The following is a 144,179-nucleotide window of genomic DNA, read 5'->3' as shown; positions in this document are numbered from 1 at the left end:
TTGCAATAAATCTTTGCTTAAATATTTTTGTGATTGCATTAGCAGTGCAGTAGCAGTAGTAAGCATATCACAGCCCTGCAGTATAATTGCATTACATACTTTTACTACTACGCAGTATACATGTGGTACAACTATTTCCTAAGGCGCGGTAAGCAGTATTGGTGTAATATGGGGGCTGCCTATTGCACATTGTGCCGCGCTGGATGCAGTGGAATTTTTGCTAATGCACAATTTGCCGTGCTAAATGCAGTAGAAACTTTTGCATTACACTGTACATACACGCCCAGCACATGTTTGTGAAAACTCATCACAGAATCTAGTATTGAGTTGACTTGGTTTCAACTATAACACAATTGTGAGATGTGAATGCTGCTTGAACTTGAGTGTGAGTGGGCAAACAAATTGATCACATGACCATGTTGTATATGATTAAGATGGCAACCTATTATAGTTTTAATATGTAATGTTAATGGAAATACAATACATATTAATACATTTATATGTATTGTATTGATTACAATTTTAGTTTTGCCATTGTACTTTCCATTGTGTTTTACATTGTGTTTTACTTAGAGCTTTTCTTTTTGTCTCACCAGTTCAAGTTAACTTGTGCAATACTGATTGCTATAAAAGTAGTGTCTCTAAAACAATATATTGAGCAATTAATAGTAGGAATAACACAACGCATACAAAGAACCCAGTTTCATTGACCAGAACGGTGATAATACCCGACTCCTTTTTTGAAATGATATAGGAGTTGGAGTGCAAGTTCATGAGTATGCTGAACATAGCGTCTGACAGTTCTGTACAATGCAGTACAAATACTTGAAAAGTACATGTACCGCAGTACATGCATCAAATTTTTACTAATGCGCAGTTGCAACACACATGTGGTTCCAAGTTTTGAAAAATGAGGATTCACATTATGCATGAAAGGCTGGGTTTTAGTGAGTCATAGAAGCAAAGACACAGTAGATTGCAGAGGGCAATTTGCAGTAAAAGGGCAGTTGCAGTAAATGTCTACTGCACATTAGAAGATTGTAATGCACTGCAAAACTACTGTGTACTGCAATGACGCAGTGGTGTTCTTTTGTATTACAACCCTGGAAAAAACCGGTAGATACGAAAAGCCGAACGCACTGAATGACCGAACAGACCGAATATTTTGGGAGTTGCCCTCTCGTGTGACTATTTAAGGATAAGGGTGCGTAACTCAAACTTCTATAAATAAAGAGCTCAATGAATTCCGTAGAAACATTTTTGAGGCTGTTGTTTATTTTCGCGCCAGTGAAGCACGCTGTGAATAAAAATATGACATATTCAGTTGAAGTATTTTTGCTGTCACTATTGTCCAATCAGTACTTGCCTTACCTTTGACAGATAAAAGGGAAATGCCTAGTAGAAGCAAAAGGTTTTATTTGTTCAGTAGTATCGTTAACCATTGGTGAACCAGTAGCTAAATAACTAGCCAAAATTGTTTCTTTATTCAATTGGAAATAAATATATTTTTTTCTATATATAGTAATATTTATTATAATTATATAAAACATGCAATCAATATTATTTATAATAGATAATAATTTATTTATAGATAATAGTTGAGGGAGGGCAACTCCCAAAAAGATGTTCGGTCTGTTCAGTCATTCAGCGCGTTCGGCTTTTCGTATCTACCGGGAAAAAACTTGTCAATTGTTTGAGCATTTTTATATTAGTTCTGATAATATGACATTATTGAGTCATAGGAAAGAGTATAGATTTGGATCAAGATATAATCCTTAAAAAGGATTTAGTTCTCTCCTGTTGAGTTCAGTAGGTTGTACAAGTATAACGAGTTGGTTTTAGCTCTTCTCCGGTGAGTCCAACAAGTTGTATTTTAAGTAGCGTTAAATTCAGCACACTCTGTCAGCTTCAACAGAGTATAACGCCTTGGTTTCAGCTCCTTCTTGTTGAGTCCTCCAGGTTGTATCGCAAGAAGCATAAAGTGTTTTGAGCACATTGGCCATTGTAGCCGATAAAGTGTGCTGAGCATACTTTATTGACTACAGCGAAGTATATACAGTGAATTAATAAACTAACAAACTTGTCAGTGAGGGTTGTTCCCTCTTTTTTCATTCATTTCTGATTTTACTTTACAATATATAGTTATTTTAGCAAAATACATTATTTTTCATTGTTTTAATTTTAATATTAATGCAACATTATCACAAACTTTATAAACGAACATTTCTACAAAGGGTAATAGTGCAGATAATTTTTTTCTATTTCGTGTTGCCTCCTCTTGTCATCGAACTTTCAAAAGTCTGAATCAAAGACCGGCCCTCGTAATAATGTTTCTGTTGTTTGCTTCTATGATCTAATCGGAATACAGTGTATATAGGTCTTCCGAATTTAGCAGCATTCCTATGACTATCATTTTACATGTACATTTATTCGACTTGTTCGACGATGATTGGAGTAATCTATGAGAATGATAATTTGAGTGGCTAAATAATTGTCGCGACGAACACAGTTTTTGCCTTTCGCGATTATCGCTCTGTAGCTGTTGCGTTGTCGGGTGTAGGCTTCCACTATTGAACTCGAGGAACGCTAGATACGTATATATATTCGTGTTCGGAGACAAAACATGTAAGTATTTATTAATAGTATTTGCTAATTGGCAGTATAATTACAACATATTTATATTTAGTAATTCTTCTCCACTTTACTGATCTAAAAGTTGTCTTATAACCACTTATCGGAAAGCTAGTGTCTAAAGATATGTCTTTAATGGCTTATCTTGATGCGCCGATATCGCCACCTTGGATACGTTTATGTACTTGCTTTTTATATCATCAGTTTGGTAACTCTTAAAATGTATATGTCAATCAATTTCATGTATCAACACGAACTTATTCATCATAGAGATACTGCAATACTATGATCAACCAGTTTTTTGTAATAGTTACAGGTTCTGACTAAATAGTGAAGTAATAATGAGATAACGATAGTGTGATACCTTTAGCATCTGATATCTAGTAATCTTATATGTTGGCAGCATAATGAGGGATTTACTTTAAGACTTATTTGTAATATCAATATGATTATGACGATTTGTAAAGCACATGTGTGGGATAGTTATGAAAAATATTTTATAACTGATGCGACCAACAAACGGCAACGACTACCTGTAGGTGATGTCGAGCGAAGAAACCTCTATAAACCTGAGTTGTTAAATCAACGTTGAGAAAGCCACATTAACTAGGCACTAAAACGATTAAAACTGTCACCATTGGAATAGATGTAAAAAAGTAAAAAATACAGTGCAGTGGTTTTTTATAACACTGCTGATCATCGCGAATAATAGACTGTATTATGCTTTTTAGCTTGATCTACTTGCCTTGGGAAGTTAAACAATTTTGTTAGGCTTGACCATCGATCACTAATGATGAAACTTTTAGCCACTCTGAGGATTGTGCGATAGGCCTAACATTGAAGTTTCTGCAACGACGATTGAAGCAGCAACGAACAACTTAGATAATGCACAGAGGGTTGTAATGAAAATCAAAAAAGCTTTGCGAATTTTTTAGAATAATAGAAAAAATATTAGATGTTTTTTGTATCTCTACCACATAATATGGCCAGCTATCATTCAGTGTGGTTGGTTGTCTACATAGTATGGGCAGCTCTCATGCAGTGTGGCTAATTGATCATATAATATGACCAGATTGCACACGGTGTGGTTGGTTGTTTGCATAATATGACCAGCTCTCACGCAGTGTAGTTGGTTGTTCACATGATATGATCAGCTTTCACGCAGTGTTTGTGGTTGTGCAGATAATATGACTAGCTTTCACATAGTGTAGTTGGTTGCCAACAAAGTATTGCCAGATTGCACGCAGTGTGGTTGGTTGTCCACATAATATGCCCAGCTCTCATGCAGTGTGTTCAGTTGTCTACATAATATGGCCAGCTTGAACGCAGTATGGTTGGTTGTTCATGTAATATGTAGTTCGGCCACCAACTGTGTATGTGTATATATACTTTTAGCACACAAGCATTTCTCGGTTTTACATATCAAACTTTTACTAAAAATAACTTATTAGCACAAGAGTCTGCGCTTATGTAGTCTGAACTAACATTGCACCATAGATGTTACATCTTTTACATTAAACTTGTAAATTTTCACACGAAAACATAAATGCAATATCATTGCATGTGCACCAGTTGCTAGCATCTCAAAGATTTCCTACCCGCTAACAATATTCTCTTGGTAGAAAATTGACCTCCAGTTGTTTACACGTGTTTCAACAACTTGTTTGTCATTTCATCTTTTGATCATGAACTCAATTACTGCATATAATTGAGATGATAAATGTACTTGAAGGTACCTAAACTCAAAAGTTATTGTCCTGCCAATGGTAAAATTGAAAAGCAAGTTCCAATTTGTAGCGCAAACGTATAATCATAGCTTTATCACATTTTAAATGCTCCATATTGCAGTCTATTGGTTTGGTTACAGCTTTGTTGGTTTTAAGTAAATCTGGGGCCCCCTCCTTGAGTGAGTTGACATTCAAATTATAGCTTTCATTGGTCATATTTTGTCTTCTAATTGTAGCCTATGTTGGACCTTCAGGTACAGGAAATGAAAGGTTATAAGACTTGGATTGAAAGCTCATGAATGGCGTATGTATATTTTGTTTCCATTTGTGAATATAACTCATTAGCAAAAGTGAATTCTATTTTCAATTAATTGTACTGATGTCCTAGTTACACCAACAGGGATTTTCCAAATCAGTTTGGTTTTTTATGAATTTTGTCATAGTTTGTATAAATCTTCTAAGAAATTGAAGTGAGGTTATTGTTGAATCCAAAATGAGGAAACGTCATCGGTTGCTGATGTTATTGCAAAATGAAGACTAGTGTGAAAGGACACATGTACTGGGAAATTTATTAACACAGCATTTCTTCAGTAAAAATATGAATTGAGTAAATTTTTTGACTAGCCGCAAGTTTGTACATTGTACTTGAATATGACAATTGGATAGTTAGGGTCTGTCAAAGCATTCAGAGACACTTCAACACAAGTGATGGTTTGAGGTTATTCGATTTTATTTTTTGTTTTAAAGTGGTGCTTAGTGGTTTGTGTGGTATCAATACGATTTTCATTATGATATCGTAGGTTTTGATGATAAATCAATTTTGTCTATGTTAAAATTGGAGTCTATTATTTATTACCAGGGAGCTGAGTATGGAGACTAGCGAACTAATCCTGTTTATTTAAACATCCTGGTTTAGTTGAAAATGTTTCTCCGTAGAAACTTTCATACAACGAACGTTCTGTTTCGACCTAAAAATTATCTTCTTTATTCTTTAGTTACAGTCTTGATGAAAGGAAGCATACTTAGGCCTACTTGGGTAAAACGTATTTTTCTTATCGTGTTTAGGTCAGCATGCTTACAGTTTGCCATTCTGATGCATGAGTTTACTGTTTAGAGTTAGCATTGTTTGCTAGTATACAAAGGTTTGAAGGAAGTCCAATGGATAGCAGTTCTGTCATTTGTAAAGTTGACCATATCATGGAATTATGGATTAGTTACCCATCACTAGGAAGTCTCAGGGGTTAATAATATACACCACTGCTGCCGTTTCTGTAATGATTGGTTTATTAGAAAGGAGTATTTCAAATTTTATGTTTTAAACTGTTTACAGTTCATCTCTCATCTGTTGCAACGGAGCGAGAATGAGATATGGCCAGAACCCAGGCAGATGTCTACTACTTTCAGTGTTATTCATAATCTGCCTTACTGGCTTGATGCTGCTCAATATACATCACACTGATCTCTCATCAGACACAGCTGAGCTAGGTAATGAGTCACTGTAGGCTCACCATATTGTGTTAGGTATTAGAGTACTGCCGACCCACTATATTCACTGATCTCTCACTATAGTCACTGATCTCTCACTATATTCACTGATCTCTCACTATAGTCACTGATCTCTCACTATAGTCACTGATCTCTCGCCAGACACAGCTGAGCTAGGTCACAAGTCACTGTAAACTCACCATGTTGTGTTAGGTATTAGTGTACTGCAGACCCGCTATATTCACTGATCTCTCACTATAGTCACTGATCTCTCGTCAGACACAGCTGAGCTAGGTAATGAGTCACTGTAAACTCACCATATTGTGTTAGGTATTAGAGTACTACAGACCCGCTATATTTTTGTCATATTGCATCCTTATACAAATTCTTGCTGAACTCACTAATTTTTTAGAAATGATTGTCACCTTTTAGTATATTACTAGTGCTCTGATGATAGCTGCATTTAGCATCAACAGTCTGGGTATAGATGTGTTAGTGTGTTGACCCCTTGTACTGGATACATAGCTGAACTACAGTGTGTTGAACCCTTGTACTGGATACATAGCTGAACTACAGTGTGTTGAACCCTTGTCCTGGGTACATAGCTGAACTACAGTGTGTTGAACCCTTGTCCTGGGTACATAGCTGAACTACAGTGTGTTGAACCCTTGTACTGGATACATAGCTGAACTACAGTGTGTTGAACCCTTGTACTGGATACATAGCTGAACTACAGTGTGTTGAACCCTTGTCCTGGGTACATGTACATGTATGTACTAGAACTACAATGAATGCGTTGAACTTTTGTACTGGTTAGGGCCTACATAGTTTAACTACAGTGAATGTGTTGAACCCTTGCACTGGGTACATGTATGTAGTCAAACTACAGTGAGTGTGTGTTGAACTGTCTTACAAACCCGAAAGCATTGCCACATCATAATTATTTAGTTTGAATCTATCAATATTAATTTTCATCATCTGTTCAGCCAGTAAATATATCATTTAGCACACATTTTGTATCCTAGCAATACAAAGGAGTTCCTCTATGACATTATAATGCATCATCCTTCTCAGTGTTGGCTGTTGGGTGGGTGTCATTGACTCATCTCGTCTCAACCGATATTTCTTTTTACTCATAACTTTTATGATTTTCGCACATGGCTGGGTTTGTGATTGACAAGCCAACTTTAGCATCCTTTCAGCTCGTTCACATCAAACCACGAATTTTTAATCATCAATATTGTGATGTCACGCAAGCTCGTGTATGTGCTCGTGTATGTGCTCGTGTATGTGCGGAGTCCTATAGGTCTGTCTCAACTCGGTTGTGGTGTGTCTGAGTTGATAGAAGAGACACTGCCAGCTAGTGCCACTGATTTTAATTAAATTCATGTATATTTTGAGTTTAATAAGAATATTGGTGTTGTCTCCAATTTTATGACCAATTTATGAATATGCAATGGGTTAGCATTGGAATTTTCTACCAATGACAATCATGCTGCGATGATAAGGCTGTATTTGTTTAGCACCTCCGTTGACTGAGGAATCATACAGCTATGGCATCGTCTTGGACTGTGGCAGCAGCGGCACAAGAGTGTACATTTACTTCTGGCCACCGCATTCAGGCGACAGTCATCAGCTGCTCGATATCGACCAGCTCAAGGACAAGGATGGCAAGCCTCTTTCTAAGAAGAAAACCCCAGGTCTGTCCATCGCATAACGTTTTTGTGAAGTGGTTAGCTCGGTCTAGTCTTTACCTGATCCATCACACGTTATAAAACTACTGTCCACTTTATTGACTATAGCCTTATATGAATTGAAATGCAGTTGAATTGACATAGATTATATGTTAAAAGCTATATATTTGTAATCATTATCACTTATAGATAGCTATTAACCATGGAAGTCATTGTTCACAACATTTAATTTCGCAGATTACTTTATTGTTCTCCGTGAGCATTTGCCACACAGCCTGAGGAGCGCAGTTACTTTATTTAGACCCGAGCCATACAATACTTACAACAAGTATATTCAACTTAGTATTGGTGGTCTTGCATCAAAACTTTCCCTCCTTTCCCACTATTATGAGCCTTTTAAGATATTCAAGCTTCTAAGCTATCAAAATTGTCTAATTAATTAATAAATAGCTAATTTTTTGAGTAAATATATTCAAAAATTACTTCTTTTGCAATAAGTTCTTAAACCATGACTTTATTGGAATTCCTATTAAGCTGTTGAAACGTTTATACTTGTATGACTTCATGAAAAATGGCCTAGTTTCACCTTCAGTTCTATCTCTATTATTTTGAATATTCACTCAAGTCTTAATGTAATTAAACTCATTCACCTTTAGAGCTCTATTGTATTCACTACTGTGTATGCATCATTTAATAGTCATTTATGACTACAATAAACAATGGCCGTATCTGCTAATATTAGCGAGTGCAAATTCATTAGTAAAGTCAGACAACTCCTCATATCAGGTTTTTTTAACTAGTTAATGGAAGACTATGAAAATGATCGGTCTTTTACAGTTGCTCGATTTTTGTGCAGAGGTTTTTCGCAGGTAACTTACTTAGCCTACATTGGGTTTGGCTATTTGGTTCTGGCATAGCTCACTACTAATATCTACCGTTTATATGTAAATGTTCCTTCTAGTATAAGGGAACCTTTGAATTGCAACTCCTTATTATATGTACTGATGTATGAGATTGGCTTTACCTTCTTTACACTTGTGCTTTCTACTAAGCACTGCGACTGCGTTTGCCATCACACCAAAGTCCCTAAACCCTTCATCTACCTGCCCTTACCTTCACATCAAAGTCCCTAAACCTTTTATATAAGTACCTGCCCTTGCCTTCATACCAAGATTCCTAAACCTTTTATATACCTGTCCTTGCCTTCATGCCAAGGTCTCTAAGCTTTTGATATACCTGTCATTGCCTTTATAACAAGGTCTCTAAGCTTTTCATATACTTGTCATTGCCTTTATAACAAGGTCTCTAAGCTTTTCATATACTTGTCATTGCCTTTATAACAAGGTTTCTAAGCTTTTCATATACCTATCATTGCCTTTATAACAAGGTTCTTAAGCCTTTTAAACACCTGACCTTGAGTTAGTGGTTTGTTCCAATAAACCAATATAAAGCTGTGAAATGTGGCTGGAAGAAGATGTTCAATCTCTGTCATTGCTTTTTACAGTTGTTCTCTTTTTCAATGAGAATGTCACAAAACTTCTGCTAGAATTAGAGAAATATTTTTATGATTGGCAAAATTTGTTTGCGAGAACCATTGTCTACAAATGGCTTGCATTTTATTGCTAAAACATTGTTTTAGGAAAATATCTTTGGTTAGTTTGTGTTAATTCGCTTTTCTTTCTCTTTGATTGCTATTAGCTACACTATGAACCTATTATATAATTTTCAGTGGTTTGTAGTAGTCAGCTCCTTTGTAGGTGAGATCAAAATGAAACAATTCATAACTTCTGAATGCTTATAAATTGATACTGATGTGAACATAGTTATACTTTTTATGAAAGTAGTCCGGTAAATGTTACCTCTATGAAATTAGAATTCTCCGCAATTATTAAGCAATTCCACTACATCTATTTACCTGGTTTTTGTGTAGTTGGTTTTATGAACATTCTACATGTCAATGCCTTCATCAATAATAAATGTTAAGAATTATTATTTTTTTCACCTGTATGAAGAAATAAAAAGGAAAAACATAAAATGCCACTTAATAGACTTTCCATACATGAGCAAAGCGGGGCATTGTAATATTTCTGTAAGGCAGTGTAATACTTCTGTAAGACAGTGTAATACTTCTGTAAGGCAGTGTAATATTTCTGTAGGGCGGCGTAATACTTTTGTAGGCAGCGTAATACTTCTGTAGGGCAGCTTGTAATACTTCTGTAGAGCAGTGTAATACTTCTGTAAGGCAGTGTAATACTTCTGTAGGGCAGTGTAAAAGGGTGGTCACACGAGAGCCGAAACGAACTAAACGACGCAAAACGACGTCGGTGTCAGTTAAAAAACTGTTCGGCCCAAGACATTTCTGGCCGAAACGAACCATTTCGGTCCTGCTCGAAATTTCGTGGCCGAACCTCAGCTCTTATTGGCTGGTTAAAATTCTAGCGAGCAGACGTCACATTTTTCCTTACGTGTGTGAGCAAAGTTAAAAAAGAAATGAGACCATCTTTTTATTTCGTTAATTAAACAACATGAAGCAACTTACGACAAGGCTCACCCAGACTTGTGATTGTGTTTCATAAACATAAGATGTTGCACTTATGTTTTGCATAAATGTAAGAGAATGGTTGTGGTTTTCCTTCGTGTAGAATAGAAGTAATGTGTCATACTCATCCTGATGAAGAATCGCTGACTGATTTATTTATGTAAAACCACAGTACTATGATAAAGACTGTTTTTGTTTGTTATGTACTCAGCATAGAAAAACATTCATACATGTATGTTAGCAAAAAATATAATTTTGTTGATGGGAAAGGTTGGCAAAATCTTTGTATCGAGTGATTTATTTTGAGCAACTGAACGATCTTCTGATAAATCTGCTGCGTAATTATAATTATTAATTGTTCCTCAAAGGTTTTTTGTTTACAATAGAAATATTTAGCTCAAATACATAAAAGCTACCAATGTAGCGTATCCTATCTCCATGCGTATGATATCTAGGAAGCAAAGTGACTTCGGATGCCGTGTGACATGTGGCTTAACCGAACCGAAGTAAAACCACCTCCGAACCAAACTTAAGTCGGTTCGGCCATCGCGTGACCACGGTTTAATACTTCTGCAGGGCAGTGTAATACTTGTGTAATTCAAATGAATGTTTCGGCGCGCGTGCCAACTTGCAAGTTTTCATGAGTGGAGATGTTTCATTTTTTCTTCTCAATGTAAGTCTAAACACTGAATCGCACTCACCTGTGATTAACTAAAGCGTAGAGACTTGTAAATCAAGTTTTATAAGAAACGTGTAGGTGCTTGTAATGCTAATAAGGTGAACTTTCCAAGTCAACAAACATGTTGTCAGTTAGAAAGCGAAACTCTGCGAGCTCATGAAGTCACATACGAAGTCACACACAATCTCATATCTAAAAATACATTTTAAGCCAAGCGATGCGAAAACGCACTTAAGATCATTAGATGGTGTTCTATGTATCCATCAGTTGGTACTGATAAGTTTTCATCATACTAGAGTTTAGGTGGTTTCAACTGTGATCCTGTCATCAGTTGAAAAAGAAGCAAATTATTCTGATCTATTTTTGGGGTGTAAGAAAGACCTAATCTATATCATCAACTCAACGTTAGAGCTGTGTGTTATGTAATTATGGAAATTCATAAACCTTGTTTTAACTCCCTTATTTATTTGCAGTTTTAATTGCAATTATCAAACTGAGCATGTTATAGAACATTCGACTGTAAATTTGTGTTACTATCCTGTGTACAGCAATCATTTGACTGTAAACTTGTGTTACTATCCTGTGTACAGCAATCATTTGACTGTAAACTTGTGTTACTATCCTATGTATAGCAACCATTTGACTGTAAACTTGTGTTACTACCCTGTGTACAGCAATCATTTGACTGTAAACTTGTGTTACTATCCTGTGTACAGCGATCATTTGACTGTAAACTTGTGTTACTATCCTGTGTACAGCAATCATTTGCATGCTTCTAATTGTTACTTTCTAGGTGATATACATGTAAAAATGGCTGCTTCTTCAAATTTACAATATTCCCCATAGTTTCTAGCCAAAAGAAAAAAAATTCTTGACCCTCAACAGCAGTTGTATATCTCTCCAGTCACCGTCATCATGCACAGATGTTGCTTGCAATAGCTTGTCCCACGACCAAACGAGCGGATGTGAAGTTTGGGAGTTTTTATGATAATTGCACGTGCACACAACTTACGAAAATTATTCATCAACAATGAGACGAACCCTTGTATCAAAATTTCATCAACAAATTTAACCATCGTTTTGTAGATTAGTTAAAGTATAATAACGATACAAAAAACATATAGGCCTACTTAAATATGTTACCAAGTCTTTGTAAATTATCGAAATTTTCTTAAAACTTACCCATCTGATCGGATTATACACAAATAGACAGATTTATTTGGACGAAAATCGTTATTAAAACTTGCTAAGCCTCACTTTTTTCAAAGTTAAGACCCGAAATTGAAACGCCGAGCGACAGGGAATAGAACAATTAAGTCGTGCGCATTTGACGAAAAAAACCGTGCACATTTCACCAGTCTATAGGATTGTCGAAGGTTTCTGTAATTACCGGAGGAGTACTGAAATCGTTTCATTTCAGTAAAGGAAATGACGATATTTTTTTCTAGCGATTCTTATGAGATTACGATATTTAATTATAAGTTTGGATATTCTTCTTGATATTGTTAGCTATGACGTTTTGAAATGTAAACAAAATTGTGCATTGGTTTTCTATTATTACTGTATTACTATTACTAAGTTTGTGATATTCTTTTTGATATTGTTAGCTATGACGTTTTTAAATGTAAACAAAATTGTTCATTGGTTTTCTATTATTACTGTATTACTATATTAATTATATTGGTTGATCTAATAATATCATTGCATTTTACTTCTAATACTAGCTGCATTACCCGTCTACAATAGCAGATTCACGGGCAGCATAAGGTTTATTGAGAGTTGTCTTTCATACGGTAAAACAACTCCAAATATGCAGTCACATCTCCCTCTTTCCCTTTCTCCCTCTCTCCGTCTCTCCCCTCTCTCTCCCTCCCTCTTTCTCTCCCTCTCTCTCCCCCTCTCGCTCTCCCTCTTTCCCCTCTCTCCGTCTCTCCCCTCTCTCTCTCCCTCCCTCTTTCTCTCCCTCTCTCTCTCCCCCCTCTCCCTCTCTCTCTCCTTCGCTCCCTCTCTCCCTCTTTCCCCTCTCTCCGTCTCTCTCTCTCCTTCTCTCCCCCTTTCCCCTCTCTCCCTCTTTCCCCTCTCTCCGTCTCTCCCCTCTCTCTTCCTCTCTCTCTCTCCCCCCCTCTCCTCCTCGCTCTCCCTCTCTCTCTCCTTCTCTCCCTCTTTCCCATCTCTCGGTCTCTCCCCTCTCTCCCTCTCTCTCCCCTTCTCTCCCTCTCTCTCTCCCTCTCTCTCTCCCCCCCTCTCCTCCTCGCTCTCCCTCTCTCTCCCCTTCTCTCTCTCTCTCTCTCCCTCTCTCCCCCCTCTCCTCCTCGCTCTCCCTCTCTCTTTCTTTCCCTCTCTCTCTCCCTCTCTCTCTCTCTCTCTCTCTCTTAGTTCAACGCAACACATGCGGATAGACAACATTTTTGGTTTTTCTGTCGGGCGTATGAAGAAACAGTTTCCGGCGTGTGCCTACTTTTGAGCAGGCGACGTATAGCTGGTCATGGCTGATGCAGGGTGACAGTAAGTCGATAGCAGCTGCTCTCTTTCTTTTCACAATAGCGTATCGCAACCCTCGGAGTACTCGTGAAAGTTCTGTAATAGTAAGTTACAGTAGGCCTACTCGTAGCTGGAAAAAAATTAGTAACTCGGCTGCTGAAGGAAATGAACATGACCCACTATCACGAACAGCGGCAAATCCAACGTTATTAAGTAGTGGAAATGTGGCAATTCATAGACAATACAACATCGTATAAGAAACACTCACCTTTTTGATGTGGAAATTTAGTAGGTGAGAAATGCGTTTTTCCATTGGCTCCAAGAAACAAACGTTTACGTGACCTTCTCGGTACACGTTGGCAGTAAATATTAATTGCATGTAAATAACTATTCGTTAATTTATTTTATTTAATGAATAGTACATTTGTATAGCTGTATAGACACCTTTGTATAGGCCGCAGAACTCAGGAAAGGTGCTTTTAATACGGCAGAAAATTTGCCATTTAAAAAGCGTGCTAACCGGGGATTTCGGTTAATGCGCTCGAGCGGTGAAAGAAAAACAACAGAATCGCCACACATTTATATAAGCCGCTTAGCTCAAATCGTCAGAGAAAAGTAGCGGCTAATAGTCCATATTACGAAATTACGATATTACGATAATTAGTACTCATATTAATTCGGTTGGCTTCGTTCGACCGAATGGAAAAAGAAAGACCGCTCTATAATTTATTTACCGTTACTACACATATTACCTAATTCAGTTTGCTTCGTACGACCGAAAATCGTACGACGATAAAAGGAAAGACCACTCTATAAGGCGGACAATCAATCAGATACACAGACAACGATTGCCGTTTATATAGTAGATAGAGAACAGCGTTTTTCTAGTGGTTGCAAGAAACAAATGTTCACATGACCTTCCCGGTACACGTTGGCAGTAAATATTAATTAGATGTAATTTACTACTCATTAATTTATTTATAGAGTAGTAAATTTTATTTAATTCACTACTAATATTTACTACTAATTTAATTTTACTACTTACTCATACCTATTAATTAAGTATGCTTCGTACAATCAAATCGAAAAAAAACACCGCCATATAAGTTATTTATACTGCTCATATTTGGGAGTTATCGGTGACTCAATATATCGAGAAGACAACTCATACTATTAGCTTATCAGTATTTATCGTCCATCCTACGATGAATAGCAGGTTACGTATTATAATAGAGGCGTGTACTAACCGGAGATTCCCGTTAATGCGCCCTAGCGGCGAAAAAAACCACAGAATAGACACGCCCTTATATAAAAGTAGCGGCTAATAGTCGAAAAAGTACGGTACTCTATAAAGCAGACAGATAGACAGACAGATAGACAACGATTGCCGTTTATATAGTAGATTGCATTTCTCCTATTGCAGGGGGAGAGATATAAACATATAATCTTTTCCTTTTATTATTGCTGTTTGTCATGACCAAACACTTTTTTAAATAGATTTTCTAAAAATCTATATAAATATCACTTCTTGATGTTGTTAGCTATGACGTTTTGAAATGTAAACAAAATTGTGCATTGGTTTTATATTATTACTATATTAATAATATTGGTTATTCTAATAATATCAGTGCATTTTACTTCTAATATTGGCCAATATTGCATTTCTCCTATTGCAGGGGGAGAGATATAAACATATAATCTTTTCCTTTCATTATTGCTGTTTGTTGTATATAATAACACCCACACCCAGTACATTACAGCTACCATTGCAGTTATCCTATTGCACAGCAGTGCCATTTGACTGCTAATATTGCATTTCTCAACCATCAGTACCCTTTCTTTTTTCCAATATCACTTTGGTCGTGGGCTGTATGACAGTGGAATTTCTAGTGTTACAAATGTCGATGAATCACGGACAGACACCAAATTGACCTTCATGTTCCATACATAGCATTTGACAAGTAGCGTACTCGTATAACAGATGCTGACCACATAATGTCTGTAGTTTGAATAATTCAAAGGTTATGTGACTCCTCACTAGTTGAACATATAAGTTGTTTCAGTTCAAACTCTGTGTGCAGGTCTTTCTACGTTTCACACGAATACTAGCAACGCTGCTGAGTATCTGATACCGCTGCTTAAGTTCGCTGCTGATGTTATCCCTAACAAGAAACACAGCAGCACTCCTCTATACATCCTAGCTACAGCTGGCATGAGACTTATTCCTAAACAGTGAGTATGAAGTATTGTCAGCCATTGCTAGAGTTGAACTGTTGTGTGTAATGGCCAATGAGACATGGGCCAATGAGACACGTTGTTTCACTAGACGCGCTATTTCATGGGCCAATGAGACGCGTTGTTTCACTAGACTGCTGTACGGTGTGAGTACGTTTTCTATAATCATCAATAATTATGATTAAGAATTATGGTTACAGCACATAAATTACATAATTTTTTTATTGTATATTTCAATACATCAGTCTTGGCTTTCGAATGAGCTATTGTTTGCCATGGTGAGACAGACATTGGTTGGTGTTTATAGGATTCCCCTAGAGCTCTACCGCGAAAAGGTTTACTGGCATAGTCTCGAAAATTGTGACGTCACAATTCTCATATTCGTTGTTGTGTGCTCTTACCGCTTATTTATCAACTACGAAAGTGACGATAATGACGCTAGTGGCAGGCGAAGGTAGGACAACTCCAGAGAACGAATGAATATGACAAAGGAATCAGTGGCATTAGTTCTCCATGTACATAATATTTCTATGATAAGTACCTCAGACTCCAAGAACCATACTATATTAATGGGATGTTAAGGGTGACGACTGAGACTAATTAATTTCAAGCATTGCGTGATCTCGCGAAAGTGCGATTGACATTTAGTCCTAGGGCCACGCAACCCAACCGCAGGTCATAATTTAATCGATGTTATTTCATTACCTTTATCAACGACAGTACATCTATTGAAGCATAATTAACCCAGAACATGTGTTTGTATTGGTCTGGCGTTAGCACGATCGCGGGCATTGTTGATTATCTAGAATCTTAGTTTATTATTAGTGCTCTTCGGGTTTAACAGCACCGATTGTCACAGAAAAACGCAGCCGCAATGGCAGCGAAAGGGATCGACGACATAAGGCTAAATGAGAATTATGACGCCACATTTTGAGTACCTGAACCAAGTGTTTTTTTTTGCAGGACGTACTTTTGACATCCCGTTTTTCATAGCTCTATTATTCTTTGTGTATTGAATATAGGCTCATTCGAAAGCCAAGACTCTGATGTATTGAAAGATATAATAAAAAAATTATGTAATTTATGTGCTTTAAGAATTGTTCCAATTGTTTGAGTTAGCTCTCAGCTTAACTTTATGGCTTTTTGCCACAGTTCTTCTATTGGGATTGAGCAGTGTAAAGGTAACCTTATTATCGCGAAACAGCTCTCAGCCTAAGAGCAGACGAATGCTCTAATTTCTTGGTTGCCTTTAACTATTGGTGGGAGGCTTTGTGGTAGGCTGGTTAATTTCATGATGAATTTTCAAGCATTCTCTAACGCATCAGTTATTTGCATGGTACTACAAGTAGAAATGTTATTCTGCATGTCTGTTTATTTTTGTCTGTTTCTGACGCAAACTTACCCAACAGGGATGCTTTTATGTTTACCAGTAAATTATTGTTCTTATGCTCAGGAGTCACATCTGTTTTCTCCCCATCAGCCTTCTGTTTGGCCAGCGTTGTCATACTATGACCCCTCTAGAGGACCTTTGTCTGTAGGTCTGCAGACGAGATCCTTGATGACATTACTAGGGATATTCCTAAGTGGTTCGAATTTCAGTTTGAGCGCAGTCATGCTGAGGTTATACCCGGTAAAACAGAAGGAATGTATGCATGGATCTCTCTCAACTATATGCTTGGCAGACTTCCTCACGGTAGGACTACATTTAAACACTGCTCACCCCTTGGTTATAGCACAGTCTTTACTCCATAAATGGTGTCCAGTGAGCCTTCTCTCGGGTTTCTCTACTATTATACCTTATTTTGGTTCAGGCTCTGAGCATTTATCGCTGCTAGACACTTGATTTGATGACAGCTTGTAATTCTCCATTCCTAAAAGGACAAAGCATCTATCATTGTATCCATTATATTCACTTTTGTCCACTCACCTTTCATGCTATGTTTGCCATGTTTACTGTTTTCTTAGCTACTCTAGTGCTTGTTATTGAGTGTTTCTTTGCTTATGACCGCTTTTGAACACCATTTTTTATGATTTAGGCAGCTAATTTAAACCAAATTGTCTGATCAGGCTTGGTCCAATGTGAGACTGTAATTTAGCCTTGAATTCATGCCTTTATGCTACATATAGCTGTAAGCATTAACTGTGTATGTATGTGTTTCCATGATCAGGTGGTCACGCTAGCACAGAAATATCGAGGCAATCTCGACAGCCCACTGTTGGAGTGATTGATATGGGGGGTGGATCTCTTCAGATTGCATTTGAGGTTGAAAAGGTAAAAATGTTATTTATCCCTTATTATCTGCATGCATGACATCATTCATTTTCATCATTTAACAGGCTTTGTCACCTGCCAACTCTTTCTAACAAGCTTCATGTCACCTGCCAACTCTTTCTAACAGGCTTTATATCACCTGCCAACTCTTTCTAACAGGCTTTATGTCACCTGCCAACTCTAACTAATAAGCTTCATGTCACCTGCCAACTCTTTCTAACAGGCTTTATGTCACCTGCCAACTATTTCTAACAGGCTTTATGTCACCTGCCAACTCTTTCTAACAGGCTTTATGTCACCTGCCAACTCTTTCTAACAAGCTTCATGTCACCTGCCAACTCTTTCTAACAGGCTTTATGTCACCTGCCAACTCTTTCTAACAGGCTTCATGTCACCCTACCAACTCTTTCTAACAAGCTTCATGTCACCTGCCAACTCTTTCTAACAGGCTTTATGTCATCTGCCAACTCTTTCTTACAGGCTTTATGTCACCTGCCAACCATTTCTAACAGGCTTTAGATCACCTACTAACTCTTTCTAACAGGCTTCATGTCACCTGCCAACTCTGGCAAAAACTGAGTCTGTTGTAGTTTACTATTTGCCTAGAAGGTACATCTGTAGCAATAATCTTTTTTGTTGTTGCTAGAATGGATGGTTTTTGGTTTATTTTTAAGCTGCTTGTTTATGTCAGGAAACATTATCTCTGACATTCTATTCAATTTTAGCTTTATTGGGAGCTAATGAGCAAATTTTGTTACCGTCGTCAAATAGTTTTGATTTGTCTAGTCCTTTCACTGATGTCGCTTATTCATTTTTCTATCTGTCTGTAGTCCAAGCTTAAGAACAAGGAAAAGCTGGTGACATTCAGTCTTGGTAGTGCAGACAATGACCCATTTCATACCTACAGCCTGTATGTCACAACATTCTTGGGCTTTGGAGCCAACTCCGCCATGGCTAGATACAGGCAGGGCATGGTCAGCAGGTATGACTATTAGCTTTGGTTGTATAATTGTTTCATTCTTAGTTCCTCTTCTTAATTATAGCATTATATTGCACATTGGTATAATGCGGTGGAACCCCCCCCCCCACTCGCCATATAACATTCATTTGTTCTGGTATTGGGATTGTAAGACGAAAATATCTTATAAAGGAGTATAGGAACTGATAGTAATTATCCAATGCAAACACAACTGGTAAAATAACATCAAAATTTTATATATATGTACTGTACATATTAAAAATTAGTAACAAAGTGGTATATTAACCTTAGTAACTCCTAGTTAGTGGTTACAATCTGCAATAAAATTTAATATTATTATGTACAGTGCACACTGTATGGAGTTCTGACCTTCAAGACAGACATTTAACATATACTTTGAAATTAACTTAAATAAATTTAGCATACTAAATATACACACTTGAAGCTATTGTTTCACTCGCACAAGATCAAGCCTTTACGAAACATGAAGAATGCTGAACTGCGAGAGAGCATCGTATCTCTTTCAGGCGTCGTGGAAGGGATTTCGGCAAGCAGCGTATCAGCATCTTCATGACTCCGATGTATGCAGCACACCGATTGCCAAATTTAAATTTCGAGAGACATTTTCACATTTTTGTTGTTGTCATATGGCGAGGAAAATTCCATAATGAGAGGCTGGAAAAACATTGTGTTCCACATTGTAAGGCACAACAGCTGTAAGATAGGAATGGCCATAACCCGGGGTCTACTATATGGACTGCAGCTTGCGTGTCCTTATAAATTCCATGCTTGATCATTTAAGTTCTTCCTTTGTTGTTTACTATTGCAGCTGTTTATAGTTGGTCATAGACTATACTGACTCGTTTTTCATTTTCACAAGTTTGTTTGACAACAAATAGCTCTACAATTTGTTTTTATCTTAAGACTAACCGAATTCTTGGCGTTGCATGTGTAATAAAATAATTACCCAATGAATTTGAGTAACATACCTGGTAAGCTAGTAACTTAAGCTAGTAACATAAGCTAGTAACTTAAGCTAGTAACATAAGCTAGTAACATAAGCTAGTAACTTAAGCTAGTAACTTAAGCTAGTCTAAATCTTTACCATAATAATAGTCATGATGCCAGCTTGATGTTACACGTAAGGACGTTACGCCTAAGGTCAAGCTGGCCAATAGTATTTCTGCAAGCGCTGCATAAGTATGTGCCCTATTATTTCATAGTATGGCAAGGACATCATAGTGTATTGGGTTAGCTCACCAGTTTGCATACTTGGAGGTTCTGAGTTCAAATCCAGTGCAAAGCGGATTGTTCATTCCTAAAACTTTATCGCTATAACCGGACAGACGAACGACAGACAAACGCAGAAGTTTGTATATATAAATTTTAAATCTAGCATATAGCCGATTTGTTAATGGCTTATCTCCACTTTAGTTTCCTTTGTTAGGGTGTTTTATGATTTTATTTGCATTTTTTGATCTAATTTTCCTTTTTGGGGCACAGGAGCAGTGTAACTCGTGTGAAGGACAACTGCCTGGCACTAGACTCGACTGAGCATGTTGAACACGAGGGAAAACAGTACACACTTGAAGGCACTGGCAATGTGACTGCGTGTATGCTTGATATCAGATATCTCCTCAACCAAACCGAGAAATGCAGCATCAAACCGTGCTCACTCAATGGCGTATACCAGCCCTCTATTTCATCAAGCGCTAACTTCTATGGTATATCTGAATACTGGTACTCGACTTATGATGTGCTCGGTCTCCAGGGACAGTATGAGTCACAGAAACTGCTCACAGAGGCACAGGTGAAACATCAACATTCTTGCCCTGACAATATTAACAATCGTTAAAAACAAAATCTTCATTAAACTGTACTAGGCATTTAAAAATTGGTAAGTTCTAGTGTTCATCGCTAGCATGACACTAGTGACATAATTTGTGGTAAAAATAGTGAAGAGGATCATCGCCAATATATGTTTCAGCAAGTCAATTTCTGTGCAATTTGTTTGTTGGATTGGTTTATACTCATCCTATCAGTTGTAGGAATGCCAACAGTATTTTTCTCGCATAGCTAACCACCGTAACACGCTACTTTTTCATTTTGTAAAAACGTAACGGACAATATAAATACATCTACCACCAGAGTTTTGGGTATACTATGAAATGCTTAATGGTTTTTGTAAGTTTGTAAACATGGACCAATTCCATGCAAATGTGATTTACAAGCTTTGATATTGTAAGACTACGGTTATAGATAGTTTTTGTAGGAAGTTATCTTTTCTTTCCATACTAATAGTATTGCTACTTTGTGTTACTGATTTTAGAACTATTGCGGAACTCATTGGGCAGAAAACATGAAAAAATATAAAGACAATCAGTACCCACATGCTGACATGGAGCGAATGAGGTATGCAACTTCCTAGCCTCACTGCCCTATCTAGCAATCATTCTATTTAGCAATGATTTGATAGAACGAAACTATCAATTTAGCATTCATTCTTTTAATTGCTAAGACATGCAGAATGAACATATAAGCAAGCTAGATTAGGTTTTATGTGTATGCTTTGGGGTAGGGTAATCCTTACCCTATTATCTCTGTTATGTTGTTGCAGGGTGGAGTGTTTCAAAGTATCATGGATAATGACTGTATTCCATGAAGGACTCCATTTTTCCAAAAGATTTGAAAATTTTTTGCCAGTAAATGAAATTGGAGGAGAGGAAGTGCAGTGGTCTCTAGGAGCGTTAATCCATAAGACGAGGCACCTCGCAGCTAAGTGAGTCATATTATATATTATGCTATACTTATATTACTGGTCTCAATACAGTAATACCTTGAGATGCATTCCGGGACCGAGCTTGTATGTCAAATCATTCGTATCTCACATCAGTTTTTTCTTTATAAAATAACTAAATATGAATTCATATGTTCCCACCCTCTGAAGAAAAACACACAAAAACACATATTACAATGGAAAACCATGTTTTTTAGTGTTATAATTAACTGCCTATGCTCACAAAATAATAAATGCCTATCTCTTGGTTATGATCTGCAATAAAATATAACATTACTGTATACAGTGCTGTATGGAGTGCTTACTTTAAGACAGACGGCAGCGTCTAACAGCGGTGTGAGAGAGACTTTACAGCAATATGTTTGGTATACTACACTTTTATGTTGCGTAACATAAGATAAACTTTAAGTTTAACTTAATGAACTTGGCTTACATGTACACACTTGAAAGTAAGTTTCAATCTTACTCTAAACTTAATACTAATTTCGTTTTTTTCAGCTTGACTTTTTTTGCCTTGCTTTTAGATTCGCTTTTACCTTCACTTTTAGCCGACCTTGTTAAATCCTTTTTGATCCGATGAGGAAGACCAAGCGACGCCGATCTCATAAGCCACCTCTCACATAATCGACCGCCTAGCGGCCGAATCAGGAACTGTCTCGTTTGCTCGAATCTCAAATTTGTCTCGTATCTCACCGCAAAAATTTGCTTGTATCTCAAATTTTTCGGATGTTGGAACACTCTTATCTCAAAGTATTACTGTATGCCCTTTACCTTACCCATATTACTGTGTATATTTTACGCTGGCAGCTATAAGCACAACTACCGCATTTAAACTCCTAGCGGTTGGTGTGCTCTTTTAATCAGCTGATTTATATTCATGGTTAAGAAGACTCTGACACACTACAGGGCTCTGACACACTACAGGGCTCGAATGTGACTAGTGGTTTCCCTGCTTCTACACCAGCTCTTCACTTTTGCTTCTATCTCATGCACAAATTATTTCCAGCTTCACCTAGCTTTATGGCTAGAAATTTACACGTAGAGACAACTATATTCCTTTTAAACTCTTCTTTGAGACTTTGAGGCAGTGATGAGCGATGTTAGTTAAAAAGGTCTACACTTACAATACACTTACAATGGTTTGAGTTGTCTGCTCTTGGATATGGCCGGCGATGTTTATAGCTTATCTAAATCAGACTAATCTTTGATTCCCAGTTAGGTGCTCATCGTCTGTCACCAATCAAATCTATTAACTGATGGCTTACATGTGGTGTCATTTGTAGACAAATACAGTGGAGTACTCATCACATCTCCAACAGATCGTCTTTCGACAGTGTCTCCCACATCATACGACCTTATGGTCTCGCTTTTTGTTTCTTCATTGTTATAGGGGCCATAATCATCTACCTTAAAAAAATGAATGTCGGTTCCAAGCTAAAGCCGGTGCCATCTATGAGTGACTTTATGACGAGTGCCGATCAAGTGGAGCAAGGGCTCATCGTGGAAAAACGCTATTACCCTTAAATATTAACTTCTGTTCCTCTCTCAACTCTAATTATCTCTCAAATGTAACAGTCTTATTTGTTGATGTCTCACTTTGGAAAAGATATAAGCTGTTTCAATGGTTTTTTACCTACAAGCATGCTTACTTGGCCTTCTTTAGCCATCTCCTATTTATCTTTAGCAATGATTAGCATTGATATTTGATATATGCAAGAATTTGGATTTTGTTAAGTTTTTGTTTGTCAGTTTTACCATTTAAACAGATAGAAGATGAGCTTGATTTTCCACTTTCAGTTTTCATTTTGTGTGCAGACAGAAAGTACTTTTATTCTCTCAAAATCTGTCTCTGATCTCAATGAACACCTGGCATTGCTGCTGCCAATTGGCCCAAAATCTGGTCTAATTTCTATCAAATCTTAAAGACGCAATACCTTTTTATGCCAGAAAAAATACTTTCTGTGATGCTATTTATCCTGTATTCTCAATTATCATTTGATGTTGTGTTTTTATCTGGTGACCAGTTATTTTCAAACAGTGATGCAGTTTATATTTTTTGTGCTACATCTATGGTATAACGCAAGATGATTGTCTATTGATGGTTTAAACTTGTGAGTCTATCAATCTTAGCATACCCATCATACCCACGATTCTTTTCTTTCTACTCAACCATTAACTAGTTTAGCTCGCTTACTAAAATTTATTTCTATATATAGATCATAGTCAAATGATTAACTCTTTTACAATCTTTGGATGGAGCTAATCGTGGTGCTGTCCATATGTTGGCAGCATTTATTTTGCTCCGTTTCTATATGATCACATGGCTATAGTGTACAGTTTAGAACTATCTTGTATCTTGTTCCACCTACTTCTGCTGGTGCACTTAATTACCACATTGATATTTTAACATTATCACGATTGCATCTGTCCCCATACTGTCCTGTACATCATTTGGCTAGACAGGTTTTTGATAATTAAAATTTAATTAATAATGTTGTAGAATGCATTTGTGTTTAATGGGCAGGAAATTTATTTGCTGATTATGCAGTTTTTGACATCTTTTTCAGCAGCTATATTCTAAGATTGTCGCTCATAATCTTTTGAACATTCATTGCAAATGAGTTATATTTTATCTGTTATTCTGTTCTGCATTTAATTGTGTGCTAATCAGTTGGCGTGTTATTGCGATTAGATTATCAATCAATCTACGTCAGCTAGCTTGAAAAAATATAGCTGCGTATAACAAACAATGTGTCTGACCCTTTGTTGCACATATTTGCAGAATCTGTATATGTAGTTTTGGTGTAACGATGCATGTAGCGAGCTTGGGCAAAACAGATAAGTGAGTTGCATTTTACTAAAACTATACATGTAAAATCTATCCGTTTAGTAATTTATGCTGAAGCTTTAACGGATGAAAAATACTATTGAATAACGCCCAATGACAGCTATGTGAATGATTATGGAGATAGATGATTATGATGAATGCCATCTGTGCAATTAAGAGAATAGCCTCATGGTTCTGTTCATTCTGGTTTAAGAGCAAAACTGAATAAGGATAGTTACTAGGTATATGCTATCATGAAAACATTGAAAGACCTTTAAGATTGAACATTTTTATGTTATAGGAAATCCAATGCACAAACCAATTCATTGAACAGAATCAACTTATCGAGTTGTCCTCTCTTTAAATAATTAAATTTTCAACTGCTATGCTAGCAGTAAAAAAATCTTTGTTTTGATCAACCCTTTGTGTTTAACTTATTTTTTTTAAATTAAAAAAATCACGAAAAGTAACAATTGTCTATTTGTAAAAAATAAACAATTGTCAATTCACGACTGTCTGGCCATTCAACTCTTGAATTTGGCAAACTTCCGTTTAATCGCTGCTGGGTGTTCAGGTTTTCCTGCTATTTTCGCTTACCTATTTCAGTGCTTCATATTCATTTTTCGTTTAAGCGTTTTGTATATTTTGTTCCAATTTCTGTATTTGTTTTGTTAGTTAGCTTTTTACTAACAAGTTAATATGTTTCATGCAGCCATATCACGCTTGTAAGATTTACAGCATTATATGCGCAAACAGCATGGCTAGACATACCAACTCTTTATTTTTCCATGTCGATTTCTTATAGTTCTCGCGGGGTCCTAGTAATAAAACATACCGTATAGTTTTTATATTAACCACATATTGCTGTTGTTACTAAAATTTTGTTTTGGCATGAGCAGAGGACAGTATACCCCAAAAAAAGTGAATATTTTTTGCTTTGTGTTAATCAGGCCATATTTAACAAAGATCCCGATGAAGTAGATGACATTTTTTGTTATGCAATTTTAGAGCTTTATCTTTTTTGTTGTAGTAAAATCTCAACCTGTAATAGAATTCCCATGTCAAGTACCTGACTCGTCTCTGTAAAGTAATAAAATGGACTAAGATAACTAGTTCAAGAAATTATTTTACAATCCTACGATCATTTATTTTATTTGACTATTTTGTTAACTACGAAATTTTATCAAAAACACATAAACAGCTAGCCAAATTTATGACAAACTACAACGTTTTTGCTTAGCATTAACGGGCAAATATTATTAAATGTTGATAGTGCTCTAAAACAGATATCCAAAGACAAGAATAAAAACAATACGTTTTGTAGTATGTCTCAACGGTTGAATCTATGTTTGACTTCATCAGAAAAAAGCAAATTACAACATAAGCTAGAGATACTTACGCTAAGTTGATGTTTGTTTAAAACTTCTGCTAATGCGACTCCTCTCCTCTGACCAGAATCACAACTCATTAATTACCACCTATGATGAATTAATGCAGGACCGAGTTAGAACGACTGTCACACGAGCTGCTGGAAGAGGCGATCCTCCTACTATATATGCAAGAACGTCTGTTTATCACAACAGCTTTTTACCAAAGACTTCGTGAATTTAAAAGCTGTGCATCACATCAACAATAAACAATTAATTGCTAATATGGCAATAAATTACAATATTATCTAGGGTTAACAACTGCTCAACATATGAGGCGTGCCGCTTGCCGCAACCAGCTCTAGTACGTTCTATGAAGAAGATGTAAGATGTACCAGTAAAGATTGCAACCGAAGTTGCATGTAATTGTATTTTCAGGATGTACTATCGGGATATTGTCGAAAACTAATGAAATTGTATTTGAAAAAGTGATATTTTTATTGCAACATTGACAAATGATCCATATCATGCAAGATTCCAATTTTTATCTTTATGAAAAAATCATTTTGTAGGCCTTGGGAGGTTAAGCTGTTGAGAAACCGAATCGAGGATTTTTAGCATTTTGTCATATTGTTAATAAATAAGTTATTGTTAGCTTTTGCAATGTGGTAATGGGATAAAATCTACATGCTTAGTGAACCTAATTCATCAATCTGGCAATAATTCAAAGTCATGCCACAATACCACCAGATATTATGGTTGAACAGATGTAATAGCAATAATTGGCCTTTGTGTTATGTAACAGGTTTCATATTGCTATTATCCTGTCAGTCTATTGATGTTATAGCTAATGGCAGTTAACTTCATCTATTTGACCTTTTCGTGATCAGCTGCAGATCAATATGTTACAAACTTTACTTTTTTCTACCCAAACATTTACTCTTGAGCTTCTTACACACACACACATACATGGTATAACTTGAGGGCCACAGCTCATATTGGAGTCTAATAAACTTTATATTGTACTGACAAAATTAATCTGCTCTGAGATTTTCTTCGTGTATCAAAACCCTTGCATGTTGAAGCAGATATCCATTACATTTTGTTCAATTCATTTCACAGCCTTTAAACCCTATGATATTTCTTTAAATACTTCTGTTAATCTTGCATGGCGTTATAACAAAATTGATAAGCTACTAATCAATCAAAAGAAGTTTTTATTGTCTTTGCTTTTGAGTTAGACAGGTGAATCTAGGTGTACAATTAGTGAGGCAGGAGATGGTCGGTGCTTAGGTAGAACTGGGGATATAGTGCTAGTTTTACATAGATTATGTCAACTTTAAATCTTTATGGTTTATTGACATTTTATACAGTTTTATATTTGATATTTTCTTTGGTTTTCACTTGAATTATTTACAGTCTCTCTACACTCACTCGGTTCAGCCTTTTGTTGTTGCATTAAATTCATTGTCGAGCGATAACTACTAGATTATTGAAGAACTAAATATTAAGACTTGAAGATTATTAAATGCTTTGCTATGTTTTTTACAGTTTCTATTTTTACTTCTAAAGGAACCTTCGCAATTATTACCACTCACCTGTCTCTTGGGACTCGGGGCTTTGAAACTAGAAGCAGTTTAATGTTATTCAAACATCATACTACCAAACTATGTGAAAGAAATCTGCATACCTGTACGGAATTACCAAACTATAATGTTTCGCGAAGCCTTTGTCATACATTGGAAACTACTTTTGCTGTTACTTTTGAAATTACTTCCAAATATTTGTGCAAAATCTTCTATTGTAATGCTGAAAAATTTAAATGTCAAGGTGATCATAAGTAGGTTTGACTGTACTCACATTGTTACATTTGATAGAAATAACTTATCTTGTTAAATAAACTACTTGTGACAACGTTGTTTTATTTGTGATTTTATTCGTAATTTTCATAGTCACTTATGCAGTAAATAGTATTAAACTTCCTACTTAATTAATTTTTTTCTCATGTAACATTGAGAGAAATTATCTATACTGATGTGGATCTGTGTTGTTGATTTTTCTATTTGAGGTGTTCCATTAGTCATTCAATTTTGTGCTCCTCTTTGTAGGTTCTGTGACATGACATTATTTGGGATGGTATCACTATTCTGAGCAATATTGACAGCGAAGATTTGACAGAATGGCTCTTGCCGACTTTGATCAAACCGACAGATCCCGGTAAGGTTTGCTCGCTGATTGTCACCCACTTGTAGGTCTAGCAAACAGTTGAAGGATTTTTCATCATTTTCCATTCTGTAATTAATTTGCCTGCAAGCTCTAAACTGTTGCCATCTATATATCGCAGGTGGTATTTTGGAGATCTGACCAGGGAACAGGCTAACCAATTGCTCAATGAGAAAGTGGACAGCGGTACATTTTTGGTCAGAGACAGTTCGACCATGCCTGGCGAATATGTACTTTGCGTCAGGTGTGATCCCAATATTTATCCGTATAGTTGTCACCATCGAGTCCTAGAGCGAGTCCATCGAGTTTTTCTAGCTTAGCAAATGTGATAAAATAAAGTTCTAATTGGCTGTTTGTGGAAATAGTCCAACGAGTGATAATAGTTTGCAATGATAATATTCCTTTCAGCATTAGCAACCTTGTAACTGATTGGATGCTACTATGTCAGTTGTGCAAGTAAAAAGTGTATGCCTTGAGGTAATTTAAATTCATTTTTGCTATTAGAAATTAATGATAACTGATAGTTGTATTGAATGGGTAATCAGAATGTCTTTCGCTTACATTTGTAGGGAAGACCAGAGAGTCTCACATTATATTATCAACAAAATGATCACAGATACTGGCTCGCGCTTTCGCATTGGTGACCAGGACTTCCCAGATATTCCTAGCCTACTCAACTTCTATAAGACACACTACCTGGACACAACGTCGCTAATACGTCCTGTAGAAAAGGAGGTGATACAAGTTATCGCTAGATTTGACTTTGCTGGAAGGGTGAGTCTCTAGATTGACCTTTGATTTCATGCCAGCAAGTATACTTGATGTGTAGGCATACTGTACAACCTCTATTTGAACGTCATGGTGCGTTATTTTTCAACCCTTACCCTATTACAGTAGCGGTTTATTAAAGGAGACATTCAATTAGAGGGTGGCGCTGTATTTTTCGACTAGCTCGTCAGAATTTTTGAAAGATAAATTTAATTCTTTTACGAGTGAAGCGATGCTAATGTCACCTATATTTTGCACTATCCTTCAATCGGAGTGATATTAATGTCATTGGCCTCAACATTTTTGCTAAATCATGTTTCATATACAGCGAAGTATCAGAGCGAGTTAAACAAGGAACTACTCTGAATACAATAATATTAGCCAGATACAGTTTTTAATTATTTTGATAGTGTCACTTTCAAAGTTTTAAAGAAAAAACCGTATAGCTTTGGAGGTAGAAAATGGATGTCGGTACACCATAACAAAGGCTGCTATTACATCATACGGTGTTTCTGAAGAGTATTCTCATAGTTCATCAAAACGCTTTCAAATGTTCAGGTTGGATTGTAAACAACATGGGTGAATCTAAAAACAATGGATCGGATTTAGACCATAGCGACTTCACCGTCACTACACTACCAGGTACACCGTCACTAAAACCATGGCAACCACTACAGCAACAACAAAAGAATTAATTGTAATTGATGTGACTGAGTCATTATTATTATCATTTTGTAGACACTTTTGTACTATTCACTTTCTGTTATGGGTTCCTTAAGATCAAAGAATGGCAAAGTGGCGGTTTAATAGAGGTGGTGTTCAATGAAAGGGTAGCATTGTATTCTTCAACCCTTTTCCTATAGCGGTGTTCTATTAGAGATGCCATTCAAATAGAGATTTTACGGTAATTAGCATAGGCAGGGCAGTATTGCCTTGAGCTGTCAATCAATGCTCGACTCTTGATCAACTATACACCAGCCATATTGACCAGGCTTTGTTGATTATAGCTATGCAGTCATCAGAGAGTCAATGAGGAAGTTGCCTTATGATGAATAGGCTGTAGGCTTTATCCATTCTTATCCAGGACCCAGACGACCTCCCGTTCAGGAAAGGGGAAATACTGACAGTGGTTAAAAAAGATGAGGAAGGTTGGTGGACTGCCAGAAACAATCGAGGGGAAGAAGGCTCTATTCCAGTACCATATATCGAAGTGGTGAGTCTGATTTTTTGTGTTGACTTGATAGACCTGGTACTTGCAACTCCAGGTGTAGCGGTGAATATTATTTTTATCTTTGACAGAAAGTATATTGAGATATAAAGGTTATTTTGGAGTTCATTCTGTATACAAGTTATCTATTTTGATAATAGTTGTTGCTTCACTGTAATTGCGTTATATCTGTGTACTGCTCAGCTGGGTAAGTTGTTCCTAGATACTCTGTATCCGTACAAGTAAGTTAGTAAAATAGATCTGTTGAGATTCTCCTACGAGGTTGTGCCGATGCAAATGTTTCTCATTTATGACGATACTTTCAAATCTTGACTAACAGTCAATTCGTTCTAATCTTTGCTTCATATTTTGAGACAGTCTTCTGTTGCATCAAAGGTTTTTTTAAGTAAACATTGTATTTTATAGTAGAAAAAAGTGCCAATAAATACTTCAAGTAAATACATTAAAGCATTAGAAGTAAGTAGTAATTAGCAAGTAGTAATATAAACAAGCATTCGTCGCATGCAGAATATACAACATTGTAGCAAACTATATTTAAATAACGAGCTTGAAAAACTAATGATAATTGGTGGTAATTGATGGTAATTGCATTTGTACCACTTTCAATCTCTGTCTCATTCCTTTCTGACTTTTTGTGTCACTTTCGCTTCTTTTCGATAATTACTGATTTAAGAATTGCTCAAAAACTGTGTTCTCATGTTTTTTTTATTGATTGTTTTTAATTCTATGAGTAAAATTGCCTTCAATTTTTTATGCTACTACCACTCCGATGTCTTCTTGAAGCCTATAAACTTAAAATTTAAAAATGAAACCATGAAGAACTGTGTAATATTATTTAAGCTATGGCAAACCAAACTATACGAAGGATGAGTGTGTACATATGTACTGATTTACTAAACTATACGAATGATGAGTGTGTACATATGTACTGATTTACTAAACTCCACTGATTATCTTTATACTTCTTCATGCCTTCTTCTCAATTGGTTCCACGATAATTGTAACATCAGTAACAGAAAGTAGCAATATTATTAGCATATAAAGAGAAGATAACTTTTTACCAACACCATGTATAACTATAGTCGTCTTACGATGCCAAAACTTTCGAGTTACAGCTGTATGAAATTTGAGATGAAGGAAAGTATTTTGTATTTTGTGACAAATATTTGCTCAAATTTTCCATCACATGTCAATAATTTATATATAGAAGTGACTGTAAGCTGAGGTTTGGCTATAGTTGGAATCAAATCGATGTGTCATTTTTTTGAAATCGTTGTGTATTATTGAACATTGAAGTATTTTCAAACTTGTCTTCCAGCATCTTTAAAGATAATGACATTAGTAAAATTCTAAGCCCCAAGTTATATGTGTTTTGTATCATACTAAAAGAATCAAATTTTTTTAGATTTGTGATGCACTGAGCTAATACAATTATAATAAATGGCAACGTGTTTTATTCCTAACAAAGTGCTTTTCTAATGGTTTTTCAAACTGTTTGGAACTGTAGTGAAATGTATTTAGTAAAGAATAATTTACAGAATTTCCTAATTTCAATCAATTATACGAAATATTATAATAATGCTTTTAATTTTTCATCGTTGAATTTGGTGTTACAGAGATAAACAAATTTAAAACATGCAAAAGTTTGTAAGATAACCTGTCATAACCTGACAGAATGCGAAGAGGCCATTGTTTAGCTAAAGACACATGTAGGTAGACTAGCCAATGCGTGGACATGATACAATGAACTTATGGGATCTTACGAACTTGTCAGCATATTACACCAACATCTCTCAAGTCTTGTCTAGCCAGTCCGTTCGCTCACTAATTCTCTCTCTACACAATTTAAAATTTTCATGCAAACAGTCATTTTTGAGGTTTATTAAACAGAACTATTAAAGCATTATTTGCATTCATCTGTGAGGGCTTTGATCAAACAGCCTCTAGTCTAGATGCTCAAGCTCAGAAGTGAAGGGTTTTAATATAATTATGTAGAGCTGTTTCTCATGGATATTTAACAATTTTTTCGATTCTTTCTGGCTACTTTTTGACATAATAATGTTGCTAAAACGTAAAATTTAGTCGAAATTGTACAGAATTTCTATTGAGAAGACCATTTTTAATGTTATCTGTTACTAATCTGCTATTGACATTTGCCCTTTAACTGTTTTTCTACAATTGTAACATGGATCATACACAATTTCTAACATGACCATAAGTGTAATGCAAGATAAGCATAGATGCTACAACAGTAACATAAGGTTGCTATATTGACAGTATATAGCTAGTACGTACTTATGAGTGTAGCTGTCGGTCCTTCAACAATGAGTGTGCTAAATTCAACTAGTCACTTGCAGACATGTGTCAAAAGTGTCAAATCTCTTTTCATTTGTAAACATTACTGGCCGGGCCTAAAACTGGAGCCGGTGCTGTCTCTCTCTCAGGCAACATGCAATAAAGGATGTTCCACTGGATGGATTTATTAAGAAGCTTGGTTCAACCATATTTCCTTGAAGCTATTATATTTTTCATTCACAATAATTGTATTTTAGTGAGATGGTGAGTTGTTGGTGGGTACATGCTTTCAGTTTGCTATTCAGTTTCTTGTTTCATTGCAGTGTTTGCTTCATTTTTACCAGTTGATGTTGGGCATGACTTGTTACGCTGATGTATGTGCATTGAGGGCTCACGTTATCTACATGTACTATACTGTTTTGGTTCACTGGCTTTCTACAAGCCAGTGCCATCAGGATATTAATCTCAATTAGCATTTCCACGTCTATGTTACCAAAAACTTTGTTTTCAGTATTTATTTGTAGCCTCTGAAGTTTAAGCACATTTTTTCGCCATTTTCCCAAACAAATAATTCAATGTCTACTGAAGCCTGTGTTCTATTAATTTATAGTCAACCTGTTGTTATTGACTTCTTGGGTACAGAAACCTTACTCGAAAAATGCCATTCCTATACATAACTCGGGCACCAATAATGTATAAGCGTATAGTCTAATGTAACAAATTTGTTAGGTTGCGTTTCCTGATTAAAATTGTATTCTAGAATCTTTCATCTTGGTGAAAATCCGCCATCTAAGTGCTTTGCCTTGAGAAAGGTCTTTGATGTTTGGTTGCTGCTGGTGCGTGGACATGCAGTAATTGTAGCCTTGGGTCATTAGACTCTTTGTTACAACTGTAGTTAAAGAAACAAATTAGCAAGTTTGCTAACTCCTTTTTCCCCTTAATAGCACACAGAAGAAAATGGCATTGCGGGAGTGGACCAGGAGCCAGTTCCAATGAGCTCTTCTTCAACAGAGGGGCCACAGAGACCCAGGTCTCTTCCTGCATACGCTAGAGTTGTGACTATGAGAATTCCCAATGCTTATGATAGAACTGCCCTCAAGCTCGAGGTGTGCACTTTAAATAATCTCAGCATTTGATTAAGCACGACTTGTCTGTATGCCTTCTTTTCCCCGCCCGTATGCAGTCTTTGTTTTGTTAGCTGCTAATCTTTGTTCGATATTGGCTTTTCTGATGGCTCTACCACATTGGCAAAGTGTCTTCTCATGCTTGTTGCTTTTTATAGGTTGGTGATATTGTGTGTGTAACTGCTACTCCTATCAGTGGCCAATGGGAGGGGGAACTCAACGGTAAAACAGGACATTTCCCATTTACGCATGTGCAGTTTATTGAACAGAGTGACAGCAACCCTCTCTGATATCTACTCAATATTCTAACTTCGGTCTTCCCGTATGACGCACTCGCTATATAATGTGTATGCCAATCACAATGACACACCCATGCAATAAGGTGGTTTTCAGGACATCAATATATGGACAGAGCAGCGCCTCGTTGCACATCTTTGAAGCAGGCTCCCAATTTATACTATTATAATTTTTACATTTAGTTTGACATCAGCTTTGTGTATTTTTCTTTATCTAAACTACTATGCTTCGTTTGCGTATTTTGGTTGTCTGTCGGGGACTTGTCTCCTCATAGAAAATGCTAGTTTGTGAGAGGGAAAGGCTGTGTTTTGAGTAGAACTACCTATTTTTTGTATCACATAATTCTGTAATTTTAAAAGCACAAACTTTTGGCTAAATGGCCATAATGCTTTTAGCTGACCCTGTCACACTCATTCTTTCTCAGTTGGGTTTTGGTGTCATATTGATATCTTAATCTTTCTTTGAGAATACAATGTAAGTAGACGTTAAGTATTATGCTTACCAATCACTAATGCAGTTTTCACTAAGCTTCAGACATTAACAAAAAAATGATGTTATAATGGCCCCATGATTTCCGCTCTTAAGACAATTATCCGTTTGGTTACACAAAAACTTAAAAATTATCCGCCATATCTGACTGCACAGACACCCGCAAGTATTTTACATAAGAGTACCAAGTACGTACCTGCATTGTGTACGTGTATTGTCAAATTAACCCAATCGGGTGCGAAACTGGTACTCGAATCACAAACTTTGGATTTGTCTGCTATATACTGAAGTTAACGGTTGAATACCGAAGAAAGAGTTTAGCAATACTAACCTACAGTATTACTTTCATGTAAACGCTCATAGACCTAATAATTACGGTATACTTAGTAGTTTATAGTTAATAGGTCTATGAAAAGCTCTATGATAAGCACGCCTGATGGTATTTAGCAGTTGGCTAAACGTTACAGAAAAATGAGCCGAATACCTTCAAGAAATTTCCTTGTGTAACATCAATCAGCGTAAGGTGTTTATTTAGTATTTGAACTTTTGCTCAACGGATCAATTTAACTCAACTATTTTACAAACGATCATTAATGGTTATAAGTTTGACAGTAATAAAAGAACTGTCGGAGCACCTTGTGGAAAACATTCTAAAGTACGACAATTACACAATGACGATTACACAATAGTCCATGTTGCCAGGTATTAAAGATTACTCATAATAAAGAAATGACTTCAACCATACCTGGAAAGTGAAGAAATTTCAGTAATGCTAACGTTGTTCATGTGCAAGACAATATTCAAATATTTTGTTGTTTTTATCATTCAAAATGACTTGTGAAGCTGATTTTCATTGTCAACACTTGTGGCTTTTTTAAACAATTGCAATGATCATGTGATGTTGCAGTGATGTTCATGGCCATTCAATTTTTTTGCATATAGTTGTACGAAATTCTTTATGTAGCCAGCTATGATTCCATGGCGTACATCAGTTTGTACTCACTGTTCTGCATGTCATATATACTTACATACCGTAGTGTAACTAGGCTTGCATATTGAAATGGAATTCGCCTTGGTTAAAGGCAGACAATTCACACTTTTGTAATTGGGTCCTTTTTCCAGTGATTATCTAATCTTATTGTCTTATGAGCCTACTTTAAAGAATCAGTAGCATTAATCAAATAATAAGACCACAATTATGATCAATACAAGTTTAATTATTAGTAAACACCATAAGAATGTAGAAGTTATCTTACCACTGTTGTCATAATCACCAAATATTTGTTGAATTATCGTACAGAAATATGTTAACACAACTGAAGTAAATTATAAAGTAAATGTGCACGTCCTGTCGACAAGAAAACTTTTACTCGACTGCCAAGCTCTTCAAAAATATAACCAATCTTAATAACAACAAATCAGTCCTATGACATCGTGGGAACTATATAAGTATCAGATGTATGTATTTATTCCCACAATAATCAAATTCGAAAATACACAACTCAACAGCCCAACATCGGCAACTAGAAAGGATGCTCAAATAATAGGACTACATAATATGCTGACTTTCACTTCAAAAAATGAGGCTTGTATCCTGTGGTATCTATGGTGATTGATTTGTTTATTAATTTGGCTGGATTTTAACCCAGCTGGAGATTCTATGTCCTACAAAAGTGATCTGCTCGACACCGAAAACACACTTGCCTTCATTTACATTTAGCCCTGCATTTTCTAGTTGCTCAAGTGTCAATTCCAAGCGTTCATTATGCTCTGCCATGCTACCTGCATGTACTACTATACCATCAGCTAAGTTCACTACCCCTGAAATTCCTGCAATTATGTCAGCACAGCAACTTTTCTTTGGTATAATTCGGGTGCAGCGCAAATACTAAAGCTAAGCCATTTGCAATGGTTTTGACCAGCATGGATGGTAAATGTTGTAATATCTCTAGATCCCTCGTTTAAAACGAATTGATGAAACCCCATTTTCAACCCCATTTTTCATGTCTAACAATAACTCATCCGCCGTGGGCATGGGATAGTGATGTCTGATTATGGCTCTGTTGGCCTGTCTCATATCTACAACCTAATGCTACCATCAGCCTTTGGAACAATGACCACTCCACTACTCCATGTTATAGGCTCCTCTACTGGTTCAATGTCTAAAGAGCATGACTCATCCCAATGCTTCTCTAACTTTTGGCGAACATAAAACGGCACCCTAAGATATGGTTGAGCCACAGGCACAACTGTATGATCAATTTAAAGTGTTATCTCACCCTCGACTTTCTATACATCCTGAGAACAATTTTGGAAACTTTTCCAGGCCCCCTCCTCAATGACAAGATTAGTAGAAGTACTAATGAACTCCCTACTCTGTACATGTTTCTATCCCCAATAGAGCCTCAGCAACGCTGTCAATCACCAAAAACTTTGTATTTTTGGTACCTCTGCCCAAAACTGCTTTATCACTGACAATGGTTTCTGTGGTGTATATGAATAAATCTTTGGACCAGAGCGCTCTGACTTTTCAATTGCAATACCGCTTTTCTTAAGCGTTTCTTAAGCGTTTCCAGGCTTATCTATGACATTGCAATCCGCCCCTAAATCCAAGATGAACTTCATGTCTACACCCCCCACTTGCACCATAGCTCGGTGAAGTCCTATTTTGTTGACAGAATTTAATATGAAAGCAAATCTATCAGAGTTCTCACTAATATTTCTAGCGTCAAGCATATTGCTACACTCCTCACCGTTCTGTTCTAAATAATTTACATGTTTACCCCTACACACAGATTTAAAGAGATTGTATTCTTTGCACTTGAAACATTGTTTGCCCTTAGCTGGGCACATAGCATGTCAATTTTTCTTACTGCATCCGTTGCAATGGGCTTTACCTCGAAATTCGTCAGCAACTCTACTACCTCTATCTAGGCCTGCCCTACTGCTACAAAAACTATTGCTACTATTGAGGCCTGGCCTCAATAACAAGGTTATCACTAACCTTGTTCAACAGCGGTCTGCTGCTCATCTCCCGGAATCTACTTTCTACTGACTCGTTTGTACTAGCTAAAACCAGTGTGCATTCAACAGTTAAAGCGTTTCCCTCTTCCATCAAGCTTTTTCTCTGCACATCCAATAAGCAATATTCAACGATTTGATCCCTAATTTGGTTATCCAAGTTGTGGTAATTTCATCTATTACCACCCGCCTTCCTTAATCGCGCACAGTGTTGACTAACTTTCTCATTTTCCATTTGTACCATCTTACGAAACACATGATGCTGAAGAGTCTTGTTAGGAGCCACCGTAAAATATTCATCTAAATGTTGCCTAAACTCGTCGTAATTGTCTCTATTAGTAGCTGCCAATGTGCCATGAATTTCCCTAACCCTGGTCCCAGCATGGTACAACAAGAGCACCTTTCTCTGAGCCCTCATGTTGATGCTCCTTCCCTATCCAAATTGAAATTTCCCTTCGAGTCAGAAAAGGCCTCAAGTTCTTCAACCGAAGATCTCCAATTCGTGGAAACTGTCGAAGCATCACCGTTTGGAGAGAAATTGCCTGGCCCCATGCTATCCATTCTGAACCAAATGTTATCAGCAATGAAGGAAGAAAAGAAAATACCATAAATATAGGACCAATAGACTTAGCTTTTAGTGTGTAACTGTTGCTGCAAACAGTCTGAATCCCATCCTCGTCGCCATTATAACATCGGGGAATTATATAAGTATCAGATGTATGTATTTATTCACACAATAATCAGATTCGAAAGTACACAACTCGACAGCCCAGCATCGGCAACTAAAAAGGATGCTCAAATAATAGGACCGCATAATATTCTGACTTTCACTTCAAAAATGAGGCTTGTATCCTGTGGTATCTATGGAGATTGATTTGTTTACAAACACAGCAATAGAGCAGACAATTCCAATGTTTAGGATATTACCGGTCCTAGGTTTCGCAAGACTTTAAAGAAAGCTAGCCTTAGGGAAAAATCAGATTACTGCTGGGACAGGATAGCCAACCAGTACTTGTGGGTTCACGGCCAGCAAGCTACAAACCCGAATCTCATTGAATCGCCAAATCCGGAAATCCATAACAATTTCGTATTGTTTTTCCTTACACATATTTATTGCGTTAGGCGTTACGCTTGTGCTTGACATAGGGGTTGTTCTAATAAAAAAACTACGAGTAAAACTATGATTTTTCTAGTTTGCCGCTAGCCACTGACGATCCAAACACAATAATACTACATGGTCGCAGCGTGTTGGTTTGGTGATTCTCACCTCTGGTGATCTCAAGTGAACCAGAGAGACAATTATATGACTTCAGTGTAGAGCTGTTCCTGTGAGCTTCAAGTCGATCTGCAACACGTCAACAGTATATCAACATCTCACACAACAGTCTGTCATAATTGATTTACTGCAAAATTAGGAGAGAATTTGCAGGTCATATGCGTCAAGCTGGAAAACATGTTATATACTCGCTGAGCTAGACAAGCGGCCAAATGAATACCAAGTGTCTATGCTGAAACACTATGTAGGCGTTGAAGCAGTTAAAATGATTGAAACGATCTCACAATATTAGGCTGGCTCGTGTAACATGAACAATATTTGTGAAATCTTACACGTATACTGTATCAGAAAACGGTGTCATACATGATCAATATTTGTTAAAATTTACATCACAGACTGAGGGCCAGACATTTGATGTATTTTGTCTTGAGTTGCGGCAAAAGGCCTAGAAATGCCGATTTGGTTATGTAGAATAAGACCTCATTTGCGACTGATCTAGGCATCCGCAAAAACAGTACTAGGAAAAAAGCTGATAGCCTTCGGGAATAATCTTACAGTAGAAGAGGCCGTGAAAATTTGCAGATCGCAAGAATTGGCTGATAGGGCGATGAATGATATCAGCTCGCAAGCGCTCACTGTAAACTTGTCAACTAAACCAGTCGAAGCCATATCTCGATCATCACAATAACACAAACATGCCCATGCAGATAAATCAAGTGGTAGCAAGTCAGGTACATGTGTCTACTGTGGAAAAACAACACATCCAAGGTCTCGATGCCCAACCGGTCAAATAGGTGCAAGGAATGCAACAAAGTTGGCCCCTAGAAAAATATCTCAGATCAGCAGATTATTCTAAGCGAGTCTTTTTGGCTGAAAGTTTCTGTTGGCCTCGCAGATAAATCTCGGTTTTGCGAGGACGTCAAGATCAATAGTGTCTACAACCACCCAGGATAGTCAGCTACTATAGAAGTTGATAAGACACCAGTGAAATTTAAGCTTGATTTTAGCGTGGATGCTTTAGTTTTGAAAACTACAAAACCCATGGTTTAGACGATCAATCTAGACCAGGTCTCATCTTCATGATCCTGGAAATCACATTATGAATTGCTTAGGAAATTTCACTGCATGCTTCTAAAATGGGATGAAATTGCCAACGAAATTTTATATGTGATAATTAACCAGAGCACCAACCTACTGAGTAAGGAGGTCTGCAAAAACGTTGGGCTGTTGACGTGCAATGTTCACTAGGTTTGAGACAGACACAGAAACAATCTATCAGCAACACCCTACAGTCTTCGATTTTCTGGGGTTTGTCAAGGACTACCCTTTCAAGATAAATTTCAAAGAAGATATTCGACCTATGTGTTTATACACTGCTCCGTGCCACAACCTCTGCTACTTAAGGTACAACAAACTCCAAAAGATGGTAGAGATGGGTGTTATATCCTCGGTAAAAGAAGCCACCGAATGGTGCAGCGGAATGGTGCCGGTACCAACACCAGACGGATTTGTGGGCATGTGTGGATCTGTTTCACCTGAATCAATCAGCCAGGCGGGAGATTCATTCAACTGCTTATGTTGATGACAGTCTGGCTAAACTTAGATAAGGTAAAAAATTTTCTTGTTGGTACCAATTATGGATATCATCAAATCAACTTCACAAAACATTCTCATTTGCTGACGCAAATGATGCGCATTCATGCACAACCACATTTTCCCCGCATTTGTAATATTTGGGGAGACCTCTTTCATATGATCAACTACCATGTGGATTTTGTAAGCGAAATCTCTGGTTGGGTCGTTTGGGGTGGTTCACTACTTAGTTCATAATTTTGCAGATATTTTGTCATCTGCTTGCACCTCCTTTGCCTAAATATTGTCAAAACTCCTGGCACATCTAACAAGAAAAAAATCATATTTAGTACCTTTGTGTTGCTACCATTAACTATCGTTTTCGCTGAGAAATTTATTAAAAAAATAACACATTTTACTAAATCCTAACACTATTTTTAGCACTTTGTTGAAGCAAGTATTCAAGTACGATAACATGCTACAATACAAAAGACATTGTTAGATATCAGAGCACTGTTGCATCGCTACTCACTTTTTGAAGTAGATTCGTCATGTAAAATGACATGAGATAGTCAAGTTTCATTTGTTCAATAGATGTCTCTGATACATTTTTTCAGTAGATGTCTGTGGTGAAACTGAACCCGGTGTGATGCAATTATCATTGTGGAATCCATCAATGAATTAAAGCAAATGCACTTAAAGGGATCAAAAAACAGCAGGATGAATCTGGCCCGCCAGTCGTAATTTTCCCACCTTCGAGCTAGCAAGTAGTCCTGACTCACACAAATATAACATTCATTGTCATACCTAGGTGAACATCACCCTTAGACCTAGCCGGCCAATGGCGGTTATGCTTAGCAGCTAGGAGTCGCTAGGAGAATGACTCAAATCTTTATATCAGTTCCCATGTTTATATCTAGGAGTGTCATGAACTGATGTTCTATTCCTTGCTCTAAGGTAGTTTTCCATAAACCTACATATCGCCGTAATGAATTTTATGTTGCTACTGCAAAATCCTATCAATGCTGAGCATCTCCACTAATACTAGCATCTGAATCTGAGTAACAACTGGCGCCCCTTGTTTTATTTTTAGATCATTGGCTGTTACATCTGAAACATGCGAACCATTTGCTTTGGCCTTAGCACCTTCTAATATAGCATCAGAATTTTTCGCAAGCTTTATGGCTACAAAAAATATCTGTTCAACCTATCCAAATTAGTCTGTTGCATTAATTGTCTACACAACAAACCTTCGCTCAAGCCGTTAATGGCTATTCCATTTTTCCTAACCATAAATTGTAACTTAATGAGCCATAGCTCCTTCATAGGTGGAGTCTACTCTATATTCTGCATGTTAAAGCCAATAGAGCTTGAACGCATCTCTACCATCATTACCTATTGTATATAGAAGCCCAGGAAGTTTCATATAAACACTAATCGTTACCTTCTTCATTCCTACCAAGCAATTTTTTGCAAGACTCATTCGTGCATCCACTGCGATGGAAGAAAATTATTGAAATTAAATGTCATATTGGCGCATAAAAGCACTCGCTAATTTACCACATGGGCGTTGGTAGCATTACAGAAATTTTAGTGATACCACAACACAAAGCGCATGTGAAATGCTTACCACGAGGTATCGGTGGTACCTGTAGACTTTATTGAAGCAACACGAATAGCACTACACGATAACACTGCACAATAATGCGGAACAGTAATACCTCACTTATTGCAGTTAATCGAGACCAGCGCTTCCCGCGATAAATGAAAATCCACTAAATAGAAACTATTAAACCCATATCTAATAAAGCCATTTTTTCCTCAGTAGTAAGCCTTTTGCTACTTTTCTTAGGTTTGCTAGACAATTTTGGAGTCATGAACATTGGAGAGACATGATTAAGGGCGGCATAAGCACATTATTGAGCATAACTGAAAAATATCGAATTGCGATGGCTGCGAGCACAATGATGATCGCAGAGGGATCTCGCTGTGCCACAATATGAGAGAGATTCATGTATTTTATTTTTACTTTTTATTTTATTTCGTTGATTTTTTAGGAATATTTTTTACCCCGCAAAGTACTGAAGCCAGGAAAGGTAAATCTTGAAGTAGTTAGGGATTACTATATCAATTTATCGAGTGAAATATAGTAGCAATCACGCAGTGACTATCCTGTCAGGTACACCTTGTTATATCAGTGCTCACCAGTTTTTCCAACAATTGGAAGAAAAAAGCTCACCTATATGCCGTGGTATATATTTACTTTGGGCGTCCAAAGCTGAGACGGTATTAGCATCCTATAGGTCCATTTTCCAAAGCCACTTTTGCTTTCTTAGTCCAAGCTCTTACAAAGTAGCTGGGCACAGGAGAGATTTGATTTTTGCATATACAATATCCTGTACCACAATGGAGGCTACAGCTGTTTTTATTTTGGTCTGTATGCAAGAAGTCATTCAATATTTATGTGAGATGCCAGTTGTGTGTGGATACATTGCAGTTTTTTGAGAGTAGATCTTCCAACGTTTGGAACTTTACGGCAACATAGATAAATCCATGATGACGACAGGATGAGACTAAGCATGCTATCAAGAGTTTGTGCCAACAATCCACAGATGTATCAGCCGACAAATTGAAATCAGTGAGCATGAAGACAGCCTATCTTTGTTGGTCTTTGTAAGGGTTTTTAATGTTCTAATAATGTAATGTTATCCGTACTATTTTTGAGTGACTTGAAACTTGTTTACGTTGAATCTACAACGCCATTGAGACACTCTGTGACCTGCCCTTTTCGACACTGTGTCCCCATAAAACAGTGGTTCCCAACCTTTTAGTGCATTTACCCCTTTGCAAAATTTTCAAATACAAATTCCCCCATTGGAAAATGTGAAGTGTGAACCTATACTATATTGTATTCACTGAAAGGGCTGCCCATGTAAATATATGTAGGTCAGCAGCATATATACATGTATTTATTTGTTAAATAACTGAGACTAGCATATATAGTAATAAATCACCTCAACATTATTGTTATTCCGGTACACTCAACAGGTGTGGGTTGAGATTATGAATTGTAATGAAGCCGCTGCTGCTGACGCCTCTGTGCAAGCTTACACAAATCAGGCTTTGTTTTTGATAATGCACATCTCAAGTCGCTATCAAGGTCAACTTGATTTCTTTTCTCAGTTTTAAGGTGCAGCATCGATGAAAATCCTACTTCGCATAGGTAGGTAGAGCTAAATGGCATCAGAATCTTTATTGCCTTTCAGCAATGAGTGGAGAAAGGTTTCTTTCTGAAAGCCAAAACTCGTCAATAGACATTGATCTGAAATCATCTTTCAGTGCAAAATTGTTAACCAACTGAACAAACTTCTCTTGTAGCTCCTCTGGAATTTTTTCAACAGTGTGTTGAAATGGATTTCGTGTTATGTTGAGCATCTCTTTTGTTTCTGAAGGTAGCTCAGGGAAGTAGCGTCCAAATTCTGTTATGAGATAAGAAAGGTGTTCAGTAATGGTTGCCACTAGACTACCAGGAGCAGGTTTTTCGTCCAATAATTCAGTGAGTGTGGGAAAGGATACCGTGTTCCCAGTGCAGGTATATCACAGTACCAGCTTCGCTTTGAAAGCATCAATGCTGTCATGAAAGGCAAGGACATGACGATTGCTCCCTTTTAACTTCAACTTGTTTAGCGAGGCAAATAAATCAACCAGGTATGCAGTCTCAAATACATAGTTATCAGCTTTTATGGCTGCTAAATGTTCATGCTGGCCTTTACTTTCAAGAAATTTCATAACCTCAGATGGTAGCTCAAAGAGCCTGCCTAACATGTTTCTCTTCGACAACCACCTCACTTCAGTATGAAATAACAAAGTTATAAACAGGACAGCACATTCAGAACATAGTGCTGAGAACAATCTGGTATGTAGTGCTGAGAACAATCTGGTATTTAGCGTGATGCTTTGATTTAGTTCACAACTTTTATGTTCACATCCAAGCTCGATTTCAACGCTTGTAGAAAAGTTTTTGATGCCAATGCTTCACGGTGAATGAAGAAATGCACTCATTTTATATCAGGGTCTTTCTTGATATAGAATGATATGTTTTACAAAGCCTGATCTACATCCTAACATAGCAGGTGCTCCATCAGTGCATACATTTATTAACTTCTCCCAACCTAACTTGACCTTTTCAAGGAAATTTTCAACTACTTTCAACACATCTCTTGCTGAAGTTGTAAGCAAGGGCTGACAAAACAGAAAATTCTCTTCAATGGATGTGTCATGCACATATCTACCATACGCCAATAGCTGGGTAAGACTGACAACATCAGTTGATTCATCAAGTTGTATGGTCTAAAATAGGGATGCTTTAATCTTAGCAACTACTTTCTCAATATCTGCTGCAATATCATCAACGCGTTGCTTCACAGTGTTGTTGGATAGTGAGAGGTCATGAAATTTTTGCTCAGCTTATTTTCCAAGTACCATTGATGTGCAGTCTAACATACATGGCTTGATCAGGGTCTTTCCTATTGTATGTGGCTTTTAACACTGAGAAATACGGTAGGAAACAGCGTATGAAGCTGTAATAAGTGCATTACTATGAGCATAAAGACCTCCACTTGCATCAAATATACTTCGCGTTACGTGCCGCTCTTTGGACTGAAAGTAATCCCGGTCTTTCTCAGCTAGTGTGGGGTGAATTTTTCGCAAGTGTTTCTTCAACTGAAGTTGTTTCATGGAGTGATTTGAGAAAGTTTTCAGGCATATCACACATTGCGAAAGCTGAAGACCGATTTTCATGAGATACGAAAATCCATAATCCAAGTAACTCTCATTGTAGGTTCATTTCTTTGCCTTTGACATTCTGCATTAATTGATAGTTCAAAAAATAAAGCGGCGAATCAAAAATATTATAAATGACTTAGTATCTGTCTGTACAATAATAATATGTGACTGTATTAGTATTTTTTATTTGATCTACTACTATATTACATGCATGATTATCTGACTTCTTTGCAGAAAAGCAAGTAAGACATAACATGAGTGATAATAGGAAACAATATGTGAGCATAAATGTAATTATACTTGTACAAAGAATCTTACCAGATTTTTTTTCCAAGTGATGCGGTAGTTGATAAGTGAGTGTGTCCTTGTGTCAAATACCTGTGCATTGTGAGCAGCACAACGTCAAACTAAGCCTTAGTTTGACGTTAGTTACTAAGGTCATTAATTAAGGTCAAGCTGGCTTATTGGAATTTTTCCAAATTGTTGGCAAAAATTATTACATGTACAGTACATGCCGACTGTATTACAATGAATGTACAGTAAAAGGTACTTGGTCTGCCCCAGCCAGAATATACATGTAATAAAAGTGGAACGAGAACAGAAAACACATGTAGGATTTAGTTAAGGCTTGAAAGCGCGTTTGCAAAATGTGAAATTATAAAAACTTAAATTCCCCTCTTTAAAATGCCAAAGTCCCCCCTGGAGGGGGAGGGAATTCCTTCCAGGTTGAGAACCACTGCCATAGAGGATTGTGAGAGGATTATGGTCTGTGGGTAGCAGGATTTATCTACCCCATAATTATACATGCCACCTTTCCACAGCGTACACACAAGCGAGAGCTTCAAGCTCAAGTGGACTATAGCTACTCTCGTGTCAAAGAGAGTTTTTGATGCGAACATCTAAACCATAACATCTAAACCTAGACCACTGGCATCAGTTGTGAAAACTGTTCTTGACACTACTATCACCCGCCACTAACAACTCATTGCAAACCATAACCTGTTCTACTGCATTAAAAGCAGCTAGAGTTCTGTTAGTCCATCTTATGTCTTCTGACTCAAATTGTAATATTGACCTCAGAGACACTGTCATTGACGTTAAAGACGGAATGAAGCGAGCATAGTACTGAGTTGACTCTAAGAAAAAATCCAGCTCAGATTTTGTCTCAAATCCCATCAACATCACACTGTGATCTTTGCCTTTTAATGGGAGAAATACCCCCAGAACGAACCCTGCAGACTAGAAGCTGGACACTCGGCTGTCTCAATTTACATTTGAGTATTTCAACTGAAAACTTACATCATGGAGTACAAAACTCTGCTATCATCCAAGTACTACACAGAATACTCACGGCACTCATTTAACACTTTGCTCATCAATAACTAAAGAATGACGTAACACTAGCTAACCCGAACGTAATCTTTGTCCACCTGAACAAACCTTCAGAGCTAATAAAGACTAAGACTTTTACCATTTCTAAACCTGGTTGTAAGATGTCTTCAGAGCCATTGTCGAGAACACCTTAGCATTATTCATAGAATGGATTAACTCCTCAATGTGTGGTAAGGGATGACAATCCACCACAACATTCTTATTCAGTGTAGTTAAATGTGTACATATTCTTATTGTAAAGGATCTGACCCCGGTAGCTGAGTCAGCTTTACTTCCTAACAAGGGAGACGCAACCTGAGTTACTGGCCTGCCTTGTCCGAGGCCTGATTGACTTGCCTGTGGCGGTCAAGTCAGTCCAAGATAAGAACCTAGTAGTCAGGCCTGCTCCGAAACCAAACTCCCGGCCTGCCTTCTGGATCTCTATCTCAGGCTAGTCCGGATCCACTAGTGGCTGGTCTTAGGACTGGATCTCTTGTGCCATGGCACACCCGATCAAGTCTAGACAAAGCCGTGGATCGTCTCTTAGCCTTCTAGAGTCACTTTGGCAGTCCCGTCTGATGGTTACAATGAGCCTGCTTGTGCAATCGGTGAGCCAACCAGGCAGGCGTCAATAAAATCAGTTCGTACGAGTATGTAATAGTTTTATTAGTGATAGCTTCAACACATGTGTTCACAAGTTTAGGTGATATCAAGCACAACTTGCCTACTCACTGCGCTGGCTTATATAGCCAGCACACTATGGTCTAGCTCCGCCCATCAATCTATTTATAGCACAAAGGATGTACAGGATATAATAAGATTAGTACAGGATAAACATACGATTATATAACAAAAAGGCAGTTCAGGAATACGATTACATAACAGAAAGGAAGTTCGGGAGGTTTGGGCAAGTGCTAATGAGGATATATATATGTATATAAGCGTGCAATAATTGATATATGTCCCGGTCCTCCACATTATTCACCAGAAAACTTGTTACCAACAACTACTAGCGGTGATACCTAATCAAAATAATCACTCGCCCCAATAACACCTTCAGATTCTACACCAGGGGTGGCCAACAAGTATTTGTGAAGTGCTGAAATCAATATTCGGGTTTGTGTAAAAAGCCACATGCCGAGATAACAAACTGTACCAAATAATGCCAACACGTTTAAATTGTCAAACACCGAGAGATAATTAAATGAGAGTGTTTGTAAGAAATATTGTTTTATTTATCTCACCACAAGTCTATGTATATGAAAATTTATGGCATGTTACAGCATCTAGTGGGCTACATAGACAAGATAGCCAAGATACACTACATAGAGTTTATCTTTAAGTGAAAGGATCTCGGAAAAATCAACCTGATCATCAGATACTGCCAGTAGCAGAAGCGGCTTTGTATGCGCTTCTGTGAGTGCATCTCGATATTTATTTTTGTATAGCTAAGTTTGGAAAACAAGCACTCGCAAATATATGGCTACCAAACAACCTGAGGCGTTTCATGGCTACCCTAACTATGTGAGGAAACTTCTAATGTACATGGAATTGTGACAAAAAATAATCTTTTGTCTCGGATCTTTTATTTTGCTGCTGTGCCCTCAGGAAAATCGCAGTTCCCGTTCAACTGCTGCTGGTGGAATATCGTTCATGAAACCTGGTAACTGGGCTTTCCATTGTCATTGATGATTCTGGGGTACTGATGAGATCAATGAAAGAATTTATTTTCTCACATGCAGAGAACCTCCCATCAAGCTCCTGTCTAATATTAGCAATAAATGTTTTTGCTCTTTCATTGTTTTCAACAGCAACATTTGGGTAGTCTATGTTTGCCATGTATGTCTCAGTGTATTGAAGTGACTTCTTTCATCCTCCACATCTTGATAGATTATATCCAGTTTTCTTCTGAATGATCTGGCAGCTTTCCACAGACTGCATATACTCATATCTTTCTTCTCACCTGTACAAATCAATGAATATTTTCCTCAATATATTTTATCTTCTGTTAACAAGCTATCAAAAGGAATAGTACAGTAACAGCGCTATTAACAGGAATACTCAACATATTCTATAAGTTAATCATTCAACATTAGAGACTATTACTAACCTTGAATTTGCAGGTCGAGGTTATTCAGATGCTCCAGAATGTCTATTAGAGATGACATGTCTAACATTTTGTCCTCTGATCTCATGAGAGTAGTGTAAAGTTCTCCATCTTCACCCTGTTGCTCATCCAGAAACATAATGAGTTCTTCTTGTAACTCCCAAACCTTTTTCATGGTAAAGGAGAAAAACTGGTTTGCTGCTAAAAATAAAAGAACAATTTCATGTAATCTCAATGGAAAAATATATTGATACATAAATTGAATCAACTGACCTCACATTGTTGTGTGTTAGAAGCTCATTGTACTTACTATTCAAAGATTGTAGAAACGCACCAAGTTCTCGGTGACATAGAGCAGACTTAGACTTAAGATAGTTAACCAGCTTCATGATGTAAGTCATCAAATTAACGTATTCCTCATTGAGCTTTGCACGAAGCATGGTTCTATGGATAATGCGGTGACATGGTATGATGCCTGAATTGATATCCTGCAGGTATTCAATGAATCCGAGGTGGGGCCTCACTATTGCTGGGCACCGTCAGTTGCAACACCAATAATTTTGCTGAATGAAATATTATTAGTCTCCATGAATAACTTGAAATGTTCAAAGATATTTTTCCTGCTTGTCCTCCCACATAGGCTAATCACAGTCAGTAACTGTTCTTGAAACTTCCCTTCTTTAAAATACTATCAGGAACCTTTTTATCTGTACCTGTACCTTTTTATCAGAAAAAAGCTCTTTTATTGATCGTGCCATGCACTCTTTCACTAGTTCACTGTGCTGATACGGTGCCATAGCCTTATTGGTAGCTTGTGCAACCTCATAACTGGCCAGTGTTTGAACCTCGTAACTTGTGCATTTGAACAGCATTTGATGGTTGGAACATTTTTTTCTGGTTCAAAGCCTGATTTTGCAGTCTCCAACTTTTCTTTGATTTGTTCCAGAGGAAAATGACTGTTGTAGTCACTGGTTTGTCGGGTCGTGTCTTGAAATGTTACTTGCTTTGTTGTATGTTAATCTGGAATGGCAAATGAGATATACTGGCTTGTTGTTTATTTTATGAACGAATTACTTTTCTGTCCATTCCAAGTTAAATCGATTACATGTTTGTTGCACTTTTGGAGGCATTATTCTGATGACCGATCTAATTATGTTGTGTGGTGAATGTATGCTTGCTGATCATATTACGCAGCAACCAATCCAATGAACAGTAATTGAGAATTTTTTCCTTGCAGTTAGGGAAAATCTCCTTACGGTTTATGATCTACACTAGCAGTTTGTGAGTGTGTGTATGAGTGGTGGGAATCAGTAATAGAATGAATATTAGCATATCACACCTGATTTTTGTTACATTGCAAGGAGCCACTAAAATTGAGACAAAGAGCCACAGTGGCTCTAGAGTCCCATGTAAGCCAACCCTCCTCTAGGCGCTTCAACTCAGCTTTGTCACGCACAGCATATGGTGAAGCAACATACTTCTGAGCAACAGGTTTGGCACCCCTTTTAAACTTTTTCTTGTGTTGGAACTTCGTGACCCTCTTAAGACTGAACTTTGGTCGATCTTCCACCTGCATCACACGACTGATATCAAAACTAGTTGGTCTCATGAAATTTAGACCTACCAATGCAGTACCCTTTTTCACTACAGTAAGGTTTACTTACCGTAGTAGAAAACTAAACCTTACTTACAGTAAGGTTTACTCCTTACTTACAGTAAGGTTTTACATGCCTTCCCTTGAACTTAGACTTCAGCCTCAAAACAACCAGCCATGGAAATCAGCATGCCAGAGTAGTCAACTAAGGCCTGAGGGGCGCGAACCAGCTTGTCAGCGAAGTGGGCATTCTACAGATCATGTGGCAGTAACAAAATGTTAGAACCTGTATCAATCTGAAACTCGTACACAACAAAACCCGTAGGGTCTCTCACATCGACCGCTTTAGCAGTAGAGTGTAATTTATCAGAATGTTTGTTGTTTTTAGAACACATTGCACATCATCACTATTACTATCACTGATACATTTACACTGTGCCTTACCCTTACACATCTTACTCTTCGCATAGTGGCCTGCACTCCTACACACTGTTCATCCTTAGACATGACCTACAACGCCACATGTATCACACACTGCTGATGAGTTACTTCTACTGTCAGCTTAGACGTGACTTCACTTTTGACTTTGTTTACTGAGAGATCACTAAGGTTTCTTGGTGCTGGAGTTGTTATTCTGGAAGCTATATGGCTTATGCTTTATTGCTTCAGTGACACATACAATGTCAATAGTATCTTGTAAAGTCGTTCTATGGGACTGTCGGCTCAGCTTGTTCGCACGCAGTAATAACTTCTCACGTAATTGAGGACTGTTGACTTTCTCCATGATTTGATGTTTCAAAATTTCTTTCTCAGTCAGCCTCTTAACAGCTATAATTACAGCCAATCATTAGTTTCTGTAGCTTGGTGGCAAAGTCATCTATTGATAAGTCTTTCAGCATAAGCTTTGCATTTCTATTTTTCAAACTTCTCACATGCAAATGCTATATAATGAGCTGTTACTACAGCTTGAGCAGCCTCCACATTACTGTCAGTAACATCTAGGTTGAAGGACACACGCTGTCCTGCGTAACCCAAGCTTCGGATAAAGTCAGCATGCTTTACATAATTAGTTGTCTGCACTATACCACCGATCAGCTCAAAGTTCTCACAAAATACAATTTATGAAACAATGGGAGATTAGCTCCCAACTTAATTTTCACAGAACATTACATTGACTCCAAGAGTTTTTTGGTCCAAGACCAAGGGCTTGCAGTAAGTCCAAAACAACTTGGCAACTGTTTGATCTATACCTGTCAACCTATTATTTATTTCAAAAGTGTTCACAAAATTCAAAAGTGTCCACCAGTGTTTGGTCTAAAACAGGCAGGCCAGCAATCTATCTACAGTTGCTTTCTCACTGCATCCATGCATGTTTGAATGCCGGTTCAGCTCATCAGTGATTGGATTAAATCGGCTTGACAGCACTAGTTGTCAGTCTTCGAACGCTTACTTTCTGTATTGAGTATTGACCACTCTTCTCTGTCAGATACGGTCTTGTAAGTCTCTCAGACTCGGTCAAGTGTCGAGATAAGAAGTTGAGCAGCTTGAAAGTTTTATCTTATGTTGGAACGGTTGAATGTTGGAGCAAATGATCTCGTAAGAGTATCCTATGTTTTGTTTGACTTTTTTATTCGCCAAAACCTAATGGTAAATATTTCGCATCTGGGTACAAAAGATATTTTGTTGTGTGCCAAATTAAACATTTTTCTTTTTTCAAATTATAGCTTGAAAATAACTAAAAAATATGGAAAATATTATACGTGTTCTCAGCTTCTTGTAAGTGGATCTCAAAATGTGGTTAGCTCATGTGAATTAAAAACTGCGTAGTGGTAAGTGGGGCAGTTTAGACCTTTGTCAGATTTTTGTCAATATTTTGGTACAAAACTGTCATAGCTCTATGATAATTTGACTCAATATAGAGAAGAATGTTACCTATCTTATTCTGTATTAGTTTACTTGTAGTTTCAAGCAAAAGTTCCGAATAGCTATATATTGTTAAAACAGTCCAATGTTCCAAACTGTCCTGTAGTCGGGGTAGTCTGGGCCCCCAGTGAGGCACTTTGGACCTAGATTATAAAACCATTGAAGATGTTGGCAAATTATTATTAAATTGTTAAATTTAAATGAGCTGTTAACAACAATAGAAATGGTGAAAAATATTTAAACACTGCAAGCATAATTAAAGTAAGATTGGTTATAATATCACACGACCATCCCACATTTTACCTGTTAGTTTCCATATATACTGTGATATGTTAATTTTAAATATAAGTTTTTTTACAAGTTCTTTCGGTACCTTCAGATGCTATAAGAGTTGAAAAAATTAAAACAATATCACAAACATCTACAGTTGATACGACCTCCTCTGTTGGTACCACAAACTGTTGGTTTTTTACATTTTCGTAAAACAAGACTACTGCCGTATTGTCATCACTATCTATGGCCTGAACCACTCTAATGAAGTATTTTGTGGTTTTCTTCTTTTGAAAGCTACCAGAACATACGAACCTATGTTTAGCTTTTCTGCTGTAACCATGGCACTGCCGGGAATCTCTCCATCATCACCTGATGGCTTTTCTGTATCATCAAGTGGCATAGCCATGGTCTCCTCACGACTACTTTTTTCCTTAGTCTTTCTAACTATTGACTTCAATGTTTTTGTTCATTTTTTCCTGCCTCTCCTTCTCTTCTAACTCAAATTGATGCTTAGTTGTGATATTCGTAAAACTAGATGTTGTTTTGCATTTTCTATTTTGGGTTTTCTTCCGTGGTCCGGCTTCAGGGAAAGGTCTTATTTGTTCTGGTGTGACGGTACATGTCTTACTAGGAATAGTTATAGAAACAACGCAGATTTAAAGGGGAGACCGTACTTGTCAATTGCAAGCTCACATGCCATAGGACCACCAGGTTGGTCACTCTCAATAGCAGTTTTTTGAGTCATGTAGGCTGAATTGATCATTGACTTAGGATGCCAAAAATTTTCATAACTTAAGACATGCCAATTAAATGGATAAATCTCAAGCTTTCTAAACGCACTTATGTTATCAAGGGTCATAGCTCTCAGATATGCAATACCAAGCATAGGAGCCGTGTTGCAAATACTAAGAGTTTGGCCAGGATTACTAAGATGCCAAGATGTACATGCATCATCGAAATACTTATAGAGGGGTCCAAAAACTAAGATATCCAGAGGTTAGAGTCTGTGTGTGCTGTGTGGAGAAAGCGTAAGCATGACTACACCGTTATCTTTGGCCATATCGATAGCATCTATGCTGAAATGGCTATCGTGATTGTCACAAATGAAGAGAGCAGCATTTTCTCTTGCTGCTTCTAGTGTGTTTGATAAAATGTCGAAGCGATTGAATGAATTAATTTCTGGACATTCAGCCAGAAAGAGCTACAGCTACAATGGGACACATAGGGTGCTATTCAATGTGAAATCTCTGAACTTCCGCTGAGGAAATATCATCATTGATGGAATGCAACTACCACTTGCATTTACACAGTCCTCCCCTTTCGACAAATGTTACATGGCCCAACAGTCTCATGTTCTTATCTGTTAATGATCTTAGTATGCCTGTGGAAAGTTGTGAGATTAGTCTCACTCATGTTATGTGTGCTGTTTGCTTCGAATTCATATCTTTCCATAAACTTTTGCAGGTTGTCATGGAATTTCCTCACATTCTCTGTTAAAAGCTGTCCCTCGGCTTAGACTAGTAGGTTCAGGTTTTCACCATGATTGATTGAGATGGCGATTCATGAGGCAGCTCATTCACTCTACACTTACCCTACTGTCATGGTCCCAATTCTCGGAATATTTTACTCCTAGCCTACCGGCATATTCCCAAGCCAATTTTTCTGCCAACTTTATTGCCATTTCTTGATTTATCTTGGCAACTGTTTTTAGATAGTTTTTCAACAGAGCTTTTTGATCCTTTGTGAATATATTTCAACTAGCTGTGTTTTTGATCTTCACAGAATGATTAGGGCCTTTTTTTGCCTCATTCACAGACTTCCTCAGAAAGGTTCTCAGTACATCAAAGCTTTTTGTCACCGCTTTTAAACCTTCGCCAGCTATTATTTGTACTACTGCTTTGCTCATCACTTTATTTGAGAGCTTATTCTCTTGTCGTTTCTTTGATATGCATTGTCTTACAATTTTTTAAGCTAAAAATAGGAATAAAGATTGGTTGAAAAAGATTATAACTGAAGTTGGCAGAAAAATCGTATCAATATTCGCTGGGGCACATTAGAAAGGGATCCAAACTGCCCCGGTGATCAGGACCAAACTGCCCCAATACTTCATTTTTTAAACTAGTTTTATTGCAAGATCCAGATTCAATTCTTAGAATGTGCCAATGACCAGCCATGGCAAGACAATGGATGTCTCTGAGATTTTACCTCAAAATATACGTCAAAAGAAAGTTTCATTGGAAAAAATAATTTTTGATTACCAATCATTGAAGATTTTCAGGAGGTTGTCAGGAGTTACATGGGCAGGATATTACATCATTTCCTTTCTAATAACAGGAAAACCAACTCATAAGCATGCAAAATTCATTTTAGAAGGTGATGTCCAAGTTGCCCCAGAGTCTAAACTGCCCCACTTACCCCTAAGTCATTAGACGACAATTCTTAATGCTTTATCAATGCTTGGATAGCAAGACTAGAGCATATTTATTATTATCAAATGTTCCCTAACCTTATTACCCAAAATACCTTGCTTTTATAGCTGTTACAATTTGCTGTATCATTTTTCACTTGTGCAACAGTTTTTGCAATGCTTAGTACCTGCACCATTCATGATGGCTTTCTTTGCAATGATTTTACTTTTTGACCTTGTACTGTTTGCCTGAACATGAACACGTAAAAGTCTAGTTTTCCCACAATGTTTTCCAACAGTGTGTTTTGACCAATTTCAAACACACTATGCATTAGTAAATCTATATATTTTATTCATTTTTAAACTGCTAAGTAGAATTTTTATTGACTTTAGTTCAGTGCACGAAAAAGTGCCTTAACAACTCTTAATTTGTGCAGTCTTCACTGCATTGTGCTTTACGCTTATCTGCAGAAAGTATTGGCTATTTGATCTTTTTCTGTGCAGCAGTACAGTAACACTGGCTATTATGTATGCTCAATAGCATTGAGCTTAGAAATCATAGGAATCTATGCACAACTAACTAGTGAAAATAGTGCATAAGCAAAGGAGGTTCATTATATATGAGTTTTACAGTAGCTAAGATCTTTTGTATGTACAGTTAATTCCGACGTACAAGTCGACCTGGTGTATAAGTCAAGGTCTAAAGTTTGGTTTAAAAATCCTAGTTTTGTCATACACCTGCCGTATAAGTCGACCCCATTCCCTGGCTCAAATCGATTGATCGCTAATAGTTTGGTCGCCATCAGAAGCGGGCAGTGCATAGCTGAAGAAATGGTATTCAAAAACTCCATCAGCAAAAACACCAATGTTTTTTTGTGCTGTAGGCAATACCTACAATTGCTAAAACAGCGTGAGACAACAGTTGTAGTGAAGACCACAAGCCACAAAAAAACGATAACTTCACCATCAGTTCTTGTTAAATGGCTATGACAGCAGTTTTTTGTGGGTCAGCTGCTACCCTCGCTGCCTTCAATGTGTGGCCAGAGTAACTTAGTATAGCCATTAACCATGCAAGACCATAGAGTGACCATAATGTCATTCATATTTGCCAAAGGATTTCTACTGAAGGCTTTCCAAAAGATTTGCTGGGAGCTGTCACGGTTTGGCAGATGTGAGAACCAACTCAGCGTTTTGGTCACTACAATTTTTCGATTGTGAAAGCGAGTTTTTCCAAATTTAATGGTACTTTTTTTATTTTACCTACATAAGTACTCACAGCTTGCCAGCTCATCAAAGCTTTCATCAATTCTGTGGGAGGAGGGTGGGAGGCGGTGAGCTTTTTGGATGTTCAGCTATGTGGAGTTGTTTGTTTTGCATTGTAATCAACGCAAAACTATCAAGATTTATGATTTTATGGGAACACAGCCATTTTTTTTCAATTTAATTTTCAATTATGGCTTTTGTTTTGTAAAAAAATAGATAAATGATTTTTACATTTTAGTTCACAGCTCTTGTATAATGCCCAGTTTATTATAAGCTCATGACTTCTTGTAAAATCCGATCGGGTAATGAGCATTATCACTCCTTTCACTCTAGCTGTGATCCTAATTTTGTGTGTGTGCTGTTTTGTGAAATCACATGCAGCAAGTCTTCAACTGTAATCATGTATCTTCTATAAAATAAGTGATTGTATTTTGTGTGGTTGCAGGGTCTCATTTCTCTTAGAATGTCAGACTCGGACTCAACTCCTCCAATGGTAAGTCCGGTGAAGTTCAGTTAAACACCTAAACGTGTGCATGTAGATTTACTTGCTAGCAACATTTCATATGGTAGTTCTTTCTAAAATTCCTTTCTGTCAAAATGTTTTATTATGAATAAAAATATTTATTTATTATTGGAAAAAATAAAAGACGGAGCAGCAACTGAATGCTTGTTTGTGATAATATTTATCCAACTAATGAATAATTGTGCACATGTTTATTACACTGATTAAAGTATGCCCACTAAAAGCCTGTGCGAAAATATCATAGGTTTTTACACGCTTGAAAATCATGATTGCATGAGAGATCATTACGCCTAACAAAGATTATAAGCACACTTATAAACAAAAGCTGGCTTCAGACAGACTGACACGGCTCTTACTATAGTAAATATTTAGACTAGTTTAAGTTACTCAAGTTCATTTGTTAAAGATTTTATTACCCGTGCAACACCGGGCATTCACTTAGTCTTTGTATAATTGTGACTTGTAATCTACAAAGATATATGTATAAACATGTCCCAGCATTGACATTAATCTTATCACGGTTTTGAGCTTATGCATTATCTCTGGGGAGACTGTAAAGTGAAGGAAAATTTATGCATAACTCATAAACTGATCAGTTGGACGTGTAAATATTAAAGGCTATACTAAATATACATGGTATATTTGTATCCGCAAGGAATGCGTTAGGTCACAGACATTAATAGCAACTGACACGGAAATTAGCGATCAATCGTAGTCAGTGATTGACAGATTAACAAACGAATTATATTACCATCTCAACGGTAGTACGAGTCCTCATTCATAAATGACAAAAAAATAGTGATAATTTATGGTAATAGGTGATAAACGCAGTAGTGAACAGCCACAAATAATGTTAGTATTGATATTATGTGATATCGTGAATAAAGCTATTACAACAAGTATCGTCTGCGTCAGTCTAAGATTAGAATTGGTAGAATTAGTTAGGTAGAACTAACATGAACATGGATAATGCTGGCAAGTCTATGTATATCAGTAAATAGGTGTGATGTGTATAGTGGAAGTCATTCAGGCTTTTGTTCGTGTTTTTAATTTGTAAACTTTTAGTGTGCCGCTTACAACAATAATTTAGTCGAGTGTTTGTTGCTGCGGTCTCCATAGTGATCGCCCTCACTTTTACTTTGTCGTTCCATTTCACATCTAAGCAAATGCTGGTTTGTGCGACATTTATGATATTCCTGCAACAAATTTCTTTGTCTTGATGAAACGTTGTCTTCTGCTTTGACAAAATAGATTGCATTTTGTTGGTCTCATTGTGATATTAATAGGAGGTTGAATCTATCTATGTGATTCATACTTTTATTTATTACTTTTAGTTTTCCATATGCCGTAAAACCTCTAATTGAATGCCATGGCACTCTATTTTTCAACACTCCTCTATAGTGGCGGTCAATTGGAGGTGGCGTTCATATAGAGGCTGGTGGTGTATTTTTCAAATGACTCGTCAGAAATTTGGGAAGATAAATTTAGCCTTAATACGGGCAAAGCGAATTTCACCTATATTTTTGCTATCTTTTTCCGATGGAGTGATATTAAAGCTTTTTGATGCAATAAATCTGTTAACTTACCTCTAACTTGTCAAAGATCTCCTAATAAATATGCATCGAGAAATATCTCTCTATCAGTTTATATCTATCACTTGCAATTGACCTGTGATAATATTATAGTCTGTGGCCTTTGCAATTTTTTGGCATTTTTAAATTTTATTTCATTCTAAATTTGAAGACATATTTTTATTTTATATGTATATTTAATATAGTTGAATAAAGGCTCATTGCACTCATTGATATGTTCGCTACAGTTTGCAGCCAAAACTAGCTTTTTATGTGCACTAGAAGTGGATTTATGAGTATCGATTCATTGTAAGCTGTGTTAAGATAGCCACAAGGATGCTATTAAATAACATGCTATAAATATGCATACATGTATTTACAAGTTATATAACGATAATCTATCAAGTGATACAAATATATATTCATGAACAAGTAATATAAACGAACCATAGGCCTACTTATATTACATGCAGAAACAAAAATTAATGTTTTTGAAAACAGAAATATTTCCATCGTTTGCTCGGATAGCTACGTTCTGATTGTTGCTTTCGATGGAACGAACATCTTCTAGTTGTCCAATACCTTCCACAATATCTTCTGGCCTCAACTCTTTTTCTGCACTGCTGAGCTAGTCAATATTAGCATCCATACAGTTTTTTGGCAGAACAAATTTTCACGCGTTGCATTTAGCACGTCAAAAGTTTGCTCAATAAATGTAACCTTTGGCCCAAAACTTGCAAACCATTTTTATATGCATGTTCTTCGAATTATTAAGACAGCGTTAAACATGGAACTATTATTAGCCTGAGACAGTTAGTCTCAGGCTAACTGAGCTAACGCCATTTTTATGGCGTTGCTTTCAAATTTCATCTACCATCGTAAAATTTAAACCGTCTTTTGTATATGTACATGTACTTCAAAGTGTCAAGACCGTGTTAAACAAGGAACTACTATTAGCCTGAGAGCGCTCTTGATTATTTCTATGGTGCTGCTTTCAAAGTTTTAACGAAAAAATGCAAAAGCTTTGGAGTTTGACAACGAGAGAATTGATTGTTAATAATGTAAACAATTCATTATTAATACGATTTTGTGGACACTTTTTTACTGATCACTTAATATTATGGGTTCATAAAAATCAAAGATAGTCAAAGTGGCGGTCAAATGGAGGTGGGGTTCAAATAGAGGGTGGCGCTCTATTTTTCAACCCTTCTCTCATAGTGGCGTTCAAATAGAGGTGGCATTCAGATAAAAATGGCGTTCAATTAGAGGTTTTATGGTATTTATATTTGTTACTGTCAACATAATTAACATATTATCAGATGATCACAAGAAATTTAATTAAACATAAATGACTTTTGCTGAAAAGAATGCAGCCTTTTGACAACTCAAACATTTATGCTGTTTCACATGATGTTTGGCACCTAAAATTTGCGTCAAACCTAACAATCTGTTTACAAATGTTTTAAACCAGCTCTTTGATGCTTTGAGCAAAGTTTCTTCTTAGTAAATACTTGTTTAGGCGTGATTCACTTAGCTACAGACTCTGTTGGGTCATGCTAATCAAACAATGAATTTTAGGAGTGTATTATTGTATAAATTGTTATGTTATAAAGTTTATTTGATGTTCAATGTTCTTAGTCACATGCATCTGTAGGAGCAACAGCCTAAAACCACACGAAAACGCAGAGACTCAAGACGTACAACTCGAAATCACGGGGAGCACTCAAACTTCGTCGAGCCCAGGTCACGAGGGAATAGACGTGAGAGCGAGGGACTAGTAGAAGTCATATCTCAAATTGAAGCTTCCTCAGACTCTCGAACTGCATCTACAGATATCATAGTGCTCGATGAATCTTTGCCCAATCATGGGGCTTCAGGAGAAGAAGTAATAGACCTGACACTTGATGACAGTCACATAGTCACTCCACGTCCTGTTAGAAAACAGGGTCGGAGGCCTCCTTCAAGTGTGTGCAAAATTTCAACAAGTTCATCTCTTTGCATGAGCTAGTCCATGTGATGCAACTGCTACTCCATGGAAAGTTTAAATTTTTGGCTAGCAGTGAAATAACAATCAGCTAACAATAGTATAACAATCAGCTAGCAATAGTATAACAATCAGCTAGCAATGGTACAACAATTAGCTAACAATAGTATAACAATCAGCTAGCAATGGTACAACAATTAGCTAGCAATAGTATAACAATTAGCTAGCAATGGTACAACAATCAGCTAGCAATAGTATAACAATTAGCTAGCAATAGTATAACAATCAGCTAGCAATGGTACAACAATTAGCTAGCAATAGTATAACAATCAGCTAGCAATGGTACAACAATTAGCTAGCAATAGTATAACAATTAGCCAATAAGGGTTAAAAGTTAGCTAGTAAGGATTAACAGTTAGCTAGCAAGGGTTAACAGTTAGCTAGCAAGGGTTAACAGTTAGCTAGCAAGGCTTAACAGTTAGCTAGCAACGCTTAACAGTTAGCCAGCAAGGGTTAACAGTTCGCTAGCAAGGCTTAACAGTTAGCTAGCAACGCTTAACAGTTAGCTAGCAGTAAAAAAACAGTTAGCCAGCAATAGTATAACAACCAGCTAGCAAATTGTAGCAATAGTATAACAATTAGCCAGCAAGGGATAACAATTAGCTAGTAAGGATTAACAGTTAGCTAGCAAGAGCTAACAGTTAGCTAGCAAGAGTTAACAGTTAGCTAGCAAGAGTTAACAGTTAGCTAGCAAATGTTAACAGTTAGCTAGCAGTAATATAACAATTAGCTAGCAAGGGTTAACATTTAGCAAGCACTAGTCTAACGGTTAGCTAGCAGTAGTGTAACGGTTAGCTAGCAGTAGTGTAATGGTTAGCTAGCAAGGGTCAACACTTCGAAATTGAGGAATGCCATTTCAATTTCTTGATGTACATGTATGTAGTAGCCTATTACAAAATTATTATTTTTATATTTGCTAGTAAATTAGGGGAGACTCCCTCTTGTCAATCGACATCCTTCTTCTAAATGAATAGCCATGGATGCATTATGATTTATCTATAGACTTCAAATCACCCATTGAGACTGTTACTAATATCCAGTCGTATCTCATCAATGAAATGTTTACAGATCTCTCTCATGTTCACACTTTCTTCTGCAGCGAGTGATGATGCTCCTCTGGTGGCTGTTAGAACTCCCAGGATTCAGTCAGGTTTGTTTTGTGAAATCTTCCATTTTAACTGCCACTAGAAGTAATGCTTCTCAATTATGAGCTTTTATTTGTAGAATTGTGCTGTGCTGCAAACAGTGCATCTACCGATATTATTAGATGCAAGTTTTCTCTGATTATTGCAGATGCTGACTGTATGGTGATAGAGAAGGAAAACAAAAGCGAGTAGGTAGACTCACTATGCTTGTTTGAGCGTACTAGTATGATCAACATGTACACATTCGATTTTAAACTAGTCAAGTCACTGCTCAGATTAGCGTCTTTGTTTAGATCTGTAAATAGCTCTGCATAAATCCTTGTTTCTGTAGCCGTCAACTCAGTTCAGAAGTTGCCTCTCCCTATGACCCACTCACACCTAAGAGGAAAATGATCAGTTGTCCTATATGCATGGACCATGAAAGAACGGTAAGCATTTTTCACTGAATCCTCTGGCTATACATGTAGTAGCTATACGTGCCTTCATTGGCTTTTCTATTCAGTTTCTGCGCGGGGACTGACGTGTTGAGACCATGCTTTGGGTTATTTATGTAGTTGTAGTAATTTAAGATGTTTTAAAGTTCGTGCCGTGTCACACAAGTTTTATTCGTTTGTGCTCATTTTTAAAATGATAATGAAAAGAAACTGTCTGTCTGACTCTGTCTGTTGTCTTGTTATTTTAGATACGTCGCACAGGAAGAAGTATGATGTCGACAACTTGTGGCCACATATTCTGCAATGAATGTATCATTCAAACAATCGCTCGACAAAAATGTTGTCCAGCCTGTCGCAAAAAATTGACAAAGAAAACAGGGATACATCCCATATTTGTCTAGCTTTAGTTTTATATCACCCCAGAATATTTCGGGGAACCGCTCCAAGATATACAGAGGGCATACTAGGATTATTTCGAACATTTTCATATTCATTTATCATGCAAGCTGATGAATGCTATTGCACTAGACTTTAAATTTTCTTCCCCAAATAATAATATCTGATAAGCCTTACATTATTAGTAAAACATGTAGTGCAGAAAATGTGATCACACCAAAAGGCTCAACCAGTTAGGAAACAATAAGAAAGCAAACATTTGCACCACGCTCACCCTATTTCCCCTAAAGAAACGAAGCAGATTCTAATCTGCTCTGAACACCTCAGCCCTCCTGGGTCAGTGTTGGAATGCTGAGTATCTAATCCACTCTCAGCGCTTCGGTCCATAATGCCTACCCGCGTTCCTTATGCTTTTCAGGTTTGATAGCAGTTAGTTGGCTTGCGCATTGCTCATTTAGGAAATCAAAATTTGGTTAATATACTTTAATTACCTGTACAGCTGAAGTAGTAAATAGCAAACCATTTTTTGTTGTTGCAAGTTTGTTATAGCAAAAGGTAATATAGTTTGCAAATGGTTTATGTTCTATATGTGGTATTATTTTCGACTCCGATATTTAATTTTTTATGTCATTACAAGCATTTTATCTCACTACAATTTTCAAGTAACTCTTTGTAATGTTTAGAATATTTTTTGTTTGCAATTTTATTATGAATCTTACACTGGTCAGTGTCTGCTTTACTCATGTCAAAACAATGCCCCCATTCATCGCCATTTGTAGTATCAATTAACAGAATTAATTCACGCAGTGTCTTCAGTGTTTGATAAAAGCTTAATTGCTCAGTTCTCCAAAACTGTATTGCATGAACAAAGCAGATATTAAACAAATTAACACACAAATCCTCTATAAAAGCAGCCAGAATACACTAGCTCGCATACAGTGAAAGGTTTGTGTAACATCTGTACAGTCATTAACTCTTAGCATCGGGACACAGCCTCGCTTATTTGTTCATCAGCTACATTTCAATAGAATTATATTATCCTAGAAAATTGTTTAATACCAGTTCACGATTGTGCGCAGTAGAACATACAAAAATCATATTTTTAGTAACATACACAATAATTGAGCTAAAATATAAAATTTTACTTCGTATAATATAGCGAAATATAGAAAACTAGAAAACAGCTGGTGATAAATTCACCTGCGCAGATCAATTTACTACTGGTACCACATGATGTTTACAAGAGGCAAAACTACTAAAGCACTGTCAGCGGGCCTATGACAGTGACATGTATCAGGAAAGTATATCTTATGCACAATAATAATGCTGCATATCAGCTTTGACTGGGCTCCAAATGACTCAAAATTGCATGACTGGCATCACTTGAACATCAAGAGAAACTGGCAGCAAATCAGCGCTCATCTCGTTAAGAGTAACGAGGGTGCTTCTCAATAGCTGCTTTGAACACTACAACTCCTGTGACATGGGTGGAAACTCGGAGTCGTCATCTAATTTTAGTGTTTCTGATGGTGAACCGCCAGGAGGTTCCACATCCTGGTATGACTGAGAGTCTAAAATGATTCAGTATTACACATTGTTAACCTAACGCTATATTTCAAAACTTCTCAAATTATTCGTATTAGACAATTTGTCACCTTAGCATAACTTGTCAAGAGTTTAAGTGGAGTGACATACTACTTCAAAGAATGTAGAAAACACTAGTTAGGTTTAATGGGACTGAGTTATTTATACTGTCTGGATTCCGGAATCTCATTAGCTACCTGAGGGAGGGGAATCTGATGAAGACTTGGTTCCAGTTTTAGATGGGCACGCCAATGGCCTCTCCTCAGTTTCCTCTTTACAAAGCAAGGAGCCTCCTCCAATTCTGTAGGAAATAATATAATACTACAGCAGACGTTGTCCAGCTTTGCATTTTGATGCAGCTCAGACGAAAACCCCAGTTATTTAATGCCATGAGAGCTATTTTTGTACACTGAAGAACAATGCTGCAAATTCTAAAGAAAGAAACAATTTACAATTACGAATGTCCAAGTGATCAATTGATAAAAAAGTGAATGCAGTATTCAGGCAGGCGTTCAAACGATAAGCTCCTCTGCGCAACATTGGTGAAGATTTATAGAAATATGATCTACTCACATATGCTTCCTAACTAGGTGACACTCTCCTCCCTCCAGTGGGTCTATTGTGTAAACGTAAAGTGTACCAGTTTCGCTGACGGCCAATACGCACTGCATCTTTTGTATGATGGGCAGAGCGCATATTGTCTTCTGGCCCGAGTGTTCTAGCTTACAGGTAGCGAATGCCCGGAATTGATTTATGACATCAGTGACCGGAGTTGGAAGGTACGCTGCTGACGACTTTAATGCGCTTGTGAAATATCCTGCCCATGACTGGGTTTCTTCTACCGGTGTGCTGTAGCATGATATGACAAACTTTTATACTTACTATTCATATGGTTATGTTATGACAACTTGATACGATGCCGAAGGCAGTTCTGAATCGGCATCAACATTAATCTCTTGCAACCACAGTGACAGGAACTAGCAGATATTTCATGAACAAATATTTTACCTTTCCTCTTTCTTTTCTAGTTTGAATATGTGGACAGTTTCTGTGTTGCTGGATGCAGCTAAGTACAAACTATTAGAGCTGAAAGCCAGTGTTGATATAGTTACACATCTGCAAAACACAAATTATTGGTAGCTTTGATAGCACCAATTCCGCGATCTGCAAGCCAGCCTGCTAGTGCCCAACAGAGTCACTTTGATCAGCTTAGAAATCAACAAGGTTAACCATGGTAGACAAATCATAAACCAATAATGATGTCTACCGAATATATTTTCATAAGTAAAATGTATGACGGGTCAAGATTGAATCAATGATATAAACCACCAGGATTGGTGACGGTTATCATATACCCTAAGACACTTATATTTTGCTAGTATTTAGTTTCGTGAGTAGTATAGTATACAGAGTAAAATTTCGCTGCAACTTAGTTTCGCAACTCTGATGAGTGCGAAAATATAGTGATGTGAAAATAAATGCAGTGGAACAAACATAATTAGATTCCTCAGGTTGAGTTCACTGATAAAAAAAAATTCAAGTTGGGACTAGTTTGTAATTGTGAACTGCAGGTAGAATGGTGTGGGCGAGATTAATAATGCAATTTGATCGCTTGCTGCCATTTGTTTCTTGGACTATCACTGAACAAAGCTATTTAATTTCGCGTTTTCGCTCGTTCATTATGATAGTTTAGTTTCGCGCATGAAATTTTCATGAGAGGATGACTCCGCGAAAACGCGAAAGTTAGATGAGTTGAATACATGTGTCCTAGGGTAGGCGCGTTTAATGATTGAGCTCTGTTCGGATTGTGCTAGCCTTGGTTTTTAGGCTAACACAGTTCTCGCGGGGCGGTCGCTTCGCCTTATTAGGTTTTGGAAAACACGACTCGCAGTTATTGTGTCATTATCTTGTTCATTCAGTAAACCCTGCAGTTCACAATAGCAAACTTTGAATTTCTACAATGTAGGGGTGACACCAAACCGAAAAACGGATCCATGGAGAATAAAACATTTCAAATTACCTACTTTACTAATTTCGAAATCGGTAGGGGTCGTAGTATATGCCTAAAGTTGAATATAATTTACCCAAAATCACCCGAACAACGACCTTTTTTCCCTAGTTTTTGATTAATATTTTGCCAACCCTAATATAAAATGACAGCCTTTTATTGTTGTCACATTGTTTTACCTGGCCAATAAGATGCGACTCCAGGCAAAGCTGTGCAGTGTAGTATTCATACTCGAAATCTAAATATAAAACTGAATTTGGGCAATTTTACGATTGCGACTATTAATATCACGAATGCTTGTGAATAGCAACTAACTGATTATAACAGTGACAATATTGGGCAACTATATTTATTTGACAACAAAATGAATTCAACAGATAAGTAAAATAATCACTATTGTTCACAATATTTGTAAATTTACAAGGGGCTTTAATCAGCATATTTGTGTGTTCAGGTGCCGTGTTCGGGTTCGTCCTTACAGAGCTCGATCATTAGGCCCCGCCCACATGATCGCCGTCGCCTATCCTGTGGGGGTTGTATATCATTGATTGAATGCATTTAATGGCCAGTGGCAGCCGATTACAGAAATCCTCTATTCAATAATATCATTGCTTATGCAATAACACCCCCTTCTAACCAATAATATCTGTTTATTGAATAATGCCATCTTCTATCCAATAACATCTCTGCTAAATGAATAGTGCCACCTTTTAACTAATAATATAAGCCTTTAATGAATAGCGGTGCCTTTAACCAATAATATCTCTGCCTCTCGGGTGACAGCACTTTGTATTCAACTAGACACTACAGCTTTAGAGAGAATAAAACTACCTTTTCACTCCACGTCTAAATTCCCATAATTTAGCACCATCTGGCACAGAGAAAACCCTGATGACTGTACCCTGTAAGCATATTATCATGTAGAGGTCTATGTACAGAATGATAGACTAAGAAGAAGAGTTGATAGTGGATAAATTTATAAATACCTGAGAGACAAGTTGATAGCACAACTCCAGTAAGATGTTAGAGTACAAACCTTTTCTGAGGCAGTAGCAATTCTACAGCCAGTACTGTCAAATGACATGGCAGCGAGAGGATTATCATGAGCCGTTATTTTTGATACCGGTTTCTAAAACGACAAAAAATGCATTAACAGAAAAAAAGTCTATTGCGAACAGGGCTTTATCAAATGCCATTACATTGTATATTTTAAAAACAATACGCATACAATATCATTGGACGGTTTGGAATATTCTCTATTGCAAAGAAAAGAAAATTTGTTAGCTATAAACAGTCTGCCAGAGCAATGGATTACCAGCAATTATACCAGTTCACATAAAACTAAAAGAATAACTCACTCGATACAACCAAACTATAAATATCTGACCAAAGACAACTTCCTTGGTTTCTGGATAGCCTGTAGGTGTGCAAATTTAGTGCCTGCATTGCAGCATGTAAGCCAAAAAATGTGATTTACCAACTGAAAAAAAAAACAGAATGTATTTTGAAATATGGCAGCTACCATCGTGCTTAAAATGACAAAATATCATCCGAACAGAACGCAAAACACCTTACCAAGGATCATTCACTGATCTAGGACTTTCTGGAACAGGACTTTTTGGTGCCAGACCTTTTAGCGACTTTTTTATATTAAAAATTATTTTTGCTCATATACAGAAATAAATAACCTGATGATAATAACAAAATGCAAAAAACATTATTTTATTTATTAAACTTCACACATAAATACTGTTTTCTTCGAAATACAAAGAAAAAATGGACTGAAATTTAATTTCAGTTCGGCGTATTTGACTTGTTGCACATTAACGCGAGCAGCTTCAATTGATGCAACTGAAGAGTTGTGGCCATGCTGATTTATTTTATTAATCACCTCAACATCTTTAGCGTGGATTCTTTTATTGCATGAATCTTTACGTTCACATGGCTAGAATTTGATGGAAGGATCTTGTGAACTACATCTGTCAAGTATGTAAATGTAACCATTATGTAAAAGTTTTTCCCTTGCACTTTTATTTAAAATTTGTTGAGCCACGAGTCACAACAAAAGACTCATAAATTCTGAACTCGTAACGTGAGCCAGAAATTTTCTCGCCAAAACGTTATGCCCCAGAATGTCTGCGCCAAAAATTCCCATTCCACATTCACAAGAATTGGAAAAAATTCTTAAATTGACAAATAATTACAGCAAAGATTAGCTCATCCCAACTAATATCACAACTCTATGCCCGATGGAAGTTTGAACACTCTTGGTCGATATCACACGAATAAGTGATTAGTAATTGACCACAACAGGTTTGAATATAGCCATGCTTCAAAAAAATCATTTTCAGAATTCACCTTCCATTATCATTCGAAAAACTCAGATGCGATAAGCCTTTACAACAGTTTCTGTTGGTTATAGAAGTGGAAACAATGATCGATGCAAACAAACATATCCCTGATGCTATGTTCTGAGGAAAGCAATTGAAATCGAACGCCTTACCAAAGTTTCTGTGTCAAAAATCTGAAGTGTGCCGGCCTGAGAGGTACTGGGATAGGCAAGATATGATCGCTCATTTGGCGTGAGATCACAAATACCTGCCGGGTTAGGAGACGTGGAACTGATGGTGTGTATAACCTTCATGTCCTTGATATTGTGTATATATATACTCTCCTCGAGACACACTACGAGTCTCTACAGTAAAATTGTAATTACTTGGTATCCGCTTTAACGTCTCGTTACCTTTTTATGAGATGTTAGCAAGGAGTACAACTGAATAGAAACACACATAACATTGCTCAGGGCTGCCAATACACAGTTCCAGCATCAGTTCACGCAATGCATCACCATGAAACTACAAAAATCTCAAGGACATGTCACTTGAAGAGTATTACAACACCGAGGCCTTTTAACTACCGTATATGGTTTGGGGTTAAATTACAAATGGGTTTGAAATCGTTACAATAATGGCACAACTTTCAAGTTTTACTGCTTTCAACATAGATTACCAACTTCTGGTAGAAAAAGCTGTTTTACTTGGAGCGTCACTCCGTGGAATAACAGAGATTATTTGGCCTGTTTAAAATGAATGATAAAATCAAAAATTTCCGATCTGTCTGTTAGCCATTTCTCACCCGGCTCGTCACTATTTCTCGCCTGACTGTTTACCATTTCTGACCTGGTTATTCACTATTTCACACCTGTCTATTCACCATTTCACACCTGTCTATTCACCATTTCTGACCTGTCTGTTCACCATTTTTCACGTGTCTATTCACCATTTCACACCTGTCTATTCACCGTTTCCCACCTGTCTGTTCAAAAATTTACGCCTTGCTGTACATAATTTCTCACCTGTCTGTTCAACTTGACTGATAAAATTGAGTTGGAATAACTGTAATTGCAGATTTCTGTGTCCTTCTTGAAGTGGCAGACTTTAAGTTTGCGAGGTGCTGACAAGCTCACGACAGCTATCAGGCTGCTTGAGAAGAGCCTTGCCACGATAGACAAATCTTTCTCCCCGACTGCAACACAAAACTTTATATATCACAACTAAACAATACAGAACATCTTACTGAAATAGCGAGGTGATAAATAAACAACAGCGATAGCGCAGCTTATGATTCTACAATGTTCTTGTGAAGCCTGGTTTCCACTTCGATTGCGACACCCCGACGGTAATTTGCGCAGCAAAACGTGTGCGATGCTAGACAGCTTCTGTTCACATATAAAGCTGCATCGCAAATAATCTCATAAAATATTGGTTTGCCATGCCGTTTTGATAATGGTAACCTTCACCTTTACAGTGCATTTTGGGAAAGTTTTGCCTGCGACTTTTCATGAAATTTGAACAACGCTAAACTCTTGCATTGACTGCCAACAACTACCGGCGATACCTGGCGTGTAGGTTCACATTTCATTGCAATAACCTGCGGTGCTGTCGCCAGTGCTCTGCGGGGTATATGGGAACCAGACTTAAAGCTCAGTTGCAGTCAGCGAGACTGCCTGGTGATCAATGTTTAAACAAGAGAAGCCATATAAATTCTCATAAAAGTTTGCATACTGAAACTGCCCATTTCAGCTGGTTAGTTGACGCATAATTTGAGATAAATGAAAACATACAGGTGTACGTCATCTCTTCTACAGACAAACTGTAGTCCACTTGAGCTTCTATTATGAAAATCATAAATGATGGAGCTTGCATTACCCACCATAAGAGTGAATAAGTTCCAACTTATCGATAGAGTTGAGAGAATATAGCTGATAGCCATCTCTGGTGCCTACTGACAGCGATCTAAAATAGACAGAATGGAGTAGCTACCAGCCGTTTATTGTGAAGGTCAGAGACTAAATAATCACAGCTTCGAGGATTGGTTCTTGGAGACACCCTTTAATTACGTGGCGTGTAGAGAATTGCCTGACTACAAAGATTTGATCATTTGAAGGAAGCTTTCCCTATGACACTTACTCTTTCAAAGTTTGGGTTCTACAAAGGATTGATCGACAAATAAAAACAATAGTCATCCAAGATTTCAATGGCTATATCTAGCTTGTACTAAAAGCTGCATTCTTATTCATTGAAAATTAAAGCAAGAAGAGAATTTATTTTTATTTAGCCTAAAAAAACTTGAAAAAAATTCCCACTTCTACTAGACATGTTACTAACATTGCAACTTAGTAGAGGCACAACCAGAATAAACCGGAAGGACCATCTAAAGGGCGATTGGCAGAAATCTAGTTTACGAGTTTACAACTTTCTTTGTCTGCAGTTAGTTCTAGACAGATTGACAATTCCCATGGAGCATATGCAGTGCAATGCAGTGATCATCACAGACAAAGTTGTTAAGAGAAAAAACTTCCAATCAGTAAATTGGATAAGTTTAATAAAGACGTAACAGAAGCACTAGAGTTGTTTTTACTGTTATGTTACAACAGCCTTGTGTGTTGTACCGCTGTTACAATCACTACCTAAAGCTTGGTTGATGCGGCTTGGTTCAACATCTTTGAAACACAGTCTAAATTACATTGCTCTATATGCCATTAAATCATTATGTAAGCATGCAGGCATCTTTTTATGACTTCTGAGATTTAGCACTAACCTGAGTTCAGAGAAAACTTGCGAAGATGAAGAATGGCAAAATAAATTGCTTCTTTGGAACTAACAGTTTTAGATAGTAAACAGAATTTACCTTGACATTGCGTGGATGTACCTTGTGAGAAACGTATTATTTAATACACCCAGCAAGGAAATTAATGAATTTTTAGGTGTTCTAGTGAAGTCTGCATGAATACTAATTTGTCTGATGCTTTCCTTTACTGATAGTGCTTAAGCTTAAGCCCTTTGTATTTAATCAGGTGATACTTGGTTGACTATGATATAACGAAACCATCTAATTGCTAAAACATGGGCATTCTTTATAAATATATTTTTAAATATTTTTAAAGTTTAAAATTGTTTTGAAACCGACCAATACAATGTAACCTCCACCCAAAAACAGTTTAGGATAACTGGCCTGTCATATGTTTGACTTTGCTAATCACCTGTTTGAATGATTATCAACAGAAATCACCGTAAAACCTCTAATTGAACGCCACCTCTATTTGAACGTCAACTCTATTTGACCTTGAGCTTGTATCAACATGTAGACATGCTGGCAGATTCCTTTTGAGTAATTTTAAAACTAACTTTTCAACGCCTAAATTATTAAGCTTTGTCTCATTACATTGTAATGTCATCGCATTGCTTGCTAATTGTAATCCTACTTATCAGCGATGCTTTCAGGTATTTTAACACCTATGCTTTTATTTCAACTTATATATCCACGACAGTGGATATATAAGTGTTAGCAATATATAGTGTTAGCAATATGAACTACTAGTAATAAAATTGTTTAAAACTGAACGTAAACTTTCATCCTACTTAATTTTATATATATGGATATATATCTTATTAAGAAAAATCACAGCTAAAACAATGTTTTAGGGCTAGTAACCTTCACCACATACTTTTTACACTAATCAGTCATCTGCGTGAGATGATACATAAAAATGTAAAAACAAACCTAATGTTGGCAAAAGAAACTGTCAGATAGCTTAAAATAAAGACAATGCAGCCCAGTAGCATTTAAAAATACAGTCATACTTCAAATTACGAGCTTAATGCGTTCCGAGACTGAGCTCGTATGTCAATTTACTCGCATGTTGGTGCAATTTATTTATATATAAAACAATTAAATATATATTGATTGGTTTCCATACTCTAAAAAATGCAAATAAAACACTCAAAACAAGATATTGTAACAGAAAGAACATGTTGGTTATTGTCCTAACTTACCACATGCTTTCAAAAAGCAACAAATAAGAAATAATGCAAGGAAATGTGATTAATTAAAATGTAAAATTAAATACATACAATAGCACTTAACACTAACATTTACCAGGGAGGGAGATGTAAGTTATCCTTCATTACAACAGTTGACTTTGATAAATTTGGATTTTATCAAAGTCTTAAAAGACAAACTTAGAAGCAAACATAAAAGCAAACTTTCATTTTTAACTTAACATAATTAAAATTTCTTCGGCCTTCATACTTTGAAGTTTCTCGCTAGTTAGCTAATTTCTCCTTTGTTTCGCTTTTACGACTAGCCGGCCGTTTTAAGATAAACCTATCTAAGGACTTTTGCCTTTGTCACCCTTTCAACATGATGTGATTAGGACAAACACAGGTGTCGTCACAAAGGGTTAATGCACGACTACTAGCCAACTTGTCCGAATGCCTATTTTACAGTTTTGATAGATAGCACCGACCTTTTCACATAGCATCGTTTCAGTTACGTTGTCACCGGCCAATTGTTTATAATGCCTGAGCAGTCTCTCTATCAGCGATCGTGAAGATCGCTGCGCCGTCTAGAAATTATGATTGGTCCTTTTGCGAACTAAATGCCCTGAATATAATCCTTCTGTTTGATAATTGTGGATGTATTTCTGTCATATTGCTGAGCTAGCTCAATCACGCATAGACATTTCGCATATTTTTCAATTTTCCGTTTAATATCAATTGTTATCATTTGCTTTTTCTTTGCATTATCTTTCATTTTACTGGCAAACTATCGGTCTACGCAGAGTACTTTTAATTCACATCATTCTGCACTGAAAATCGTGCACAAAAAACATAGTACAAAAGTGTAACCTGAGCAGTTGAAAAATACAGAGAGCTGCTGTTCTCATAAAACACATCTGGCATACTTGGCAACTGACTCAAGTGCTCGTATCTCAAACATGGCTCGTATGTTAGTGCTAAAACTTGCTTAAAAGCTGGCTCGTATCTCAAGTTTCTCGTATGTTGGAGCACTCGTAAGTTGAAGTATTACTGACTACTGTATTAGAAAAACACCACTCCCTCTATCTGTTGACCCCATACAACTCCATCCATTCCATTCTGTAACACCCCCGCAGGCAGTCAGTTTAATCTGCTGAGTACTTGGAGCCAAATTTGACAAATTTTTAAGATATTTATTATACAGCCTAAATACAACATCTGAATAGTATCTGAGTAGATACAATTAAACTCTCATACATGTAAAATAGGCAAACTCTCAATAAGTTGTATAAAATGTGACAAATTGTATAATGGTACGAGCTGTATAATGTACAGCTGCTAGAGCTGGTACAAAGCTTTATAACTTTGTACCAGCTCTAACAGCTAAACATACGCTATCTTACAATTGATGTACGGTGAAAACACTTTTAACACAATTTCGATATGCACGCAACTTATTTTGTATGAAATTCTGAGGCATATGTGTGTATAAATATACGGTATATACATATACAGCATGCCGTGTGTTCCTTTTATTCAAGATCAAAGTTACTATGCAGAGTTTGGTTTGATGAAAACTACCAAAACTTTACTGACATTTTGACTTGGTCAATGGTCATTCTTATTTTTAATGGTCTTAAATTCCTTATGTATACGGTTATACTCTATGAATTCAACTAATAACCTGTCCAATACTACATCTTCATCGACCGTATAGCTTTGTCTACTAAGAAAAAAATAAAAAAGCAATAATAGCTTCTAACTGCAGCATAAACTGTACGCTTTTTCCTGCGAGTTGCACTGAAGGCTCAAAAGACAACATTTAACAAAACAAGTTGGATCAATGCTTTAGTTCAGGAGTTCCCAACCTTTATCATTTCGCTCCTCCTTATGCCTTTTCATAAATTTGATTCTCGTGCACATTCAATTCACATGACTGAAAACAACCGATACAAATTATAATCGCATTTTATTGTTCATATCTAAACATACAACATATTATTAATTTTTATACAGCACGCATACAACGCATAACAATACATGACCTTCAGCATGGCGGTGAATGAGTTTATGACTAAGTTACCTTACTATCCAATCAAAATATGGATGGATGTGTTCGCATATATCTGGGTTCTGACTAGTAGCTCGTTATTAGCAACTAGTGTTATAGATAAAACCAAAATGTTAAATGATGAAACTCAAGCCCTGCAGGACATAAAATAAAAATTTAACAAATCAAAAACCTCTCTGTTCCCCTTGTATATTCAAAATTCCCTATAAGGGGAATTTTTTACTGGTTGAGAACCTCTGCTTTAGTTGGCTCTGGCAATAAACTAGGTGAGCTGCACACTAGCTAATACCCATCACAGGAGTCTGTATCACACTCAAAAACGGTAAAAGGTTAATGAGTTATCTATTAGTGTAGTAGTATAAGTAGTATTGTCGTCTTCAATTTTATATGGAAACAAGAAAGAAAGCACGTGCTCAAAGGTCAGTAGTACTGATAATATAGCATCATTGAAAAGGAGAGCTGTGTTCTTAGTAAGAAAATACTTGGTCACTGACATGGAAAACACAAAAATAAAAAATGCAAAACGACGTTTTCATCCGAATGCTATTTAATCGGATCAACACGAAGTAAACAAAGAAAAGCTAATGTGTTTTCAAGTTCGCAGCAAACCATCTTCGATGCAAGCATACTCACGAACTATCTTGGTTGAAGCCAACATAACCCAACCGTTTTTCATCTTCAAGAAAACGACCTGCTGTCGAAGTCATATCAATAGCGTAAGGCGTTCAAAATATATCACAATACTGCAATCACTTAGCGTGGCCCTTGAAATAATGACCAGTTTCAGCTGATGACCAAAACAAGAGGATTTCCGACACTCTTGCGCATGAGCACTATAGAACAGCCAATAACGATCGGCACAGCCTGTGGAGTTTCTCCTCATGCCGTAATGTTGACGAATGGCTTTGACACGCCTATTTAGGATGTTTAGACTGTGAAGCATCGTTTTATGTGACGGCTAATCGAAAATAGCTATTAACTATATAAAACAGTCTACAAATTACCTAGTAACGGGCAGCCATTTCTCTTAACACATTACAGAAGATATTTGCACGAATTATTGTTTCAACCGACAAATGGATTCGTACATAGTTCCGAACAGCACTAATGGTTTCATTATTATGTAGGTCGTGTTTCTGCTATTTTGAAACTGAAAGTAATATTGGATCATGACAACACTGAGTGTTTGATATAAAAAATAGTGATAAACTTCGGTCGTATACGCACATTGTTACAAGGAACAATTACGAATTTCTGCAACGTGTTAAATGATACATTGAAGTGTTGCAAAAACTTTAAAACGTTATCACAAACGTTCAATTTTTTTAATTTTGACAAAAAGAACTTGATGTTCTTGTTTTTTAGCTATAACAAAATTTTGATTTTATATCAAATGGTTTGCTAGCATACTTAGGATGACTGAACCAACAGCTTAATAGCTAGGCCTACTGTTCAGCCTCATACAAGTTAGAAACATTTGTTGTTTTGTGATAAATTGGCTGTAAAAAGGCATTTTGTAGCAAATTTAAAATTATAAATAATACACTACACACTTAGTTCATATAACAGCAAAATAGTTATATAAAGATAAATTAAGACAATATAGCTAAATTTGAACATTTAAAAACTTGAATATTATATTGTCACAAGTCCTGTTTCTTTATAAACGCTTATTAATTTATTGTGATTAAATCTTTTTTAATAAATAACAATATTTTAACAATATATATTTGTCAGCATCTTTCGGAAATTTGTGAGAAAAAAACTGTAGAAAGTTGTGTTAGTAACATATTATTACTAAAAAGCTAAGAAACTGAAGATAAGCAGCGTGTCTCACCAAAATGGACAATTTTTCAAGACTAATTTTCATTTGGAAAATTGATACAGTTAAATGGCATCAAGGCCAATACAGGTTTTTTAAATCTTAGTTAGGTATTTCATGCTTCTTACTTATGAATTTTGCAATAAAAAAATGTTCTGACTTAAATTTAGTTTAATTTACTAAAAAAAATGGTTTCACTCAATTTTATAAAGATGCTTTTAAGTAGACAGCCTGCGTGCTATTCCCTGTTGCTACAACCAACATGTAGTTAGTATAAAGCATTGCACAGTAGTGTTTAGGCTTCACTAGGTGGAAAGACCACTACTAGTAAAATAATTGAATACTGCCCAAGTTTCATTTGCTGCATTAGTAATCAACCTCTACTTTGTCAATGCAACTGACATGTTTATATCGGTTTATATCGTTTAGTTTTATGAATAAAACAATACTGTTTTCGTTTTAAGAATTTGTTGCATATTTTGCATTCTATGCATTCAACTGTGTCACAGTTCATGAACTTGAATTTCTATAACTACTTTTAGCTGTTGCAAATAGCCAATAGCTAGGTTTGCCAATTTAACTTCGTGTAACCAAAATAATGTAATAAGAGAATTAACTTTCTAATAGCTTTTCTATAGTATAACTTTTTGACTTATTAATATAATTTAATCAGTTTTGGTTCTTCATAGTCTGCTGGCCAATCCATGTTTTTTGTGGTGGTCAGTCTTTTCAATTTGAATCTACTCACTATTATTAGACCGCACTGACACCCCACCTTCCACCTCACTAGCTGTTGTGTATTGCATGTTATAGACAGTAGACATCAAGCCTCAGCACCATGTCCAGAGCCGCGCAATCTAAATCTCGGGCTGACAAAAAGGGAGACAAATCAGCCCCCACTCCAGCGGTCACTCATGAAATTGTCCCTGGGAAATACACTGATGTTGACTGGTAGGCAGACGATTCCAGATGTTATATGTTACATTACCTCAACCGCTGTTAGATTGCTATAAATACACAGTCTGTAGCTTTTCAGATGAACACGTTGCATGCAACAAACTCATCAATGCACATCTTCAAATGTTAGCAATATTTGCATTATACTGTAGTTGTCGTACACATAAATATACCCATTGCATTCACAATCCTTTCCTAGACCACATCAAGCCATATTCACTGGTATTCTACTTTGGCATTTACATGGTCAAAAATTACAAAAATGATTGAAACCCTATTTTTTTACATCATACATTTTTGTATAATTTTTTACATAAACCTCCTTGTGACAAAAACTGTTGAATTTATGGCTCGCAAAAATAAAGAAAAAAGGAAGAGGACTGTAAATCCTGAGCTAAAAAGCTCTGAAGCACAACTAGAACAGGCATCAGCAGTTAAAGCTTCTTTACAGTCAGTAGACAAAGTCAGTCATTCTATTGGTGCAGAGATTCGTAGTGTACACTCAAAATCAAAGATGACATCCCATTCGCGTAGTTCCCACTCTGCAATGGCTCACGAAGAGCACAAAGGAAAGTTTCGAGAGAGAGTGGATTACCTAGTAAAGAGTAGCCACCACATGATTACTGGCCGATTGGCAGGATTAACGCTTTATGACCTGCAACAGATTCTGCAGCAGGGCAATCAAACACCCCAAACGGAAGTGATATCACGGAACGTTGAACCCTTTGATGTGTATGCTAAGTCAATACTTTTCTCGTTCATAGCAAAGTATTAGCATAAACTGATACAAAACTTTGCTAGTACTGCCTTTCCTTATTTTAGGAATCGTATGTTAGAGCTCGATGATGGAGAAGATTTTATAGGAGATATCATTGATGAAGTAGTTTCAGGGACGCTGTCCATTATCTACGATAAGTATATAGAAAGGCAACTGCTTCCATACACTGTATCACAGGCTAAGGCAGCTCTTCTTACAATCATAGATGTGAGTAGAACTTGCAGACAATTATCTTGTTTCTCTTATAAACAAAACTTTTGATACATAAAATTAAATATAGCTAAAGAAATTTACTTTTATTTTGCGGTATGTGTATTGCAGTGGAGATTCTTGGCATGTGATCCTGGAGAGAGTAATCCAACAACAGATGAAACATGGCAAGAAGACGAAGAGCCTACCCCTGCTATTCCAGATTGTTGGGCACAAGGCTCAGTCCCTAAAACCTTGATGAAACATAGACCAGCTAGCAGAGCATCTTTAAGGGAGGACATGGAAAAGTAAGGAATCACACGAAGACACATATGCATTTAGCTTGTTGGTAGTTAGTTTTTCTGTATAAGCGGGACTATCTTGTGTTGTTAGATATTTCATACGATTTACAGAAGGCTAAATATTTCTAGCTATGACAGTAACCTATATTTCTATGCAGCAATCTAAGCGGTTAAAAACATAAATTGAGTTTTTGACAAACATTACACGATAGCTTTTACATGGTCAACTAGAAACCAAACAATAGGCTGAACATAAAATAAATATTTCCAGTTAGTAAAGATTTATCCTCTTTTTAGATCAGCTACTCGTTTTAAATGCATTATAGTAATATATATATTATAGTAATATATATTTTTATGAATATACTTCAGAGAACTTTCATGTTGTCAGTTATTTACCTTTCAGTATTGTTAGTGAACCAATAGAAGAAGAGACAGCAGAAGAGGAAGAGAACTCAAACAAAGAGGAACAACCTTGGATTGTGACAGATGAAGAGCTCCTAGCGGTGGAAAAGGCTGTAAGAATATTTTGTGATTTTTTATATAATGCTATTAGTTTCTGACCTTCACATCATAAAATTGGGTTGTTGACAAACTCAAACCAAAACTAGGGAGACATGATTAGCAACTCCTTTCATTTAAAAATTTACACAATAAGCAAGTTAATAGTATCAATTAAGGTTTGAGATGCAGCCAATTCGTCTTTCTTAACTATAGACCTAATATTTTAGCCTGAAGAGCCTCAAATAGAAGTCGTACCACAGGAAGGCCCGATCAAGCCGTCTCCACCTACTGGAGCTAAGAGTAAAAAGATTAAGTTTAGGCCTCACAAAGGTCGGCTGCAGTCAGCTGGCCTCAGCAACCTTTGTGAGACTCTGGATGATACGGAGAGACGGTTAACTACCGAGGAAAGAAGAAAGGCGCAGCCAGAGGAGCCTTTAGACAAAAAACCTGCTGTCAAGTTGAATACAATGCCTAAATCTGTTGGCAGCATTCTTAAGGTAACCTTGACTTGGAATAGCTCCCAGTAATAATTGAGCGCATTGAGTCAAAATTTGAAAGCAATCTATGGTATTAGCCACCTAGATACATGCTGACTTCAACTACATACATGTATATAGGTACCATATATATGAATTGTGTTTATTTCATTGTTAGTCTTCGAAATACACACCAACTGAATCTGACAAGGTGGATGAGAAGGTATACGCATGCATAATAAAATTCCGTTTTTTAAAAAGTCTCACAGAGTGCCTTATTCACATTTCCTATGACATTCTCGTTTACATGCACCCAACACTTATTATTTTTATATGTAAACAAGTGATATGTTGCTGAGACATAAGATATGCTAGTTGTAAGTGATTCGTGCCTAAATATGCTTGTATTTATCCATGACGGCTGGGCTAATAAAAACAGTGCAGATTTAATTTAGTAAATATTGCCTTTATAGGCGATTATTTATTACTTAGCCTTTTGCCTCATGACATGTCTCGAGTCGAAAAAAGTAATATTGGCCTCCAATTGTGTTGCTAATCACTAATAGAGTGTGTGACAGTTTATGTGAAGAGAGGTCAAGGCTAGTATCAGACTACTTAATCTAACTGAACAAATTTCAGCTGAAAGTTTTCTGTGCAGTTTCAGTCAGGCCGTCCGCCTGGTAGCCGAGATGTTTACTACGATGAGGAAGGCAATGTTATAGCCATGTCCAAGATCAACCCTGACAAGCTTCCAACTCACAGGTTTCTGAACATCTTCTTGATCTCTAAATAACCTAATTCACGCTCTCATAGATTCCTTATGATTTAGTTTCAATTTCACATACATTTCTGATACGTATAGCCATGAGAACTCGATGTGTTAGAATAGCTTGCTTTCTAATTTTAGAATAAAAACCAGATTCCATGTGGTTGACCCCGAGGTGGAAGCCGCGCAAGCGCGTTTAGATGCCATGCGAACAGGAAGGTCAAAAACGTCTAAACAAAAAAAGGCCCAGCTTCCGATATCAGACAAAACTAAGTTGGAAAAATCAAGCATATTAGACTTGCGATCTGTAAACAGTAGAGGGACAGCTCCGAGGCGTATCAGAAATATTACAACTCATCTTGGTGCTAAGAGTGAAAACTCGGTCACACCGCTGCCACCTCCTATGGTAAGTTGAAATCTTGCCTTGGCCATTCAGCGCCTGTGTTAGTTTGCCAATGTACAATGATTTACAAATACTGTATATGCATAATTTCAGTTTTGCTATTCTCACTGGCCACAGCTGTTGCCCCCCTTTCACCTTCTATAAACCCTTACTCTCAGCACTTGTATTGTCTGCCACTTTTATCAACTTTAGCTATAGGAATGCTTTTTTACACAGCACACTCTTCTTGGCGCACTCCCATCACCTCTGTTTTATGTCTTACACAGATAGAATCAATGGAACTGGCACCAGGTGTGATTGTACGAGAAGGAGACAGAGTCAAGAAGGGTCCTAGACAGGTGAGCTACTGTAACACTATTCTATTACTATTCTATGAGCAGCTATAGTATGCACTTACTAACGATTTACAATATCAAGTCGATTCCTTTTTGAGCACTTATTTACACCATACCAACTGTTTACAGGTGATGAAAACTGCGGACAGACTGCCTACAAAAGATGCTCTGAGACCTGTCGGTATGGAACCCGATATGACTATATCTGTACACGAGCTGATTGGCAGCAAAGCGCCTCTCGTAAGAATAGAGGCAACACCTATACCTCCAATCATAGACAAACACAGTATGAACAATGTGCAAAAGCTAGTAACATGAATTAACTTGCTGTAGTCATTGACTGTCTAGCAAACTAGCTGGAAAGAAGGCGATGAGCATTTGGGACAAAATAGTAGCACGAGCTACGCGTATACAATACAAGGTTTTAAAAGTATTGTATTGGTTAGCTCTGCTTCATATTTAAATGGCCAAGAGCATGGTTTGTTATAACTGACATGTCAGTGGGACTACTGAAAGGGTTAACAGCTAGCTCTTCATTTTGTATATGCCTTAATTTCTTAATATTTTTACTTATGAGTAATCTGCATTTACTGTAAGTATTCAGAACTGTACTTGATTTACAACAGATAATATAACAAAATATAAACACTTTAAATTCCTTCACTTAAATATCATAAAAAATATGTCAGTCAATATAAAAAGTGAAGCTAGAGAAATGAGCAGAAATACATTTAATTACAATAACTGAGAGGATAACTGCTCATTACTAAAATGGCTCAAGACATGATATGAGAATAACTGCTATGATATGTTGAAAAATAAAAGTGTATAAAAGATACAGCAGCAAATGCGCAAATGTTTGGACCAGTAATCCATAGAATCTGTAGAGTTCGCATAGTTTTAAGTCATGAAATTTGCTTGCAATAAAATGTGAAGCAAAACTACAAAGCAAAAAACATAAAAACCCTCGAGAAGACTTAGAAGCTTAGCACCGACAATCATCCATTATGATCGAGAATAGCTCATGAGGAGGGTGTAAGATGTGATGCAGAATAAGTGATCATTGCCATACCTGTAAAATTCACAAGTTATGGCTATGATTGACTGTCATTTTAACAGACAAGAGCTTTCTTATCACAGCAGCACCCATTAAGATAGAAGGTGAAGACAGGCTTAAAGGGAATAAGTTTAATCCTATCCAATTTATTGCTGACAGAGATGGCAGCCTGCCTCTCTCAACTGACTTTGACCACAAACCTTGACTATACAGCCAACCACATGACCATGCCGTCCACTCAGACCATACTGTCCACTCACCTTGACCATGCTATCAATTCCTCCTGAAAACAGCCTGCCCTTGATAACGGCCAGACATGCAACACTCCCAGCATGTCTTATCAAAGTCTGTTTGCAGATCATGTTATTCTGACTCCATACCTGGATAAAATAGATGTTAGTAGTACATAGTACACAGAGATACCCTAGTAATAGCACACAGAGATACCCTAGTAATAGTACACAGAGATACCCTAGTAATAGTACACAGAGATACCCTAGTAATAGTACACAGAGATAACCTAGTAATAGTACTCAGAGATACCCTAGTAATAGTACACAGAAATACCCTAGTAATAGTACAGAGTGACCATAGTAATAGTACACAAAGATACCCTAGTAATAATACACAGAGATACCCTAGTAATAGTAAGTAACAGGTAATTTCACGAACCCTGATGGTTCTATCATAGGAAGCACTGAAGACTAGAATACCACCCGGACTGGCCATCCAGGTAAGTGCGTAGACGGTGCCACTGTGCCCAGAGAGGGTGGTCACTTGTTCCATGGTAGCGAGCTCCCAGACCTGCAGCGTGTCATCTTACATGAACTATCTAATGAGGTTACAAACCGTCAGCACCCATTACATACTTTACACCTAAAGCATTGGTAAAGACCCAGCCTACAAGGTGCTCTTGCCAAAGGGTTTCTTGTCGTGATATTAAGTTAGCTCTTTGCAGAAAGGCTTGTTGTACAAATATGGCTAGCAAGCCTACGTAACAGCTACAGTTCAAATGAATATGTACTAATGAAACTGCTAAAGAATCTGTGCAATCATAAAAGTCCTGAGCAATCGTGGTAATAAGGCTATGCTGAATGACAAAATTTTTAAATATTGCGGCTGAGAACAAAGGCTATTTCATAGATGCGGGCTGGCAGAGTATTTCGTATTCAAAAACTAAAACAGACCTCAGAGGAGGAGATGTTATATAGAATATGACATTGAGAGCAGGAGCTTTCAGAATACAGCAACAAGAATTGGCCACAGCAGTTTAAGAATACTATAAATGAAGGGACTCACATGAATAACCTTTTCGTAAGTACCGCATAGTATATGCTTGTCAGTCACACATATTGAGTAGACGCTGCCGCCATATGTCTTCAGAGCTGTAGTCATCTCCAGAGTGTCTAAATTATATATCTACAAGCGAAAAGGGTTGTAGGTGTGAGTTCTTGCTTTCCGTACACTGTTTATTATTATTATATGATGTAAGAATGCTGAAGGGCAGGGGTAAATATGATCAAACATTTTCCAATAGTTTCCACAAGTCAACAACCGCTAATAACACCAATCGATTACACAATTGGGGATATTTCCTGGTTTCTTTGTGATGAATAGTAAGACAAATCCTGAGCCATTAGCACTCACCAGAAATGAGAATAGCGCACTCTATTATATAGCACAAATGTAATTATGGAGATTCATGCGTGTACTAATAACCAAAACCGAAGATAACGACTCCCTCTGTTAAAATATGCTTACACAGCAAACAAAAGAACAAGTTCAAACATCCCATCGGAGTGCCAACTGCCAAGCCTGTCAACAATCCTGCACCCAAAGACTTGCACTAATCAGAACAAGCTATAATTCGCTATGTTGTTCTATACTCTCTTCAAATACCCCTTTCAAGCCTTACGATGAGTGTACTCATGAGGTCAAGCTTACATAACAGCTTTCACTAATGCAAAGAAAGACATAAGGAAAGAGAAATTCTAATGATACCTCTATGATAGAAGTAACGTGCTAACAGGTACCTCGATAGTCTGATATGAGCCACAATATAATTCCTTGTCAGTTGCGTACAGCGCCCTCACCCAGTGGTTAAAACCGTCTATCTCTCTCTTCAGCTCATGTTTACCTGAAGCTGCATTCCATACCTGTAAAACATCTGGTCAGCAATGTCCAATCATATTTAGGGCTGCCATATTCTGAACAACAAGCAAAGTGACTGAATATCACATTCATAAAACTAAATCTATTATTCTCTTACTCAGGATTAAAGATAGCCTCTGCTCCATGACCGGCCATGCTTATCATACCGTGTGGGTGAGAGGATTGCATGCATAATAGATACCGGCAAGGCTGGTTGAGGAAACCTATTCTGACTCGTCTTAACATGCACCAACCTTGACTGTTTTGAGACTGCCACTGAATATCATGGCTCTAGATGCTGCCAGAGTACAAACAGGGTTGTCATGGGCATCAAGTGTGTCTTCCAGCTCAAAACCATTTTCTATGTTCCAGACTAAAATTTTGGTGTCCTGAGAGCCCGAGTAAAGTTTATTTCCATAAACAGTGAGAGCAAGCACTATACCAGAGTGCCCACCCAGTGTTTTCACACACTTATAGTTACAGCTGATATCCCACACCTAAAGGTCAAATATATTAAAACTGAGGATAGAACGACAAATCTGAGGCGGGATAGAAAAAACATTTGCAGGAAGTCTATTAACTAGTGTCAATACTCCAGCTGTGCAACTTTTACAATCTAAAGGTGGACACAAAACCTACTAAACTTGGTGGATTCCGTCTGCGCAAGTCTTAATAGTTGTCTCAGAATCCATAACACGGCTAAGGGTACATTTATTTTCTACTCTCAATTCAAATGATAATTAAAATGTTTAAAACAGAATATTTTCCGAGGGAAAACAACAGAGGAATATGCTAAATACTTCTTTCACCTTAACATGGTTGTCAGATGAGCCACTGAACAAATAGTCATTTATGGCTGCTAAACACCATATAGGTCCATCGTGTCCTACACAGGTACCCTTGCACTTGATGATAGTCTCGGGGTCATAAGGTCCCATGGCAGGCATTTGGTGAGTCATTTGCTTTAGCTGATCCAACTCCTCCTGCATGTCACAACAACAGACTATTTACACACTACATAATAGAATAATTTTATTAGAAGAATACTCGGAGAGATTTTAATTCAACTTCTCAAAGGAATAGGCCACATAGAGAAATTATTTGATTAGCAATTTGGAGCCATACCATTATCATTTGTCTCTCCGCTTTAGCCTCAGCCAGCTCTTTATGGGCTCCCTCGAGTGCCACAGACATCCTGTCCACGTGGGCAATGAGCTCTACAATTACACATGTAGATACACTCAGAGAGAAGCTACAAATATACTTAATGCTCCATGGAAGAGTCTACTAAGCTATTGTTCAAATGTAGATGACAGTTTAACTTCCATTAGTAACTAGGGGACGAGAGCATATCTAGAGAATGAATGGCTACAATAATATTGAAACTGAGGCTATGAAAATGGTACTCCAATTTCATTTCAGCATGAAGATAATGAATAATTGATGAATATAAAACGCTTGCTTTACACATCGTATAATGTTGAAAGAAAACAGGTTGTTGAGTAAATCACATTAAACAACACTCAGGATGTGACTCAAGTGAAAGAGGCAAGCAGTCCATTTTTAAGGTCCTGTTCGGCCATGTTTAGGTGAAACAATCTATTAAGCGCATGTTGTTAAGCAGCATCTTTCATAGGGAATCACCAAATTTGATGTCAATTGAAGCCTGAGTAATTGTACAACTGGCTCAATATGCATGCATATTTGATCACAACTTAAAAAACATCTAGTTACCACCCTGCAGAAGAATTGTGCATTACTGTTTACATGATCTGACTACTGAACTGGCAGCTCCAAATCTTACACAAGAAATAATCATTAAAAAATCTGAATTTCTCAGTTTATTCTAATGAAAACAGTAACATCCTTGCGCAACAGATGTAGGACTAACTTTGGAGTGCTCACCAGTGTCGGACATTGTGGTTTCACACTTAATGCTATTAAAATGTGAAACCAATAACATAATTATATATTCAATGTTGATAAGCTGGTACAATGAAATTGAAATACATGTATATAGTAGGTGTATGATTTCTTTTGCAAGACCGCTGTTTTCATCGAGTGTTGTCAACCTTTGACAGCAGTTAGTTTTATTAACTTGCAAATCTCATAAGACAGAAAATGACAAATTAAGCCCAATAGATATCTTATTAGGCAGTGTAAACATCAGCTACGTCCTGTTAGCTTACTCCAGCCATATTTTTAATGTTTTAAATTACATGCGGAGTTATCACCTCATGTATTATGAAAAGAGGTCTAATCCAATTAAATGATCAGCTTCAGTGCGTGACAAGCTCGGGAACTAGTTACATGTATTATAATCCCCAAGCCTTAAAACGCTTTGATACTTTGATATAAGCCTTCGACACACAGACTCATTCCTCCAACATTTGAGCATATTAACCTGATGATGACACCAGCATCGCTTAAGACAAAGAAAACCTCTTTAACCGCTTAAAGATCATTCATCCGTGCTGCCCGGATGACGAATATAAACCAACCTGATCTTGACATACACAGGCTTTCAGTTAAATTAATAGACACCAGGATGAATATTAATACATGTAGCTAGATTAGCTGATACATACGTTCCTTCTCCGTTTCCATCTGCTCAAATCGTTGGCTTAAGCCACGAAGAGAAGTCAGCATGAAGTCTATATCCTCCCGAGCTGATTTGTTCTCTTGTTTGATTTGGTCAAACTTGCTCTCCCCTTCCACACCCTTTTTCACATTTTCATATATACACAGTCTCATATGATCATCTACACTTTGCTTGGTGGCCACATAACTGCATCTACAAAGAATGAGATGAGATGTGTATGTATTGTAGGCTACACATAACAACTAAGAATTAATAGATGACAAGTGAGAGGCGGGCCAAACTTACCCATATTTGTTGTTTGGACACATAAATGAGCTGCAATTCTCCAAGTGGGAATCCAAGTCCTACAATATAGATTGCCAAATTACAATGTGAGAGTTTTTCACACTAGAGCAAATAAAGCTCGGTAGCTAATTGAGAACATGTAAATTTAATCTCAGGTAGTGTCTACTGAGTCTATCATCGTTCCCCTTAGGAAATTTCCTACTACATGTAAAACCAAACAAAGAAATGTTTTCAAAGATTAGCTTGAAAAAAAACAAAGTAATTTCTAATAACTTTGTTTGTTGTTTAATTATAATATAAATTATTATTTCTAACGCATCAATTTTGGAGCTATAAAAATTAGAAACAGAGCCCGAGTGAAGTGCATTGTAACAATTTGTAGGTCATTTGAAGAAAACAGCAAAAATTTAGGTTTTGATCCAAATGTAAAGATCATGCGTAGAGATCAGTGCATCAAAAGCAATGTGTAGAGAGCAGTGCGTAGAGAGCAGCGCGTAGATATCAGCGCGTAAAGAGCAGTGCGTAAAGAGCAGTGTGTAGAGAACAGTGCGTAGAGATCAGTGTGTAGAGAACAGTGGGTAGAGATCAGTGCGTAGAGAGCAGTGCGTAGCGATCAATGCGTAAAAATCAGAGCATAAAGATCAGTGCGTAGAGAGCAGTGCATAGAGAGCAGTGCGTAGAGATCATTGCTTAGAGATTAGTATGTAGAAATCAGTGGGTAAAGATTAGTGCGTAGAGAGCAGCGCGTAGAGAGCAGAGTGCAGTGCGTAGAGATCATTGCGTAGAGAGCAGCGCGTAGAGATCAGTGCGTAGAGAGCAGTGCGTAGAGAGCAATCAGCTGTAAAACTGCCCTAAAATCTCAGGCTTACAAAACAATAATTGTGACAAAACGAAATGACCCGTGAGAAGACAAATCCCCACCTTTCTCAGAAATTGTGGACAGTTGCCACTGTTGGGACACGACATAGGAGAGTAGTCACACGACTTCTCATGCTCATATCGCTCAGAAATCTTTACCGTGGCTGGGCAGCCGTGGGTGTCCACCTCATACCCAGTGGCTGACTTTATACAGCCGTATTTGCAGTGAATGAGAAGCTCTCCGATCTGCTCACTCAGCGCTATGTTGTCCACTATGTACTTAGAAGGCTTCCTATCTATCGGGCAAACTTCATTCACACTTTTCTGTACACAGACTTTGCAGAATGTGTGCTGAAACAAATTAATGGTCGTATCTGTATGACTAGTCGAGTAAATGAGAAAAATAGGGCATCGCATATAATCAATGCGATGATCAATATTAAAAATAACTGATTGATGTGTCAGAGAAGCATATCAATCTTATTTTTGGCAGACAAAGCCCTACAGTATTTCCCGCTAAGCTTTGTTATATTTCCAACCCTAAAGTGTGAAGTTAATTGATACCCATGATGTGTACGTAGTGTAATACTCACCCCGCAAGTAGTGATGACTGGGTCTTTGAAAACATTCGAGCAAACTGGGCAACAGAGCTTTCTATTCAGAGGCTCAACAAACACATAAATCTCCTGCAACAAATCATAGGACAAATAAAAGAGAGTATAGAATGATAAACGGGGTATTAGCAAACTAAAAGGACACTAGACCAGACTGTTATAAGGCTGTAGACTATATACAGCAAATGTGTTGGTTTACCACAACAAATGTGTTGGTTTACCACAACAAATGTGTTGGTTTACCACAACAAATGCGTTGGTTTACCACAACAAATGCGTTGGTTTACCACAACAAATGCGTTGGTTTACCACAACAAATGCGTTGGTTTACCACAACAAATGCGTTGGTTTACCACAACAAATGTGTTGGTTTACCACAGCAAATGTGTTGGTTTACCACAACAAATGTGTTGGTTTACCACAACAAATACAATAAGCTTATGTAGACTCAGAGAGTAAAATTTTTAGCTTGTCTTCTAAGGAAATAACATGATATCTCAAAGCAGTGAACAGAGTAGATGCAGCGGGTAAGGTACAGATGAACATAGGATGCTAGAAATATGTCCCAGTATCATCATGGAGCTAAATAACAGACAATCTACACACCTTTTCACTGGGTATAGGAAAACCATTGATATTGAACGGTTGACCCTCTGGTTGATTGAAGGTGAAAACATTCATGGAAAGGTTGTTGAGATTTGAACTTCTCAAGGACGAATTGGAATCTCTGAGCTGACTGTCAGATGCACTGCTGTTCATCATACCTGACTAAAAAGTAATTAGTTTATTGCGGCAAACGTATTAAAAGAAAACTGAAACTAAACAACTGTAAAAGTTCATAAAATAGGAAAGCACCATAAGTGAACGGTGTCTAACCTGATCAAAATGTGGTGTCCCGGGAGTATCAAAATTGAAAAAGGATTCTGAACAACCACTTCTAGGCCGAGCTACTTGACCTGAAAGTAAGAGATAGATAGGTTTGATTTGCGAACAAATTATCAAGTACCATCCCTTATATATATATAAGATCCATTAAAACCAAGTGACATATTGAAGTACTATACCTTATATATATAACATCCCTTACAACCAAGTGACATATTGAAGTACTATACCTTATATATATATAAGATCCCTTACAACCAAGCGACATATTGAAGTACTATACCTTATATATATTACGTCCCTTACAACCAAGTGACATATTGAAGTACTATACCTTATATATATAACATCCCTTACAACCAAGCGACATATTGAAGTACTATACCTTATATATATTACAACCCTTAAAACCAAGTGACGTATTGAAGTACTATACCTTATGTATATAAGATCCCTTACAACCAAGCGACATATTGAAGAACTATACCTTATACGTATATATTACATCCCTTACAACCAAGTGACACATTGAAGTACTATACCTTATATATATTACATCCCTAACAACCAAGCGACATATTGATAACAAAGTTTATTCACCACTCGTCAACAAGTCTAATCTCAAGCTTCTATCAGTTCCCTTGAATATGAATTTACTTATCAGCCAACAGACAACATGAGAGTATGCAGCCAGTTAGCATCACATTGTATTGGGCTATTGAGGCAATATATCAACATGTGGACTATTTAAGCAGGCCAAAATCTATTTGATACTTTGATATGTGCTGAAAAATAACAACAGATATGTAAAACTATGAACCGATAGTCAGGGGAACCCGCCTTTTAGAGTAGCAACAATTTTCTAATTTCTTTCAAGATGAAACTAAAAAAGGATGACCTTCTGCTAGAAATATAAAATACAAGTGTTCAAAAAGTAACAGAAACTGTACTTCATGCTAGCCCAAGGAGAGACAGTTATATAACTTCATGTGAAGATTATTTTAGCTTTTAAAACATAAGTAAATACACTTTTGACTTCAACTTACAGTCACAAACTTTTTGACCTATAAATTGAAATTTGAAGAAAAAAATTTATTTCAACATACCAAGTAATTTTCAACATGTGACGCCTAAAACTTCAAAACCTTGTCATTTTACAACCAATACATATGTTCATAGTTCTCCTTCATATAGTTCGGTTCCATTGTGTTCAAATACTTTTTAAACAGTGCCTCATACTTTCCTTTTTCAGTTTTCAAATCATGACCCCTAAAAAGACTAGCGCTTGTAGCTAAAAATGAAACAACTTTTTTTGAGAACTATAACAATATATATAGTAGAAAATCGTAAGTGAACCTCTTTGAGTAAGACTGTAAAAACTTCAGAAGCTGTCAAGAGAGTTTCAGGAAAAACAAGCAGAAAGAAAGGAAAGCCTAAAACTAGTGAAAGCGGAATGGCTGACTGACTGCAGTATTGCAGGCTACGTTTTCATATTTTCATTTCGCCAATCTGGAAGTCTGGATTACATCCAATAACATCTACTAACTATACAAGAACGACTATAATAATTAAATATAAAAATAAAAATATAAAAAGTATCTAATCTAAAAAAAAGAAAATTAAATATGTTAATTCAAAGTTCACATGAGCACAATTAGACTAGCTTTGTACTGATATAACGGCATTCACCTTCATATCTTCCTGCCCATGTTTCGGCAAAACTATGCCTTATATAGCTCGCCTTTAATGCGAAAATTCATCTTTTTAATCATTATTATTCAATTTATTTAGTTGTTTTCACATATAATTTACTTTCCATATAGCTTGATATAACAAATTTGTTTTCAGGTTCTAATACATAATAACCAGAAGTATAACTCATTGAGACTTTGAATTTTTAAAATGAAATAAATGCAATATAATGTATTTATATAAAAATACTTGCTCTAACATAAGGTGGTTTTACTGTTTTAACATACAAAATAAACACCGTAATGAATTAACTTTGTATGTAGAGGGCCGACTTAATATTTAGAGTTGTATAGCTTAGGTCAGCAGAATGCGTTTTGCCTTATTATATATGTGTGTGTGTGTGTGTGTGTGTGTGCTTAAAACTGGCAAAAAATATGTTGCATTAAAATAGAATAATAAATGTGGAAGCTCATTGTCAAAACACAGATCAACAAGTTGTACTTGTAGCCTGATACTAACGTTGAAATGCAGCAGGCCTTACATCATAAAATGTAGCAATTTGATGACAATACATATTGGAGTTTGCTTATGTGTTTACAATAAATTTCATAACAACTACAGTGCTTCTCACAGAAAGTCAAAGCAAAGGTCTTGGTCTTCTCATGGCTTACACACAACAAGATATACAGACTATAATCCGCTCTATATTTTTTGTCTGAGACTTCTGACCAACAAAGATGTATCATTATTCTCACTGGAACTGGAGGCTACACAAAATCATACGCACTATTGAATGTATGTTAGATCATAACATTATGAATTTTATGGTAGGTAACATTCAGCATTCAACATTAGTCTTATAAAGTTCACATGATTAACAAACATAAAAAATACACTACCTAGCTTTTTAGGACTTTGGACAACTTGTGACGAGTCGATGTTGCTTCGGATCATAGTCTCACTGTAGAGAAAACTTTAATAAATATGAAGACTAAATTTCGGTCATAAATATTCAGGTAAACCCTGTGTGAACTTCCTGTTATATTCGCTATGGACCATTTCGATTTTCAAAAATTAATCTTAGCAAGTTTGAAGGAAACGTCAAATTATATATATTCGTATATGCTTTGAAATACTTCAATTGTGCGTTCAATTGTCTTGTTTTAATGTTTAGCACTAAACTATGACTGCGAGTTTCCAAATAGTCAACCGGAAAATAATATGCGTGAGTCTAAGCTTTTGCATAGACTCACGTCCTCTCGACGAGTAAGGGCTTTGAACGGAAAGTCTGCTCAACAGTACGTGTTGTACATACAAAACTGAAATCGCACGTAGGCTAATCATGAATGACGAACGACGCTACTTTTTCGAGCCCATTAAAAACCTGTCCCGTCGTAACCAGCTAGCGGCGAATACATACATACACGACTTGTTCATTAGGTTCATAAACTCTAAATTGCCGTACTATTCATACATGCATGCACGAAGTCAGTCAAGTTCATCTAGTGATTACACGTTATTTAAATTAACTTGTTTGCAAATAAAATATTTTACTGGGAATGTGTTATATTTTAGAATATTTTCTCCAATAAAGCAGAATAACTAACTCGCGTAATTACAAAATGCCTACCTACAGTTCTACAGCGACATCGTAACCTTGCTTCTAGATACATGTACATACAGCATTCTATTCGTTCGTAAAGAAGCTCGAAGAACATATCGCATTTCATAGGCCGAACTCCTTATTGTCACTTGGCTCCAAACATTGGCACGTGTTCATCACATGACCGTGTTGTTTTACATTATTAGAACGACATGTACATATATTTATTGAGTTTGTCGGAGTATCAGACACGTCAAGCTTGGTTAAGTATCAGTTAATAGATTGAATAAGTGTCAAAAACATATTTCTAATGCTTGATTTCAAACTTTTAATGCAGGCAGAAGTAATTAATCTGTATGGACAACTGGTGAATACCCGGCGTTGTCCGGGTAATAATAAAGTTTTTGCACACAAGTTTTATTTTTAGTCAACGTATACGACATTTACCATTCTAACTTTTAAATTAAGGTGTTTGTTTATTTTTGTGTACTATGTTTATTTCTGTATGCTGTGCTCATTTCTGTACAATTCATACTGTACCGACTGCAGGGCCTACTACAGCTCTATACTGATGGCAATAGTTTTTTTTGGCCATTTGTGCTTAAGCATTTTTTTCATGCATGGACACATATTTTTCATCTAGTGTGATTTCACACATAACGCTAGCTGAAGTGTTTAGTGTGAAGGCATAAAAGGTTTGCAGGTGTAATATGTAATATTGTTGGTTGATGCTTCTGTTAAAGTAAGAGTTTAGTAAGCGTGGTGCAATCCATGCTATAGGTGGCAGGAAACTGTTTATTGACAGAAAAACTTAATGTGGGAAGATAACTCTAAAGTACATAATACAACCTCTCTTTCTCTGAGAAACATGATCATTGAAAGTATAACATTTCAATAAAGACATTGTTATGTGTGGCTGTGGAGAAATTATGTTATGCATAACTAATACGAATCCACACACAACATCAGTGTCGAATTTGCTTGTCATATTATTCTATTTTAACTATGTTTAGTTTGTGCACTTTTTGCTTAGCTTGTGGGAGCTAATTTAATTATTAATGGTTCGGTACAAGTGAAGGTGATAGGCTGTTGTAAGCAATACCGATATTTACCAGTACAAGTTAGTTCTTTATTCTATAAGTTCAACAATTAAAATACGCAACTAACAAAATTCTAAAACAATAGTATTAATGACAAAACAATTAGAATAGCTAATGAAAATTACATCCTTACTCGAACTGTCGTCCGTGTTTGCTCGGGTCGGTCCATGCGGCTGCGAGTTTCGATAGTCAGATGAGAGTCATGGCAGTCCTTATATGTAGAGGCTCGGTAGTTGAGGTAGTGGCTCAGAAGAGGCTCAGCTGATAAAGGAGAATGAGGCTCCATAGGCAGAGGCGAGAGGGAGACTCTTCAGCAGGCAGATGGGAAAGCGTCCAAGGAGGCTCTCGGGAAGAGCGAGAGCCAGAGCTCAAGCTAGAGCTGCTGAGTCATTGGAGCTGTTCCCTTTTATACATGTCTGGCATGTGGGATGGCTAGCCTGTGGGTGTAGGTTGAGTGTTGAGGTTCAATGTTTCATGTCAGGTGTGTGAAGATATATTGTTTGCGTAAGTCTTCAGCTGGTGCACGTGATGTTGACATGTAGGGTGGAGCTCGTGACTTACTCCTGGTATCTAGGTCATGTTTGACAGGAGTGGCAGATCTGTATGTGACTTATTTGACTCGTCTCTATTGTTTCTCTGGTGGCTTTTTGATGATGGTGGTTGGTAGGTTTAATTGCTTTGACTTCCCTTTGGCATGTTCTCCATCTGGTTATGACGCAGTTTCTATGATTGATTTCTTTCAATTCTGAAGTTCATAATTTTCTTTTGACGTTTCCAATTATCGAATTATTTGATTTCTTTTAGGTGTCTTGCTGCTTGTAGGTATTATATGCTTATCCTGTGGTCTGGCTACATTCCCTGTTGGTATCTTGTTTTCGTAATATCTCCATACAACAACATATTGATCGGAAAATGATTGTCACATTAATATCAACAAGAGTATGTCGACCTACAGAAGTTACAGAACCTTCAGTGCTGGAGTCTGAGCCAGAGGGCTGACACTACGCTGTTGGATTCACAAGTTGGGCTTCACAGGCTGCCTAACTGTACGACCAGACTTCGATATATATGGCTCCTTAGGACTGTTCGGTGGCGGTTCAACATCGTCAGCTATATCCTCGATCGGTCGTATGTCGATTCGGTTACGTCGAATTGAAGTTCCACCTGAGTTTCAGACAATATAAGATCGAGGAGCATTTGGGGCAGCTGCTGCTGCTTCAGCTTCACAGTTTAAATCTGAAACAAAGACCTGTTGACCAGGGTCAGGCGGTGGCAGTTCTCTGGTGCGGTGTCGGTTGTCATAAGAGGTCTTGCTTCTTTCTCTCTGGTCCTTCTTCCAAGCACGAATGCTTTGGAGGTTAGGCCTAAAGGCTTCTAGCATGACAGAGAGTGCTGGTACGGTCGTTTGGAGTTGTCGGTCCATAAACAGCTCGGCAGGAAATAATTCATTCTCAAGGGTTGATGTACGTTACGCTAGCAATGCAAGATAAGGGTCAGTCTCTTTTTTCAGCATGGACTTTATCGTTTGAACGGCTCTCTCAGCCGCGCCGTTCGATTGCGAGTGCTTTGGCGAACTAGTGATGTGTTTAAAACCATAGCCGATGACAAATCTTTGAAACTCTATCCAAGAGTACTGTGGCCCATTATCTGAAACCAGTAGCTCAGGAATACTGTGGCGTGCAAATATGCTTTTCATGTGATCAATAGTCTCTAGGCTGTTAAGCTCTTACAGCATGGCGACCTTGATGTAACGAGAATAATAATCAACTAGCAATAGATACCAACAGTCCTTAAAATTAAATAGATCACTACCAATATGCTTCCATGGGCGAGATAGAAACTGATCTCATCAGTGGCTCTGGAGGAACTCAGGCTAATTTTCGACAAAATTCACATGAGCGTACCATTTCCGCAATTTGTTGCGACATACCAGGCCACCAAATTGATTTCCTTACTCGCTCTCTGCACTTAGTAATGCCTAGATGGCCTAGGTGAACTTTCAGTAGCACTTCGAAACGATCAGCGAGCGTAATGATTATTCGATCATCGAAAATGAGTACTCCATCAATTATGGTTATCCTAGAGCGATTCTCAGAGAAGAGACGTACCAATGAGTCATTGGTCATATACGCAGGCCACGTCGTATTAACAAAGTGGTGAATTTTTGACAACACCTCGTCGTTCTTCTGTGACTCTATGAGTTTGCTGAGTCTCTCATTGGAAGCAGAGTAAAGCAGAGTACTGCGAGCATGATTTTCTACATCCTCCACGAATGCTATGTCCTCCACAGTAGGAACAGCCTTTGAACGGGAAAGTGCATCAGCTACAATATTTTGCTTCCCAGGAATGTGTTTCATCCGGTACTGGAAGCGTAACATGCGCATGCCAAATCGTTGAATGCGAGCAGGCATTTTGCTGAGTTCTGTGTCACTAAATAAAGAGACGAATGATTTGTGGTCGGTTTGAATACTAACAGTCATGCCTATAATGTAATTTTTGAACTTTTCACATGCCCTTACAATGGCGAGGGCTTCCTGTTCAATTGTGGCATATCGTTGCTTTGGGTTGGTGAGTGCTTGCGACGCGGGGTAGACTAAACGAAGCGTGCCATCAGGTTGTACTTGTAGTAATGCAGCACTGGTGCCATTCCTACATGCATCTGACTGGATGATTGTTTTGCGAGTTGGGTTGTATACCGCCAGCTCTACATATCGGCACAACTCGTCTTTGATGTTGGTGAAGGCTTCAGCTTGCTGGTCTCCCCCATAACAACCGACAGTTTTTGCAGAGCAAGTCCCTGAGCGGTGTACTGATATCACCTAGACGCATACTGAACTTACTAAGTTGGTTGGCCACGCCAAGAAAACTCCGCACATCTCTCACATTTTTTGGTGTCGCGAAATCTCGGATGCCCTGGATGGCATGGGGTTAGGTTTAACGCCACTGGAGCTTATTACATGGCCTAAAAATCTGATGCTGTCACAAGCAAACTGACATTTGGATTAATTTAGTGTCATACCGGCTCGTATTATTCTATCTAACACAGCACGGACTCTGTTATCGTGTTGTTGTTGGTCATTTTCCTGTATACACACATCATCCATGTGGCAAATTACTCCATCAAGGCCATCCAGTACGCTTGATATAATCTTCGAGTAAATCTCAAGGCTGGACGACAACCCAAACAGTAACCGGTTAAAAGCAAAACGGCCAAATGGAGTGAGGAATGTTGTCAGCATTCTGGCTTTAGGGGTTAATGAAATCTGTTAGAATCCTGAGTTTGCGTCGAGCTTTGTAAACAGTTTGCTAGTGCCTAGCTTTGCCAGGTTCGACTCAACATGGGCCATTGGATAGATTTCTCTCATTTGATTTCTCTGTTTAATTTAGTATAGTCAACACAAATACGGATACAGGAGTTTGGCTTTGGCACAGCCACCATTTGCCCACCAGTCGCTGGGTTTATCAACTGGAAAGATTACATTGTCCTTAACCATCGTTTCGAGTTCTGACTGGACATGGTCGAGCAACAGATAAGGTACGGTTCTTGGCGTGTTTATGGCATACAGTTGACAACCTGCCCGCATTGTGATATCAGCCTCCTGCTTCACACAGCCCAGACCCTGAAACAGTTTAGGAAATTCACATTTAAAATGATTAGCAATATGCAAATGGTCAACATTACAACTGACTTTTATCAGACCTAACTCAATGCATGCATTTCTACTTAGTAATGTTTTTGTCTGGTTGACTACATATAAACTTTCATAGTGCTCAGCATTATTTACACACAACCTGCCTGAAAAATAGCCTAGCATGGATACTCGATTATTTCCAGACCTAAAATCTTGTCATTTAGTTTTAAACTTTGACCAGCACACAAGCTACTAGGTATGACCGAAACGTCAGCACCAGTGTCAAGTTTAAACTTTACGGACACAAGCTTGGACTCTGATTCACCCATGTGCACATCGATACTTTTCATTCATGGATTACTGTAATTCTGGTTATCCTGGACTTCACCTAGGAAGACCCTCTTTATCTCTGCCTCTACCTCATCAACTGACGTACGGCAGTTAGAATCTGGCTTAGGCTTACCGGTTGACATTGAGCATACTTTCGAAAAATGTCATATTTTCGAACATTTCCGGTAAACAGCGCGCAGAGCAGGACAACTTCTTCACGAATGCTGGTAGTATCCACAGTTTTTACACGGTTGATGTTGCTCTTGGCACTGATAGCCAGGGGTTGGGGGAAGGCGATGGCTATTGCGACTTGGCTCGCGTCTCTGATGATTATCGCCATGGATAGCATCGACAGAGATGTTATCCTCAGTGCGACTTAACAACTTCATTTGATGCTCAACTTGCTCAGCTTGCCTCGCCATGGCAACTGCTTTCTCCTCAGTAAGCTGGTCCAGCTCCATTTTTTGCATCTCTCTGCTAACATTCTTGTCCGCGATGCCCACTACGACACCATATCTAATCTGTTCTGATCTACGATCTCCAAAGTCACATCTATCCGCTATGTGGTTTATTGCACGGGTGAAATCTTCAACAGACTCACCAGGAAGCTGGTCACGTCTGAAGAATGTCGCTCTCTCAAATACAGCGTATTTCCTTGGAGAAAAGTATTTGTCAAACCCCTTTTTCACCTTTTTATAATTTTGTTTGTCTTCTGTAGGCAAGCAATCGAAGATTGTTTCACTTTTAGATCCCATCGTATATAGCAAACTATCTATCTGCAGTTGATCTTCTTGCTTATTTAGCTGTGACAGGCTATGAAATCTACCATATCTGTTGAACCACTCAGCCCACTTCTTCGGTACGAAGTCAATTTCTGCCGGTGGGCTAAACTGCCATATTTAACGTCGATTGAAAGAAGATTATACCAAAAGGCTGCTTAGCAAAATATTAACACAAGAGTTCTCACAATGTAATCTTAGTACTGGCTACCATGTAATATTGTTGGTGGATACTTCTGATAAAGTAAGAGTTTAGTAAGCGCGATGTGATCTATGCGATAGGTGACAGGAAACTGTTTATTGACAGAAAAACACAAAATGGGAAGATAACTCTAAAGTACATAATACAACATAATACATTTAAGTATGTGGACAATTTGCTCTATAGTATTATAACCAGTTGGACGGCGTAATGTATTGGATAAATATCTTCATGCAAAACTGGGAATTCCGAGTTCAAATCCAGTGCGCAGCAGATTTTCATTCTTACCACTTTATCGTTATAACTGGACAGACAGAATACAAACACTGGGATTTATATATATATATATATATACTGAATGTCCGATGTTGCTCGAGTTTAACACTTGTTCATCAACAGCGTTAGTGTTCACCAACCTAAGCCATCATATTACTAGATGTTATAGATTAATTAAGAAGCTGTCAATTGAACATTTAACAACGTTTATTTTCTAGCAAGAACTCACTGCGCATCTATATACGCATGTGTGTACAGGTAGTTACATTATAGTCTCAAACAGGGAAATATATTCTGAATGTAAACACTACATCCCTCCACAACTTATTCTATAAGATTGTCCAGCAAAATGTATGGGTACACAAGAAAACACGCATACTAGCAAAATACAAATACTGTATAACCAAACTCTTATATAAGCAATAATACATTTACGAACGGAATATTGGCGTTAGACTAGACAAAATGGAACTAACATATATCAGTGAACTAAAACTATATTAGTGAACTAAAATATAGCACTAAACTAAAACATAGCCTACAGATCAGATAACCATTACAGACCCATAACAAAACCCTCATATTGTGATGGTAATTTACGTTCCCAGACTGGTCTGCTAGTACCAACTTGGGGTTTTAAGACCTGGGTCAAGAAGAGCAAGAGCAACCTGGGTATCATCTCTCTTAGCCACTGGAGCGTTACGCCTTACAATGTTTGACATGATATGTTGCAGCCCTCCTTACCTGGAGGGCTGAAACATATCATGTCAGAACCTTGAATATCAACCACATTGTGAGGATCTGGATTATAATTGGTATCTAGTTTACCTTGATTCTCTCCTCTCAGCAACACCGATCTCCTGTACTGATAAAGTTTTCTTTTGCACCTCTATTGGCATATTTTTTCATCCTCTGCTTGTACTTCAAATCAGAGGTCTTAGCTTCCTCTATTGTATCTTTAATATCAGTAGGCATGATTGGCAACTTGGTTCTCATCTCCAGACCAAACATCAAAGCAAATGGAGTCAAACCTGTAGCTGCATGGGGTGTGTATTGAAAGAGATGCGGAACTCGTTCAAAGCTGTTCTCAAATCGTGACCCTCAGAGTTGACAATCTTGAGGACCTTTAATATGGTGCGATTGGTCCTCTCTACTTCTCTATTAGCTTGGGGCAATAATGGTGTAGTAGACACCCATCTAATTAGACACTCACTAAGAGAACCTTGCAATTCATGAAAATTAAATTGTGTGCCGTCGTTAGACCTCAACATTTCTGGGTAACCTTATAAAGCGCACACCTTTTTCAGAAATGAGACGATTTTCTAAGCTTTAGTACTCTTCAAAAAATTAAACTCAAACAACCCACTAAAATAATCAGCAATGATGACAACAGAATGACCATCAGGAAGAAGAGGGCCTAATAAATCTACAATATACTACAGAACTTCCAAGGACCATCGGGCAATTTAATAGAGGTGATATGAACTGAGGGATCACTATTATTGACAACATAAAACCTCAGCCTCTTTATCTATGCAAGGCCAGCAAACCTTGAGATGTAGCCTTCTTTTGGTCTTCACAATACCTTGATGGCCCTCATGTGCTAAGTGCACCATCTGTTGATGCAAACTAGTAGGTATTAAATTTTATCACCTGTAAGAACTACGACATCACATGTACTCAGCTCTTTTCTTACTAATTTCGTGATAGCAGAACAACATTTCCGGTCACCTGACTAAATAGCTTCATTTATCAGCTTAGTTTTTGGGGAAGACTTGGCAGCCTCATGACTATCTGACCATTTTATAGCGCATGGAACAGCGAACTCTAATTGAGCATATATAAGCATCATCAACCTACAACATCTCAGGCTGTACAACATAATCCTCATTCACACTCAATCTAGACAGAGGATCTGCAATATTATAGCACCCGGGCTTATACTGCAAAACAAAATCAAAAGCCTGTAACCTCAAACTCCAGTGTTTCAATCTAGGAGTTGGTTTCGAGTTAGGTTTACCAAAAATGCTAGCCAAGGCTTATGATCAGTGAATAACTGAAACTTTGTACTAAGCAAGTACATCTTGAAATGCTCACATGCCCATATTAGACCTAGGGCCTCTTTCTCTATCTGAGAATATCGATGACCATAAGCTACAACTCTAGAAATGCCACCTTGGATTTGATACAGAACACCACCTAAACCAACAGGACTGGCATCAGCAACTACAATAGTTGGAGCATCTTTGTCATAATAAGCTAATGTGTGAGTAGCACTCATAAGCTGCTTGACCTTATCAAATGCACTCTGATGCACCTAAGACTACCAGAAAGCAGTAAACGTTTTAGTTAACTGCCACAAAAGAGCTGCAGCTATGGCTAAATCTTTAACATGTCTACCAACAAACTACTCTACTAAATCTAGAAATTCTCCCAACTCTGTCACAGGCTCCGGCCTGCGAGCAGACAATATAGATTTAACCTTAGCTGGATCAGGAGAAACACCTTCAATAGATAATATGTGACCTAAGAACTTGATAGATGTCAACCCAAAACTCCATTTGGAACCATTCAAAGTGACCGCATACTGACAAGCGAGGCATAACAAGTCCTAAACGCTTCCTATGCTTTTCAGAGCTCTTCCCAAAGACATTTATATTGTCAGCCATATTCAAAACACCCTCGAGACCATTAAGAATAGTCTGTATAGTATACTGAAACACTTCAGGGGCTGCCGATATTCCCATGCCTAACTGTTTCATACGCAATAAACCAACATGACTTACAAAGTCGTGATGTATTTTCAAACTGGTTCGAGTTCGCACTGGAAAAATCCCTGCTTCAAATCAATCTTTGTAAGGACTTTGGCATCATTTAACTCTACCAACATCTCCTGTATAGTTGGTACTGGATACCGTTCTCTGATGATAGCTGTGTTAGCCCTATGTATATCAACACGAAGTCGATCCTCCTCACCTTCCTTGGGCACAACTACTAAAATAGTAACCCAGGTAAAGCCTACACCTTCTACCCGCTCTACTATATCTTCTTCCAACAACCTATCTAGAGCCTTTTCAACTTGACTACAATAACTGAAAGGCAACTTACAAACAGGCTGGGCCACTGGATCAATCTCAGGGTCTATATGTAGTTTTACTTGGACTCCCTTAAATTTACCCACTTTAAAACAATCTGGTTATCTGGTCCTTAGAACAGTTTCTAGATCAGTCTTGTCATCTGCAGTAATAGTACAAATATTTTGATTAACACTAAGAATCCTAAGTTTACCAGTAGTATCGGCACTAAGTAGGTACAAGCATCACCATAAAAAACGAAACATGTAGCATTAGTGGAAAAATTATTGACATTTAAACCAGCATTAAACTGTCTTAATAATGGTAAACAAGAATTTTGCCCAACAGTGTACAAACGTTTAGATGCAGACTCTATCTTAACAAAGCTCTTCAACTCACTATAACTGCGTTTGTCAATAATATTGACAACTGCTCCAGAGTCTCACAAAAATAAGTCTTACCTCCTATAACAGCATGACACTTATGCATTTTACAACTATTAGCATTTCTTACTGTAAACCCGTGATTAAAGTTATGAATAGCAGTTGTAGTACTAGTATTCTTGGTCGGCGGGTTTTCACTGACTACATTAGCAGCTGTTGACTGTTTCTTCCTACGGCTTTATTTTGGTTTTTTAAAATGTCCTTTCTTCTTACAGGCCATGCGCATTTTACCTAATGCAGAACAGCTAGAATTATCTGCTTTATGATCAGTCTGAGAACACCAGAAACATATAAACTTCCTAGAGTTATTAATAGGAGTTAGTATCTTTGAAGTTTTGTAATTCTTGCCTCAGCTGTGTTGACTAACTTAAGCAATAATATCGGTATTGGCAGGTCTTGTAGACAAACTTGTCTTGTCTCCCTCCATCAACTGAAGTGTACTAGCAACCTCCATGGCACTAGTCATAGTAATATTAGCAGCCCTAACTAACTTACGCGCAAGAGCTGTGTGAATCACTACTGAAATAAATTGCTCAATCAAGTTTTCTTCAAACTTGTCACCAAAGTTACAATATCTGGCTGCTTTTCTCACCTTGACCTGGTAATCAGCAATAGATTCACCATCCTTTCTAACTACAAAACGAAAGTTAGTACATTCCAAACACTGTTTTTTAGTCTTACCATAGTGCGCTGTCAAATGTGGCCTCGACATATCAAGATCAGTTTCACGAGGTACCGCAGGTGAAATTAAATCCTTGAGAGCCTGATATTGTTTGGCGCTCAATCCCGTCAAAAGTACAGGCACCTGCTTATTCCCCTCGATCCCAGTCGCAGCAAAATAACAGTCCAATCTTTCCAAATAAGATTTCACATCATCAGCCTCAAAAGTAGGTATAGCGAGTCCAGCAGCCATAATAATGTCAACAATATGTGAGTAAGAAGCCACTCGTCACCAGTTTAACACTGGTTCACCGATCTAAGCCATTATATTACTAGATGCCATAGATTAATTAAGAAGCTGTCAATTTAACATTTAGCAACATTTATTTTCTAGCAAGAACTCACTGCGCATCCGTATCAGGCACTTGTGTACAGGTAGTTGCATTATAGTCTCAAACAGAGAAATATAATTGGATGTAAACACTACACCGGGTAATAAAAAGTTTGCATAGAAAATTTATTCTCACTTAACATATAACAACAGTTGCCATTCTAGCTTTCAAACTTCATATCCTCAAAAAAGTGTTTTGTGCAGTTAAAATAAATTAAGTGAAAAATAAAACAACTGTAAAGTGTTAAATGTAAATGTAAAATAATTAGCAAGCAATGGCTAAATAAAGTCTGTTTTGCTACAATTACAATGAAAACTTATTTGGTATACAATTATATAACTTCAATTCATTTTTGTGTTGGCATCGTAAAGTGAAAATGTCATATAGAGCGGTATAAAAACTCATAGTAATTATCTAATGCAAACACCTCCTGGTAAGAATCATCAAAGATTTATATGCGTACTCTACATATTAAAAATCAGTAACAAGGCAATATGACACTGAAGTAACGATATTTACCTACAGTAACTTTAGCGCATTTAGTGGTTATGATCTGCAATAAAATGTAACATTATAATGTACTACGTGCAGTACGCACTGTTGGGAGTTCTTACCTTGGATACAGTTTGTATAACTTAAATGTTGAATTTAACGCAAAGGAATTTAGCTTACTAAACACATGCTTAAAGCTAAGTTTTAGTATGTATTTTACTAAGCTAACCTTCAGCTTTGTCACTCATCTATTTTTGGTTTCGTTTTTACTTTTAACTTATAACGAATAACGCTGACCTGATCTGAATAACGTCTCGTATCTCTTTAAAGTGATGTAGGAGGGTCTTCTTCAAATAGCATATCGGCATTTTTATTATTTCGTTGTAACCAGTACACCGACTGCCAAATTTTAATTCCAAGAGAAATTTTTGGTGATATCGTATGGCGGAAAAAAGTCGAAACAATTTCGTTTTCGTATGGCGAGGACAAAAAGCGTTGTGTTCCTTATAGTAAGGCGAAAGAAATCTTCTAACAGGAGTATCATAACCCAATGGTGTACTGTACTAATTAATAATTTAGCATGTGTAATCGTGAAAAGGGTGTGCAATATATGGTAAGACTGATGGGCATGATAGGAACGGCTTAGCCTTGTGGTTAGGTGTATGTGTTTACAAATTTGCAGTTGCAATCTTCTTGAGTTCAAGTCCGATACGAAGCACATTTTTCATTTTTAGATTTCAGTTGCTATAGCTGGACAGATAGATGATGACATGCCAACTTTGAGAAGTATATATATAGACTAGCTGTACTACCTGGCGTTGTCCGGGTAATAAAAAAGTCTTTGGACAGAAAATTGATTTGTATTTAACACATAAACAACATTTGCTAATTTAACTTTCAAATTACATATCATGAGAAAAGTGATTTGTGTAGTTGAAATAAACTAAGAGAGAAAAGTTTTAAATGTCATAATTTGAAAAATTTGCTTCGTTGAACAAAATTAGAAAGAAAAATTAAAAGATAAAGGTGTGTGAATGTAAAATCATTAGCAAGTAATGGCTAAATATAGTCTGTTTTGCCACGATTACAATGAGGAATTATTTGGTATACAATTATATGATTTTGTTTCCTTTCTGTTTTGGGATGCCAGTTTTTGCATGCCAACACTGTCATGCAAAATATCGTAGGCTATAGAGTGGTATAGAAACCCACCATAATTATCTAATGCAATCACTTTCTCGTAAACATCATCATCATTAAAAATTAGTAGCAAAATAATATGTTAACCTTAGTAACTATAGGTACCTACAATGACTTTAGTGCATTTTGTGGTTATGATCTGCAAGACAGTATAGCATTACAATGTACATGTAGAGAGTTCTTACCTTTGAGATGGACCTGTAACATAAACGCTGAATCGAACCTAAATGAATTTAGTTTACTAAACACATACTTGAAGGAAGTTTTAGTATGTATTTTAGCAAGCTTCAAACTTTAAGCTAAAATTTTAACATTTGTTTGTGAACATGTTTTTACCATAACGGATAACGCTGAACTCGCCATGCCGAGCAACGTATATTTTTTAATAACGTATATAATTAGTACACAAATCGTCAAATTTTAATTTTGAGATAAATTATTGTTGATATCGTGTGGCAGAACAAATTAGCCCTAATGAAAGATAAGACGAAGAAGCATCATGTTGCATATACCTAGATCCAAAATATTTCTTAACAGAGGCATCGTAACGCGTGGGCGCAGTGCTAAAATAATTAGCGAATGCATACACTATGCTGTATATGATAGTGCCTTTGGTCAATACGCCTTGTATAGCTCAGTGGTAGAGTGCGTGGATTTAAAACTTGCGGTTGTGTTCCCCACAAGTTCAAATCCATCATAATGCGGGGTTTTAAATTCCAAGATTTTAATAGCTATGGCTGGACATACACAGACACATATACATATACACACACAAACTTTGAGAAATATATATAGTTTAGCCGAATGCCGAGTGTTGCGCCAGTATTAAAAAACGGCTTAGCAGGTGGCCGGTAATCTAGTTGCCATTGGCTAATTTTAGTAAGCTAGTATCCGTATTACTAAACTTACCAATAAAAAATGTGAGAGCAAGCTTTAGTGACATTGATTCATATCGCCCAATGAATCCATTGCATCCCGTGTAGCTTAATGGATTAACTTGTTGCCTTGTAAATGGGAGGTTTCGAGATCAAATCTTCTCCGATACAAATTTTTCATTGCTAAATAAATTTAATCGCTATAGCTGGGCAGACACGGATCGGCATACGACCACAAACTTTGAGATTTATATATATAAATATGCAAATGCATTTATAGAAAATTAATACACAAACAAAGCCGTTTGGTGAGTTGGAATTCTGTGTTTTAGACAACTAATTCTATAGTAGTAACTAGTATTGAGCCAGGTGGTAACATTTGTAGCCTGTGTATTATCGGACTATTTTTGTGCAGAGTGCTTAAATTTATGTAAGTGTATCAGTGTATTAGAGCAAGTGTAAGTGTATGACACCTTTGTGTTCACCATCAATGACCGTTGCTTATCCCAGAAACACATGTTCTACTTGCTGGTAAAAGTCATACACACAATGATAAACGGATGTGAAGACATAATAATAGAATCGTATGACGTGCAAACGTGCAACAAAAACGCTTAATCTATATATATATTTCTCAAGGTTTGTCGTCGTTGTATATGTCTAGCTATAGCTATTTTAAATCTTGGAATGAAGAATCCATAAAGCAGAAGATTTGATCTCGAAACTTCTCATTCGCCAGTCCGACACCATATTAACTAAACCACACAAGCTTGGTAGATTTGTCAGGCAATACACCGTAAAACCTCTAATTGAACGCCATAGCGCTCTATTTTTCAACCTTTCCTCAATGGTGGCGGTCAGTTAGAGGTGGCGTTCAAATAGAGGCTGGCGGTCTATTTTTCTAATGGCTCAGATTTTTTGGAACATAAATTTAGACCAACTACGGGCGAAACGTATGTTGCCTATATTTTGCCCTCTTTTTTCGGTGGACTGATATTGAACATTTTGAATTCAATAAATCTGCTAACTTACCTTTAACTTGTCAAAGATCTCTTTATAAATGTGCATCAAGAAACTGCGAAATATCTCTTCCAGTTGATATCTTTTGTTTGCAATTGACGTTCGATAATATTAAAGCCTGTGTCCTTTTTTGCAATTTGTTGGAATTTTCAAGTTTTATCTCATTCTAAATTTGAAAACATGTTTTTATTTTATGTCTATATTTAACATTGTTGAATAAAAGCTCATTGCACTCACTGATATGTTTGCTACAGTTTGCAGCCAAAACTAGCTTTTTATGTGGAATGTTAATAATTAATCGTTTATATCAATATCAGTTAATTTTCTCATCTAACTCCAAAGCTTGTTGTTTTTTTCGTTAAAACTTTGAAAGCAACACCGTAGCAATAATCAATAACGGTCTCAGGCTAGTGGTAGCTCTCTGATTAATGTGGTCTTTCTACTTCGAAGTAGCTTACATTTATAAAACAAACGGCTTAAATTCACGACAGTAGATGAGCTTTTAAAGCAATGCTATAGAAATAATTACTGTCTCAGGCTAATAGTGTTTCCTTGTTTAATGCGGTCCTGGTACTTCGAAGTACAGGTACATATGTAAAAATGATTTAAATTTATGATGGGAGATGGAACTTTGAAAGCAACGCCATAGAAATAACTACTAACTGTCTCGGGCTAATAGTCTCTGATTTAGCGGGGTCCTAATACTTCGAAGGACGTGCATATAAAAACTGGTTCATAAGTTTTGGACCAAAAGTTACGCAAGCAAACCTTTAACAAGCAAACTTTTATGCGTTGCATTAGTGCTAAATGCAGCGCGTGAAGGTTTTGCTCTGCCAAAAAAATTGTTTGGACGCTAATATTGACTAGTTCAGCAGTGCAGAAGAAGAGTTGAGGTCAGACGATATCGTGGAAGATATTGGACAACTAGAAGATGTTAGTTCTATCGAAAACAACAATCAGAACGCAGCTATCCGAGTAAATTTTTGTTTTAAAAACGTAAATTTTTGTTTCTGCATGTAATATAAGTATGGTTCACTTATGTCACCTGCTCATTAATATATATTTGTATCATTTGATAGATTATTGTTGTATAACTTATAAATATGCAGATTTATAGCATGTTATTTAATAGCATCCTTGCGGTTATCTTAACACAGCTCACAATGGATCGATGCTCATAACCCCCCTTAATAAGATTTTGTGGACACTTTTCTACTGCTCAGTTGATATTATGGGCTCGAAAAGATCAAATAATGTCAAAGTGGCAGTCAAATGGAGGAGGGGGGTTCAATTAGAGAGTGGCGGTCTATTTTTCAACCCTTCTCTTAGGGTAGCGGTTAATTGGAGGCGGCGTTCAATTAGAGGTTTTATGGTATGTCGCTATATGGGAGCAAATGGGCTGCTGCGTTCGGTCACAATGCGAAGTCATAAGCAAAGTAGCTCATATTAGTAAACTTCCTCAATTTATCAATTGGTAATGTACCAGGCTAATAGCAAGTGGCAGGCAACTCTCATTACCTATTATTGTTTATAAGCTGATTTTTAATACTCGGGCAATGCCAGGTAGCACAGCTAGTATGATATAAAACACACAATAGTGATGGACTAATGAAAACCACAAATAATGTTGTGTGAAATGCTACAGAAAAATCAACGGTTAAGTAGCAGTAGAGTCATGTGTTTGCTTATGATTACTCACAAGTAAAACTTGCTAGAAACATTGGATTGAATGCAATTGGACATATCAAGTAGAAAAGTTTGACTAAGTTACTCTTTCTAAAACTACATTCTTTCCTCATCTTTCATTATATTCTCAATAATTTTCTTGTTGTCATCTGTTTCCCATTTGGATTCATTCGAATAGCTGGATCTCTCAACACCCAAGTGATGCAATTAATGCTGTCAAGGAAAATTTTTTCGAATAATAAAATAGTGTATAATTATCTTTGTTCTATTTAGTTATTCTGGCTATTTAAATTTTATTATCAAATGGATAATATAAAAATGTAATGTTTTTGTTTCTTTTGAGTAGATATACTACAACGGTTTTATGTGTGAGGGTTAGTCGTTGGACCTCAAGTTCAATTTGTTCCAAGGTCATTTTTTGATGTAGACAAAGTGGTGCGTCTGCCCCAAAAACTAAGCTGTTGCTATAAAGCAAAATTGAGCCAATGAATTATTCAATGAAGATCGACAGCTCTATAATTTTTCTTGGATTTGTTCTATGACAGTATCGTACTGTTGCCAATAGTGAGCCTAGATATCGATGTTCAATCTATATGTAAGTAGGCCAAGATCATAAGGCTCTGAACTATCTGGAGGTAATTTTCTTACAATCGAAAACACCTTGCCAGTGCTTTTTTTAAGTAGGTTCAAGCTCTATTTATCTTCAAATGGTTAAAATAATTGTTCTAGCAATACTTGATAACCCAAGCCAAAGTAACAATATGCTTGTATACTTAGCCCTAATTGCTTATTTCCTATTCAATGAGATTTAATGGGCGCATAATGATGGCTTTTTCTATTAGCACAGGGTGTTTTTTTGCACACCCTGTGCTCAAAGTTCCTGTGCTAAAACTCTTCTTTTTTTGGTTTTTTGGCTTGCCACCTTCTTGCGTGAGTTGTGCCTGCTCTATATTTCTTACTGGATGAGTCGATACCCTGCAAGCTATTTGCTGCAGGCTCCTTTGGTTATCCCAGGCTTCTAATAGCCGCTCTCCATGGCTTGGCTTTTTTTCCTCTGCCTCCAGATTGATCTGATTTGCTCCTTGATTTGCCCCTCTTTTATACCTGCCCTTGAGTCATTGTCGCATGTCATTGACATTCAGTTACGTTTATTAGTAGCTCTTGCCTAATTTCTTGCTCAAAGTCTAATTTTAGGGTTACTGCGGTAAACCAATTCTCGTCATGACACACAAAAATTTGACCAAGCCTGGCACAAAATTGACCATCACTCGAAAATTAATAATAGTAAAACTATGAAATGATATTTTCAGTAATACCCATCATACTCATGGACCTATTTCCTACTCATGCACCCATTTATTACCCATGCACCCATTTATTACTCATGCACCCACTTATCACTCATGCACCTATTTATTACTCATGCACCCATTTATTACTCATGCACCCATTTATTACTCATGCACCCATTTATTACTCATGCACCCATTTACTACTCATGCACCCATTTATTACTCATGCACCCATTTATTACTCATGCACCCATTTATTACTCATGCACCCATTTATTACTCATGCACCCATTTATTACTCATGCACCTATTTATTACTCATGCACCCATTTATTACTCACGCACCCATTTATTACTTACGCACCCATTTATTACTCATGCACCTATTTATTACTCATGCACCCATTTATTACTCATGCACCCATTTATTACTCATGCACCTATTTATTACTCATGCACACATTTATTACTCATGCACCCATTTACTACTCATGCACCTATTTATTACTCATGCACCCATTTATTACTCATGCACCCATTTATTACTCATGCACCCATTTATTACTCATGCACCCATTTATTACTCATGCACCCATTTATTACTCATGCACCTATTTATTACTCATGCACGCATTTATTACTCATGCACCCATTTACTACTCATGCACCCATTTATTACTCATGCACCCATTTATTACTCATGCACCCATTTATTACTCATGCACCCATTTATTACTCATGCACCCATTTATTACTCATGCACCCATTTATTACTCATGCACCCATTTATTACTCATGCACCCATTTATTACTCATGCACCCATTTATTACTCATGCACCCATTTATTACTCATGCACCTATTTATTACTCATGCACCCATTTATTACTCATGCACCCATTTATTACTCATGCGATGCCAGGCATTCTGTAGTATAGATATACAATTAAGGAATGAAGGTGTTTGGAAACAATAATTCCTTAATAATGTCTGCTTTACAGCAGGAAGCTGCTCTGGGTAAATAGCATTAGGATTTTAGTAAGATATTCAGTGATAGCCATCTGCTTGAATAGCTATCATAAATTACCACAGCTACCTGACCAGTTCTGTAACTGAACTTGTTAGCAGTCAACTAATTAACCTCCATTTGTCATTGACACAATCAAGTGTTCAATTCAGAAGATCTTTTTGCAAGTACATCTTCTATGGCTTTGGACTAGCTTCTAAAAACAGTTCAAATTTTTGGTTAGGCGATGTTTTATTTACTTTTCTTTTAATCCCAACCTTGCAGCAGATGGGTATTCTCTCCCAAAATGTATTACGTCGAGCGCTTATAGGGCTTTGAAATGCACCCAGCCCATTTAATTACACTGTTTTAGAGTTGAAGGTTCAAAGTTGTGTCTATTTAATATACTGAACCTGATTTCTAACTACAAAGTGATTAGGTACACACGTAAGAGGAAAACAATTGAACTTCAAATAAGTTATTAATTTATCTGCAATGGAATTTTGCTGGCTATATGGAGTGTTTATAACAATATACATATATAAAATTGTTCACAGATAGCATGGGGAGAAAACTGGCAATAGCCTTGGCTCTATGTAGTATACTTGGTGCAATATGCGTAAGGATTGTTGCTGGCAGGCCAAATATAGTCTTCATTCTCACAGATGACCAAGATATTTTTCTCAATGGAACGGTGAGTAGTGAGTGTCCTTTAACTTTTGAACATACCTCCCTGTTTTTATGTTTTACTGCTCTCTCTCAAACTCAAATAAAAATGAGATAACAAACATCTTGTGTATAATTTGTTCATGAAAGTATTATGCACGAATGCATAGTACGAAATATGAGTTTTTTGCCTACTGTTGGCTTCCTCCAATAACTTGCTTAAAAATGCTGTGTAAAAAAATCTGCAGTTCTGTAGTGAAATTACAAATTTTTGTTTGTATTCAGGGTCCTATGGCTAAACTTCGCAAGTATATAGGATCACAGGGTGCTACCTTCAGCAATGCAGTAAGTTTTCATCTTTTCCCTCATCATAGCGTTGAGCCATTTCATCTATAATTTCTGCCATCATATTTCTGTGCTTGTAGTTTGTCAATACTTTCTCATTATTTTAATGGTTTACTTCTCATATCTCACTACATCTCTGGGATTCTAATCTTTCAAGGCACCCCTTTGATTCTAGTCTCTTACTACACTCCTGCAATTACAATCCCTCTACACATGTCTGTGATTCTCATCATTCCCTGGTGATTCTGGCTCGTTGATACACCCCTATTATTAACTGTAGTTGTTGACTACATGTTCCTTTTATTTTTAATTAACCACACATACCATGTAATTATAGTCATTGACTGCACCTCTGAGATTCCCATTTTTTACTGTACACCCTTAGCCTGTTAGTATACTCTTGTAATTTTAATTATTTTGTAATTTAATTATTATTTAGTTATGATTGTGAAACTGTCGACCCTCTACCTACCACTCTGGATCTGGTCTGTCAAAACTCTGCTATAGTTTTGATCTCCCACTAGTACCTTGAAGTTGTAGCAGTCTACCACTGCATTACTCTTCGTCCTTTTCCATTTTATCCCGCTATCGCATTTCTGTAAATGTATGTTTGGCAACAGTTGCCAGAGACATTGTGCTTTCTATGCTCCTGCGCTTCTAGTTTGTCACTACACCCCTGTGCTGTCCGAGCCGCTCCAGCATTCTCACCGGTACATATGTACACAACCACCAGACTTTCAATGACTCAATAGATGGGAACTGTAGTAGCAACGCTTGGCAGAAAGGACCAGAGCAGAGGGCATTCATTACCAACCTTAAGAAAGTTGGTTACACCACCTTCTATGCTGGAAAATACCTCAACCAGGTATGTATCCTGCTGCAGACTGTGAGATGAATGTTGCAAGCGAAGACACGCAGCTTTTAGCTAATTAATTTGGCCTTTTTGTTCAAATAATAGTTGATTAATCAGTAGCCATTTATGAACTTACTGAGAGCATCTATAACCACATCTGATCTCACTGAGCTGTTTTTGAATATTTCGATAGTAGTGTATCCATGACTGTGTTTATGTTTTGAAGTATGGAGATGATTCTGTTGGTGGATTAGGGCATGTTCCTCCTGGTTGGGATGACTGGAATGGACTCGTAAGTTTCCATTCGTATTCACTTCAGTAACAATTTATATATGTATTTGCTATATCTGTTTACTTACCTTTAATTCTGATTGGTTTTATTTCTGATGGTCTTTAGGTCACAGAGTTTTCTAACAATAGATATAAAATTACGGAATAATATAGAATAGATCTACAGTGTATTATCCACTTCTCTTGTAAATATTGAGCCTGTGATTTGGAAATGTTGAGTTAACTCTAATCTTTTTATAGAAAGGGAATTCAGTCTACTATAACTATTCCTTGTCTGTGAATGGGAAGGAGGAGAAGCATGGAGACAGCTATGCTACTGACTACCTAACTGATGTCATCGTATGTTGTCACCAGCTTACTGTGTTTTCTCATCTCAACCTGTTCGCAATAGCTCATATCAGAGTCAGACTAAACATTTGTTTATTGCGCAACTTACATTTCAACTATTTGTAATGCTTGTAATCTACATGATCAACTTAACTTCTATACAAATCTTTTGACGTATTTATGTACAATTTGAGAAAATATTTATAGTTTTTGTTATAAACCTTTTTGTACAAGATTTCTCGAAGCAGTTTCGTCAGTAAAAATAAAAAAGCTAGTGGAACTTAGCAATAAAATGTAAAAATAAAAGAAAATCGATAATATTACTTTTTATTGTATATAGCGTAAATTGAGTAAGTTATGCCCAAGGTTTCTAGCACTCACTCTACATCTGAACTCGCACTTCTTTGAGCCTACACTTCTACTGACATGACCTCATGAAAAATGACAATAAAAACTTCTTTTTACAGGATATTACTTTATTAAGTTAATACATGTGATTTAGGCTTAAAATTTTTTTTACATAATTTTATATAGTTTATTTTTTTGATGTTATTTGTAACTACCTGCAGTATTTATTATTATTTTTGGCTTTGGAATGAATTGATATCTTATCTTATAATTTTTTTCATCAGAATGTTTGTCCAACATCGATGGTCTTGACATATAAAGCAAGTAGCAGTACTAATTAGCACTGAGTGTGAGGTTTGATTGTATATCAAAATATCAAAGCTGATTCTCCTTGACTCGTCTAGTTATCTTGTTGTAGCTACTCAGGCAGCGCATGCTTCATCATTGCTAATAACTTCATATACATGCAGGTTATGTGTGAGGAGATTCACCATTAGTGATCATGAGCTCATCTTCATGTCTAAAACTTAGCTGGTGGACTCAGTGCTACTCAAGGTGCCCAGCATTTATCTTCTTAAGTTTATGTGTATTAATCTCACAGAATCGGAAAGCCACCAGATTTCTCACTCAACGCAAGCATGACAGCGATTCCCCATTCTTTATGATGCTTTCTGTACCAGCACCACACCACCCCTACACTCCAGCGCCTCAGTATAGTCAACTGTTTACCAGCATGTCTGCCCCCAGAACCGCCAGCTTCAACAAATTAGGAGCGGTGAGATATTTATTAAAGTTGAAGGTCTACTGTTCATACACTTTCTGTAGTACAGTAGATGTTTCTACGACATGAATAATCTGTTCCGACAACGTTTACGTTATAGCGATTTCATGTTATATGAACCGTAAAATACATGTAAATAGCCTGATCTATTTCAAGATCTTTCTAAACTCATCCCTTTTGGCTCTACAAATAAAAAAATCTTAACTTTCTAATTGAACAAATATAATAACTGGTATTATCGGTTTGTATACTTTGTAAATTTTCTCTTTTTTTTCACTTTCACTCGATTTAAGGTTCATGATTACAATAATTTCATGTTACGTTAAAGGTAGCCCACAGCTTTAATGTCAATGTTAATCGATTTTATTACTTTTCTAGACAGTAAGGTCTATGCTGCAAAGGAAAATCATATTTATTGTATGTCCAAAATAAAGTAAAACAGAAATATATATTTATTATAGTAAAAGCGGCGTATGTTTGTTCGAAGCCATGGCTAGAGATAAGGATAAAAGATTGCTTTCAACGAGACTCTCACTCATGACATTCAGATTAGTAAACTGACAATCTAACACCTGCACCAACCGGTCTTTATGTATTTCTGAATAATTATGCAGCTACTTATTCTCTGTGTTTTATCAGCAAACCTGACAGTCTCTGACGGCTCACTAGGCTGTTAGGGTACTAGTATATATAATAGATATAATCATATACAGCGGATCCTCGGTTCTTGAACATAATCTGTTCCAGAAGTTTGTTTGAAAACCATTTCCCATTAGAATTACTGTATGTTAGTTTTAATCCGTTCCAGCCAAAGAAAACAACTTCGGTAAAGCATTTTTTAGCAGTTTACGCCATAAACTGTACTGTATATTGCATACTATAAGTAAAAACGGGTATATATAGATCGTGTTTAATTTTAATAAAATATTTTCTATCTATGATGATGAAAGAGAAAACAAAAAGTAAACATTTCATGTTTTGTTCATTAAACATCAAAAACGTTAAAGGTTGCGATACAAAACCAAAAATTGCATAAATTGATAATGAAACAACAAAAAATTCAACAGATCAGTTACATCAAAATCGTGTGAAAAATAATATATAAACAGCAATGGCACGTTTACTTCCTTCACAGCAACAGTTTACTTCACATCTTTGAAGGAGAATCCTCATCCAAAACAATTTAGGGTAAATCGACTAAAGAAGTTGATTCCCTAGCAAATCTCTTCGGTAATTTGCTTTTCCCTTTGTTAACGAATGTTTCCATGCTGTTTCTGGAGCTGTTCCGAAAGTTTAATCCAATGCGCATGCTCCAGTTAGGCCGAGAACCAAATTTATGTTTGAGATCTGAGACGAACAAATCTCAAATTTTTTGATCAAAAACCGAGTTGGTCGAAAACCGAAGCATTCGAGAACCGAGGTTTCACTGTACATCATTTTCTCTGCAAAGTGCGACAAGAGAAAAAACAGTATTTTTGAGGCGAATTATGGCGCTATTGCGATTCTAATTGAATTTAAGAACTTGTACTGACTTGACCTTTTACATTATATGGAATTTCTAAAATAATGCGGAACAAAAATTAACGTGAAATCTTTATGTTGAGTGGAATTTATCTAGAAGGAGGTTTACATTATAGGAGCGTCTACTGTACACGACTTTCTATAAGTAGTGAATTGTTAAGTATCAGCTGCAAACATAAATTAGCCTGAGTCTTTGAGTTAGTTTTAAGACAGCGAATTGAACAGAAAGGATTCTAGTAGCTTTAAGATCTTAAAATGATTGAGCCTTTATGGATGGTGAATTTTACCTCACATGCGTTTAACGAGACATCATTTGACAACTGCAGTAAGACAGGTCTGTTAAAATAAGCAAACATTTTGCAGTTTTCAATTATTCGCCGATAGATATTGTATCTGAAACTGTAAAAACAAGCAACATTGTTGTCCACAAAGTTTTGACATTAATAGGATTATGTTTATCTCTATAATTGTACCTCTATGATTACTGCTCTGTTCCAATACAACCTTTCAGTAGGTTATGGGATCATTAGCTATTAATGATGTAAGCAGAGTCTCACTTATGTTAATTAATTGTTTGTCCATTTGAACCAGCAAGCTCTCTCAAACTCATGTTTTCAGTACACGCTACATAAGTTGCAAGTTTATAACCAGACCTTATCGCCTATAAGCATTAAGTGCTATGTAAAGTTTAATGGACAACTTCTAGAGGTCTATTAGTGGATTACATATCAGTAGTCACTATGCTATTCATTGGTAAAAACAGCTCCAAATGGTAGCAGATCTTAAATCGTATAGCAGGAATTAAAACTTGTCATCTCCGATTCCTTCGACTTGCACTCCCCATTTTGAATAAGTTTAATCTTAAACTTCATGCTCAAATACAGCACGTCAGTATACTGGTGAATTGCTGTGGTTGCTGCAAAAATAAAGCAAATCATCTCATCCATGAGTAGAGAGATTTCAATTAAATCATTTACTTATTTATAAATGCCAATCCTAATTATTTGTTTTGCATCTTGTGATCATCTCAAGTTATGTCTGTTATTTTGGAGACAGACAACATTGATCCTAGTGAGATGAGCACACTGTTAACATCAGAGCCATCCGCATCTTCTAATAAGGTAGCTAGTTTTCACAGTTAAAACTCAGGGTAGTCAAGGAACATTCAAAAGAACAGCATCTATGTGTCTAGCTTATCACTATCTCTTCATAGTGCTGCTACTACCTTTCTTAGCAATATATCTTACTTTACATATAAATAAGATCCAATGGTTCAGCTGATTCAATGTGAGCTACACGTATGTTAAGGCAGACAGCTTTTGGATATGATATTTTCATGTGGAAGTGATTAAAAAGCAATACAACAGAAGTCATTCTTGGGTTTTCAGACCATTTTTTATTCAAACGTCACTCTATGAAATGCGGTAGAAAGCTAACACCAGTGGTTTTTACAGTGGTTGACTCTGGTTCATGCAACACAATAGAGTAAAGAATCAATTAACGCAATTATTGATTTTAAAGTCAAAGCTGTTTTTAAAACATATATGCTAAAAGGTATCTTTTGATGTCTATTCTTTTGTTATTCATGAAATCTATGTAAATCAGTTTAATATGTTCTCTTCATGCAAAGACTGCTTTTTCTATTGTCACCTTAGTAAGAGATGGATGGTAAATCCCCCTTACTTGAATACAGATCTGTAAAAATAATTTATCGTGAGTACATTTTTTGTATCTACAAAACCTGGTAGTTTTGCTTCTATCTGTTGTCTGATGAAAGGTTTGGCGAGAAAAGAGATAGCTAGTTCATTTGAGATGTTATTTGATTGCTCAGGATAAACACTGGCTGATACGACAGACTAAGAGCCCGATGAGTAATGAATCATTGATCTATTTGGATGAGACCTTCAGAAACCGATGGAGAACGTTGCTCTCCGTAGATGACATGATAGAAGATATTGTCACACTTCTCGACAAAAGACAACTCCTCAACAACACTTATATAATATTTGCGTCTGACCATGGGTTTCACCTCGGTTTGTTTGGTTATTTATTTGTAACATTCCCTATCATATTTTCGCTGTTTTTTACATCAGCATTTATGCAATCGCGATACTAATAGGATTTTGCTTCTACTTGTAAATACATGTATAACATCTTCACTTTGTGTCCCGATAGCTAAGCAACAATAGCTTGTAAGTATGTATTCCTTAATATTTTACATTAACCAACAGTTCCGCAATCCTTCATAAGGTGCTTGCATGACACGTGATCGCATGGTCCCAGTGATTTAAGCTTGACCGATTCCTTCTTTGAATTGTTACTGAGGTTGATTATGTGTTTGTACAAGTGTAAGGCTTAGTTATGTTCTCACAAATTATTCTACTTGCTGCCTTTAGCAAATAAATCCCTTATCTACTCGAAATTTTCTTCGAAATTTTCATGCGTACAAGCCTGATAATTTTTTATTAAATGGTTTCTTTCCAAAGCCGACTGCATGAATGAGGAATTTGAATGTTGGACTTTTTAGTAAGTTCTGATGAGGGTGACAAGTTTGCTCAAAAAGATCTGTTCAGTTTTTAGAACATCCCTTTTTTCTGTTTCAGGTCAGTTCTCTCTGCCGACTAATAAAAGGCAGCTTTATGAATTTGACATTCGAGTGCCCCTCATGGTTAGAGGACCCGGTGTGGCGCCTGCTCAAGTGAAGACGGAGCTAGTTGTCAATATTGACTGGGCTCCCACCTTTCTGGACTTGGCAGGCGTAACACCACCTCAATATATGGATGGACAATCTTTCAAGGAAGCTTTACTAGGCTCATCAAGAGGTGTGGTCGACAGAACAGACTTTTTGGTCGAACACACCGGGGAGTACACCTTAAGCCAGCCACAGTGTCCTCAATATAACGGACAACCCATGAGCGTATGTCTTTGTATTGTTACAGTTAGTAGATGAGAAATTATCTATGAGATTTAGTTGGAGTCTCTGAGGTAATGGTGGGCACCAACAAACTTTAGTTATGGTCAAAGGATAACCAGGGAACACCGCAAAATTTAAAAATAGACTTGCGTCAAATTTTTGCAGATTTTATTAGAAAGTATCAGTATTTTTTATCGCAATTAGTTTTAATGTTTCAAGTGATCTGACTGCCAGAATGTTTCAAGATGAAAATCAATAAAACTTGATTGCGATTAAAACTCTCAGAATACAAATAAGTGTGAAATGATGTGACTAGTTGTTATTGTTGTGATTGTTGATATTGGCTATGGCTGTTCAAGTTGTAGCGTTGCTCGTCTACATTCTATTGGTCTCTTTGAAATTATAGATGTCTTCATCGCACTTTTGCTTGACCTGAGCATTTGAATTGTGATCAAGCTTTATCAGTTATAATCTTAAAACATCCTGGCCATCAGGCCACCTCAAACATTACAAACAGTCCCAAAGGATAGAAAAATACTCATACTTTCTGATGAAAACTAGTAATAACTTTGTGCAAGTTTATCTTTAATTATAGTCTTGAGGTAAGAGGACAACTCCTCATCTTTATGATAGATATTTTGACTACCTCACTATACTTCCCACTACCTCACAGCTATCACATGTCTATTGTTATACAAGTATGTACTTTACTAACAACTATCACATGTCTATTGTTATATAGTACTTCACTAACAACTATCATATGTCTATTGTTATACAAGTACTTTACTAACAACTATCACATGTATATTGTTATACAAGTACTTTACTAACAACTATCACATGTCTATTGTTATATAGTACTTCACTAACAACTATCATATGTCTATTGTTATACAAGTACTTTACTAACAACTATCACATGTATATTGTTATACAAGTACTTTACTAACAACTATCACATGTCTATTGTTATACAAGTACTTCACTAACAACTATCACATGTCTATTGTTATACAAGTACTTTACTAACAACTATCATATGTCTATTGTTATATAGTACTTTACTAACAACTATCACATGTCTATTGTTATACAAGTACTTCACTAACAACTATCACATGTCTATTGTTATACAAGTACTTCACTAACAACTATCACGTGTCTATTGTTATACAAGTACTTTACTAACAACTATCATATGTCTATTGTTATACAAGTACTTCACTAACAACTATCACGTGTCTATTGTTATACAAGTACTTCACTAACAACTATCACATGTCTATTGTTATACAAGTACTTTACTAACAACTATCATATGTCTATTGTTATACAAGTACTTCACTAACAACTATCACGTGTCTATTGTTATACAAGTACTTCACTAACAACTATCACATGTCTATTGTTATACAAGTACTTCACTAACAACTATCATATGTCTATTGTTATACAAGTACTTTACTAACAACTATTATATGTCTATTGTTATACAAGTACTTCACTAACAACTATCACATGTCTATTGTTATACAAGTACTTCACTAACAACTATCACATGTCTATTGTTATACAAGTACTTTACTAACAACTATCATATGTCTATTGTTATATAGTACTTTACTAACAACTATCACGTGTCTATTGTTATACAAGTACTTCACTAACAACTATCACATGTCTATTGTTATACAAGTACTTTACTAACAACTATCACGTGTCTATTGTTATACAAGTACTTTACTAACAACTATCACATGTCTATTATTATATAGTACTCACTAACAACTATCACGTGTCTATTGTTATACAAGTACTTTACTAACAACTATTATATGTCTATTGTTATACAAGTACTTCACTAACAACTATCACGTGTCTATTGTTATACAAGTACTTTACTAACAACTATCATATGTCTATTGTTATACAAGTACTTCACTAACAACTATCACATGTCTATTATTATATAGTACTCACTAACAACTATCATATGTCTATTGTTATACAAGTACTTTACTAACAACTATTATATGTCTATTATTATACAAGTACTTCACTAACAACTATCACGTGTCTATTGTTATACAAGTACTTTACTAACAACTATCACATGTCTATTGTTATACAAGTACTTCACTAACAACTAACACATGTCTATTGTTATACAAGTACTTTACTAACAACTATTATATGTCTATTGTTATACAAGTACTTCACTAACAACTATCACGTGTCTATTGTTATACAAGTACTTTACTAACAACTATCACATGTCTATTGTTATACAAGTACTTCACTAACAACTATCACATGTCTATTGTTATACAAGTACTTCACTAACAACTATCACGTGTCTATTGTTATACAAGTACTTTACTAACAACTATCACATGTCTATTGTTATACAAGTACTTCACTAACAACTATCACATGTCTATTGTTATACAAGTACTTTACTAACAACTATCATATGTCTATTGTTATACAAGTACTTCACTAACAACTATCACATGTCTATTATTATATAGTACTCACTAACAACTATCACGTGTCTATTGTTATACAAGTACTTTACTAACAACTATTATATGTCTATTGTTATACAAGTACTTCACTAACAACTATCACGTGTCTATTGTTATACAAGTACTTTACTAACAACTATCATATGTCTATTGTTATACAAGTACTTCACTAACAACTATCACATGTCTATTATTATATAGTACTCACTAACAACTATCATATGTCTATTGTTATACAAGTACTTTACTAACAACTATTATATGTCTATTGTTATACAAGTACTTCACTAACAACTATCACGTGTCTATTGTTATACAAGTACTTTACTAACAACTATCACATGTCTATTGTTATACAAGTACTTCACTAACAACTATCACATGTCTATTGTTATACAAGTACTTCACTAACAACTATCACGTGTCTATTGTTATACAAGTACTTCACTAACAACTATCATATGTCTATTGTTATACAAGTACTTTGCTAACAACTATCACATGTCTATTGTTATACAAGTACTTCACTAACAACTATCACATGTCTATTGTTATACAAGTACTTTACTAACAACTATCATATGTCTATTGTTATATAGTACTTTACTAACAACTATCACATGTCTATTGTTATACAAGTACTTCACTAACAACTATCATATGTCTATTGTTATATAGTACTTCACTAACAACTATCACGTGTCTATTGTTATACAAGTACTTCACTAACAACTATCACATGTCTATTGTTATACAAGTACTTCACTAACAACTATCACGTGTCTATTGTTATACAAGTACTTCACTAACAACTATCACATGTCTATTGTTATACAAGTACTTCACTAACAACTATCACATGTCTATTGTTATACAAGTACTTCACTAACAACTATCACGTGTCTATTGTTATACAAGTACTTTACTAACAACTATCATATGTCTATTGTTATACAAGTACTTTACTAACAACTATCACATGTCTATTGTTATACAAGTACTTCACTAACAACTATCACATGTCTATTGTTATACAAGTACTTTACTAACAACTATCATATGTCTATTGTTATATAGTACTTTACTAACAACTATCACATGTCTATTGTTATACAAGTACTTTACTAACAACTATCACATGTCTATTGTTATACAAGTACTTCACTAACAACTATCACATGTCTATTGTTATACAAGTACTTTACTAACAACTATCATATGTCTATTGTTATATAGTACTTTACTAACAACTATCACATGTCTATTGTTATACAAGTACTTCACTAACAACTATCATATGTCTATTGTTATATAGTACTTCACTAACAACTATCACGTGTCTATTGTTATACAAGTATTTCACTAACAACTATCATATGTCTATTGTTATACAAGTACTTCACTAACAACTATCACGTGTCTATTATTATACAAGTACTTTACTAACAACTATCATATGTCTATTGTTATACAAGTACTTCACTAACAACTATCACGTGTCTATTGTTATATAGTACTTTACTAACAACTATCACGTGTCTATTATTATACAAGTACTTTACTAACAACTATCATATGTCTATTGTTATACAAGTACTTTACTAACAACTATCATATGTCTATTGTTATACAAGTACTTCACTAACAACTATCATATGTCTATTGTTATATAGTACTTCACTAACAACTATCACGTGTCTATTGTTATACAAGTACTTTACTAACAACTATCATATGTCTATTGTTATACAAGTATTTCACTAACAACTATCATATGTCTATTGTTATACAAGTACTTCACTAACAACTATCACATGTCTATTGTTATACAAGTACTTTACTAACAACTATCATATGTCTATTGTTATACAAGTATTTCACTAACAACTATCATATGTCTATTGTTATACAAGTATTTCACTAACAACTATCATATGTCTATTGTTATACAAGTACTTCACTAACAACTATCACGTGTCTATTATTATACAAGTACTTTACTAACAACTATCATATGTCTATTGTTATACAAGTACTTTACTAACAACTATCATATGTCTATTGTTATACAAGTACTTCACTAACAACTATCACGTGTCTATTGTTATACAAGTACTTCACTAACAATTATCACATGTCTATTATTATATAGTACTCACTAACAACTATCACGTGTCTATTGTTATACAAGTACTTTACTAACAACTATTATATGTCTATTGTTATACAAGTACTTCACTAACAACTATCACATGTCTATTGTTATACAAGTACTTTACTAACAACTATTATATGTCTATTGTTATACAAGTACTTCACTAACAACTATCACATGTCTATTGTTATACAAGTACTTCACTAACAACTATCACATGTCTATTGTTATACAAGTACTTTACTAACAACTATCATATGTCTATTGTTATACAAGTACTTCACTAACAACTATCACGTGTCTATTGTTATACAAGTACTTCACTAACAACTATCACGTGTCTATTGTTATACAAGTACTTTACTAACAACTATCACGTGTCTATTGTTATACAAGTACTTCACTAACAACTATCACATGTCTATTGTTATACAAGTACTTTACTAACAACTATTATATGTCTATTGTTATACAAGTACTTCACTAACAACTATCACATGTCTATTGTTATACAAGTACTTTACTAACAACTATTATATGTCTATTGTTATACAAGTACTTCACTAACAACTATCATATGTCTATTGTTATACAAGTATTTCACTAACAACTATTATATGTCTATTGTTATACAAGTACTTCACTAACAACTATCACATGTCTATTGTTATACAAGTACTTCACTAACAACTATCACATGTCTATTGTTATACAAGTACTTTACTAACAACTATCATATGTCTATTGTTATACAAGTACTTCACTAACAACTATCACGTGTCTATTGTTATACAAGTACTTCACTAACAACTATCACGTGTCTATTGTTATACAAGTACTTTACTAACAACTATCACGTGTCTATTGTTATACAAGTACTTCACTAACAACTATCACATGTCTATTGTTATACAAGTACTTTACTAACAACTATTATATGTCTATTGTTATATAGTACTTCACTAACAACTATCATATGTCTATTGTTATACAAGTACTTCACTAACAACTATCACGTGTCTATTGTTATACAAGTACTTTACTAACAACTATCACATGTCTATTGTTATACAAGTACTTCACTAACAACTATCACATGTCTATTGTTATACAAGTACTTTACTAACAACTATCATATGTCTATTGTTATATAGTACTTTACTAACAACTATCACGTGTCTATTGTTATACAAGTACTTCACTAACAACTATCACGTGTCTATTGTTATACAAGTACTTTACTAACAACTATCACGTGTCTATTGTTATACAAGTACTTCACTAACAACTATCACATGTCTATTATTATATAGTACTCACTAACAACTATCACGTGTCTATTGTTATACAAGTACTTTACTAACAACTATTATATGTCTATTGTTATACAAGTACTTCACTAACAACTATCACGTGTCTATTGTTATACAAGTACTTTACTAACAACTATCATATGTCTATTGTTATACAAGTACTTCACTAACAACTATCACATGTCTATTATTATATAGTACTCACTAACAACTATCATATGTCTATTGTTATACAAGTACTTTACTAACAACTATCACATGTCTATTGTTATGCAAATAGTCTGTCAGTGAGATATTTAGTTAAAGAAAATGTAAAATCGCTGGTCACAATGCCTGGTCTCGAGTTTGCCTAACACTCTTGTGTTTTGGTTGTGACAGTTTTGTTTTCCGGACTGTGTATGTGAAGACTCGCAGAACAATACATACTTATGCGTGAGGAGGCTTTCAGACACACAAAATCTTATATACTGTGGCTTGGAGGACAGTGAGGTAGGTAGCTTGCCCTCCCTTCTTCCATTTTGCTGCTTGGCACTACAGTAGACATTCCTATAACCATATACCTCAGCTAACATAAATCCCACATAATGTAAAGGATTTATGTAAAGTTTTTGCTTCGTACTACATAAAGAATTCCATATAACGTAATGTCGTCGGGACAAGTTCTCAAATTCGATTTGACTAATGCGAATCTCGGGGTTAGCCTTGAAAATATCGCTTTCTCTCTTGCTGAACTTGGAGCAGAAAACGCAATACATGGTTATCTCTATTATACATACTACTATCCTGGCAGTCTAGTTCGGCATGTCAAATGGTCAGGTCTGTCGATAAAGCACAGATAATAAGTAGCTGCACACTTATTCGGGCGATCGATTGGTGAAGGTGTCAGTGTCGGTCCACCGATCTGAATGGGGCGAGTTGGAGTATCGTTGAAAGCTATCTTTTATCATAACCTTGAACTCTTTTGACATACAGACGGACGGGCAGGTAGACACTGATAGACGGACAGGTAGGTAGACACCGCTCTTGTTATAGCAAATTCATTTTTGCTTTGCTTCATTCTAGACATATGAAACATTGTTGTTGTTTTTTTGGCAAAGCAGACTTTGCAGTCAAAAATAAGAAAAAAACCGATGTAAACTGACATGGAAGGTGTGCGTTTTCCTTAACCGTATCGTAAAATAACCGTAATCATAGACCATGAACCGAGTGAAAGTGATACAAAAGAGGAAAAAAGTTGTCAATACAAACCAATAATGATACAGTTCGGCAGTCATTAAATTAAAAAGTTAAGTCTGTTCTTTTTCTTATTTGAAGGTCCAAAGGGGTGAGTTTGAGAGGATCTTGGATTGGATTAGGCCGTTTACATGTATTTACTCTTCGTATAATCTAAAATCTTTATAACATAAATGTTCTCTGAATGGGTTGGGTTGGTCATGTTATAGGAGTGTCTACTGTATATACTAGCTGTTAAACTAGACATGACTAGAACAGTTGTGATCTGCACATCTAGTATGATTATGTACATATATTATATGATAAATGCTTTGAACTCTGCATGTATGTTTTAAGTTATAGCTGGATGACATATAGTTAGCAAATACGATCATTCTAATGTTTTTAACAGAGGTGATAAGGCCTAGTTTTAACAGGGGTGATAATGCCTAGTTTTAACAGGAGTAATAAGGCCTAGTTTTAACAGGGGTGATAATGCCTAGTTTTAACAGGAGTGATAAGGCCTAGTTTTAACAGGGGTGATAAGGCCTAGTTTTAACAGGGGTGATAAGGCCTAGTTTTAACAGGGGTTATAAGGCCTAGTTTTAACAGAGTGGATAAGGCCTAGTTTTAGCAGGGGTGATAAGGCCTAGTTTTAGCAGGAGTTATAAGGCCTAGTTTTAACAGGGGTGATAAGGCCTAGTTTTAACAGGAGTGATAAGGCCTAATTTTAATAGGGTGATAATGCCTAGTTTTAACAGGGGTTATAAGGCCTAGTTTTAACAGAGTGGATAAGGCCTAGTTTTAGCAGGGGTGATAAGGCCTAGTTTTAATAGGGTGATAATGCCTAGTTTTAACAGGGGTTATAAGGCCTAGTTTTAACAGTGTGGATAAGGCCTAGTTTTAGCAGGGGTGATAAGGCCTAGTTTTAGCAGGAGTTATAAGGCCTAGTTTTAACAGGGGTGATAAGGCCTAGTTTTAACAGGAGTGATAAGGCCTAATTTTAATAGGGTGATAATGCCTAGTTTTAACAGGGGTTATAAGGCCTAGTTTTAACAGAGTGGATAAGGCCTAGTTTTAGCAGGGGTGATAAGGCCTAGTTTTAATAGGGTGATATGGCCTAGTTTTAGCAGGGGTGATAAGGCCTAGTTTTAGCAAGAGTGATAAGGCCTAGTTTTAACAGGGTCGATAAGGCCTAGTTTTAGCAGGGGTGATAAGGCCTAGTTTTAGCAGGAGTTATAAAGCCTAGTTTTAACAGGAGTGATAAGGCCTAGTTTTAACAGGGGTGATAAGGCCTAGTTTTAACAGGGGTGATAAGGCCTAGTTTTAACAGGGGTGATAAGGCCTAGTTTTAACAGGGGTGATAAGGCCTAGTTTTAACAGGAGTGATAAGGCCTAGTTTTAACAGGGGTGATAAAGCCTAGTTTTAACAGGGTGATAAGGCCTAGTTTTAGCAGGGGTTGTAAGGTCTATTTTTAACAGGAGTGATAAGGCCTATTTTTAACAGGGGTGATAGAGCCTACCTTTAACAGGGGGATAAGGCCTACTTTTAACAGGGGGATAAGGCCTAGTTTTAACAGGGTGATAAGGCCTAGTTTTAACAGGGTGATAAGGCCTAGTTTTAACAGAGTGGATAAGGCCTAGTTTTAGCAGGGGTGATAAGGCCTAGTTTTAGCAAGAGTGATAAGGCCTAGTTTTAACAGGGTCGATAAGGCCTAGTTTTAACAGGGGTTATAAGGCCTAGTTTTAACAGAGTGGATAAGGCCTAGTTTTAGCAGGGGTGATAAGGCCTAGTTTTAGCAGGAGTTATAAGGCCTAGTTTTAACAGGGGTGATAAGGCCTAGTTTTAACAGGAGTGATAAGGCCTAATTTTAATAGGGTGATAATGCCTAGTTTTAACAGGGGTTATAAGGCCTAGTTTTAACAGAGTGGATAAGGCCTAGTTTTAGCAGGGGTGATAAGGCCTAGTTTTAATAGGGTGATAATGCCTAGTTTTAACAGGGGTTATAAGGCCTAGTTTTAACAGTGTGGATAAGGCCTAGTTTTAGCAGGGGTGATAAGGCCTAGTTTTAGCAGGAGTTATAAGGCCTAGTTTTAACAGGGGTGATAAGGCCTAGTTTTAACAGGAGTGATAAGGCCTAATTTTAATAGGGTGATAATGCCTAGTTTTAACAGGGGTTATAAGGCCTAGTTTTAACAGAGTGGATAAGGCCTAGTTTTAGCAGGGGTGATAAGGCCTAGTTTTAATAGGGTGATATGGCCTAGTTTTAGCAGGGGTGATAAGGCCTAGTTTTAGCAAGAGTGATAAGGCCTAGTTTTAACAGGGTCGATAAGGCCTAGTTTTAGCAGGGGTGATAAGGCCTAGTTTTAGCAGGAGTTATAAAGCCTAGTTTTAACAGGAGTGATAAGGCCTAGTTTTAACAGGGGTGATAAGGCCTAGTTTTAACAGGGGTGATAAGGCCTAGTTTTAACAGGGGTGATAAGGCCTAGTTTTAACAGGGGTGATAAGGCCTAGTTTTAACAGGAGTGATAAGGCCTAGTTTTAACAGGGGTGATAAAGCCTAGTTTTAACAGGGTGATAAGGCCTAGTTTTAGCAGGGGTTGTAAGGTCTATTTTTAACAGGAGTGATAAGGCCTATTTTTAACAGGGGTGATAGAGCCTACCTTTAACAGGGGGATAAGGCCTACTTTTAACAGGGGGATAAGGCCTAGTTTTAACAGGGTGATAAGGCCTAGTTTTAACAGGGTGATAAGGCCTAGTTTTAACAGAGTGGATAAGGCCTAGTTTTAGCAGGGGTGATAAGGCCTAGTTTTAGCAAGAGTGATAAGGCCTAGTTTTAACAGGGTCGATAAGGCCTAGTTTTAGCAGGGGTGATAAGGCCTAGTTTTAGCAGGAGTTATAAAGCCTAGTTTTAACAGGAGTGATAAGGCCTAGTTTTAACAGGGGTGATAAGGCCTAGTTTTAACAGGGGTGATAAGGCCTAGTTTTAACAGGGGTGATAAGGCCTAGTTTTAACAGGGGTGATAAGGCCTAGTTTTAACAGGAGTGATAAGGCCTAGTTTTAACAGGGGTGATAAAGCCTAGTTTTAACAGGGTGATAAGGCCTAGTTTTAGCAGGGGTTGTAAGGTCTATTTTTAACAGGAGTGATAAGGCCTATTTTCAACAGGGGTGATAGAGCCTACCTTTAACAGGGGGATAAGGCCTACTTTTAACAGGGGGATAAGGCCTAGTTTTAACAGGGTGATAAGGCCTAGTTTTAACAGGGTGATAAGGCCTAGTTTTAACAGAGTGGATAAGGCCTAGTTTTAACAGGGTGATAAGGCCTAGTTTTAGCAGGGGTGATAAGGCCTAGTTTTAGCAGGAGTGATAAGGCCTAGTTTTAACAAGGTCGATAAGGCCTAGTTTTAGCAGGGCTGATAAGGCCTAGTTTTAATAGGGTGATAAGTCCTAGTTTTAATAGGGTGATAAGGCCTAGTTTTAGCCGGGATGATAAGGCCTAGTTTTAGCAGGAGTTATAAGGCCTAGTTTTAACAGGGGTGATAAGGCCTAGTTTTAACAGGGGTGATAAGGCCTAGTTTTAACACAGGTGATAAGGCCTAGTTTTAGCAGAAGTTATAAGGCCTAGTTTTAACAGGGGTGATAAAGCCTACCTTTAACAGGGGGATAAGGCCTATTTTTAACAGAGTGGATAAGGCCTACTTTTAACAGGGTGATAAGGCCTAGTTTTAACAGGGTGATAAGGCCTAGTTTTAACAGAGTGGATAAGGCCTAGTTTTAACAGGGGGATAAGGCCTAGTTTTAACAGGGTGATAAGGCCTAGTTTTAACAGGGGTGATAAGGCCTAGTTTTAACAGGGGTGATAAGGCCTAGTTTTAACAGGGTGATAAGGCCTAGTTTTAACAGAGTGGATAAGGCCTAGTTTTAACAGGGTGATAAGGCCTAGTTTTAACAGGGAGATAAGGCCTACTTTTAACAGGGTGATAAGGCCTAGTTTTAACAGGGTGATAAGGCCTAGTTTTAACAGAGTGGATAAGGCCTAGTTTTAGCAGGGGTGATAAGGCCTAGTTTTAACAGGGTAATAAGGCCTAGTTTTAGCAGGAGTTATAAGGTCTATTTTTAACAGGAGTGATAAGGCCTATTTTTAACAGGGGTGATAGAGCCTATTTTTAACAGGGGGATAAGGCCTATTTTTAACAGGGGGATAAGGCCTACTTTTAACAGGGTGATAAGGCCTACCTTTAACAGGGGGATAAGGCCTAGTTTTAACAGGGGGATAAGGCCTACTTTTAACAGGGGGATAAGGCCTACTTTTAACAGAGGTAATAGATCCTACTTGAACAACAAAAAGGTCTTTACATTGTTGACTTGTTACTGCAGCCTTTTTGTTCACTGTGTCATTAGTTTTACTTTGGTCAGGATTTTCAATGTTGTCCATATTAAAAGAGGTGCAATATGACAGTTTTACAAACTTTATACAGTTGATGCTATATATAGATTTATGTTAAAATGAATTTTGAATTTGCCTCCTCCTGTTTGCCTTTTGGCAGTGCCGCATTCCAATGCTACTAACTACACATTTTCACTGCTGTTTCCTCAATAACCCACATATATAGCAACAATTGAAAGATCCTGCTATGCTTATGTTTTTAGAGCAGCTAAATGGGAGCTTTTGGCAGTTTTTGTAATTCTTAAATATCGTAAGTTTGATAGAAAGAAAACATATCAAAGAGTCACACCATCTCATTAGAGATGTAATATTGCTTGTAATAATAGACTTTAGTATAGAATAGACTTGAGAATTCCTTTAGCAATGCTTACCTATGAAGGTAGGCTTAACATTCCCACACCCACAGAACACGAGACCGTCTTAAACAACTTCTATTCACTCTTCAATTAATAATAAACAATGTAATAATGTGCTGTCTAGGACCTGAGGCTATTTAGTTAGCTCAAAGGATATTCAGCTGTGTAGCTTTAATGAGAATATTTAGCCTTTGTCATTGCTGTATTGCTCATGTACAAGCATGCCCTATCGCTCATGTACAAGCATGCCCTTTTGCTCATGTACAAGCATGCCCAACAGTTGCACTCCTGATTAAATTGAAGTTGTCAATTAGCTGCTTGTTTTAGTTATTCATAGAGGCGTATGACATAGCCAAGGATCCTCACCAACTGACAAACGTCGCCTCAACAATGGACGTGTCGGTACTCGAGTCATTGGAACAGTCTCTGGCCACTCTTGCCTCGTGTTCTGGAACCGCCTGTCACGATGTCAAGCACCCAAATTGGTAGACATTCTACAGACAGTCCGCCAGTACCGAACAGCACTTTGTTTAGTTACTGTTTCTAATCAGGAAAATTTAGTGATTGTTTTGAGCACTAACACCAAATTAGTATTTTTTTATTAAAATGACGAGGCCAACTCTGAATATACATACTATGTTGAATAATGAGCTGCAGCAAAATAATGATGCATTTGTTTCTAACAATTAACAGTAAACAAACATCAATTTGAGAATTTATTAGATATGTAACCCAACTTTAATATAATTCAACAATGTAATTGTAGAAATATTAAAACACATGCACACATATAATAGGCGCTTCTACAATTCTGTACTAAAATGCGGCGCATTATGCAATTTTGTGTCGTCTGTTTTATTTATAAAAAAAGTTCATGTTAAACAATGATGCTTTTTTAGAGCATTTCAAAAGACTTGGCTAGGAATTCTAGACTACAACTGTGTGACTGAACTGACTGGACATTACATTCTTATGAATTTTTGGCCGTTACAGATAGTGTTATTGGTTATGCCACTACAGTCGGAACCCTGACAAAGTTAATTAGCAAGAATATAAGAGGCCAATAAACCTAAACTTACCTGGAAGCAATTATGACCTAGAAACAATTTTTGTTATCAGAGCTTGTCATGGAATATCCCAATCTGACACTTGAATATTAGAAACTATACATCATTGAAGGAAATTGTTACTTTAACTCAGTAGTTTAATCTAGAAAAACAGAAAGTGTTAAGGTGTTCGCTACAGCGGACGCCTTAACACTATTACAATGGGCACTCTGACACCTCTATGGTGTTACACATCTAAGTGAGTCGCTTGCCACCAAGAGAGCTCTGTGGAATGTTAGTAAAGACAAAGCTGATATTTGTGAGGATGATTGCAGGTGCAGGCGCGCTAAAGAAGAATGTTGCTTTGCATGCATCCAACTCTTGTATGGAGCTCCGGCTCTATTTTTAATATGAGGCTATTGGTTTAGATAAATTCATCTGCCCTCTCATGCTCACTAATGTATTCATACCACAATGTATCTCCGACACTAGATTGGTAAAGCAAGTAGGACATCTAAGTTTACTTAGGATATTCCACGAGAAGTCTTGCTCGCTGTATCAAAATCCTTTATGAAACCAACAAAAATAATGTATAATGGTTTTCTCTGATGAATATATATTTTTTAATTTGTTTTAATGAAAAATCATGTGCATCATTCCTCTGCTGGAGCAGAAACCACAGTTCTGTTGTACTCAAGCAACCACCTTATCGGGAATTGATGAAACTTAAATGGCACAATGATTCCCGCAGAACCATTGGTTGCTCTCTGAAACAGAGTGATCAGCTGAGCATCCTTCCAGTCTTAGGGAAACTTAGCACTCTTCCAGGAGTTGGCTATGGTTTTATAAAGGTGATGCGGAAGACCTCCAAACCAATTGCTTCACGGTGTAATCGATCAGCACCTGATTACTTTTTGCTGCTAAGATTTGAAATGGCATTAATAACTTCAGCTAGTCCAGTAAGCTTATTAATTCTGTTTTGAGATGACTGCTGCTTTATATTGCCCACTACTTCTGGGTCAACTTCATTTTCTCATTTGGTCAAACGTTAAAGTGCTCAGAGAAACCGGAGAATATTTATCCCTGTCAACGATGTCGATGAAGATCAGATGATCTGGTTAGTTCACGCTTGGTCCCCACACAGGTTCTAGACTAATGAAAATCCCATGTATCATTCATCTGCTAATGCTTGAATTTGAGCAGATTTCCTCTGCCGTCATTGGCTTTTTAGTCAATGACACCTTTGTTGAAGAATCATGATTTGGTCGATCTGGAGTTGCAGTGTAACATTTCGGTTTGAGCCAGGTTTCTCTTCACTATCAGTTTGTTGAGCTCAGCATCATTCTCATCAAACCAGTCTGCTTGCTTTCTTTCAGCTTAATGTGTTTTTTAATGCCTTATACGGTATTGACTCAAAGGCCAGCCATTTGTCCTCGACCAAAAACTTGATTTTTCAGCTATTTCATCATGTAATTTGCTTCAGATAGATTCACCAATGATCTGGCTAATATTTAGCTTTTTGTCATGAATGTTACACAAATCATGTTAGTGGGTGATAATGAAGTCAATGGGTGCCAATGTTTTGACCTAGGGTGCATCCATGAGTTTTTATAGACAGCTTCATTACAAGTTGATGTTCAGGGCAAATGGACAACAGGACCTTACCACTGGAATTTGATCATCCGATCCTGAATTTTTGCTTCAATCTGGTCCAGGTGGCTTTATCCTTTCCAATTGTGGCATTAAAGTCACTCAAGAGCATGATTGTGCTCTCTCTAGTCTTTACTTTGAGATGTTATACCTGGTGATAGAATTGAGGGATCATTTCCGGGCTATTTCTATGGAGCATGGACTGCAATGATTTGGGAGGAGACTGTCATTTATGAGTTCAGGGTTTCCTGTCATTTTGGTAGTAATAGCATTGTTGACAGTGATAGTCCAGCTTGATTCACTTTATGTGCCAGTTGTCCTCCACTTCCAGTAGATTGCGTAGCTGCTTCGTTTTTTAATGCTACTAGTTTCACCAGAACAGACCTCATTTAGAGACCCTATGACTACTTTCCATCTTTATAGCTCTCAATTGATTATGGTACTTCATGCTGGTTTTTCGGTGCTTTCACAATTGATCAGTGTTCAAACATTCTATGATGGCCTATGATGAAAAATTCAGATCATAAGTCGCTTAGACTTTTCTACCCTAAGCTTTGCTTTGCCAGTGTGATTTTTCTTGCTTGTGAAATTCATGATCCGAATTGAAATATAGCTTGCAATAGATTTGCATACCTACACTGAGTGTTGCAAGTTGTCTGACCAGCCCTATCCACAAATTGAGAAACCTCTGAACTGGCCAGGTGAGACCAAGAAGAGTACAAATTATCAACTCTAAAGAGTGGCTGAGCAGATATGTAGCTAGTTGGCATACACACTGCCCTTACAGGGTGTCACATTCCTGGTATGCATTGATGAGTTTTCCTTTTACAGAACCCCATATGATTAGCCTGGTTATTCAGTTTCCAGTGGTTCCTGGTAAGAACGGGCATATGAAATCTTGGCATGAGTTTATGCTATACATCCTTATTGTGCCCTTGGTAGTCGCTGAAAGCATCAGGTTCTCCACCACCACCACCTGTATGAAATGGGATCAAGTTTCACTCTACTGTGGCATACTAAGTGTGAATGAAGCTAAAAAGTTAGTAAAAGAGGTACAGCATGAAAATCTGGTATGAGTTCTAATTTTAGGTGAAGAACAGCTGTGCAGTGTTGCAGAAATTGATCTCGCCAATTACTGCCTTAACAAGTAAGATTTATTGTTTTACTATGATAGGAAACATATCTAAGGTTACAGCAGTTGTAAACCCGCTGACTGTTTGAACACCGGTGTTGACTGAATGGCTGTAGCCATCCTAGTGAAAACTACACTTTGATGACACAGAAACATAGTTGGCTTGGTGAAGCAAACCAGACCAATTTAGTTCCTGTTTCAACATCATTTCATGGTTATCTAACTACAGGAACCTGATAGCAACTCTGGCATGTTGAAGATAATCAGCCTGAATCACCTATTAGAGAGCACAGTTGCAGCCTAATGATGTTGCCACTATTATTTTATCAAGCAGTGTTGGTGAAAATCGGATCATATTTTAAATCACCGGTTAACCGTAGCACTAATGAGCTCAAAAACACTATCACATATTCTCTCTTTGTAAAATTCAAACAAATGATCTACCGGTAGCTAACATGATCATCGATCATTGTAGACAAGAGATCATCATTTACCCTAGCAGCAAAATGCATATAGTGAATAGGGCTACAAAACAATTGCACATTTTAGCCAAGTTTGATCCTGATATTAGGCAGTTTGTAAATACTTGTGGAATCCGTCACGTGAGCTAAATCAGAATTCCTACTTTCTCATTTCTGTAATAGTGCAATCTCAAGAGGGGCTTCACAGTAATAGTGGTGTAAATTTGAAGATCTAATAACAGAGTGTGGCAGGTAAACAACAGTCAACAACAGCCTCTTACTACCTTCAATCAGATGGCATGGCGGCGTTGTTGTCATGTCAACTTTGGTCACAGTTTTTGAGCAACATGAAAAACCAATAATGTTGGGACACCGTGTCACCATGTCACCATTTATTATATGGGTAAATGTTCTGGATAGCACCCCAATCTATTACTCAAAAAAACTGCTAGCTATTCAATGCTGAGAAATGCATATTACTACATTTGTTAATAGCAAGGTGACATTGTACCAAAATATCAGGTCAGGCAGATTGCAATATGTATTGAAGTGGATGGCGCATCTGTTAGTGCTGTCTGGTATTGCTGAGATCACAATAAATTGTGCTTTAGGCCTGCTAAAAACAAAGATAGTTTACTAAAATATAAATCTGTTCACAGAAAGCTATAAAAATATTAACTGCAAATTTTTGCTAACACAACTATGGCGACGGTTGTTACCTTCTGCTTAATTCTTAAGATGAAAGGACAACTCCAGTCAGCCAAAATGCAAACATTGTTCTAGCTACAACCAGTACACTGTGTGAACGTAAATTAATATGTAAAAGAAATTGTGTTTTGTAAGCATTGAAATCTTATTTAGAACAATGCATTGAACCATGCCCTTTCAATAAAATAAAGGCTAACAGTTGTAGATGCCATAAATTTCTTGTTAAGCAATAGGAAGATAATCAATTACATGTACAGGCCAATAAAATCAAGCGTAATGCCGACAAAAGTATATAACACGGAGAATAAAAAAGTACACTGTAAGTACCTAAACAGCTACACTTGTAAATGGAAGAGTGTAAATGATTTATATACTGTATATGTACACAGAAATGCAAGGGTTAATGCTATATAAGTAAAAGTTCTTCAGAGTGGATTTGAATTCAGTTCTTTGCTTTTGTTTTCTCCTCACTACACTCCACTCACACTTTTATAGAAGAGACCTGTGCACTAATCACTTGGCTTTGCTTGCAAGCAGGCTAATAAATTATAAGCTGAATTTAGCAAATTCATCTCATAATAAAAACTACTGGTTTTTTGTGATCACAACTGAAAGACTGCAATTCAGAACACGAATGTCATGATAATTCGTCATTGCGAGAGTCATTTCAGCTTAGTTCCCTCCTGTTGGATTCAATATGTTGTGCCATGAAAAGCATTTAGTTCAGCATATGCAATTGATATTAACGAAGAGTAATGAGTTTATGAGTTTGTTTTGTTGTAAGCAAAGTAATATGCAGTTACTTAAAAGCGTGCGTGTAATAAAAAGGTATCTCTCTCCACTTTCTTATATACTATATACTACCAGTACATCATCAACTTGTTACAACTACCTTTGCCTTGACCTCAGATATCAATGTAGCCTAAGCCCTGCAACCCTAATTATACAACAAGCTTTAGTTTCCTCTTTTTGGCTTTAACACATTGTTTCACAGAACATGCTGGGTACAGCGCACTCTTTTGATTTCAGCAGCAAATAGTGAATTTATTTTAGCTTTCTCTGGTTTCCTTCAATAGGCTGTATCATGAGAAGCGTTGGGTTAGTAGACTCTGCAGATTTTTGCAGAAAATTAGTTGCTTTCAGTTCCCTCTTGGCTACAACAGGCAGTATGATCCAATGGAAATAAAGTAGATATACGATACATACCTAGTAGTGTACATATTGTCCTCAGAAATGCAGCATGTGAGAGTTGTCCTTTCTCTCTTTACGCTCCTGTCGTGTTAATAATCTTTTTTGACGCCGCTATTTTTCGGCTTTCGCAATCACCTGTATGCTGTGTATCATTTGCTCAATATGTTATTGTATCCCAGTCGGATAAGATTGACCGGTACTTGCTAGTGTTGAAAAAGTATTTTCTGCTGTGGTAAATGACAGAAGAATGTAATTACATTGGCCAATTTAACCAAAGAGTGTACCATGTTGGTTGGGTTGTTGCTACGGATGGGCAAGTTTCCACCGTATGTACAAGTACAGGCCAGTACAGGCGAGTGTGCATATAGGCATCACTAGGCATGTCCAAATTTCCAGCGTATCTCTATTATACTTTCCTATTTTATTCACCTTATAATGGTTAAAGAGATCTATGCTATTTAGACCGAAAAAGAACACTCGCTACTAAGCTACCGCCGCAATTTTAACACAGTCTAATTATTAAGACTCTTTAGTTCGCGAGGCGGTTTTAGGTAGCGTTTGCCATTTCACGCAAATATTGTATGTTCTTATTAACAACTCATTTTAGTCTTACAAAAAATCCAAACCTAAATTGCTTTTGTACCTTTTTAAAAATAAATAGACTAGACATGTGGCGCTATCACTGCTATGCTTTACTTGGCGTCAACGTGTTGCAAACCACTTAACATAGGGCAAGTCAGGCGGGTTGCCCTGTGTCAGTCAGCATCTAGGCCTATACATGGGTTTTGCCAGCGTAGATAAAGTTATCAAATAATTTTACAAAATTGTTTTTGATGAGGCAATCTCTTTCTCACTGTCACTATTTTTCCTACGCCTCTATCTCTTTACTCCAATGCCCAGACATCACTGGCCTGGGCATTGGAGTAGGCCCAGATCTACTTTATCTTAGCTTGCTCTTGATAAGGTGAAGGTCTACTTCAAGCAATTCTTTGAACCACAGTCAACTGCTCTATATCCCCCCTGAATGCCTTAGCATTTTTCCACTCTGTGATGGCTGCTTTATGCTCTGCTTTCAGCCTAGCCATATCTTCTTCAAATGGTCTCCACACTTCCTGTCACTCTCAATCTTGGCCATCTTTCTCTCGTAATCATCTCTGTATAGCATTAAATTGCCGGAAATCTTAGCTTGAAAGAGCATACCTTCTCAATTATGGGTACTGGTCCAGCTTCTTTCCAGCCCCACCACTTATCTCAACCTAACTTATTCTACTAAAAATATGTGAATTGCGCTTCCGCGCAGTTCCTTCTCAGTTCATTCACCACTTTTTCTTGGCTCATGTAAGGGGCACTACCAACAGCATGGCTAGAGCTAGTGTAAAGGTCTACTAACAGCTGGTCTAAAGGACACTTTATGGTCCTCCAGCAACATTTGGCTGCTTCTCCATGCATTACCAATACCAGAACAAATAATGAAGTGATCACACCACTGATATCTTGACTACTATTCCCTACCCCACATAAAATTTAGTTTTGAACCTCAACTCCCCATTTATTGCAAGAATATCTTGCTTTATCTGCCAATGGTTTTGTAAAATATGGCTTTAATACTACAAATTCAAAGCTTCAACGAAGTTTCAATTTTGTGGGTCATTCTAAGTTGACATAGAAGGTTTTCCCAACAGGTATTCTTTACAATTTCTGATATGATGCGATGCAGTAAATATATATACATAGTTGCATTAAGATTACATTACTGTTCAGATCAATATACATTCAATACAACAAAACCAAAAAAAATAGAATAAAACAAGTATATGACTGCTATAAAAGTGAAACTACTATAGATGTGAAACTACAATCTTTGAGAGTCTTCAGACTGTCAAAGATTGTGGGAGATTTAGGAGATAAATCTGACTCCCTCATTTAGTTAATCCAGTAACTTTATTAGAAGTCACTCCTTTCCTCATGGCTATTAAACTCTAGCTTGAAGCATTACAAATGACCAAATATTGTTTTTTCATTATAATAAGCCACAGGTGGGAGTTGGTTAACGAATAGTGATGCCATCAAAAACAATGTGAACTAGAAATTAGCATGAACCATATCCAATATCTCATGTTTTTTTAGTAGTTTTAGGGATTTACAACACTTCTTTATCTTAACACGCATGTAATGCTCTCACAACACATCTCTGAATATTCCTATCATCTTATATCAAGCTGTAAATGCACAATAAAAGTGAACTCAGATGAGCTAAAAGGGATTCCCACTAGATATCGAATCAGTACATATGTAAAATGACCATCTTAAATGCTTGTATGTACTGCTTGCTATCTTCTACCACCATTTTCAAGTAATCTATTAGTATTATAAAGTTTATTTACTTCAAGCATCATCATTATCTGCATTAAGCTCGCTTCCAAAATTGTAAATAATTTTACAAAAACAGCTTCTAAATTAGAAGCACCCGACACATGTTTTTAAGAGGTCACCCTTCAAATTACCGTAAGAGACTGACCATCAAAAGACTTGTTTTGGTTAGAAAAATTTGACCACGAATCAGCAATATTCATGATCTGCTATCAATCTAAACTAACGATGAAAACTACAGGTTATGTTAAGACTGATACACAGATTTATCCAATAGTAAATTGTAATTTGTGGACATTTTACATCGTTGCTATACTCTGAGAAATTTTATGCTTAACATTTTAAAATGTTGCTGGGCTTTAAAGTGGGGAAGGTTTTATGTAGGCTATATGTAACGCCATAGTATGCAGCAGAATCTTATGCATATATTCACCAAATTTTAGGTCATTTGAAGCACTTATATTTTTGTAATTTTCAAACTTGACCATGAACACGCCTCTAAAACTGAATATACTCGACTATATCAAGCTTAAGCTGATCCTTTGGCAAATTAAGTTTTCATTTCATTACGCATAAAGCTTGAAAATTTGGCCAATTTTAAATAATGCTTTTGTTATCATCTGTTTTCTTGCAGTATCAGGTTTATGTGTTTCCAACTTTTCTGTGCCGTAATCTAAACATCGTTTCGTTACGTTTGTCAAGTAAATCATTGAATAAGTTACTCCGACATCACCGTATCAGCTGGTTCACTCATTACAGAGTGGTATAGCTCAAGAAAGTTGTGTTAGCTTTCGCAGATGAGCTAAAGACATTGTATCTCATCTTATACGTATTTTCTGAATGGCTCTTTCTCTTATTGAAAAAACAGTATCAAGTATGCAAGTTTCTATGACATCTTTGTTTGATATAGATGAGACGTGAAATCAAAGCTAATTTAGGATCCTTTCTCGATGTAAAAATTCTCAGAAAGTTTCATTACATAATTATGTTTTCATTTTTTTCATCAAATTTTCCTGCCGTGTGCACAATGCTGTGTAAGCTAAAGGTTCAACTTTGAAAAGCCTCTATTACATCTCGCTTATGCCAGACACTAGCTGTTAAGATCAAGTGGGTTAGACACCTAATGTAACAGGCAATCATTTTTGTTGTTTTATCGACTGACTGAATTTTGGTGTGGCCTTACGATGGAAGTAGGACTTGGGAATTTTATAGGCTCTACAAGGTTTTCACTTTTCATATTTTGGTTTGTGTTATAATTATTTCAGATTTACGTCCCTCTGTCGGCTCTTTATGTTAAAGTGTATTTCAATGCTGCCAGCTACACACTTGCTTAGCTGCCTTTGTAATGCTTCATATAAGCTTATACATATATGCGCAACGAAAAATGATAAAAATTGCTGTTTCTGTGTTTTGAAATCAAGTTAAGACGAGAAAGTATGCAGGTGCTGTTCTTGTTATAATTTAGCAAGTTGGTTCCAAGTAAAGCCGAACTCCTTGTTTGTTTTTCCTTGTTTGTTTTTCATGTTCAGGAAACATGATCCATATTTGGGGATGCTTGACCATGTGAAGACAATGTTGTTTCACTTTTTAAAAATACTTAAAAACACATTGAAAGGAGCACACAGTTTTTGATGTCATCTGTTATTCTCAAATGTTCAAATTTAAATTTTCATTGAGTGAATTATTGCATGCCATCTCTGTGTCTTGGCATGTTAACCAAAAGCACCCAAAACTTATAAACTGCCAAACTTTTACAATCAAACCTTACTTCAGGGAAAAATGCAAAAGGAAGTAAAAGCATGCCTAGTTCTCTGCTATGTACTGGGTCTTATTTGCATTCGGAATACCGCCGGCAGACCTAATATAGTCTTCATTCTCACAGATGATCAAGATGTCTTTCTTAATGGAACTGTGAGTAGTATTTGTATCATGTCAAAAGTGGACTTGCTTTTTCATAAATTGGCTTCCTTATTTGGTGTAAGTTTGTAATCGCTGTACCATCGCGTTTATTTGATTTTTTTACATTCATGATTTTCATTGAGACCTTTGAATTCTGTCACTGATGTATTGTAATGTTATAAATTGCTGGCTAAGTTTCACATGAATATGTCACGTACAAAAAACACTGCGCAATATCATTGCATCACTTGAAAGGCATCATTGGAAGGATTGGTCATTGCAGGGTCCCATGGATAAACTTAGACAGTATATAGGATCTCAAGGGGCGATCTTTAGCAACATGGTAAGTAATTTTATCGTCAATGATCTCCATTCTTACACAGTGTTCATTCAATTTGGTAAAATTATGGAAATATTGCCAATCATTAAATGATCGACTTACAATACAAGCATGGAGGATTCACACAAGCCCCGAAATGTTTGGCAGAGGACTACGCTGGCCGATAATGCATGCAACTTTTTTTCACAATGTTTCATATGGAATTTTTTTATAATGTTCAGTATATTGGTTGACGAAGTTGAATGTTTAACACTATTTTCATCAACAATTTTCAACTGCTGCAAGCCATGATGTCAGCCATGTAATTTTATAACTATAATAATGTGAGCGATGGAAAAGTGTTCAAAATAAGAATCAACGTGTACAAATGGTTTCAATATAATTTGCAGCATGTAACAAACACACTGGTGTCACTTATCAACCTGTGAGGTTTCTGTTAGGTTGTTTGCATACACTTATCATTACATATCATATTGATTTTATATATCATTCTAGTCATACATCATGATTTTTTCAGAATTTGTCACATAATATTTTGTTTTGAATTTTCGTTCATATGTCAAGATGAAGAGTATAGTATGTAGTAATACTGGTAGGTTATTTTAAATTTGGAGTGTTTAAGCACATTATAGCTACACTTCATTGTTCATGTTGGGAGTACATAGACATAGAACCCGCCTACACGTTGAGAGAAGCACTGTTGGGTTGACATTTGGGGACTCACTGATGTGGTGAATGATATTACGGTTTCTAGATGTTCTTTGTATAATCTTCGCAGTAGTTATTTATGCAGTGGTTGTTTGTGCAGTGATTCTTCATGCAATGGTTTTTTGTGCATTGGTTATTTGTGCAGTGGTTCTTCTTGCAGTGGTTATTTGTGCAGTGGTTTGGTATCAGCCAGCTTCAGCGTATCACTGTACTGTTCTACCACAAGGAATATTATTTAGAAGGCTGGCTTCTGAGTCTTCTCCAGATTATCTTACATAGTGCTGTTGATGTAGGGATGCCAAGCTGGTGTCATGTGATACGTGGATGTATCTGAGATTGGTATAAGGTAGCAAAGCTCTGAGCATTACACGAGCTGATTTTATTACAATCAGACTGACTTTTTTAGTTAGCAGTTTGAGCTGTGTTCTCATGTGGCTCTGAAAAGTCATGTGACTATTACTAGTCTAACCAAGTAGTTTTGTGTCTATTACTTCATCAACAAGGCATGTTTGGTTCATCAGGTAGTTTGTTTCCTACATGCAGACATATAATTTTGGTCTTTGTTGAGATAAAAACCGTATAATATCTCATCACCCATTGTGAGCTTCTGTCTCTTAGTTCCTGACCAGTATTAGTTTGTATGAATGTTACTTCTGAGTCCGAGTTTTGCAGTAAGTCGCTATTTGATTTTGAGGATGGGAAGTATGATGTCATGTCTTCCACATAACTTGTAGTAAAGCCCATAGTGAGCTGGTGTGAATCTGTAAATGCAACGTACAGCGTAGGAGTGTAGGTCCAAGCAGTGTTCCTTGCTGGATACCTATGGTGCAGTCCACCGCCTTAGCTTACAGATTGTTGTGTCGTCTACCACCACACTGCTATTTGTCAGTGACATAATTTTGTACTAGTGATCTCATTGGTATTGGGATATCAAGGATGGCCAGTTCGTCAAAGAGGATATGCTGTTGGATAAGATGGCAGGCTTTGCTGACGTCGCAGAAAATTAGTTGGACTCTTAAGGCTTGACTATCGTCTAGTGTGCTTACAAAACCGTCAAATAGTGCTACAAGTGCATCTGTACAGTCATCCTGTAAAGTGCTCAAGAACTTTATCAACGTGTCACAAGAGGGATAGCGATCTATATTGTCTGCATGTTCCTCGTAAGCGGAGCTTTGAAGCTGGGGGTAAATTCATCATCCTCGTACATAGCAGAGAAAATCTGCTTATGAAGTATGTAATTCACAACATTACCGATGGGAATACAGAGATCCTCAAGACAGAGTTTGTTGATCCATGTAGGCAATTCTTCACTGTGCACAGATATTCTGCTATCTATCTGCCTCAGCTCATCCTTGACCTTGCCAATCAATGTCTAGATGGGTACTCTGCTGAAGTATGCTGCTGGTCATTCCAGGTGTTGCCAGGTTATGGTGGAACTGGCTGAGCCTTTTTTTACACATCTGTGGATCGAATAGTTCATCATCAACAAGATAGTCAGTTGATGGTTTAGTTCTTTACCCCACCTTCAATAGCCTTGACACTCTATATAGTGGTTCCTGTTTTGAGATTATTTACCCACCAATAAAGTGATTCAGTTTGGATTTTTTTTATGAATGTGTTTAGGGTTTTCCACCCTTGTACCTATAATGCAATACTCGACCCTTCTACTTTAGTTTGTCACTGCACCCCTGTGCTGTCCGAGCCGCTCCAGCATTCTCACTGGTACATATGTACACAACCACCAAACTCTAAATAATTCGCTAGATGGAAACTGTAGCAGCACTGCATGGCAGCGGGGACCAGAACAGCGCACATTTGTTACCAGCCTTAAAAAAGCTGGATACGTAACATTCTTTGCCGGAAAATATCTTAACCAGGTAAGTGTACCAATTATATGCTTTTATTCTAATAAATATCTTAACCAGGTAGGTGTACCAATTATATGTATCTTTTACTCTGGAATATATTACCTAATACTGAAACTGTAGTGGATCACCCTAATGTTCTCAAACCTTCTCTTTGGTAGACTAATCACTAGTGAGCTAGCCAA

General features: G+C 36.8%; 8 protein-coding genes across 9 annotated transcripts in view; 6 read left to right on the top strand and 2 right to left on the bottom strand.

The window, feature by feature from the left end:
* The first annotated feature begins 2,524 nt into the window (after positions 1-2,524).
* Positions 2,525-24,244, top strand: LOC137398337 (ectonucleoside triphosphate diphosphohydrolase 7-like). 2 transcript variants are annotated; one of them, XM_068084447.1, is made up of 12 exons: positions 2,525-2,625; positions 4,595-4,662; positions 5,689-5,843; positions 7,367-7,543; positions 15,318-15,468; positions 17,010-17,164; positions 17,640-17,743; positions 18,574-18,725; positions 20,226-20,532; positions 21,052-21,134; positions 21,340-21,501; positions 22,803-24,244. In XM_068084447.1, exons 2-12 carry the CDS (start codon positions 4,658-4,660, stop codon positions 23,041-23,043), a joined length of 1,692 nt encoding a protein of 563 aa, XP_067940548.1. In that variant the 5' UTR covers positions 2,525-2,625; positions 4,595-4,657; the 3' UTR covers positions 23,044-24,244. The 2 variants fall into 2 exon arrangements, with proteins under 2 accessions (XP_067940548.1, XP_067940553.1); XM_068084452.1 differs by lacking the exons at positions 2,525-2,625; positions 4,595-4,662 and adding an exon at positions 5,284-5,394.
* A 3,571-nt stretch (positions 24,245-27,815) lies between these two features.
* LOC137401413 (adapter molecule Crk-like) lies at positions 27,816-34,137 on the top strand. The gene is made up of 6 exons (XM_068087748.1): positions 27,816-27,930; positions 28,058-28,180; positions 28,506-28,710; positions 29,789-29,917; positions 33,172-33,333; positions 33,510-34,137. Exons 1-6 carry the CDS (start codon positions 27,893-27,895, stop codon positions 33,639-33,641), a joined length of 789 nt encoding a protein of 262 aa, XP_067943849.1. The 5' UTR covers positions 27,816-27,892; the 3' UTR covers positions 33,642-34,137.
* Positions 34,138-34,609: 472 nt separating this feature from the next.
* LOC137385647 (E3 ubiquitin-protein ligase RNF4-like) lies at positions 34,610-62,018 on the top strand. Its single transcript, XM_068072154.1, has 7 exons — positions 34,610-34,655; positions 56,175-56,222; positions 59,478-59,787; positions 60,967-61,017; positions 61,161-61,200; positions 61,344-61,440; positions 61,695-62,018. The coding sequence occupies exons 2-7, from the start codon at positions 56,193-56,195 to the stop codon at positions 61,845-61,847; spliced, it is 681 nt and encodes a 226-aa protein (XP_067928255.1). The 5' UTR covers positions 34,610-34,655; positions 56,175-56,192; the 3' UTR covers positions 61,848-62,018.
* An 839-nt stretch (positions 62,019-62,857) lies between these two features.
* LOC137385645 (WD repeat domain phosphoinositide-interacting protein 2-like) lies at positions 62,858-74,614 on the bottom strand. The gene is made up of 10 exons (XM_068072153.1): positions 74,459-74,614; positions 69,647-69,729; positions 68,790-68,959; positions 67,938-68,129; positions 66,471-66,563; positions 66,266-66,336; positions 64,435-64,542; positions 64,000-64,275; positions 63,624-63,727; positions 62,858-63,413 (listed from the first exon to the last, which is right to left on the bottom strand). The coding sequence occupies exons 1-10, from the start codon at positions 74,530-74,532 to the stop codon at positions 63,310-63,312; spliced, it is 1,275 nt and encodes a 424-aa protein (XP_067928254.1). The 5' UTR covers positions 74,533-74,614; the 3' UTR covers positions 62,858-63,309.
* Positions 74,615-74,845: 231 nt separating this feature from the next.
* Positions 74,846-80,781, top strand: LOC137385514 (uncharacterized protein C2orf81 homolog). Its single transcript, XM_068071987.1, has 10 exons — positions 74,846-74,948; positions 76,461-76,598; positions 77,427-77,589; positions 77,704-77,879; positions 78,280-78,391; positions 78,605-78,874; positions 79,512-79,615; positions 79,761-80,025; positions 80,289-80,360; positions 80,487-80,781. Exons 2-10 carry the CDS (start codon positions 76,486-76,488, stop codon positions 80,673-80,675), a joined length of 1,464 nt encoding a protein of 487 aa, XP_067928088.1. The 5' UTR covers positions 74,846-74,948; positions 76,461-76,485; the 3' UTR covers positions 80,676-80,781.
* A 162-nt stretch (positions 80,782-80,943) lies between these two features.
* Positions 80,944-91,698, bottom strand: LOC137385513 (E3 ubiquitin-protein ligase TRAF7-like). The gene is made up of 15 exons (XM_068071986.1): positions 91,401-91,698; positions 88,801-88,880; positions 88,531-88,692; positions 87,904-87,996; positions 87,374-87,661; positions 86,453-86,511; positions 86,154-86,359; positions 84,691-84,782; positions 84,375-84,548; positions 83,820-84,062; positions 83,448-83,570; positions 82,714-82,833; positions 82,087-82,218; positions 81,675-81,794; positions 80,944-81,429 (listed from the first exon to the last, which is right to left on the bottom strand). Exons 1-15 carry the CDS (start codon positions 91,453-91,455, stop codon positions 81,418-81,420), a joined length of 1,959 nt encoding a protein of 652 aa, XP_067928087.1. The 5' UTR covers positions 91,456-91,698; the 3' UTR covers positions 80,944-81,417.
* Positions 91,699-92,333: 635 nt separating this feature from the next.
* Positions 92,334-131,679, top strand: LOC137392014 (N-acetylglucosamine-6-sulfatase-like). Its single transcript, XM_068078603.1, has 11 exons — positions 92,334-92,366; positions 111,120-111,256; positions 111,514-111,573; positions 112,235-112,438; positions 112,653-112,718; positions 112,958-113,056; positions 113,994-114,167; positions 117,526-117,727; positions 118,298-118,611; positions 124,986-125,096; positions 130,952-131,679. The coding sequence occupies exons 2-11, from the start codon at positions 111,125-111,127 to the stop codon at positions 131,111-131,113; spliced, it is 1,524 nt and encodes a 507-aa protein (XP_067934704.1). The 5' UTR covers positions 92,334-92,366; positions 111,120-111,124; the 3' UTR covers positions 131,114-131,679.
* Positions 131,680-140,956: 9,277 nt separating this feature from the next.
* Positions 140,957-144,179, top strand: part of LOC137392854 (N-acetylglucosamine-6-sulfatase-like) — a 10,484-nt gene continuing 7,261 nt past the window's right edge. The window contains exons 1-3 of the mRNA XM_068079194.1: positions 140,957-141,093; positions 141,365-141,424; positions 143,803-144,006. Of these exons, the coding sequence (XP_067935295.1) occupies positions 140,962-141,093; positions 141,365-141,424; positions 143,803-144,006 (396 nt within the window). The 5' untranslated portion in view covers positions 140,957-140,961. The remainder of the gene's footprint in view (positions 141,094-141,364; positions 141,425-143,802; positions 144,007-144,179) is intronic.

The sequence above is a fragment of the Watersipora subatra genome, chromosome 1 (genome assembly GCF_963576615.1).
Source record: "Watersipora subatra chromosome 1, tzWatSuba1.1, whole genome shotgun sequence".
Classification (NCBI taxonomy): domain Eukaryota; kingdom Metazoa; phylum Bryozoa; class Gymnolaemata; order Cheilostomatida; family Watersiporidae; genus Watersipora; species Watersipora subatra.
The sequence above is the reverse complement of the archived record's forward strand: the minus strand, read 5'-3'. Positions and strand labels throughout refer to the sequence as shown.

Coding starts and splice junctions, on each gene's coding strand:
- LOC137398337 (XM_068084447.1), top strand. Junction 21,135..21,339: donor GCTGACATGGAGCGAATGAG/GTATGCAACTTC, acceptor ATGTTGTTGCAG/GGTGGAGTGTTTCAAAGTAT. Junction 21,502..22,802: donor ACGAGGCACCTCGCAGCTAA/GTGAGTCATATT, acceptor TGTCATTTGTAG/ACAAATACAGTGGAGTACTC.
- LOC137401413 (XM_068087748.1), top strand. CDS start 27,893: ATGGCTCTTGCCGACTTTGATCAAACCGACAGATCCCG. Junction 28,181..28,505: donor GAATATGTACTTTGCGTCAG/GTGTGATCCCAA, acceptor TTACATTTGTAG/GGAAGACCAGAGAGTCTCAC. Junction 29,918..33,171: donor CAGTACCATATATCGAAGTG/GTGAGTCTGATT, acceptor TCCCCTTAATAG/CACACAGAAGAAAATGGCAT.
- LOC137385647 (XM_068072154.1), top strand. CDS start 56,193: ATGTCAGACTCGGACTCAACTCCTCCAATG. Junction 61,018..61,160: donor AACTCCCAGGATTCAGTCAG/GTTTGTTTTGTG, acceptor TGATTATTGCAG/ATGCTGACTGTATGGTGATA. Junction 61,441..61,694: donor GCATGGACCATGAAAGAACG/GTAAGCATTTTT, acceptor TTGTTATTTTAG/ATACGTCGCACAGGAAGAAG.
- LOC137385645 (XM_068072153.1), bottom strand. CDS start 74,532: ATGACTTCGACAGCAGGTCGTTTTCTTGAAGATGAAAAACGGTTGGGT. Junction 69,730..74,458: donor GGCTTCAACCAAGATAGTTC/GTGAGTATGCTT, acceptor TGTCTATTTTAG/ATCGCTGTCAGTAGGCACCA. Junction 64,276..64,434: donor CTAGAAAAGAAAGAGGAAAG/GTAAAATATTTG, acceptor ATCATGCTACAG/CACACCGGTAGAAGAAACCC.
- LOC137385514 (XM_068071987.1), top strand. CDS start 76,486: ATGTCCAGAGCCGCGCAATCTAAATCTCGGGCTGACAAAAAGGGAGAC. Junction 76,599..77,426: donor AAATACACTGATGTTGACTG/GTAGGCAGACGA, acceptor TCCTTATTTTAG/GAATCGTATGTTAGAGCTCG. Junction 78,875..79,511: donor CTGTTGGCAGCATTCTTAAG/GTAACCTTGACT, acceptor TTTTCTGTGCAG/TTTCAGTCAGGCCGTCCGCC.
- LOC137385513 (XM_068071986.1), bottom strand. CDS start 91,455: ATGATCCGAAGCAACATCGACTCGTCACAAGTTGTCCAAAGTCCTAAA. Junction 88,881..91,400: donor CCAAAGTCCTAAAAAGCTAG/GTAGTGTATTTT, acceptor TCTTACTTTCAG/GTCAAGTAGCTCGGCCTAGA. Junction 82,834..83,447: donor GCTCATATCAGACTATCGAG/GTACCTGTTAGC, acceptor TTTCGCTTGTAG/ATATATAATTTAGACACTCT.
- LOC137392014 (XM_068078603.1), top strand. CDS start 111,125: ATGGGGAGAAAACTGGCAATAGCCTTGGCTCTATGTAGTATACTTGGT. Junction 111,574..112,234: donor GTGCTACCTTCAGCAATGCA/GTAAGTTTTCAT, acceptor CTGCGCTTCTAG/TTTGTCACTACACCCCTGTG. Junction 118,612..124,985: donor ATAACGGACAACCCATGAGC/GTATGTCTTTGT, acceptor TGGTTGTGACAG/TTTTGTTTTCCGGACTGTGT.